Below are 144179 nucleotides of genomic sequence, written 5' to 3'. Positions count from 1 at the left end.
GGAGTAATAATTATAAAAACCTACATAATTTATTTTAATGGTCTTAAGCACCATTTCACTCATCTCAAAAAAAACGGATCTAAGACGCAAATGTGCAAAAGCTGAAAATACCTTGAGCAGCCTCTTAAATTGCTTTTGATGTGAATAAAGCATTTCGTGAAGTAAGTTGTGGATCAGTTGAAATTTTCCATTAAAATGTTTCTCAACTATATCCATAAAACAACCTGTATGCTGGATTTTGAAGTCACCTGTTCAGTATCCCCAATTCCAAGATTTCAAACAAAATTTTTGAAACAGAATGGAAAAGAATAAGCTTCTAACCAAATTATTAGGTGTTCCTCAATGTTTTCCTGTTTTTCTTCTTAGAGACAACATTTTACAACAAATTAGTATCGTAATGCTAACTGGAGTGATGCTCTTTAGGGATCAGCACGTTATCTTTGGAGCTGCAGTTGTCGTGAGGATGAAATCATGTTTCAGTACTAGTAGTCGACACTACTATGGAGTTTAGTCACTCAAGAAGTAGCATTAATGATACATCAGTCAAGCTCTTGCCTCTATAATCCCAATTTTGTTCTTTTAGCGTGTTTGTCAAAGGTGGAGGTAGGAGGCTTACTGAGTGGATTTTAAACAATAGCAGTATTTCTGCATGGATTTTTAAAACATATATCCAAGGCGATTGCCTCAGGTAGGAAATTGTTTAAAATAATTCTTGGTCTGAATGTGCACATAGCAGAAGTGGATGCTGTTTGACTGAGCCTCTGCAGGAAAATGGCCCAGCGGCTCCCTGGCAAAGCGGGTTTTGGGGGTTTTGGGGCCACGGCATCCACACCTGAAATCTGCGCCCCAACCCACAAATTAATAATAAGAGAAAATCAGCCCCATTTCAAGTGAGTGCTGTTACGTCCCATGTCCACGCTGGAGCTGCAGTAGTTGTCACAAGCTGGGGGTCACTGTCAGGGTGATGAAAGTCTTGCAAACACACCAAATGCTGTGTCTTATGAATAATCCTTTCATGGTCAAGCTAACCTGAGAAAGAGAGATTAAGCCACCATAATTTTCCAGCAGCCTCTATTCCTGTAGTAAATGAGCAGCACGACTACGTAAGCCTTGCACAGTCTTACGCACAAGGAGGATCTGCTATTAAGATACTTGCCTAGGAAAAAAAGAAAGATTTTTAAAACACCGCTTTATCCACTGAAACAGCTTATCTTGGTGAACAATCGTGCTGAAGTTAATAGGCCTGCTCACAATAGAGAGCTCTGCAGGCCCTGTGACATCAAGATATGAAATCAAGTAATGTACTTGTAATTTAAATTTATTCGCAGGGTATTTTATTAAACACTTCAGCATATTAATGTCTTTGAACCCATTGTGTCTACTGCTTTCCGCGGTTTGCCATTTACTTTTCAAGTGGTGCAGTTGGTTATTTTATTCACGTGGAGCCATGCGTCCTTCCTGACTGGGTGGCTGGAACATTTATAATCGGGAGGAAGGACCGAGTAAATCATTTATGACTTGAAAACTTGCACAAACGCACATTTGCACAATTATTTGCAAGTCTTCTGGCTCGGATGAATGAGCACAAACATGGGAACTGCAGCACGCGCGTGCGCTGCTTCCATGGATACTCTTGAAAACAAAATAAAAATGCTTATACAAATGTTTGAGGCAAGCAAATAAAGGAAGGCTGCCATCCATCAATACTGCAAATCCATGGCTCATCCAAAAAGAATGAATATTCTTTAGTACTCTCAAAACAAAGCTGTGAAGCCCTAGAACCACCGCTAGTTGTAATAAGCTAAATACAATGCAGACGTTATATTCAAATGCTATTGCCAAAGTTTTATTTGTCGAAGAGCAAATGTTTTATCGCTTTAATATCAGACATGACCTGCCTTGAAGGTTATATCCACAGGCAGAAGGAGGTGGGTTAAGGGACGATTGGTCTTCTCAGTCTTTACAGGCGTGTGAGCCTATATTCACACCATGGAAGAAGGTAGCTGCGTATGGAGAATACACAAACGGGTGTCTCTGCTATGAAAAACTCAGGCGGTGTATGCCATAGCCTCTTTCTTGGACAATATACGTGTATTTTGCATACGCATCACAGGTTGTGAAGGGTGACTTTCGTCTACAAATCTTTCAAAACAAATGTAAACACGTTAGAGAAGGACTTTTCTGAGATTCAGGCCATGATTTCATTCTTTCTTTCCATATGTCTTGCTCATACTGTCTCCGTTTCCTTGGTAAAATATGTGCTGCTGAGAAAGTGCCTGTGCTGCACTCATTGTTTTTAAAAGCAATTCTTAGAGCTCCAGCATCGTCTTTGCAACAGTGTTTGAACAGGAATTGATGTGAGTGATTTTTGACAGCCTTTTTAGGTTAATTTTTTTCGAGAGCATTCCATTTGCTGGAGAGAGTTTCTGAATTTGGAGCAATCTTTAGGGAAGCAGAGTTCAATCTCTTCGGAATATTGTCCATAGTATAACGTATTTTAAAATACTGAGAAACTTCGTGCTGGAGGAACTGTCAGCAGAAGATGGGTTAAGGCATTATCTATTCTCTTCTCAAATAAAAAAGGCACAGATCTCCCAAATGCACCTCTTTGAACGTTTGTAACAGAGGGTCTCAGATGACCGTACTGGTGTGACAAAACAGCCGTTCTTCCTGAGACACTCTAGGAAACAGGGATCTGAAGCTAATTGACTGAATATATATGTCACTTTAATGAATTAATTTGCTTTCTTGAACTCCATTTACTATATAGCCAGTAGGGAGCTACGAGGCGACGCGAGGGTTTGGGTTTTTTCTCCGTGGCTCTCCGCGTGTCAGATAGCCCAACGCAAAACTTAGAAGCCAAATTCTTTCTGTGCGTTCGCCATGCTCCCCCAAGGCTGCAAACCAGTGAAGGCACATTTGTAATCCAGCTGTAAAGCTTCTTCGTCTGTGCAAGATGAAATGTGGATAATACTCATCTTACCTCGGTTTCAGAAATGTTTTGTGAAGAGTCAAGGAGGCATTGGGCTACACAAACAGGATACCTGTGGCTATGTTGTCCCATAGTTCCTTTTTTATTCTGTATGGAATTATACTGCATATTGTAGGTGACTGACAGATGGCTTTTGTGGTAGTAGCTGTCAGAGCCATAGTAAGTCATTTTGGGGTTCGCAGGGACCTTTGCAATGCAATGTAATGTGATTTTTCGGCTGCTTCGTCTGCCATTGCCTTTAACTGACCCTCTGCCATGGGCTTTTATTGCTGTTTTTAGGTACTGGCAGGAGCTCGTAGCCGTGCTCCTCCTCGGGGCTTGCCCTGCCTTCTGGCAGCTCTGCTAACCCTTGCCGGTGTAAACTGGTAAAACGGGCAAATACGATAATTTATTTTTTTTGCTCCTGTAAAATTTCAGCACAGCAGTTGTCTCCCTGGTGGATCCTGCCCCATTCGCTGGGTCACTCTGCGTTACGTCTGCCCAGACCGTGCCGTCGGACCTGTCGCTTTGGTCAGAGCCTTGCAGGTGCAAAACGCGTGAACCTCCTTAAAAAGCTGGGGGAGAAGGGGAGTAGATCTGCCATCTCCATGCCGTAGCCACGCGTATCTTTACAGGAACAGAGAAAAAAGAAAAAAACACAAGGAGGAGATGCTAGTGCTTTCATCTCCTTTTTAAATCCTTTTGAGGCAGTAGTACTTAGGTACTGAGTGTAATCCGAAGTCTGTTATTAGTAGCTCTCAGCACCCAGATATGTAGTTGGTGTCTGTGCTTTGTGTGTCAAAGAGCTGAGCAGTGATTTCTGCATCCCCAAACTGGAAATGGAGAGGGAGGAGGAGGATGGATGGCCTTGTCGGTGTGGGCTTCGCTGGCTTTCCGGACTGATTTGGGGCCAGTTAATTTACCTTTCTGCCCCTGACTGGGAGGGGTAACGGTGCTCCCTTCCCACCCACTCTCCTCTCATGCTAATAAGAGGAGGGAAAAGAAGGTGTGGAGAAACCGGGATACGGCGGAAGGGCCGCCCAGCTCGGAGGAGGTGTATGAACACTACTTGAACTGGTTTCGAAGCAGTTTGCTTGCCATTTTTGTTTTATACGTACAACATTTTGTGTTTCAGCATGTCTTCCTTGGGGGACAGGATTAAGTCTGATTCTCCACCTACGTAAATTTAAACAGCTTTCTAGGAAAGCGGTGGAATTATGCCAATATGAAGCCAATATAAGAGAAGGGATCGTAGATCTGTCCCTTCAATTGGACCTTTTCCTGATGGTCCCTCTTTTCTGAGCCAAGACTCCTCTCGGGAAATAAATCATACCATCGAACTGAAAAACTGGTCCTGCTTCCAAACATTTCTTTGTGCTTATCTTAATTTTCAATTCTGTTTACTGGTATTTATTATGTCGCAGACTTATGGTTCGGCATCCAAATTCTTACCAACAGATGGCAAGGCAGGATGTACAGGAGTAGTAAAATAAACAGGATAAATGCACAACTGCCCATATGTCTGAGAGGCTGATACACATTTATGACTTCAGAACAAAAGGATGTTTTCAGTAGACAGCTCCAGTGCCGTGCAGAGCTTCTCTCTGTTTTCTGCCTTGCCCTAAAGTCTCTCAGTTCTTCAGCATATTTTGGTCAGTTAAATTACAATATATTTTGTCCTCTCTCTTCTGTTCCCAGATAGTTGTTTCCTGTAGTTATTTGTCTCCACTCCCAAAGTGCATCAGTTCATTTTACCTTCAAAATTTTAGAGTGGAAGGCGGCTCTTCCCTGGGTGTCGGCTCGTATTTTTTCTTTCGGAGTGGCTGTTTTGGCAGTGTGGAGGGGCACTCGGGTGCTGGGGACCACAGCAACATCCGAGACTGTGACTTCCTCGGTATTGGGATTCCTTATAATATTAATGATACGTGGCCTCTCTAATCTCTTAAAGTAGCAAGCCTCGGGGCGAGTTGCCCGCAGGATGGGTAGCCCAGCCTAGACAGACTTAGGTAGATTTCCCTTCCAATCTGGGGGCATTTTTGCCAGTTGATGCATGCTGTGGGTGAAATGCAGCGAAAGCGCTGAAGCAGTTCTTGATTTAGCCTGGCAGATAAGCCAGCCCCGCTTTCTCCTCCTTGTGGCATCTTTGTTCTCATACTCTTTTTGCCTCTCCTTGCTGAAATGTTACAACTTTCCTTCTGCTAAAAACGTACCTGCTTAGGTACCTTTTAGCTTTTCAATGACGGAGCAAGAGCCTTTCTTTAGAAAACTGGTAGATACTGCCCCAGGTAGAAATTGGGGATTTTTAATTTCTCATCTTAACTCTCGAGCATCTCTGTGTCCTCCAGCCAACAAAAAATGTATGATCATATTCTTGTCCAAAGGCATGAGATTTGGATGCTCTTTTCTCTACCTGTTTTACTTTGTTTCCCACGTGTCTATGCAGGCTCCTGCTTACTTTGCAAATAGCACTGTAAGTTCTTCTGCAGTAGAATTGAGTCATTTTTTTGTCAAATGCTATATCTGGAGGAATGCTAGATTATAAACATGCGGTCATGATACAGAGAGATGGATGAAGGAAGAGTGCGTTATGGAATTACAGTATTTCCTGTGCAGATTGCCAGGCCCTGGTAAGAATTAACCTCTTTTATTGTTCTTTTTCAAGCATTCCGCCTTTTAATTGCTGTTTTGGAATTGTGCCACTTAGTTATGCCCTTTGAATGCTTCTCACTTAGCCAGTCCTGTTAGCTTGATAATGCCGAATATTTCAAAGATACTCAGAAGCGACAAGCATCCCCTGTTCGAGTGGGAGAGGTACCCAGTTCAGGAGGAATTACCACCCTCGTTTAGCTGCCAGGTTTTTTTACAGGCTTAGTTAACAACCATTTTTAAGTCACTGCCAATTCTCTACCAGAGGTTTCAGATCAGTTTTTCTCCCGTTTATACATTTTAAATAGCGTAACTTTGTGTAGAATATGGATGACTGAATATTTTCTCCTGTCCAGATATATAGCACTCAATAATGTTAGGATGGTTATTGTGTCTTACTTGCATCCCAGAGGCATAGTTTATCTGTTGTTGCTGTAAGGCATTAAAAAAGAACCATGACATGTTGCAATTATGACTTGAAATAGGATCTTGCCAGAGGTACATTGCCTAAATATAATCAAATCTAAAATACAACTTACTGCATATACCTATCTGTGCATACCTATCTCCTGGCTCACTGAATATCAGTGATGGCTATTAGCAAGACACTGGATAATTTTCTTGTAAGAATTGCCATGCTGTTGGGTTTTTCTAAAGCTCAGCCCCCAGCATTCAGCTGCCCACAGGCGAATGAAATAGCAAACTCTCAACACTGGAAGACCTTGTGACTGTTTAGACTGAGTTTTCACAGGTAGCCAGATATGAAAGTTAGTAATATTCCTTTGCATATGACTCACTAATGGCAATGGTGGGCTTTAATCATCTTTGTCCAGTGGACCTTCTAAACTCAGGTAAACCATGGCAATGCTCCTTTACATACTTGCGTACATTTTAATGCAAAAATGGCTAAAGTTGGTTTCTTTGTGTGTTTGTTTGTTTTTAGCAAGCTGATGGAACAGCAAGTCCCATTATGTCACATCACATTTTTATCCACTGGATATCCCTGGATCATGAACAGGGTCGAAGCCCTCAGATTCACTGAACAGAGCTGTTACTTGAGCCGGTGGAGTAAATACCCCAAAATAGATTGTTGTTCTCCAGATATGCCTCTGTGATGGTGGGTAGGTTGTTTGTTGGCAATTGTGAACTTGCCAAAACTTCAGGAACTCGGCTTCCGTGTAGCTTGCAGAGGGAGAGCCCCAGACTCTTCATCTATTTCCTCCCAAATTTAACCTCCCTGACACCTGACGTAGATCTGGCTGACAGTGGTTTATTCTGTGCAGTTAGAGCTCGGCAACATTATTAACGATTCCAGCTGGGTTTTATTAGGGGAACTGCTGGAAAACGTCAGTATCAAGCAGGCCTATCCTAGGCATGATAAAATATCAATTAAAAAATCACGTAACTAAGTAACAGTTTGGAGATGGCTTCTTAAAACTAGAGTTTCTAACCCTAACCAGTTGGGTGCTTATCCTCACCCTCCTGCCAGCAGGCAGCAGGGCATCAGTTTTTTGCCATTACAGCAATTTTGGGCTCACCAGCGTGCTTCTGCAGACAGCCCAACCTCTTCCAGACAGACCGGTAGGACGCAGACAGCCCCAATCCAAAAGCCCCTCTACGCAGGTGCTGAACCCAAGCCAGGAAACCTGGCAAGAGGCTGAGTTTCTTGGCTCAGGCTTCGCACTGCTTGGATCACCCCCACCTGCATTCGGATCAGAGCTGGTCCATGTCCCTCCAAGCTCTGCCTGCTGCGAAAACACATTTTTGTCTGTCGACAAAAGATCCTCCGAGCCGATGAGTAATCTTTTCAAAGAGCGTGACTTAGGAACTCTGACCGTATTTCCAGTAAAGGTTTATTCCTTTGAAGCTTACATTGCACTGGGAGTCAACAGGATTTTGATTTTTTAAGTTACTCCGGTGTTTCCAAAAATATTTATCCCAGACTATGCCACTATATTCTAATCATGAGATTAAACATCCTGTGGTCCTTCTCAGTAGACAGAGGGTTTGCTTCAGAGATTGGTAAGCTTTTCTCCTTCGCTCTGCACATTTTGCTGTACTCTTGTCCTTGCCTTTAGCGCTGGCAAATGCAGATGGTTTCGGAGATGCTTTGGGATCCTTAAAGATGCAAGACCTGAAATAAAACATGTAGTATTTAGGAATGATGCTAGGGCTGTATTCACAGTATCACTCCCAATTATAGCCATTTGAACAATTCATTTGCCATGTCCTGCTACAGCAGCGCTTATTAAAGTAGAATCCTCTTTATAGTTTTGTAGGAAATTAAGAGGGGGGAAAAACAGCTATCCCATTCCATCTAATGTCTTTGAAAGAGGTTTACCCTTGTAACTTGCTTTCTAGGGGTATTCCCCCTTGTTTTCACTTGTAATCCTGGTCTGCTTTTTAATGACTGACTTTGTGTCTCTCGGTAGCCAATTCCCAGTCACCTTTTCCTCATTTCATTTTAATTTCTGTATATAAATGGCAGCATTCTAGCTGGAGACAAGTCTTTGGAGACAGCAGCAAAACCCCATAGAGAAGGAAAAACAGGCCAGAAATTTTCCACCTGAATTCTAAGGCTTACCCAGGGCTTTGGCCGCTCGAAGAGCCACCACACTCGACTTTGCAGGATCAGAGGCGCGCTCGGGCACAGAAGCTGGACGAAGGGCAAGCGGTTCAGGATCGGGGCCAGACCCGGGCGGCCAGGACCTCGCCGTCAGCGTCTCCAGGCGTCGGCGCTGGATGCAGCAGCTCCCACAGGTTATCCCTTTTTCTGGCGTGACTGCTCTGCCCCGGGAGGGCTGAGCCAGTGGTTGCAGCTGGCCAGAATATGGGTAGGCAGTTCCTAATGCTGATTTTCTAGCATTGGTGTGCACCTCTTTTGGTGGCCAACTGGCACCATGTTCAGCCTAAAATGTGTGTGTAAGCCCTGTATTAAAAGAGGCATAAGAATTAGTATGTATCAAACATGTCATTAGACACGTGCCTGGTAGTCATAATGTAGGATAATGAATATGATCACAAGAATAAATTAATAACTGAAAATATTTTTTATACGTATGCACGCTTAAAACAGGCTAAGAACTAAGTGACACTTGTGTCACCAGTTTATAATTAAAATGCAGTGCTTGAATGAGAATGGAAGCTTCAATTAGCCAGCACGACCCTGCTTCCGGCTTTACTTCCCACTGAAAAGCAACGATAACAAGCTCACATTTATTATCAGAGTTTTTCCTGGAGCTGTGCACTGAAACATGCTCACATCTGAGCCCTTTCACTGAAGACATTTTTTCGCTTCAGCAGTTTGGCATGCCGTACAAAGGCTCTCTGATTTTTAGTGATGTTCACCTCCTCTTACATAAAAATGTTTTCTGTGCATATTATTTGGTTTTAGTTAAAGTCCAGGTGCACGGGTTACTGAAGAACCAAAAGGGTGGCTCATCACATAGCACAATGGGTAATTATTGCTGAGCTTCACTGTATTGCACAGACAAATCCTTTCTTGGAGCTCAGCATTGTAGCTGTGAGAAAGAGAAAATACCTACGATCTAGCCCAAAATGCTATGAGGGTAAGAATAGATCCTCTGGTATCTGCTTTGCCCATTTCATTTTTAACTATCTATCTCAAGGGATAGAGCTTCACAATTCTGTTTAGTGAGACTATTTTGCGTTTTAATTTCACCGGGGGGAAGTCAATACATACATAAATTATGAGGTCTCATGTGTTCCCGTTTTCATCCCAAGAGTCTTTCTAGTTAGGCTTTTTGTAAAACGGTTAAATGATTTTCTGGGTTTGGCCACCATTTAAGCCAAGATTTATCTTGATTTATGCATGATCCGGGTAAAGTTCGGTTCTGCATAGCCTAGGAATTGAGCTTCTGATTTCTGCAAGACCGGGCAGGGTCCGTGACTGGACAGCTGAGCTCCCTGTGTGGGCAGGAAGAAAACCCAGGTGCCTTGAAAAAGCAATTCTGGAAATGTGTGTGCTGGGTGGGGACCTGCCTATGGCAACTTGTAGGAAGGTTAAAGCTGTGCTGCGTCTTGGCCCCTGCCCGTCTATGCAGTCCGGGTGCCTGGCGCAGCGCTCCGCGAGGGGCAAGGCCATCCACTTGAGACCCAGATCCTTGAGGTGCCTTTTGAGAGTTGCTGATAGCAACGATGCCTTCCCAGACTCTAACCTTGCCAATGCCAAAAAAATAAGAACCTTTCAGTCTAGGGCTTATTCAGCCTGAAGACGTCTGTTATGTCTTGAGGACATGCCGTAGGTGCTTGGTTGGCCATTTTTGTACCCTTCATATTGGTCCATATGCAGACAAGGCTACAGGAATCGGAGTCCAAAACAAGAAGGATAGGGAACACCCTTCTCAGCCAGTGCTTACAACAGCTAGTGAAAGGAATACAAACCCTAACCAGCCCCAAAATGTCAACAAAGAGCAGTCGAGCCGCTGAAAGTGCACTGAGGGGGTCCAAATGTCCACATGGATATGTTTTGCAATGCGCCCTCCAATATTTTAAGCAATTTCTACAGGCAGAATTCTTGTAATGTGGGAGTGGATGTCAAGCCAGGATATCTCAACTCAGAATAGATATGTGCTCTTAGCTTTGGGTCAGGCAGTGATGTGTGGTGTGGGCAGAGCCCCCAGGGACTCTTCAAGTTGTAAAAACTACAAACCTTCTGGTTTTTCACTGGTGCTATTCACATGGGACAGAGTGACCTCTCCAGAAAGCCTTTCCAACAGCAGCAGCAGTCTCTCTCAATAGCGTTTAATAACTACCCATGGAGAAAATTGCACTCTATTTAAAAGGCCAGAAAAATCATCCTCAGTTTAACTCTGCTGACTTTGGTAGAATTACACCAAAAATTAGTTTTTCTGTGATACCGTTTCCCACAGTAATGTTCGGTAGCTGGGCTGAAAAAGCCTTTCAAAGGCAGGTTAAACAAGTCCGAATGGTGAAATATTCTTTTAATTTTCCTTCGCACGTGTTATTTTAGGTGTAGCTTGGAACGCTGCCCTTACGAGAGGCTTCCCTTTAAATATTTATATAGCATCAATATGTAGCCACCTTCATACGTTTTTAATGATATGTTCCTTTCCAAATTAACCATTAGGTAACCCTGTTCTATAGCGTTCCATATCTTGCACTGCCTTTACGCTACCCTTGGATTTTTACTTCTTTACTTCACCGTGGAACAATGAAGATGTCAAGGCAAGGCCCGGGGGCACCGTGGAAATGGAATTCTTGGAGCACCACCACTGTTGCCATGGTGGACACGCACTCAATAGCACACTGTGCTGCTCTGCAAGCCAAGGGGATTAAAACCCCAGCGCCGCTGCGGGGCCATGTCAGTTCACCGCTGGCACAATGGAGGCTCTGCGTTTCCGTAATTGTGGTTCCCAGGATCGGGGCGGGGGGAATGCTGAAGCAACCCCGAGGTGAAGACACCGCAGGGGCAGGAAGCGCTATCTCCTTTCTGAGGTTCTCCCTGGGAACCGCAGTTGTGTCTGACGGGTTGCTGGATTTTCCAGAGGCTTTTCTCTTTCGTCTTCTCATTTTGTGTTAGTTAGTAAGATGCCACGGTACGCCGAGGTGAATAGGACAAAGCCCAGTGCTGTCAGCTGAGTCAAAGAAAGATCTTTACTATTTCTTCAGCCCTGATCCAGGCTGAAAACCCACAGATGAGTAAAAGCGTTGGCACAAGCCATGGGTTTTGGTAAAGGTGGGGGTTTTGAGTCTTGTTTAATTATGCCACGTTGTCATAGCAAAACGATTTCTGCAGAAGCTGCTCAGGGTTTGTTTCCATTCTGCCTTCCCTCTCTCCTAAGAGGACCACAGGAGGTGGCAGCACCCAGAGATCACAGCTGCATAACCAAAAACTTCGCAGAGCCTCAGTGGATTGACAGAGCGCACGTGCATCCCAGGTTTGGTAGGGAGATTATTCCCTTGACAAAAAAAAAGAGACATAAGAGCTTGTCCTAAGCCCTGTTATACTGAAAGCAAGAGCAAAATATTCCTGCACGCTGCTTCCTAAAGACAAGTTGCACCCGTTAGAGCTGAAATCCACCCTGTCCTTCTCTTGCCTGCTGAAGGGGCCTTATCCTGTACTTGTTTTGTAAGCAAGAGCTTCAGTTAAGTCGGTAGAGATTTTGTCTGAGGATAATGGGCTCAACGAAATACTGAAATGTAATTTTCCTGAGTTGCAGTGTGTTGAAGAAAGAGATTGAGTCACGAGCAATCGCCTTCCAGCGACGGAGCTCGGTTCCTGCTGTACACATTGCTGAATCGATCCGAGTAAGGATGTCGCCGTCTCCTCTGCTGGCGTATAAGATACTTTATTAACAGCACAGGGGTATTTTCGTATCTCCCCTCCTATGAACCAAATCTGGTATGATTTGGCTCCAGCAGTGACTTGGTTTGCTGGGTTTTTAACTGTACTGGTAAAGGGACATTGTTTGCTCCAAACAAAAGCCATCTGGGCTTGGCGTTCCCGTGTGCCTCAGTAAAAGAAGCCAGGCAGCAGCTGAAATACAATGAACTGCTCTCTTCCACCAAGGGGAAGGCAAGGTATGGCCAAGCTTAAATCGTGCCATTATTTGAGGCTCTTCTTTGGGTTGCAGAGGCAATTTTTTCTCAGTGTTTGCTGCAAATATGTTTAAATTCTCTGTTTTAGAGGCAAGTAGTCAATGCATCTGAAGTGCATACTTGACATATGTTTCTTTTCACATGCTGTCCTCCATTCATTTCATGTCGCAGATGCTCAGTTTACCACTTTAAATGTATTCTTATTTACTAGAAATTATTTTAGAAAATAGCTGTTTGGAACTAAACATTTCCAGCCCTTCTCCTGGGAGCTCCGTTTTGCAGCTGTCCTGTGTGGCTGCATGCAGATGTTGACAGGTTAATTTGCATTTGAAGAGCTGGATGCAGTGAGCTAAGCGAGGGTTTTTCTTCCCTGTCTCTGAAGGCAGTCACTTAAACACTCCTTGCCAAATTTAGCCCTGATGCTACTCTTCTCAATTAACTAGAGCAAGATCCAAGCTGAGTTGGGTCCATTGTTAGCTGCCCATTTATTCCAGGGTTGAATCGAGCCCCCTGACCATGTTAAAGAAAGGATCTTATTCTGAAAATCGATTGTACAACAGTGAAATGCAAGGACAGTCCTGTTTCACAGCAGGGTGGTATGTATGAGCTGGTTTATCTGATTTTCACTATATTGTCCCGTTTCCAGAAACTGCGGGTCCAAACCTTCCAGCTGAGGTCTTTGGTTTACCTGGCTGCTGCATACTCCTGGAGTCAGAAATGTTTTAGTAAAAAGGAAATCCTGCTAGCAAGAAAAAAGTGCCGCTTGCACTGCTTGATCCCCGTTCCTGGAGAGTACTTTTTGTTGTGGTGGGTTTTTTTCCCCTTAAAATAAGATTGCAGAAAGACTTTCAGGACAAAGACCCAAATTTAGACTTCAGTCCCTCCCACTGATAAAGAAAAAGGCAGAAATCTTGATCCACAACCATGCTGTCAGCCTCTAGAAACCGTTGCTCCAGGTCTTTCATCTACGTGATCCATCCACGTTGATTCAAGGCATGATTTAGCCAAGACCAAAAACTTCCATGCTGTAGCAGGGAGAAAAGCAAACGCTCAAAGAGCCGTAGCCCGGTCACGATCAAGGCCCCACGATCTTTGCTTCCTCTTCATTTTCTTTTTTTCTCTTTAGATGTTACAAAACTGTCAAGGAAAGCTCCATCCAGCAGGTATTGGAGCACTGAGCTGAACTCGCAGAAACGTGGGAAGGTGTAATTAAGGTTGTCTCTTTTTTTTTGACCTTCATTTCACCGTGCTTCTGTACTTCCCTGCCATGTCCCTGCCATAATCGGCTGTGGGCAAAGGCTTGTCTCATCCCCCAAAATCTGGATTTCAGCAGTTTTCCAGTTTCCTCGTACTGGTCTAACACAAGTTCCAGCTGCAGCCGAGTTTGCTGCGCACCCCCCGGTCAAGGCTGCCATGGGGACAGTGTCAGCCCTGTGAACTTCGGCAGTTTTGATGTCTGTGCATAGACATTATCACGCACAGTCATTCCCCTGGACTCGGTCTGCGTTGTGGAGCATCCATGGCAAAACTCTTACTGGTCGCAGTCAAGTACAAACTACTGTATCACCCCATGCACGGTGCGTGGGTGCGGTAAGAGAGACCACCGGCTCAGTGCGCTGTCTTTAAGAAAAGTGTTTCCTCCAGTCCATCGTTGGCATCGCACATGAAGCTTTGCTGGTAGGTATCTCTCTTTTTTCTGTGTAATGACTTGGGGCGAGGGGATAGGAATGGAGAACGTTGCCGCCAGACAGGCATGATTCATACCCGTGGCGACGTGAGGTCGCTCCACATTGTCACCAACACAAGATTACCTTATACAACAATAACTAAGAACAGAATTTTTGACCTTCAAGATTTTCTTATCTGTAAACATTATAACTGGATAGCCATACAACCCAGCTTGTCCACAACAAGAAATAAAAGAAAAATAAAACTAATTTAAAACCCCACAGTGGCAGTGGAATAAATTCATACATTTATCATTTCAGAGGCTGCCATTGCTCCTGCCTCTTTTCCTGCAAGGTTTAAATTATTGGATTTTTCTTTTTACATTATGTTTACTCTCCTAAGAATAGAATACAATTTTCAGAAGCTCATATGGATGAAAAAGCATTTTCCTTTTGCGCTGTTGCTCACAGTTTACACACACAAACCTGCACCTTCCAGCTTTCCAAAACGTCAGTTCATACCGTCAGATAAATTAGTTCAATATTCAAACATTTATTTTTAAATCCTTAAAAGAAGAAGGTTTATTACTTGGACTTTCCCTTAAAAAATATCATGCATCTCAGTGTTTGGCGCAAGACTTTATCTGGTCCAGTTAAAGGGGCAGATTCTTCACAACACCTGCGTGCGTGGCTGGTCCTGCCAGCTCTAGCATTGGAGATATTTGCATGAGAAAAGATTCTTAAAGTGAAGAAATGCAGGGTGAGGAACCAGGCTTACCGTAACAGCTGGAAAGAACCAAGTAAAGTGAAATTCAATATCTGCTACTGTAGAGCTCCCAGGTTTTAAGCTTCCGAGGCAGAGACTGATTTTTAAGCAGAATTTTAACTCACACATACATGAATTATTTCTAGTGACTTGCTCAAAAATAGCAATTTGAGCCTGACTCGCAATGTACTTACGCAGGGCTGGAGTGGGAGCGGGCAGCCAGCCCACGCCTGGGGACACGCAACTTTCTGCGCACACCTGAACCAAATGCCCGCCTTGGCTCTGGCACTGCGGGCTGGGGACGCGCCCTCGGTGTCCCTTGTCCCTCTCCGGACACGGGTCAGCGGGGAATGGCCGGAGCTCGGGGTCCGGACGTCTCGCTGAGGTCTGAGCCGGCGCGGGAGAGCCGTGGTTCGCGGCCATAGAGGCTAACGGCGAAGCGCTGTCCCCCGGGAGCAGGGGAGCGGCGTGCGGCGTGACTCAGAGGCGCAGCTGAGTCACCGCCTCCCGTGGCGTCTCCCGTGATGCGAGCGGGTTAGGCACCGTCGTCAAGATTATGCTTGAAGTCACGATCCAAATCATTGTGTTCAGGCTCCTCGTTTGCTTCATGGGAGAAAGTACATTGCGCTTCTCAGAGAAGAAAAAGGAGTCTGTGGTGCAGGAAAGGCAGCTCCCCGATTCCCACTCGCGAGAGCGCCGTTAGAAAACATCCGACAAAGTGCACAAGGGGATGCCGGCGTCTCTGCGGGAGCCCCTCCGCAGGCAGTGGAGGTTCACCCGGCATGTCAAGCGTTCGCCGGTTAGCGGGGAGCGTCAGCTAAGGTCCCCTGAGGCACGTGGAGCTGTCGCAAAAAAGCATTGACATCTCATGAAGGTACGGCTCTCCTACTCAAGAACACTTAGGAGCAGATCCATGGAGGGGTTTAGGTGTTGTCACGCCTAAAAAGTAGAAATTCAGCTTACAAACCCCAGCACCTTGGACAATAAATGACACCGAAGAGCAGAGCACGGGAGCTGGACCTTAATGGTGAGCATCGGGCCTCGGCCTTGCAAACCCACAGGGCTGGTGTTTTGGGCTGTGCTCATCCTGAGGGACGGACTCACATTTTTGAGTCCCCGGGATGGAGTCGTAACAGGCATCGGTGCATCCCCCGGGACGCTGGCTCTTACCTCGCGGCACCGTTAGGGTGAAGTGGCACGGGCACGTCCTCGCTCTCCGGTACGTGTTCGCTGGCACATAACCCGGTGAACCCAGCCTAGTGGGTTCTATAGTCTATAGTCACTATAGACTGATCTATAGTCACTAGGAAAACTTCCTCAAGAGCTTATTTAGGAGAGAAAGCCCTGGTGCGTCGGTAGCACTGTGTGCAGGAGAGCTGCTGGAGCCGGTTGGTATTTCAACACGACTGAGTATTTTTAGAGCCGTCCTATGGTGCGGGATTTTTAACTTCCATTTCGCAGCCCTTGAAGCCTGGCAAACTTTCATTAACATTTGATGCCTTGAAGTCATGCAAGGTCTGGGGGAAAAGGGAGGGGAAGGAGGAAAAAGAAATACGCCTTTTTGGATCGTGTAGTTTGCAAAGTTCCTGTGAAGCTTAGAAAAAGCCTCAAATTCCTCCTCTTTGTACCAAGTGCTTTTAAAGTACCCAAACCATTCACAAAGCATAGCTAGAATCCCAAACCGTGGCTGTCTGGGAGACTGTTGCTTAATTAAAAGTTAACTTAAGCTAACGTGTTAAATACCTGGAGTCTCTCCGGCCCTTGGGGAGATTGAAGCACTTTTTAAACAGAGAGCTCGCCCACCTTAGAAGGATTATGTCTCTCTTCTTCGTCCATTATTAGGCAACTTTGCTAATATAGGGCTCTTTGATCCATAAATCTCCAAATTATTTATAAGCCATCCTGCCTCCATCCTAGAGAGGAGAACCTGGGAGATGGAGCAGTTAAAGGATTTGCTCCCAATTCCCACTGCACACGCTGCCATCTCTGCTCAGCACAAAGTAAGGCTTTTCTGCCCAAATTTATAGACGGTGAAAACAGTGCTTCCCTGGCTACAAGGCAGACTTTCAACTGGAAAATAAATTAACAGAAACTCTATTTTTCCCCCCAAATACACACACGTATACACACACACAGAGTCTCTTTGCACACAACTGAGATTCTTCATAGGCTGAGGGTGTAGGAAGAAGAGACGTATTTTTGTCTCCTTGGCAAAAATATATTGGCAGCATATCACTGAGTTGTAAAGGTTGAGTAAGTACCAGAGCGTGGCCCCGTTAAGAGAAGCGGGTTTTGGAAAGCCGCCCTTCGGCTGCCGGCGCCCGTCTGCCAGGACCATTGCCGGGGTGCGGCTCTGCGGGGGCTCAGCGCGTGGGACCCCAGGCTGCTGTGGAGGAAGAGGAGTTTGTAATACCTGGAAATGAGGAGCTGTCAGCTCTGCGTCGCGCCAGATGAAGTGTCTGAAGAGGAGAGGAGCTGTAAATCTCCCCTGGTGCATGGCACCGTTCCCGGGCGGTCGGCGCTGCTGCCTGCCGCCCGAGCGGCGCACCCCTCCGCAGCGCTCGCCGGGGTGGTGACAGATTGGTCCTCGCCTGCTTGCAAAACCGGGGAGGAAATACGGTCCCTGCGATGCTGTGACCCAAGGGCGGGGGAGAGATGAAGGACTGTGGGGGTGTCAAGGGCACAACAGCCTGCGTGGCCGGGCACGGGCGCACCGGCCTTTTGCCCAGTCTTCCCAGCAAAAGGAGAATTTCTTGGTTTTCTCCAAGCCGCTCCCACGCCCAGCTAGGAAGGCAAAAAGAAACAGGCATTTCTGGTTCCGGTGGGAGGCATGCGTGATGCTGAGAAGGGCTGGGACTCTAAGACACGTTATTTAAATTCAACTCTGAGATCCCAGATTGGGTTGCCCAAAACTGCTACCACCACCATTATCCTTCCCCAGTGCAAGCAGAGACATTTCATAGCAAAATGCAATTCTGAAATACCAAAGTAAGCTCAGAAATCTCGACAATAAAATACTTATGCATCTGTGCTTTAGTGCACTGTAATTTTGCATGATATGCTTTGCTTTTCAAGACCGACTAGATTAAGGCACTTCTGATTCATTAAACACATTTTCCCAAATGCTGTTTCTACAAATACTGTTGAGCCGTTGCGCTTAGTTGTATTTATTAGCTGGTGTAACAAGGAAGTTACATCCTCTAGAAACCTGAGAGGAACCCGCTTAAATGTGTTGCTCTGAATCGCAGCAGTGAAGAAAACAGTTCTAATGAATAATTAAAGCTTAAAGAGGTCATGCTGCTTTTGCAGTCTCATTTTTATTTGTCACTGCTTAGTTTGCATTAGGAGATAGAAAGTTTCAGGTGCAGGAGTCAAATGAAATCTCTTCTGCATGTGTTGATTTAAACAGATCTATTTGTTAGTCATCTCCATTTTTATGTATTAGGTCATTTGTTAGCTGTAACTATTTAAATCAATTCTGGGAATGATGATTTTCAGGCTCTCGATTTTCATCAGACAGTGGCTTCGTGCACCCGCTCGCCTTCTGTCGGCAGTACGAGCACCGACTCTTCGGCGCAGCGGCGCACGCACCGAGCCGGGCAGGGCTGTGGCTGCCGGCAGAGCTGCTCAGGGAGGACCCAGGTCGCCATCTGGTCCCTGTCTCCACAGGCACCACCACTCTGCCAAGCTCCTCCTAGCCCTTTCCTCGCCTTCGGCCGCCCACCCTTCCCGTCTCCTCCTCCTCCTCAGCTCTTTCTCCCTCCCACTTTCTTCCATGCTTCCTTTCCTCCTTCCCTGCAAACCACCTCCCATTCCTCCCCGCTCTTCCCCGAAGCGCTCCTTTTCCTCCTCCGTTTTTATGTTGCTCTCTGCCTTCCTCCCCTAGGCTGCTGCTCCCCCCGAGCATCCCCCTCTCAGCATGCCCCAGAGAGACCAGCCTGTCCGGTCTCCTGCTGCCGAGCACCCTCCGCCACCCAATGCCCGAGAGACCCGAGCCCGCTACCACCCACCCTCCGTGAGGGCATGGCACCTTATGGGTTGCACATACGGCTGGGAATCAGGAATAACCAAATCAGTAAAAACCCTGAATTCAATCTAAAGTCCTTCATGTTTCCTTTATCTTTTCTTCCAGGATATATTACAGTTGCAAAATAGTTTTGCTCCTTTCACACTGGTCTTTCTAACCAGCAGCCCTGTTATTTGCTCCCAAGGTTAGACAGTAGCCCTGGCTATTCAACTAGACAACGCGGTCTCTTGGATGCATGGTACTAATCTCTCCTAGTGGAGTGTCTTTTCTGCTAATACATCATGCGGATGGTTTTTGAAACCTTTGCCTTGCATTTCCCAAATCCAGCCATCAGCAAGGTTTGGCAGTTAGACCCCTTTCTCCTAACCTTTAGATTCCCCGTTGTCATCTGCCTTGTGTCAGTCCCGCATCACTGATTGTGCATGATCAGCCTCTAGAGGTTTAGCTTCTATGTATAACTCAACAAGCTGGCATAGAAGTGAGGAAGACATGCTCCAAAATGAATGCAGATCCAGCTCAAGGTCACTGCATTATGAAGACAGACATATTGCAAGCATTCCCTTCAATTACGATGATTTATGAAGTGAGATTTCCCTATTGCTTCTTCAGTATCCAACTGTTTTTCTAAGTGCCATCATCTTATGATGAATCACCATGGATTGAATAGCCATGGAAAAATTACAAGATTCCAGGAGTGTCCAAATATCCTGCATATTCCTAATCAGTTAACTAGTGAGCTCCTATATCACTACTTTCCAATGTAATCCTCGCTTCTTTTTCATGAAAAAAACTTTGTGGTGCATGAATGAGCCAAAAGAATGTTTGTAAAGAAAGAGTTCAGTTCTAGATGCCAGGTTAGAGACGTTCCCTGCTATTAGAACAGACAATAATTCACTTTATGCAGAGAGGTAATTACATGTAAGCTTCTGTTACACCAAGAGATCTCACCAGGAGTATCAATAGTATGAACCAATTTTCTACTGACTAGATCGGGAGGTTTTTTCCATTACAGAAGACAACACCGGCTGCATCGTGTGCATGCTACCCCAAACATCCCCAGGGATCACCGGGATCCTCATTCTGGAGAGTTGTTTCTTAAATTTTAGACTGCTGTATGACGACCGCAAACCTTGCCTGTTGTGAAATGAGGATGTTTCAGGAACCTGAAAAAATGACGGTTTCAGAGGGTCTAAAAGTAGCAGTTAAGAATGAGAAGGCAATAGCTGAAGGCTGCACATGTACGAAGGTTGAAGTGGCTTAAGATACAGGGGACAAAGCATGAGGCATTGTACTGGGCATGTTTCATCTAGTTCAGGAGCGGTATTCATTCCCCAGACGTGACCATGACTACGTCTCAAATCACAAACTCAGTAGGGACCTTGAAGAGACACGATTGTCCGTTTCCTCAAATTTCCTCCCCCAGGTAGTGGCAGGCATTATAGACGTGCTGTGATCGTAAGAGGTGGAACCATCAAGCTCTGGTTGATCACCATGTTAATGAGGGAGAACTGATGACTTACTGAAGTAAGGGAAACCAGATGGATAAAACCCAAACTATCCCTTAAGGGAAACTTGATTCCAATTGTGCCAGCACAAGAAAAAAGCACAGTTTGACAATGTGAAAATAAACACGATTTGTCATTTTGTAGCATATGAGCGCTTCATCAGACAAAATGACTGTGTTCTCAAAATTGCATCCGGTAAAATTTGGCATTTCAGCCCTCTCATGATGACTGATGGACTGGCAGCAATCTGCCTGAATGAGCAGTCTTTGGACCGGTGAATGTATGTCAAGGTCAAGAATACTGGGGGGAAAAAAGTGGATTTTTGTCCAAATCAAGATATATCTGAAGCCTAGCTGGCATACAGGCCACCACAGCTTATTCCCCACTGCTGTCTGAGGTGGTGGAGCTGTGACAGCCACTGTGTAGTTACAGTTGTAGATAACAAGTTAGTCCCTGACACATTGTGCCAACAGTGCCAACAGCACTGTTGGTTCCTAAAGTACCTCTTTAAATCAAGGCATTTTGGACCAGAGTGTTAAGTAAGAGCTAGAAATTCGTTGGAGAATGACTTTCAGTTCGAAGCTGTGATGGGTGAAGATGCTCATCCAAGAAACCAACACCAGTTTCTCAAGTGTTAGACCAGTTTTAGCTAAGGTAGAAAAGCCAACTACAAAACTCTAATGGGAGGCTTCTATCCGAGCTCCAAATTAATTTTAAAAGGAAGAGAATTATTATATCAGCCACCCAGGAACAGCTTTGGCAAAGCAGCAGCAGAGCACAGTATGGAAATGAGTGGTGAGACAAACTTCTGGGCTGCCAGGATAAAGGACTGCGGCATGAGATGCAGAACGAGACGAGGTGCGAAGGCAGAACACAGCAAGTGTGGGCCGTGGTGGTAGATAGAAAGGCAGACAGAAAAGTGAGTTAACAACCCCATGGCAACTAGAAATGTTGACAGTCTCTTGGGACTGAGCCAGGCATGGGAATGCTCGCTGTGGCAGGGCTAACTTGGCTCTGACTTTCAAAAGTTCCTCAAGCAGCATAACCAGCATTGCCCAAAAAAATCATGTCGTACCCAGGTTGAAGAATTGCTCCTATTTCCCTGTGCAGATGATTTACAAAATGCAAAAGGAACATCAGGGCTGGAAGTATGTCAGTGTTTCTTCCTAGAAAACACATAGTCGTTCCCTCAATAAGCTCCATAAAAAGCAGCAACAAAAAAGACTAGGATAAGCCACAGGACCCCCTGAATTTTCCCCCGCTTTGCCATCCAAGAAGCAGCAGAAGACGACATGGTTAATAAGGAGCAAATTGCAGTAGGAAGACCATCAGCAACGCAGAGAGTGGCGACGGGGGCTGCCCGGGCAGTGGTGGTGGTCACGCAGCACGCTATTTTATCCGCTGTTTGGCTAAGGAAAGGCTGCTGGGACAGGGATAGGAGCGCGGCTGAATAACCTCAGTCATTACTTCTGTGGCCAAAATGCTGGTTTATGAGAGGAACACTGGATGAAAATGGAAATTAAGTAGCTCAAAACAACATGTAACATACAATCAACTCTTATCTACTTTGCTGCTGTCCTACATTTCCCCGATACTGTTGGTATTCACTGTGGTAGCACAAGGACGCTTAGTACTTTTGGCAGCAGTTTTGTAGTGACTGAAGAGAATTCAAAGGACAGCAGCCAGACACTGTGATGTGTTTTATTAGCTCCCAGATGTGCAGGTGAGGTGGATCGTCGAGAAATGAGTTGCGCTGCCATGGATTTTCTAACATCACTCAAGGTCTCAAATAAAATCTTACAATGGAACAAAAGGCTGTCATAGAATTTTAAAGTCGTCTTTGGCAAAGCATCTTTTCTGCATCTGTTCATTTCTTGCACAAATGCACAACATCTTTGATGATATTTGCCCAGCTGAAAAGAGAAGGTTGGCTGCCGAGGGTGTATATACCCACGTGAATTAAAACCGGCTGAGCCTCTGTAGGCACCTCCCTGGATGCCTTCTGGTGCAGGTAATCCAGAATCTGGAGATGCTTTGCCAGGCTGTAGAAAATAGCATTCAGGTGTTATGTTTCAGCTCACCAAAATAGTATTGCTCGAAGAGTAAAATTGTTCAAGCTAGAACTAGAAGTCACCTCTCAACAGCAGACTTCTTCACCACCTAAGCAAGATACGTGTTCTCCTATGTGGCTAACTTCTTGGGACAATGGTGAGCATCCATCAGCTAAGAGCTCTGGGCCTCGGGAAACTCAGCGTGTTAGAGGAGAAGAGGGTGGGTTGTGACATGAAGGTCAAAGTGCCCAAGCGGGAGCCTTGCCAGTCACTATTTATGGCTGTGAAATTGGCACTCAGGTCAGTGGAGATGGCTCTTCAGAAATGCGGAGCATGAGTTCCACTGCCGTTTGAGACCGCTGTAGAAAAAAGCGATGCAAGGAATAGAGCAACACCACCTTCGTTCTGTGGGGACATGGTGAAAGGAGAAGCTGTGAGCTGCCTCTGCTTCCAACAGAGAGGGCTTGGGATGGGCTTTGTAGAGGGGCACCAAGGAGAGGCTGCAGGCGGCAAAGGGCAGCCAGAGCAGGCCGGTAAGAGCAGATTGTAACATCCTGTAACATCCTATAACAAATACTTGAGAGTGGTGATACAAGCCAAGTCTCTTCTCTCATAGAAAGCGTGTGATAAATACAGGGAGGAGCATTAACTGCCGTATGAAGTTAATGTAAGGGAAGAAATGGAGTGAGGTTAGTGGTGGGACTGAGCGTGTCAAATGACAAAGTAAACTCGGACCCGTTCCTGGAGAAAATGTGCTTTTGCCGGACTTCAGGGGAACGGCGAGCACTGAGGACAAAGGCCGGGGTGAGCGGAGCGCGCTCGCCTGCCAACGTCGGCTCACTCGCAAGCGCGTGGGCAGAAGCAGCTGCGAGATGCTCGGTGCGCGTCTCCTCAAGCACCGCCACCGCCGGGGCGGTCCGAGCCCTCGCAAGGTGTTAAACACACGGAGAAGGAGTTTTGCGTTTAAAAATGTTGAAGAGGAGCAAGATGGAGCAGGCGGCAAGAGCGACCGGTAGTTATTCGCGTGGCGCTGAGGGGACGGATGAAAAGCTCTGAGCGGCGGAGGGTCTGTTGGCAGTGGAGGGGGAGGACGGGAAAAGGGGGAAATTCATGTCACAGCAGAAGATAAAATAAGAGACTTGAGGAGGAGTTTTGCTTTGCCCACCAGACAATTGAAAATAGATCAAAAGAAGAACCCAAAGGGTTTGTTTGAGCTGACAGCTTCTAAGGAAGAAAGTGGGGCAAATTTCATACATTTCAACATTTTACTTCCTGGGCAAAAAGAAAATGATTTTTAGTGCAGGAGCGAACAAAGGGAGAAGACCAGATTCTGATATTGCTGTTACTGAGTGGGACAGATTTGCGTCCACTGCACTGAAATCAGAACCTGGCCCTTGATCTCTGCTCCCCGAAAGTAGGCAGTTCAGCTCCCCCCGTGAGCGATCAGTGAATTCTGAGTAACGGGTCGAAAGATGCAGAAAGAAGGAAAGGACTTTTAGGAGGAAAAATAGATGATTATTTTTTCACTGCCTCAACACCTGTAGAGAGAGATGGTTAAGATTGAGGCTAATTTCCTTTTAAAGACTCGGCTGAGCTGAATTTCTTTTAGTCTGACCATAACATGCCCGGACGGCTAGTGCTAGTCAGCTGGTTTACGGCACCGTGCTAGCCCACAGTTACAGGAATGGACTTCTAATCTTTTTAGGTCCTAAGCTTTTTCTGAAAACAAGACCTACCCTGGCAAAAGTATGACAAGAACCCCGGTGATGAAGCAGTGCTCTTCATCAAATTCACCTTCAGGATGAAACAAAAATACAAACTGTCGTACGGACAAGTATTTCCCGGACTGGCAGGACCCGGGGGGTGTCAGACAGCATCTGTCTCAAAAACAACCTGTGCTTTGAAGTTCCCAGCTTTGCGAGGCTCTCGCAGCAGCCAAACTTTTCACAAAGGCAGACACCCAGTAAATGTGTATTTAACCTCCCGAGGCTTCCTTCTCTGCTTGCTCCATCCTCGGTGGCGACGGAGGCGGCGTTGCAGCAGCAACGAGGGGTAGCAAATTCACATGGGGTGTATTTTGCACACGAGCTGCATCAATACTTCATGATTTCTTTTATAATGACAGAATTAAACATCCCCTGGCAGAGGCTCACAGGATCCGTGCTTGTTCAAGGAACTTAAGGACAGGCCTGTGAAATTTTCAGCAAACAGCAGGAGAGAAATAATCGAACTCGGGACAATTTCACATAGAAAGTGCCGAGTTACAGAAAAATACCTAATTCCCTGGGGCCTGAGTGCAGAGCTCAGGACCATAATAGTCCCTGTTGGACCATCAGCACCACAAAGCAGGTTTTGAAAGTAAAAGGAGGCCTACCACCCATTCCTCTATTCGAGGGTGATTTTATGGTGAGAGGAATGAAGAGGGAAGTAAGTTAACTCCTCGGCTGCATTCGCCGTTGTGTGTCAAACCAGTGAGACAGGGGAGTTGCACCGGTGGAAAATCAACGAAATGAACTCGGTGCAGAGAGAGACGCCGCGCTATAAATCTTGTGCAGAGGAACATTTTTTGGCATGTCTGATCTCCTTTGCTCGCTATTGCTCAAATCACACGGCAAAGGATTTCAGAACTTGTCAGCAGAGAAATCTTCCTAAGGAAAAAAATATATAACTGTTTCTTTTCTGCCCCGGCAGAGTCCAGTGCTGACACAGTCTCGCTCACTATAAATAGAGGATCCCCGCTCCTGTCAAGGGGAAGTGCAAAGCCCTGCCCTTAAGGAAAGCCGGTCCCACGCAGCATGCTCAGACGGACACCGCGTTCAGGCGACCGCTGCTGCCACAGCCCCGCTCCGCATGTCACGCTTTTCTCGTCGTCTGCGGTGTTACCTGTCAGTCAGCCCCCTCTGTGCTGATATAGTCAGAAAACTTGTCACTTAAACATTCAGATATTCAAGTGTCGCAGTAAATCAGGCTAACGGTTGGCTCTGGAACTGAAGCACAGCTTTAGTCACAGAATAGATGCAAGAAGCAGAACCGCCAGGTCAAATTTCTCGTGGTTCCTTACTAATTGCCTCAGGTTTAATATACAGCCAGCTCCTTGCAACTTGTATTCCCTGTATTTGCAAGCACTTGCTGTCAAACGGTCTTGAAAATCGTTTCCTTCCACATCTTCAGACCATCCTGGAAGACCCACATTTGCCAGAAAGAAATCAGCTGGTGAGTGGGATTTTAGGCTGGACAGTTATGGGGTGTATTTACCTGCCCGCAGGTAACTGCTGTAGCCGTGCGACCACTTCTGCAGCTGACACTCGTAGCACTCGTTCCATCAGTAAAACCCCCTTAAGGAGAAAACCCGGCTTAACTCTATTAATAGTGTGCACGTGTGTGCAGTAAGTATCTGTAGCTGCTCAAGAGCTACAAGAATGTGGCGTGTTGGCAGGGGAGTTTCATCTAAGGAGGTCGCGAATGTCTGGTGTCCCACGAGAAAACAAGAAAGGTTTCTCAACCAGGTCCCAAAACTGATGTTTTACTGCATAGTCTCACCGACAAGGGCAGTGGAACGGGCTGGTAAATGAAATGGTTAATTGAGCAATAGCTCTGCAGAAGCTGTTGATGGAGAAGGAGGCAGCAGCTTGACCCATCTATCCTCGTGTGTCTCCCACTGCTATCAGATATCGCCTCCCGTAAGCTCGAGCTCAGAGCAAGGAGACGAAAATTGCTATTGACAGAAGTACCCCGCAGACAAGGTCCTCTGCTGCAAAGCTGCTAGCGTCTTGCGTGGTGGAAACCTATTTTAAATGACAACAGAACGCTAATGCTATGGATAGATCTTGTTGTATATAGTTTTCAGGATTAGTGGAAGGAGAAAACAAAAGCACAGCCTGCCCTGACAAACGTTATCAGACGTTTAAGTGCTCTATCTTCCAGTGCTGAGTTGTGCAAACACTTCCAGGGCATCAGGGAATGTTGTCACTGATAAACACTAACCACGGGAAATGGCTGTTTCACAGACATGGCTGATGGTACGGCCAACAACAACAACAATCCATGTAATGCGTGGCCACAAAGAAAGTTAATAAGCATTTGCATCCTACAGCATCGCTCTCAGTCATCAAAAAATATAACCCCAGTGAAAATTCTGCAATGGTACAGGCAGGATTATTAAAGGATTGTTTGAAAAAGAGCAAGGAGAAGGTTGTGTGTCATCAGAATTTGGGATTACTACTTTGACTTACTGTTGAAAACTCTATGTACTTTGAGATCGCAAACCCCAAACCAAAGCTTAATCTTCACTTAGGCACTACAATTCCCTCCTTTATCACATTATCAGAGTACATCACACTCTAATTATAGTCATGTGAACAACACTTAGTGAGATTGGGAAGTACTAACCTTGTAGGAGAAGTCCTTGAACACAGAGTAAAGCCGAGTCAGAAACAATTGTTAGTTTTTTAATACCAGCTACATACGCTGCAACCAATGGAAAAAAAAAGTTCTTACACCATCAGCAACACTGCAGAAAATTTGCCCCTTCATTATCATTAACCCAGATCCTGAAGTCCTGGCTCAAAATTCAAAACAAAGTGATTATTGAGGAAAAAAATGCATTATAATATTTGTATTTCTAAAAGCATCATTTAAAAAGTATCAGTAATCATTCAAAGAAAGGAGTAATGCTTAAGAGTGTCTCAGTGGGATATCATATCTTACTCTCAAGAGGTATCCAGAAGTGCTTCTCAGTATTTCAGTCTCTGTTAGGCAATGATTGCAGTTTATTTATCTCTCTCTAGTGGATACAGAAGTACAAGTTAAATATTCCATCTTCCTCTCCAAAGGGTATAAGGGACCGTATCCCCATATTCGAGCAAAGGAAAAAATCTCTTCCACGTCGCATCCTGGCGCGAGAAACAGCCCCCGTGTGCATTTACGGGGCCTGGACCAGGGGCCACGGCTGCGCACACGTTTCTTCAAGGCTGTGAAGCCTTTGAGAAGGGCTTCGAGGAGTTCAGCCTTGTGCAGACGCTGCCGGCGGGTTGTTACTGAACTTAACTGAGGTGTTTCCTTTTCTGCCTCCTCTTCTGTTTCGTGGCTTTTATTCTTTTGCATTGCTTTGCGTGCTAGGGCGTGGAGCCAAGTATTTCACCAAATCTCAGTTTCGTTTTGTTTTTATTGTTTGTATTTAAGTCAAACTCTGCTGTTGTGCTTTTAAAGCTGACCGCTGCTTCAATAGCTGCCACCCAGCTAGTTCCAGTTTTTCCCGAATCTGAGTTTGAAAGTCCATCATTATGAAAAAGCTGTATTGCTACATTTCCTGGTAAAACTTTGTTTCTGATACTTTGTGGATTAAAAGAGCCCTCAATACCCTGTAGATCACCAGAGTTCTTGATAGCGGCTTCAAGCCTCACTGGAAGTTTAATAAGCTGCTGCTGAGTTATGTGACACCTATTAAGTTTATGGAAAAAATTTATCCAGTCTGTTGCTGTTATTAGCTATCAAATACTACAGGCACTAGAGAGGAGCCTGAACTAATATCTATGATCTGAACTACAGCAAAAGTATTGGGAAGAATGTTTTGGATTCCCAGGCTTTGATACAGGTCCAAATTTCACAGCCTTTTGCTATTTCTATAAAAAGTTGGCCAGAATGACCGACCTCAGTATCCCTAAGAACTGGAAATAGAAAGGAACTCCCAAGCTCATCTAGAATTTTCTGTTTGGGGCTAAGTATCCTCTGTTTTCACCTCTGCTAGGCTTGGTGATACTTTTTCATGCGACAAGCTCCAGATATAAGCACAGGGGAATGAAGATCTCCAACCATAAAAGAGGAAAAGCACAGACACTTCTGATACCAACCCATCCTGTCCTGCTGACGCGTTTCAGTCCTGCGGCGGAAGGGATGGCTTCGTGGCCTCCGCGTAAGAGAAAGTTCTGCTAAGGGGCCCATTTCGTTCAGAAGTTTAATAACATGAGGCCATTTTACAGAGGCCAAATCTCTCCATCAATCCATCAATGCTGCAAACACAATGCTCGGGGAATATTTCAGTCTTGCAGACTTCTTGTCTCTTAATTGAGTTTCTGGAAGCGAGACATTTATTTGGGCTGTTGCCCATGTCCATACCCTGTGAACGCACAAGTTCACAAAGCAGTCTTCGTTGGCCAGAGCTCTCTCCTTCCTTCATTTACCTGTGCACGGAAATTGTGGGAGCTCAGTTACCTGTGATACTTCTCCTTGTCTATCAGCTCTGGATAAATTCAAGCAACTACCTTAAAAGTTATTGGAGAAGTACATACAGACTGAGAGACAGACCCACCTATACACACGCAAGCACAAAGTCATTGAAAAGCCTATTTCCATAGGAAATTAGAGTGAGAAGATTATTTCGATTTTTTCCTTAATGAATAGGAGAGAAAAATTCATACCCTGAACGTATTCCCTCTAAATTAGCACACCGTCATGAAGAGGCTCAAAGAAATGACCATCCAGTCTCAGAGGCCCTGTTATGACGGGAGAGGTTTAGTTCCATTGTGTGAACTGCCATAAAAATAAGCATTGGGACCTTTAAAATCTGAATTTTGGCTTGCCTTGCTGGAGAGCCATCAGGAGCGACAAACCAGCTGATGGCAAGCAGAGGGGCACACGGGCAAGCAGGCGCGGTCCCAGCTGAAGTGCTCTGGTCCACCTGGCAGACAGGAGAGGTGTGTCACTTCCAGGTGTGACGTGAGCCACTTGCTGCTTCTTCACAGCCTTTGAAGTGCTGCGCAGAGAAAGCCTGAGCCGTTACCGCAATTAGAGTCGGCACATCATTTACTGGAAGAATTAAATGCACTGTAGTAGCCAACCCGCAGTTGACAGTCACAGGGTGCAATTGAAATCCTCCGGATTACTAATTCTTTTGAGATCTTTGTAATCATTGCTAATAGGTAGTGAAATAAATCCACATTTATATCCTACAGACTGCAGCTGTGCTTCTGTTAAAGTAGTATTAACTGATGGTTTTTAAATCCTTCTGCCAGCTCAGGCTGTAAGCACTGAAACTCCTGTGCGGAGGAGAACTCAGCCTGGGTGATGCGTGTTCCTGAGCGTGAAAGCGCTGGGTAATGAATAATGAAAGCACCCAGCAGAATCGCACCTCGGGGCGTCGCTCCTGCAGTGAGCTCCCTGGGGAGAGGTCCCCGAGCAGCTCGCTGCGCAGCAGCGGTCTCCGCTACCCAACTGCAAGGCTGGATGTGGCTATGGATAACCGTGGTAGAAAAACACCACAAAATACTAATGTAAACCTTTACTCAGATGGACAAAGTGCTGAACCTCATCTGGTTCAGCCGAGCAAGGCATTCACCCGGCCAGCGCTGGCATTGCCCCTTCAGGTATCAGGAGCGCACGCTCACACCCTGACCGTGGATCGATGGGCCGAGGTCAACTGTATGAGGTTTAACAAGGCCCAGTGCAGGGTCCTGCACTTGAGTCACAACAACCCCACGCAACGCTACAGGCTTGGGGAGGAGTGGCTGGAGAGCTGCCCGGCGCAAAGGGACCTGGGGGTGCTGGTTGACAGCTGGCTGAACATGAGCCGGCAGTGTGCCCAGGTGGCCAAGAAGGCCAACAGTGTCCTGGCCTGTATCAGCAATGGTGTGTCCAGCAGGAGCAGGGCAGGGATCGTGCCCCTGTACTCGGCACTGGTGAGGCCGCACCTTGAATCCTGTGTTCAGTGTTGGGCCCCTCACTACAAGAAGCATGTTGAGATGCTGGAGCGTGTCCAGAGAAGGGCAACGAAGCTGGGGAGGGGGCTGGAGCACAAGTCTTATGAGGAGTGGCTGAGGGAACTGGGGTTGTTCAGTCTGGAAGAGGCTGAGGGGAGACCTTATCGCTCTCTACAACTACCTGAAAGGGGGTTGTGGCGACGAGGGTGTTGGTCTCTTCTCCCAACTAACTAGTGATAGGACAAGAGGAAATGGCCTCAAGTTGCGCCAGGGGAGGTTTAGATTGGATATTAGGAAAAATTTCTTCACCGAGAGGGTGGTCAGGCATTGGAACAGGCTGCCCAGGGAGGTGGAGAGTCACCATTTCTAGACGTGTTTAAAAAACGTGTGGATGTGGCACTTCAGAGCATGGTTTAGGGGGCATGGTGGAATTGGTTTAACAGTTGGACTTGATGATCTTGAAGTTTTTTTCCAACCTTAGTGATTCTGTGATTCTGTGACTTACTGCACAGGCTCCCAGGTAACCAAACAAATATGCCATTTTAAGGCTGAACCAACCTTGAGCGGGACGTATGGGTATAAATTGCAGCAAGAAGAGATTTATGGACTTGTTTTCCAAGCCTAGAGAGTAATTGAAGAGGCCTCAGACAGTTGAACATTTACCAGCTCTGATAAGGGAAGCCAGCACTTCACCGGGGATGAGGCAGGAGGGGTGACGGGCGCTCGGCTGGCACTCGGCCATGGCGCAGGGACCCAGAGTGGCAGTCACTCTAGGAACAAAAAGCAGCTGTGCAAACTCGGTATGCTTGTAAGATAAGCACGGCGCTGATAAAGTAAAGCACAGAAAGATTAAAAAAGTCAAGAGAATTGTATTAGCGGCAGACTGAAGAGCCCAGGCATCCTGGCTCTCCCTTCCTTCAGCTAGGCTTCAGCCCAATCTGCCCAAAATTCGTGACCTTAGAGATGGTTTCTTGATGGCATCCTAGAAGAGAATAATTTACTTATACAACCTGGAGGAAAAGGAAATAAAGCAGAGCTGGCAGAAGCACATTTACCTGGTTCTGTTGCTTATGTGTAATGTTTGCTTTGTTTTCATTTAGGAATCTACAAAGGACATTGCTTCCGAATCAACCACTTCCCTGAAGACAATGACTATGACCATGACAGCTCAGAATACCTTCTCCGTAAGTTGAAAAGTGATACCTAATACACAGGATTAACAGACATAGCCAGAGAGACTTTCCTGGGTTTCTCTTCTGTAGAGTCCAACCCAACTCTTACTCATTGCAAGAGTCTGGCCCAAACTGGGTGGCACAGAGCAGTGATGATGTGTGTGAAGCTCACGCTACAGCCCACACAACCGTGACCCTCAGGGACCCCCATTTCAAGGGTTTCCTTCAGCCAGGGGAGCACACACGATTGTGGTGCTCGTTCTCTAAAATCTATATGGAAATTTTTCAAATCGAACCCACAGCTATCATTCCCAGATTGGCAAGGATGTTTTACAGAGGGAGTTTTTATCTGATTAGTGTACAGAAAGAGGTTTGAGGGGTGGGTTCCAGCCCATTAGGAAGCTTTTCCTAATGCTTAAACCCAACCCTTATGCAAGCCTCATCCTTCGGAGCTGCTGAGCCACCTCCCCCTGCAGTGAAATTACCGCATTGTAGGAAGGAAGCTGAAATTTCTGCAGCTAGCAGCAAAATCTCAGCATGAACATGGGCTGTGGCTTCCCTGCACAGCCAGCCAGCCCTCGCTGCTCCGTGCTGGTGTGTAATCCGCCACAGAAGTAATTTCATCCACCAACCTGGTGCTTGAAATAAGGGCAATCATTTCGCCTCCTCCAGGCGACCGTTCTCTCAGCTGATAGGGAATCTTGGAACCCGAGCGTCAAACTTCATGAATCCTGCAAAGTTTGAGTTAGATTTTCCCTTCCCCAGAGGACGCTTTGGCTGGTTGTGCCTTTCAACAAAAGAGCAGACCAGCCAAGCTGAAAGCAATGCCCTTTACCAGAGAAAGAAACTGCAGGTCACAAGGTGTTGGGAAGGCGTCAGGGAACAATGAGCGACGCTGCTGGCTGATACACCCCGCAAGGCAAAACACCCCTCAATTACGCTGCTATTAATTACCTGAAACACCACTTAGAGAACCACTCTGCCCTTCTGCTCACCTGTGGGAAACAACTTCTGGTTCCTAAGATGAGGAGAAAAAATAAAAATCTTCGAAAAGTACCCTTTACCAGAAAACCCAGATGTTTTTTCATCTTTACTCTTGTCAATTTAGATCAGACATAGTGCTTGGGTGACATGATTTCAGGGCTCGGGCTAAGGCAGACTAGCAGAGTGTGGGCACGGCTGCATTTATCTTTCATAAAAAAGCTTTGGAACTAATGTTAAATTGATGCCAAGTCAGCTTTAGGAAAGAAACATCGTTAGTAAAAGGACTGTAAAGGAAAGAAGGAATAAGTACCATCTTGATAAAAGTGTATTATGCTTTTGTTATTTGGAGAAAAGATCGAACTGGGAAAAACATTCCACAGCTCCTCAGTAAGACATGAGATTGGTAAATTGTTTGTAAGTGTACTTGGGATGGGTGTTCCTAAAAGCTACTTTCCAAAGTGACAGACCTTAAAAACAAGTTGGTCCAACCCTTCATGTCTTCTGCAAAATCAGGCTTCAGCCACCCCCCCCGCGGAGGAGAGCTCATGCTGGCGTGGTCTGCACAGGTAGCAGGACCTCTCTGCTTTTGCTTTTACAAAAAAATGGGTGGCTTAGAGATTACTGAAAGGTTACGTATCTAAATCCAGAAGAGATGAGCTCGTATGCGTATGTAACAGGGACCAAATCACCACCTAACTGGCCGCAGACAAGAGGATGTTTGCGTCCTGATTCAAAGGAGATGTGAGACCTTCCTTCCCATTCCTGCCCGCTGCGCAGCACCTTTGCAATCTGCTGTCTCCGTACCGTTCACCGTGCTTTTTAGCCATTTCTTGGCACAAGTCTCCTGGGGGTGCCATGTTGAGGGTGACCCTTACTCTTCCCGTGCGGCTTGGATGAGGGCACCGGTGCTGCGTGCGTCTTGTGCTCCTGGCAGAGCAGCATGAGGGGACTCCTCCTGCTCCACAGTTCCCAGTTTAATAGGGGCTTCGGATAAACGTAAACACGACGGTGCTGGCGGGATCGAGCCCTGGCTCAAAACCTTATTGAAATCAGTGGGGAAAAAATGACTGACTTCGGGGGACTTTGGCCCAGGGTGTGGGTAGGAGCAGGAGTTTGGATGTTGCCCGTCGGCATTCAGGCTGCAAAACCAGGCGAACGGCAGCCGCAGCGGCACCGAACACGTGCGAAGAAGCTCAGGCGAGACCTTTCCTGTTCAGTCCTCCCGACGACAGCTGCAGAGGAGGGATTTCAGCCACGCTCATCCCCGCTGCGCGCGCGAGGACGTTGGACACGGTGCAGAAGTGTCAGGGGCAGGGCTGTATATGCTATAGCATCTCCTTTTTAAAGCTGGCTGTGTGGTTCCTGCCTTTCGGAGGAGAACGAAAGCGCGAGCGGAGCGCAGGGGCTCACAGCCCTGTGGGGAGGAGCAGCGCGGCACGCCGCGGCGCTGCACCGAAGGAGGTGTCACACTGCGTAGCGGTGCCGAACAGCCGATGCAAACAGACAGGACGGTAAACAAGAAAAAAAAAAAGCAGGGGAGAAAGCAAAAACCAGATTGCCGTAATGTTTTTTGATGTGCTGTCATTTTATTACCAGTATTGGGAGACACACGTAAATTCTACGTGGTACCTTTGAGCTTCCTTTCAAATTGCAGAGTTAAGAGTATACATTGTCGGAAAAAAATGGACTGTAGGGTTTTACAGGAAGAGAACACCGTATTTAGTTTCTCTTCGCTTTAATTACCTACTATAGAAAAATTATCTCTGGAGATGATTACTACAAGTAGAAGAACCCACCCTCTACGTTTGGCATGTCTGGCAAGTTCCTTCTGATGATATCACCGAAGCATTTTAGGAAAGCTCTTTGATTTAATGGAAATCATCATAGCATGACCACAAAGCGTAGGACACAACAACCAGAAAGGGTGGGCCACAGTAGGTTTTAAGCCCGTGCTGCCTTTTGCCAGGACGATAACACGCAGACAGCGGTTCGGGATGCCTTCGTGTCCAGCAGCACCGAGACTGACGTTGAATCTTTTCCTAATAATTGACTCTAAAAATTGACCCAAAAGTCGAAGCACTTCGTACCGCACAGGTGGGGATACACCCAGGAGAAGAGAACAGGCTCTCGGCACTGCATGGGCTTTAATTAGAGACTGACACCCTTGTTACTTGGATTTGCCAATTATTGCAAGACACCGTCTGAATAGTAACGCATCCAACTGAATTGGGTTTGGGTCCGGTTAGAAAATGCCCCGTCTGTGAAGGACGCGCGCAGCAGCGTTGCCAGTTTTGGTCGGAGATGGACTTTTCCTGCTGTTGCAGATCGATGCAGGCACGAGCTTCCCCGGCAGGGACTGTCTGCTTTGGTTTGCGTTTGCCCCATCCCAATGAGGGCTGGGCCCCTGACGGGGGCTCGCGGGGCTTTTGCGGCACACGCAAAAGCGACGCCGTTATTAAGTGCCCAGCCCCGTCCCTCGTGCAGTCAGCGGGAGTTTTGCCACCGGTCACCAGGGGAATCGTTAGGAAGCGACTTTGCCGAGCTGGGAACGGCACGGCCGTCCAAAGTAAAACAAGAAAGCATCAGCTGTAACATCCGGCCCTTTCTCCGCGGGATGATGGCACCCGCGAGGCGCCGCGTCGCCGGCGGCACTGCGTCGGCAGGCTGGCCCAGATGGCGGTTCTCTCCTCTCCCTGCGCTCGGCGCGGGGGGCCCGTGTCCTCCCGGGGTGCTGGGGGGTGCGAGAGCAGCTGCTGACCCCCGCCCACCTTGGGCGTCCCGGTGCCCCGGCACCGGCTGGTCCCGCCGGGACTCCCCCTGCGCCTGCCCTCGCCAGAGGCGGTCCTGTTTTCCGCAGCAGCGCTCAGCACCTCATCTCCCCTTCGTCAAAAAAGTCCTCTCTCTCTCGCAACGTGACTTGGTTCCTCGCGCTGCCTTTCAGGAACGCGTACCAGCTTTTACCCCGCTGTTTTTTACGATACAGACTTTCGCTTCTTGTGCCCGTTTATTTCTTCTCAGCCCTTTTGTTCCCTCCCCACCGTTTCCCCTTCGATTGCTGCTTAGTCTTGTAGTGACCCGACTTCGAAAGCTGGCTTGAAGTGGTGTTTTAAATGTTTTTTTTCAGGGATTTTATAGCCCGTGCTGGAGAACGGACTGAAGCATACGGAATTTTAAATGGCTCTACTTAGCTGTCAGGGAACTAAACACAAACATCTGAGACACACTTGTTAAAATTTCTTCCTTAGACATCTGAAAGGCTTCAACGTCCTTAATATTCAAGGAAAGAAAAAGGGGTTATTAGCTGCGCTCGCTGGCGACGCGAATGCTGCAGACGTCAAGAGCTGTAACTCGCTCGCCTTGCGCCTGTGTCGAGGAGGGGACCTGTCTGCTCAAGCCACCCCCAAACGTTGTAGGGTTCACGGCCAGCTCATGAATTTCCCACTGCCGCTTCCAGCGCGATGCTGGGTCTAACTGTCACTTACCTCATGCTTTGCCAGAAACGTTCTGTACGCGGTGGCATCGGGTAATGGCGATAACACTGGACTTTCTAGGACAAAGCTCAAAAGATTTGAGCTACTCAGCTGAGAGTGTCTGTGCCACATTGGCCACCTACCCATTGGCCTCGGCTCCCAAAAACATGCCCAGAAATGCAAAATCAGTGATAATTCCAGCAAAAGCCAGGGGTTTTGAGACTTTGTAATCTCCACACTAGCACCCGAGGAGGCATCTGAAATGATTCCTGTGTCTTGGTTTTCTACCTGTCTCCCCTCCAGGCATTGTCCGTGCCTCCAGCGTGTTCCCCATCCTAAGCACAATATTGCTGCTGCTGGGAGGGCTCTGTGTCGGAGCAGGAAGGATTTACAACAGCAAAAACAACATTATTCTCAGCGCTGGGATTCTCTTTGTTGCAGCAGGTATGTTCTCCTTAAATTGAGTCCTTAAGAAGTGCTGCCTTTTTAAACTGAAAAGGCCTGTGGAAAAGCTTGTTGGCAGTTCTCTCCCTGTATCCCTGCGTTGAGAGCATTAGCAAATTTCTTAAGACAAAAATACATTTTTGAAGCTCTACAATAAGTATATTCTCAAAAAGCTTTTGGTTTTCCTGAAAAAGGAAGCTAAAGTCAGTAACAGGCTTCACACTATTTAAAATGTATAAAACATTAGATGTATCAGGTGCCTCTTACATCCAGGGCCTTTTTTTTTTTTTCCTTTTATATGACGGCAGAAAAATTTCACCTATGATAGGTGAGCCCATTTTTAACACTAGAAACATCCGAGAGAGTCAGCCACATCGTTAATAGCTTTCCCTGAAGCTCAGATTAAGCATGCTGCATTTAGATGAAAATTCAGCAAGGTGGAAGAGAATTTATCTTGATCAAGGTGAACAACCATAGCCCTGAGCTCAAAATATATTTTTATTATTATTCTGAATGTTAGAATCCCGCTAACAATATTAGTGAACTCCCATAAGCTACTTCTTTTCCATCATGACAAAGAAGAGATGGTGAGAAATCCTGCTGAATATTTCGGGATCCTTGTGAGCAAATGTGACCCAGATTTGTTCTTTCTTTTTCAAGAATAAATGAAATCTTGAGATAAACGAAAGAGTAAATAAATATAGTAAAATTTCTGGTCATAATCTTCGAACCATTCAGGTCCAGAAAGTAACGTGGCTTGAATTTTATCTTCCCAGCCACATAACCACTGATTTATGTTTTTCTCTCTCTAGGACTAAGTAATATCATAGGGATCATTGTCTACATATCAAGCAATGCAGGTGACCCAAGTGACAAGCGAGATGAGGACAAAAAGAACCATTACAACTATGGCTGGTCTTTTTATTTTGGAGCCTTGTCTTTTATTGTGGCTGAAACCATAGGTGTTCTGGCTGTGAACATTTATATTGAGAAGAACAAAGAGCTGAGGTTTAAGACCAAGAGGGAATTCCTTAAGACTTCTTCCAGTTCTCCTTATGCCAGGATGCCAAGTTATAGGTACAGGAGGCGGAGGTCCAGATCCAGTTCTCGATCTACAGAGCCTTCTCCATCTAGAGACATTTCTCCGGTTGGCATGAAGATAGCAAGCACCATTCCCATGAACGAAATTTCCATGTACACTCTTTCCAGAGAGCCTTTGAAGGTTACAACGGCTGCCAGCTACAACGCGGACCAAGAAGCCAGTTTTCTGCAGGTTCACAACTTCCTTCAGAAGGAATTTAAGGAAGGACTCCATGTCAATATGGTCAACAGGAGAACGACACCTGTTTGAAGTACCTTCCTTCCTCACGCTCTTTGAAGAAATATCGAAACAGAATGGATCTGTCAGGAAAGAGAAGGAGCGACGTTAAAATACCCTCTCACCTCTTTAATTGTGGCATGTGTTGAGGTAGCAAGTGGAGATCCTCTGGACCAACATAAAGATATTACACACTCGTAGCTTTTTCTGAAGCTATTAGGAGTTTGTTTCTTTCAGTTCTTGGTGTCATGAGATGAAGGCAGTTCCTGTTCCTGCACTTCCGTAGTGTGTACAAAGTCTCGGAGAAACTGCGAAGGACTTGCCACCAGTGTGTTTTAAAGGATTACAGAAAAATTGTTGTACGACTTTTTTTTTCTAAAACTGAGATTCCCTTAATACAAACTTGCAAATATAATTTATAGCCGAGCCCAAGGATGAATACGAACTACTCATCAAGTGAGCCACTTTCCTTTGACACAGCATAAACTTTGCCTCTTTCAGGAAAAAAAAAAAAAAAGAAAAAAGAAAAAAAGAAAATATTTTTGAAGGCAACACTTTCTAAAACTGACCTGTGCTACTGAAACCATAGAGCACCCGCATACTGAGCGTTACAGACTCCCTGATGGGGTGATAAGGGAGTCTCCCATTTCTGAGTGTAATTCGTCCCTCAGGGCAACGCAGGTGGGGGAGAACAGGGTGGGTGCATCTTGAAACACCTAGAAAGGGCAGGATTAAAGTAGGTGGGACTTGAGGATATTTGCAAATATCATTTCTTGCCTAACATTTAGAAAACTTGAATTCTCATTTTGACTAGCCCTAGTGCCTGATCCGGCAAGGTGCTGAGTGCTGTCTGTCAGGAGTCCCTATAGACTACTTATAGCAAGAGCGAGAAGCAGAGCTGAGCCGGGGTGGCCCACGCAGGCGAAGCCGCCGGTTCCCTGCGACTGCATTCCTGTTTTCCTCACTGCTTCACAAGTGCAACACTAACGCTACTGGAAACTAAGATATCTAAGCAACGTGTGTAAGAAAACGAGAAGCTAATACGTTCGGACGAGCAAAACTTCCTGCAGCGATGGGAACTGAGTGTTAACAGAACGGATGACAACTTTGTATTTTTTAAAATAGAACAAAAATGATCGCCGTTTATGAGATATTTATTAAACTCTTTTTATTATGAATAAGTGCCGCATGGTGCAACGTATGGTTGCTTTTAGGTGGAAATGATGGTTTGACCTAATTTAATTTATTTTGTGATGATGAATCTACTTATGTGCAGCGAGCCCACAGAAAACTCTATGCATCACCTAAGGGGGGAACTAATTTGTACCCTTTGCTTCTGTATGTTTCTAAAAAAGTCTGATTTTTTTTTTTTTTCTTCTAAATTCCTGCTTTCGTTTTTTACACTTAGGCTTGGAATCCCAAAGCTTGAGGGCCTGACTCAAAGGTAATTTAGTTTAACGGTACTCACGTTGATTTTAGTGTCCGCTTGACAAAGCCATATGAGAGTGAGGTGCCCAATTCCCCTTGGATGAATTAGGTGCAGTGAGAGAGGAGCATCTAATTCCTGTAGATTCCTTTGAACATACCCATCGTCTTTGTCCAGAAAATCTTTGCTAACCAGAAGACTAGAGAAGTGGTGACGAGGAAAAAACCTCGATTAGGAAAGCTTGGCTCATTGATGGTGGGAGATCTCAGCCAAACTGTTAAAACCTCTTTAGTCTTAATTTGTCCTGCGATGGCCGCAGCGTCAGTGACTCGGTGTTTTTGGATACAAGGCTTTCAGATAGTGGAACCAAGTCCTCCAGGAAAACCCTGGAGGAGCTGCCTTAACATCCCAAAAAGCAAGTTGAACCCCCTGCTTAAGCCTCTCTCCTTGCAAGAACCAAGACACAATTCTCAATTTTAAGCTCAAGTCTTCCCCTAGTCGCTGTTAAGCTCTGCCTAGCCCTCCGCCTGGCGGCGTGACACCCGTATTTTGGCAGAGAGGGGTTGGAGCCTTCATCCCTGCTTATTAAGAGTTTCCATTCAGGTTAAAACTCTGCTGAGATCCTTTTTCAAACCTCTGAACTCTGAGAGCTAAAGCGAATGGAGCAATGGGAACGATCTAAAAGTAAAAATGTTGTGCTACTTTGTGTATCGGCTCACTATGGAGAAAGGTATTACACAAGCTTTTTAAAAAATTCGAAGAGAGGCAGACAAGAAAACTTTTTTACCTACTTTTCGGCTAGGACAACATAAAAGAGTTCTAAAATTATTAAAGTTCTTGATGAAAGGTTTTTTTTACAAGAATCTTTATGCTTTCAAACAATAAATTATTTCCTACTTTTTGAGACTTCGTAATATTAAAATACTTTGATTAGCTATGATAGAAGTAGAAGTTTGCAATGAAAAAACCCCACACCTTCTGTCTCATTAGTGTGTCATACTAAGTGCTAATTAATTTACATCTAATTATAGTCAATGTATTTTTCAAGTGCAATTTCCCAGAACTATTTGTTTCCCACTGTGTTAATAAACTAATAGTTAGAGATAAGTCCTCATCCGTGTTTACTGTAATTAAGAATAAAACCATTCCCTTTAAAACCGGGATTTAGATACAAGCTGTTTTTCTAAACTCATGTACGTTGAACTAGAAGTTGACAGCGTGAGGTTTGCTTCGCACGTTGGTTTTGTTCTTTTAAGCATCCATCTTCAGTGAACATGTTTAAAACCAACCATCTGGTCCAGGGCTTTTCTGGACCCCAGGCCATACCCGCAGAGGCACGTGCAGTACTTTTACACCACATCAGCGAAAATAGTCTTGCCGAGCATTTTGGGATGTTCCTCTTTGCCGGAGCCTCCTCGCCACGGGCAGGGCTGGTTTCGGCAGCTCCCCAGGCGCGATGCCCTGCGTCGGTCCAAGCCAGAGCGTCCGCTCCTTCTCCAGCGGGCGCCTTGGCAAAATGGAGCTGGAGTGGGGGAGTGTCGGTGGGATGCTCGTGGGATATGGGCTCTGAGACCAGAGCTTTCATCCTGCAGGAGAATGGCAGCTGCGGTTTAAAACTCATGGTCTACGTTAAATTGCAGCACAGTAATTTGTTCAATCAAAGCAAAAAAAAAAAAAAAACCCTGTGATTTCATTTGAAAATTTCGGTTTAAAAAATCCTCCAAAAACCAGTCTTTTCCCGTGGAGAACTTTGATTCTGACAAAACTAAAAAATTTGCAGCATTCCTGCCCTTGAATAGTGTCTTGCTCCGTGGCTGATCTATCTGAACAGAATTAGATCGTGCTTGGACTTTGAAACCACTCCGTGCTGGTTTAAAAAAAAAAAAATTTAAATCATCTGTTCTTCCACATCTCTCTGGTTTCCCTGGACAGCATCGAACACAAATTAGCCCCCATTTCTCAACGGGGCCTGCAGATATCATCATCATATCATTAATATTAATCGGTCTTTTGGTATTATGCTGTAACATACTGTAACAGCAGACCAAATAAAAATGCTATTGGAGCAGATTCGATTTTCCAAGAAACAAAGTTTCAGGCGTATCGTCAGCTCGCTCTTCCTAATTTCTCATACACAATAGGAGTAAAAGGAGAAATCATTTCATATGCCCATACATCTAACAATAAACTATTTTTATATTTCCTTTTCTTTCTGTATGGATCACGTATCCACAAGGGCTAATATATCACGTCCCTTGAGGTTACATTTCTGTCTGCAGTTCTAAAGTGTTATTTCCACTGTGCTTCAGTTCTACTGGTATAATCACAACCATGTATAATGTATTTAATCCTTACTTTTTAAATAAACCATTTTAAATGTATTCATTTTTGTTGTGGAGAAAGGTATATAGATTTTCAACTTCCAAATATGCTGAGCTGAGATTTCTGTGTTTATTTTTTGACATTTCTACCTATTTTGCTTGCAGCTGGCAATGTTACTGGAAGCCAATATATCAGAGGGAAAAAACCTCTTCTTGTCGTCCCACAGACCACAAAATCTCTAAGATGTTATCTTCACAATATTTCCAGTCATTCCGGTTGGAAACTAAGAAAAACCTTCTAATTTCCAGCTTCAACTTGGCCCATGTGAGACACGCTCTGGTTTCAGTGCCCGGTTTGAGGCTGGTATGGTGGCCAGAGGCACTGCAAACCACCAGCACGACAAATAAGCCGGTGTCTTCTGAAGTGCTACCCCCCAGCCCGTGCTTTGCCTTCACCTTTTGAGGCTTCATGTGAATTCACTTCTGAGCACCCTCCTCTCCCAGCTCTTGTCTGTTTTGCCTGCAGCAAGCTCGACCCCACGTGCCGGAGCTCCACGAAGGCCTCGCTCTGATCCCCGCCATGACATCCCGGCAGCATGAGGAGCGCCGAACACGGGGCGGCAGCTCAGCAGCCTCTCGCGGCTCTCGGACGTCCCGAACCATCCCTGTATCAAAGACAATATTTCTTCTTCAAGTACCTCTTTCAACTTTACCTTCCCGGTTCCTAAGCCTCCGGATGGCCTCTCAGGACGAGGGCTGCCTGCACGCCTCTCCCCGCTGCCTCTCCCCGGCCCAGTGGTCACTTGGCAGGTCTGGAGGCAGCCGCAGGGGATTCGTCCTCTCAAGTGCCTCCGACGCCCGGTAGCGAATCCATCTAAAGCTCCAGCCCAAAGCTGGTTTCCTTTGAACTAAAATAAATAAAGGCTCTTCCCACTTTGCTGAGCAAGGCTTTGGTAAGGGGTGACCCCGGGAGCTGTGGCCGCCCTGCCGCGGACGGGGATGTGTCAAAAAGCGATGTTGTTGGAGGGGGAAGCACAGCCAGAGTCCTTAAGGCTTCGGGAAGCAGGAGGAGCGTCCAGCGATGAGGATGTGGCGTTTCCTTGGGATGGGGAAGCTAACAAACATGGGAGGTGCCGAAAAGAAAAGGGAATGAGGAGTGCCTTGCACCTGTCTGCGAAATGGCTCATCTTAGAGCCGCTGCTGCAGCCTGGCTTCGCCGGCGCGGAGGGGGTCGCTTACCGAAATGGCGCGCCCGGCACCGTGGCCGGTATTTTAAGAGAATGAAGCCGCGGATCAGACGCGCGGGCAGCGGCGGGGGCGGCCATCCCTGCCCGCACTCCGTGGGGCTGCAGGGCTGGTGCCGCGAAGCCCGGCGTCGTATCTCCTGCTTCACGCCCTTGGGCGTCTATTAGAGAAATTAAAAAGCAACCAAAACACACCCGTGCGCTTTGCTCTCGCCCTCGGTGACGGCAGGATTTCAGCCCCAGCATGAGCGCGCTTTCGGAGGGTGCCGTCGGCGGTAATCCCGGGCACCAGCTCTGCAGAGCCCACCGCGATCACGACGCTCTCGCCGCGCCGGGGCGATGCAGGCTCAGGAGCTCAGATACTGCTAAGGAGCTCCCGTTTGAAGAAAGCTGTTCGCTAAAAACAGGTCTGAGCTGAGAGCAGACCAGGCGCCATCTCCTCCGCTCTGGGTTATTCTCACCTGGGAAGGATCTTCTGCAGAACATTGTCCTGCGAGAAGGGAACCACAGGATTTGGTTAATCTGGTTGTGGTAAATATGGAGGCTGGTCTGGAAGAAATATAGAAAAATGCATGTCATGGGGAGCAGAGCCAAGCCAGCGCCTCTGCTAGGGACAAAATAATGCCATAGCTGGTCTCGGGACCCCTCCTTTAGCATTTTCTCCAGTAGAGACACACAACTGTGTCTCTCTCGCTCACTGCTGCTAGAGCACATGTAATTACAACCCTCCCTACTTCCCAACAGGTCCTCATGAACAGTCCGTTTATATTTCATGTCATATTGATCTGTAAATGTGAATACTTGCCAGCTGACGTTGGAAGACTGCAGGAACCGTTCCTAGAGGATTATGTACCACGGTCTTCTGGATGCGCGGGCAACCTTTGGGGTTTCCTTTAGTCCTTTGCTCCTCCAGAAATCAGTTTTTCTTCTGCATTTGTCAGATGCCCACCCAGCCCACCAGCCTCCCAGGGAGGGCAACTTCACCTCCATGCCGGGACGGAAATTCCCAGGTTGGGGACAGAGGCTCAGCCCATGGGCAGAGGAGCCTTTCGGCTCCCGCCACGGCGGGTGCAGGGGCCACAAGCCGTGACCACCGCATGCCTGCTGGCGGCCACCAAACGCAGACCGAGCCCGCGCCAGGAGGAGCAGGCAAGTAGCGCCCGTGCGATGCGGCTGCATCAGCTCATGTAGCAAACCCACAGAGCCTGTAGGGAGCAATAACCCCACAAAACAGTTTCTTTCCCGGGGACTGGTGGCTCTGGGTCACTTTTGGGGGCTGGGGACAATGTTTCACCTGCAGTAATGTGAGTTTTCAGTCTCTGGGGAAGCCGCTGCCGCTCACGTTGAAGCTCCCTGTGTCTCGTTCACACTCCCAGCTCCGCTCTGCAGGGGAGGGGAGGATGAATTTTTCCCTTCTAATTTCACTTTAGTTGTTTCCTGGGTATTTTTAGGAAACTCAAAACAAAACCAAACTGTGAGGAACTTACACAGGTTGGACTACCTACATGAGAACACGAAGTGTGATCCTTGACAACACTGGAAGAGACACAAAGACCAACACCAACCAAAAAATGAATGAGTTTCCACCCCTGCAGTCCTTGTAGGCTGTAATTAGTCTAAAGCACGATCATTAGCACTTGCTTCCTCAGCAATCAGAACCTTGCTTTGTGCCTACATTTGCAAACACGTGTTCACTTCCTTACACCCAACTTGTGGAGGACCTCTGGAGCTTGTAGCATCAAGGAAGAGAAGTCAGGATGCAGCTCCAAAGATCGACAGATGTTTAGTGAAATTTAACAAGAGACCACTTCAAAAGAAAAGGCGTTACGTTTGCTATGCATTGCTTTTCTGGTTTAAAATCTGTTCCCTTTAGGCTTTTCCACTTTCATGACAACTCTTGGTTCTGGTTTAAATGTAAGCCTAAAATATTTCTCCCAGCCCCAACGGGGCATATCACAGTCCTGTGCAGGGATGTGAGTGTCTTCCTTTGGACACGTCCATGGCCTGTGGTGCCTGCCTTGCCCCCTGTCCCCAGTGCCCTCCCCAGTCCCCTTCCCCTCCGATTTTGCACCACGTACCTTCGCTCCTTCCCTGGCACCCACCTCCCGGGCAGGACCGGGGCACTAGATGCCGTGCGGGGTTCAGACATGTCACCCTGCTCCCCAGGGGTGCCTGAGCCAGCCCGGTCACACAGAGTAGTCTTAACCCCTTTAAGTCATATTTCAACTACAGTTACTTTAGACCAATATTTTTTAACTTACTCTTTATTTTCTCTCTCTTTCCCACACTCCCCTTTCATCTTAATTCCCAGCTTCAGGTTGTCCTCATTAATTTGAGCTGACACCTCTGCACCTTTATTTTGGTATCAAATTGGGATGTTCATAAAACAGGACTGGAGTAGCTTTGACATTATCTTGACATGATAAGATGGTATTTGCAGCTTTCCACTGGCATTTTTTTAACCATTCTTTTGACATTCAGGTACTGTCACCTTCCTCAGTTTGACATCGCAATTGTAATGTCATCTCCATAGCGGCCTCTGCCTTGACATTATCATCGAATTAGCTTTATGATCAGCTGAAATATCAAAGGGGAGGAGAGAGGTTGGCCCCAGCCCAGGCACTCTGGGTTCAGGGTGACCGAAGTCACTTCGGAAAGAAGGAAAGGAGGTGCTGGGCGGCCGCTGGAGTTACTATACACATCAAGGAAAACCTGGATGATGGGAAAGCAAGCAAAGACTTGAGAGGTTTTGCATTAGGAAAAAAAAAAAAAGACTACTCTGAGTACTTCGGGTTAGTTAAAAATTAATTCTAATAAAAATAAACAATAAAAGAAATAAGTTTGCTTGTTTTGCCAGTTTCTTCACGCCGCAGCACTGAGCTCTGGGGGGACGTCCGGCTCTGAACGCCTTGCAGAGGCTGCTGCAAGCTGGAAGCGTGGGCGTGCACTTTGTGGGCTCCCGGGCTATTAAACTATTTAGGATCAGAGTGAACTCAGGCCCGACGCTTTTATAAACACAGATGTTTTTATAACCGAGCTGAAAAGTTAATCATCCTGATAATGCCTATTTCGGGCATGCCGTGAGCCAGGAGATTGCAGCCTTTGAACGGGGGCTGTCGCGACTCGGCGCGAGCGCCCGCCGGTCGGCTCGTGGGAATTCAAGGCAAAGCCAGCGGGTCGGGGCGGAAAGCCGAGCTCTGCCGGGCGCTCTCCTCGCCATGCGCATTAACAGCCTCCTCGCCGCGCCGGCTGACACGGCCCAGCAGCTGCCTGCGGCCGCCCCGCTCGCCCCGGGCGGCGCGGGGCTGGCGTTCGCAAGCGCTCAGATGCGCCAGGATTTCGGGAGACCTCGCGAATCGCCCGCCGCACTCCACTGGGAACACCGGCCCGCAGCGGGATGGACGAGAGCAAACCCCTGAAGGTCCGGCTGACGTTCTCCGTGATCCTGGTCGGCGTCTCGCTCCTCTTTGCAGCCGTAGTGACTGACCACTGGGCCGTGCTGAGCCCCAGGGTGGAGGAATATAATGCCACCTGCGAAGCGGCTCATTTCGGGCTATGGCGGCTCTGCATAAAGCGGATTTTTATGCAGGAGCAAGGTCCCAAAGAGAAGGGCTGTGGGCCGATAAGTCTGCCAGGAGGTACGTGACCACCCGCCGATGCACGGGAGAAAGCACCAGGCGGTCCCGCCGGGCTTTGCTTAGGAGGTTGCAGGACGTGGCAGAAGGCAAACAGGGTCCGTGTTCCCGTGGGACTCGGTCTGCCATGGGGCTGGACTCGGTCTGCCATGGGGCTGCGTGGGGCTGGTTTCATGTTGGTCTGCAAACACGCCTTGCGCTCATCCCTCTTGCTGTACGTGTGTGCTGTGTTGCCTTGCACGTCTATTTGTGACCATATTTGAGTCTCCTGTGGAACAACGACAGCGGTGGGGAGAAGGGGAGGAGGACTGGACACGGAGGAAACCGCAGAGGGAAACTGGGATGGAGGAAATTTTGCTGACATCAGCCCAGGGTCCTGCAGCACCCAGGCACGCTGATGGCAGCAGGCGAGAAAGAGGATTTGTGGGTCCACCATCCATAGCTGGATCTTTGGGATTTCCAGATCCATACAGCTATGAAGGAACAGACTGTTCATGGCTGGCATTAGGTTATCGCTGAGCTATTTCAATAACAACCGTTCCTCAGGGCAGGGAGGAACAGGGACCTGCAGTATGTTTTGCCAACTTCCAAAAAAAAAAAAAAAGCCATGGACTGAGTTTGAAGCAATTTCTCAATGGCTTACTGAGCCTCCTCGCCTCTCGGCAGAGGCAGCCTGGTCCCACACACGTCTCCATCACGGATTCCTCCAGTGCAATCGGTGGGGAGGGCGGCGGGGGAGCGGGCACGGCTGCTTTCCGGGAAGACCATTACATTCCCATGGTAAAGGGAGCTCATTATGTTTTTGCTGAGCGCGAAGTCAGTGACATTCACACCGCGTGCACTAATACACTCCCTCCGTGACCGAGCTACGCCGCTTTTTTAGCAGGCTCGTAGGGTACTGGATGCCTTCCAGACCAGAAATAACAGGATTACCTTCATGTTAGACTCTCTGCTTGAAATGAACTATATATGTTCACAGAGACTTGAAAATTTCCTGTGAAAAATCTTACTGCCTGGGCTTAGTGCGTATTCCTTGTACTACTGCAATTCTTTATCTCTTTGGCCAAATTACACGTTCTGAAGAGAGGAGCTCAGCCACAGCGTTCAGATCTGCCTCTAACCAAATTTGGGAGCGTGTCATCCGTATGCTTAATGTCCCTCACGAAGGTACTTACGTGCCTGGAAACACATCCCTCGCTGTACGCCTTTCCTCGCACGGGGAGGAAAACTCCCCCAAAAGGAAAAACGATAGAAATCGGTGGATAAACACCAAAATAAAACTCATAAATACCTGTCTGTCTGCAAAAAGCAGATTCGCGGGCAAGGCAGGAGAGCAGCTCCTATCTTTGACAGACACCAGCATGTGCTCGCAGAGGCGCCGCATCGCATCCCAGCGCTGCCGTTCCGCCGGGCTCCGCGGCCAGCGGAGGGGCTGAGCCACCCGCCCCGCTCCGGAGGCGGTTTTCCAGGTTTGAAAGATATTGGGGAGTTTGGATGACGTCCCGTGTTGCGATCGGCATCTGAGGTTTCAAAGAGCGAAATTCGCACCTCAGTTGTAATATAGATATTTTAATCCCTGTTTTACTCAGGCGGGGAAGGCGGCACAGGGCGGAGGGGGAGAGCACAGCCCCTGCGGATTCGGGCTGCTAAACGATGCTGCGTCCGCACGGCTCGCGTTAGATTGATTTCACACTTCTGGGAAGAGATGTCAGCAGGAAAACACCGGGGCTGTGAAACCTGCAGCAGTCCAGAAAATGTGAATGAACAAACGTGCAGTAAAAGAGCAGATGTGGGCACTGGTTTTCCTGAAAATCATGAGACATAACCAGACATTACTGCCAGGACTGGAAAAGAAACGTAAGAATTTATCACTGCATTAATAACCATTTACCAGTCACTCCCTGAGGAGGAAATGGATGGCATGATTAACATTATTTATTAGGTTTTGAGCACAGTGCAAAATGGGAAGGATGACTTGGCTCACGGTCCACAAAGCAGGGCTGTGATTTAGGCGGAGCTTTAAAATTTTACAGCGCTTTTCTGAGGATGTTGACAAATTGGAAAGGGTTCAGCATCCTGCTGTAAGAAATAAAAAGGTCAGGGAGATGGCTGTTAAAACCAGGCAAATTCAGATTAATACTGAGACCTTTTTAACTGTGGTCAGTAGGCACCAGGGCAGTTTACTACCAGCTGAGTTTGCCTTGACTGCCAGTAACTCCAGTGGATGTGTTGTCCTGCAAAGTGTGCTCTCATGTGCCTGCACACTGGGCAGCAGCAGGGATGCTCTATAGCCTTAAATAGGTCCTTGTAAATGTATAGGTCCTCTCCAGTTCAGGCAACGGGAGAGGAAAAGTGCTCGAGCAAGTGGGTTATATCAGCAGGGCTCTCTTGTTCCCCTTGTCAATATGAAAGACTCACTCTGCAAGACGGGGATGAAACTGAACTATTTGGGGTTACCATCTCCAAAAGTCAGTGTGTGTCAAAGGTCTTCCCCTGGCTTGCTGGCCAGGTCAGAGCCCACGGTCTGGCCCTCTCCACTGCTCAGCCCTCACCTTCTAGACCTCCTTTAGTCACAGCAGCAGGTCCTGTCTCCCAAAACTTAACACAAGCGCAAGCCTCACCTTAAAATCCAGGTTTTTCTAACCATCCAGCCTGCCACAAAACCCCACGCGCTAGCGTCCATCCGAGGTTCAAGAGCAACGCGGGCTCCAGCCCCTCTCCAGCCTGTCGCTCCAATGCTCATGGGTTGAAAACTCACCCGGAACTCTGCAAGCTCCCTGCACCTTGTGGCCTCTCTGCCCTTCCTTCCCCCGTGGGGTCTCCGTACCGCAGACCCCCAAGTTTCAGCCATAGCTCCGCGCAAGCGCACCTTGACTACGTGCCATGGCGGCGGCGGCTGCCGCCCAGCCCCGTGGCAGCGAGCGGCACAGGGGTTGGCTCTGCACGAGTAGAGGAAAGATGAACTGGCCCGTTTGCCCACAGCCAGCCGCCATCCAGGAATGGTGGGTCTGAAAGGAAGGGGCCAGGAGGCCTGTGAGGCTGGTTGACCTGGAAGGAGGAGGACACGGTGTGATAAACTGCAACCCGGAATGAAGCTCAGGCGAGCCTTAAGGACCACAGAGCCCCTGGGCTCTTCCCATCGACACGCGGAGGCGAGCTGACGGCAGAGGTAATGCGGTTGGGGGTGGTGAGAAACAGATTGCCACACAGTTTTCATACCCTGTAAGCCCCATTTTACATCCCATCTATCTGTTATGTAGGTGTGGCGTGACACAAATGGGCTCTTCTCTTATTCATGGTGGCACCTGAGAGGCATTGAGGTGCCTCCGTTCTCTTGAATAACAGGGAGCCCCGTTGAAACGCATTCTCAGCTCAGCAGAGCAGCGAAGGACCTTTAAACTGAAAACAATATATCGCTTTACCAAAACCAATCTGGTTATGTTTTCCCAGAATAAGTGCGTTTTCCAAAAACGCCTCCCCTAGAGCTAATCGCCTTCTGGGATAAGCGTTTGTCGCGGCTTGGCAGAGCTTTGCTGTAAGCCACACACACAGAGGCAGCTCCTTGTCCTGCAGACAGGTCCATCTCCGAAAGAAGGTGACGTGTGCTCCCCCTCCGCTGAGCCTGCGCGGGCTGGAGGGTGGGCTGGGCTGGTTCGGTTCACCGGCAGCGGACACGAGGCCGTGCCGTGTCCCCCGGCACGCCGTGACGGGCCGGTGTCACCTTGGGCTCTGTATAGTCAGCATGCCTGGGGACTCCTTTGAGTTCAGCCTTTTCGGAGGATTAATTCAAAGCCGAATCAAACAATCCGAGAGGAAGCGTCCCGGTTTCATCCCATCTCCCATTTAGCACAGGAGCCAAAGGATCCGCAAACTGGGATCACCAGCCTGGACGCTCAGCCTCAGCCGCGTCGCAGTCGCTGGCAGAGGCACACAACCTCCGCTCTGGGGCTCCAAATTTGCAGTTTCAGTCATAGAGGTCTGAGTTCAAATATGTTTCCTCCAGTCGTTTGCAGGGATAACAAAGAACAGGTCAGGAGACGCCAGAGCTGAACATTAACCTAGTCTCCAGGAAGGAGAAGCTGCAGATGAAATAAAAGTCAACTTATAAAATTAACCAGATAAGATTGTCTCGAAGGAATCTGCTACTAACGGGCCTAAAAAAAGCTGCTTTACAACTGCCTATATCCTGGGAGAGAGAATATAAATTCTCGTTAAATCAGTAACTCCAAAATCTGCTGTTTACGTGAAAGGAAAAAACCCACAAGAACCAACAGGTATCATACAGTACTCTGCTCTCTTCTTGCCACTCAGAATTAATGCTGTAAATAACCGCGGAAAGGCAGTGTGTGTACAGGACCCTGCACGGTCCTGCACCCGGGACATGCCCTGGAGGAGCACGTCCTGGCCTGGACACTGGAGAGGACCACAAAGTCCTTCCAGACTTTCTCCCAGCATCTCCTGGAAACGGGTGCTAACTCTGTTATTGAATAGGGGAGGTTTAGACTAGATATTAGGAAAAACTTCTTTACTGAGAGAGTGGTCAGGCATTGGCACAGGCTGCCCAGGGAGGTGGTGGAGTCACCTTCACTGCAAGTGTTCAAAAAACGCGTGGAAGTGGCACTTTGGGACATGGTTTAGTGGGCACGGTGGTGTGGGGTTGATGGTTGGACTTGATGATCATAAAGGTCTTTTCCAACCTTAACAATTCCTGATTCTGTAATGGACAAGAGCTGTTAACCAAGTGGCCGTTGCCACGGGCAGTGCCTGTATTTCGTGCAACCTTGGCGTGATTTCGCGGTCTGACGGCAGTCCAGCCCGGGGTGCTGCCGGAGGGGTGCTGGGACGGGCGCTGAGCGCGTCCTCTCCAGCCCGGCTCAGCAGAATAGCACAATCAGAGCTGGCACCGCTCAACGCGTCTCCGCGCTTGCACCCTTCCAGCCAAATTCCTGGCGAGCAACTGTTCCCCCAGCTCCGCGCCCCTTCAAACCTTCCATTAAATCAGTTATAAATAGCGAGAACACCCTCCGCCCTAACGCTGCTGCTGCCAACGCTTCGACCCTTCCCCGTCCGCCGCGACTGAAAGCCTCCGGCGTAGCTACTGACCGCAATGCCGCCGCTTCGCTCGCCGACTCGCGCCGGGCCGAGTATGAAACAGTGTCGTGGCCATTGAGAGACTCGGCTACCAACTTCCCTCCTCCCGGTATCCTCCCACCCACGATCTTGATCCCTGCTCACTTTATAACCCCTCTATAAATACCCGCTGCGGAGCGGGCTGGCAGCGGCCGGGGGCGCGGCTGAGGCACCAGCTCAGCTGCCGGCACGGCGGGTCCCGCCACCGGGAAACAGAGCGGCAGGAACGTCTGATGGCCAAAGACAGGCTGAGAAAAATTACCTGTAATTCACGCTTTGAAGAGGTGAGCGGTCAGTGGGAGAAGCTCAGGGAGGAGCGGCCCGCAGACGGCATCGGGGGGCTCAGCCTTGCCCGTGCCGGAGCCGGCGGCCTGGCATGTGCTGGCCACTCATCTGCTCCCGAATAAAACAGAGCCAACTCCAATTTCTCCGTGCTACCGAGGGTAGGGAACCTTAAGACGTTGCGAGTTTCAATAAAAGGCAAATTTATTTTTGCTACGTTTTACTAGCGATTTCCAAGCACGCGGAATTTCTTTTTCTCTTTCAGAACACAACTGCTCCTACTTCAAGCACTTCACACCAGGACAGAGCTCAGAGATATTTGAAGTAACCACCCAGAAAGGTAAGAATAATCCTGAAAAATATTTTCCTAACTGAAGTGCACACAAGACCTAAGGTAAAGGGATCCCCAAAATGAGGGTTCAATCCTGGTTCCACCAAAAGCAGTAGAGGAATTTCCATCAGCTACCACCAGCTGGCAAAAATGTGAACAAAAATGCTCTGAACGAGGTCAAATGCCAGCTTCCCGGGAAGAATAATTTCTATATACGATCACACTCGTTAAGTGTGATTTTACTCAAAGTTGTCCCACAAATATATAACGATGTCAATACCCGTGAAAACTGAAAAGAGTCTTTTCAGCATAAAAATGGCTTTACAACATTGGCACTGTCTGCGGCACTCCGAGCCTTTGCCGTCGAAGGAAGAAGACATTAATAAAATCTCCATGAATAAGTCATGCCCCAAGCAGAGTCTTGACCCTGAAAAGACGTACAGAGACTCCGTGAAGACCATTAGGAATTTTGTGCTTCATATTGATTTTATGTGAAAGTCATGTAAAAACCAGAGCGATCAATGGAAGGAAGGAAGGGAGATCGTACAAAGACGTGCACAGGCAGTCTTTACAGAGCATGGGTTTTTAAAACAGTCTTTCACAGACAAATTTCACTTTTCTAAGAAGTCCCTGATAAAGCCAAATATTTTTATAAATCACCTAACGTGCTCCTCTCGGTAAGGACAAATTCCCTCCTAGTTTGCCACACCACATATTTTGCTGTGGAGTAAATGAGCTGATGATTCTATTACACATATTAAACAATCATCTGCTTTGCTTCCAGTGGAAATGGTAACGGTGGAGAACTCCGCACACAGGTTTTCTACGAAAGCAGTTTCCTCAGACAGGAAAAACGGGGAATTTTAAGTGGATCGAAGAGCATGTATCTGAGCTACCTGCTTTTGCTCATTTATATGCTACCAGTTCCTGCCATCTGATGTTTGAAGTGTGCCCAATGCCACCACTTTTCAGAAAAAAATCAGGAAGAACTTCTTTTCTTTGAAGTAAAAGAAAAAGCTTAAGCCCCAGCAAAAGACTTTATATCTAAATGAACTCTTCGAGGCAGTTCTAGCACATAGTAAAGAGAAACATCAAGAAAATTATAATAAAACAGTGGTATGAAAAGCAATGAGAACAAAGAGCGATCTGCTGTTCCCTTTCGCAGAAATAGCTACGTTTTGATGGCAGCTAATTAGTAACAGGCAAAAAAATTGTTCACGATTTTGCCTGGGAGATATTTTTTTTAATGGCTTGAAAGGCAAATATCACCAGGCACTGTGATGTTCACGCATGCCCACGTGTTAAATATTAAACTAATCGGAAAGGGAATACAATATGTATTATTATTATTATAAATATATTAAATATATTATTCAATTAGCAATTCTCCCCCCGTGCAGGCACCGCAGTGTGCTTCGGCTGGGGGAAGCGTCCAGCGCACATGTCGTCTGGCTTAGCGAAAACCAGGACATCTTTTGGAGGGTTTAATCCTACGCCCCACAGAAGCTGGGTTTTCACGGAGCTGGAAATCGTTCTTTTAAAGGGGGGAAAAAAACCCCCACCAAACCAACCCACAAACAAAACCAAAACCAGATGCTACGCACACACTTCACCAGACCAGTACAGGTGCCCTGTGCTCTTGCGTAAGTGTTCAGAAAGCGTTTCCCCTCCTGCTCCGTTTTTAGACCCTTTGCATTGAAAAGATCGATGGCCAATACTTGCCCCTGCTTTTATTTGAGGAAAATACTCAAGTCACCAGAGCCACCTCTCCACAGCAGCAGGAGGATACATATTTCTCGGAGTGACCTACTGCAAAGTCACAATAGCTGATGGGGGCATGCTCAAAATTTGCATACATTTGCATTTTCGGTGTTTGTTTTGCTTTGGCAGAATACAGCATTTCAGCTGCAGCCATTGCCATCTTCAGCGTTGGCTTTGCAATCATCGGAACGATCTGCGTCCTCTTATCCTTCAGGAAGAAGAGGGATTACCTGCTGAAGCCAGCATCCATGTTCTACACCTTCGCAGGTACGAGGCTCGGCACTCACTTACTTGCACTCGGTTTGTAGGACAGCGTAGAGAAACCTAAACAGCTCCTGGGAGGATGGGGGCACTTCTAAAAACGCCCGGGAAGCGGCATTCTCTTCCTAGCCACAGTCGGACTGCGCGTCCCTGCGCGGTGCTCCAGCTGAAGAGCTCTGAAGGTGCCCAGCTCAGCCAGCGCTACCCAGCAGCTTGGCTGTAATTTCTCCAGTTTAAGAGGAGCGTTTCTAGCACGTTCAGTGCCGGCCCCAGTCTAAACCAGGGATATATACTCTTCTATCTCGTTTATTAAGACCCAAAGCAAAGAAACAGCTGATCCAGGCCCAAAATACAGAACCGTCTCCCAAAACCACAAAGACTGCATTTTTAGAGGAGCCGGTACTACCTTGACATGCCACAATGACTGAAGGACAGAGGTGCAACTTGTCACCTCAGTAACAACCTTATACAATATACACCAATATAACACGCAATATACACCAGCAGCAACCTTTGGAAAAGCTCCCTGGGGAATGCAGTTGCTCCTCCACCACCTGGAGTTTCCCATCCAAGATGGGAAAAAAAAGATCACACTCAACGAGCCACCGGCAGACTCGGATGGCCTGGGTTATCACGGAGCTCGGAGCAGCTGTCAGCGGCGGCTCCGTCAAACACTGGAGTCAGTGACTCACCCGTGACTCTCACTGCAGTTCCCGTATGCAAAAAGACAGATGAGGTGGTTAATTAAGGATGAAAAATAGACAGCCAGTTATTCAACCCACTGCTCCTATCTTCCTTCAGGTCTCTGCATCATCATCTCTGTTGAAGTCATGAGACAATCCGTGAAGAGGATGATCGACAGCGAGGAGACAGTCTGGATCGAGTACAGTTACTCCTGGTCCTTCGCCTGTGCCTGCGCCTCCTTCGCCCTGCTCTTCGTCTGCGGCATCGCCCTCCTCCTGATCGCGCTGCCTCGCTTCCCCCAGAACCCCTGGGAGACCTGCATGGATGCAGAACCGGAGCACTGATGCTCCCAGCACCCAGGGAAAAATCCAGAGCGCGTTCTGAAAGGATTGGTATTTTTTAAGATGTCTGGGCCGCACTATACGATGTGCACTCTGTTAACGAAGTCGTTACTGAGCCAAGGCATGTCCAGTTGCAATTAGTGCTTTGTTTCTTTCCTTTTTTTCCCCTTTTTTTTTTCCCCAGCAAGCAGAAAGAGCATTCGGTGCCAGCGTGGGTGTGGGTGAAGGGCACTGCTCGGAGCCCATTTGGGGGTGCCCTGTGCTGATGCAGTTGGGGGAAAATGTGTGAGACAGCTCGTGCCAGAGAAAACGGCTGCCTGAGGGAGCTGTTTGGTGTGGCTGGGTCTAGATCCGTGAGGAATATCGGGTTTTTATGCCTCATTTGGTCAGAGAGAGACAGAGAGAAATTCTAGCTCCATGGGGAGTCCAGTTCCCTTTTCATGCTGCACTCCTCTACCTCCCCAGGAAGGGTTAACTCACCACTCCGGAAAATGTTAGAGACCCTTATGCTATTCTGTTAAACTGTTAAAATTTGGGGAAAAAAGAACAAACAACAAAAAAACCCCTTTGCTTAGCGTTGGGACGAAAGTTTCTCCTACAAATTTACACCCTGCAGTTCCATTCTTTTGAATTACACACCAAAAACCCGTAAGATATAGTTTTTGTCCTGCTTAAACTTTGATGGCAAAGCGAAGAAATACCGAACGTTGAGAGTGATCTTTTCCTTTAATAAAAAGCATAATCTTCCAGTGGCATGATTTTCTGGAAAATTATTTTGATGGATGACTCACTTGGCCCATCAAATTCTGCTAGGTCCAGAGTGACGGTGTAACTCTGGATGGCGTTTACCGTACGGAGCTCTCATTTGGTCCTCGCGAACGGGCTTTTTAAGAACACCGCGCTCGGCTCGCTGCAGGCGTTTATGTAAAACTGTATTTTAGGAAAAATCCTTCAAGGTAGCTACCAAGAAGGAACGGACTTAGCCTGAATCAGCCAGGAGAGTCAGCCCTGAACATACTACAGAAGCGCGTCGCTGCTCACGCACGCTTGAAGAGACGCGCGCCCGAGGCAGCGCCGACGGGGGCTGGCTGCGTCGCAGAGCCCCCGCAGCGGGGCGGCCTGGGGGTCCCCGGGCCCCGCACGCTCACCTAGCCCCGCCGAGCCCTTCGCGCCGTCACGGTCCCAGCGCTGAGAGGTGGGTGTCTTTTTTTTAACGGTTCGATTTTCAGACTCTGCTCAGCGTTTTCCTGGTTTTCCCCACAAGTAGGAGAAAGTATTTGGTTTAAGCTGCAGTTTTTTCACACAGTCACTTAAAAAGCAGGAGAAAAGGAAACCAAAGCGTCCTCCCCTTTGCGCTTACCTGTCCGCAATTCTAAAAAAAGCAGAATTCAGAACAGAAGTTTTCTGATCCTTATGAAGAGATCTGAAATCACGACGCGTTCAGACATTTCAAGAAAATAGCCAGCAATTTCGTGCTGGTGCAAGGGGCTGCCCGTGGCCCGGCCGTCGGCCAGACCCCGTCCCGGCGTGCTGAGCCCCAGCAGCCCCCAGCCAGAGCCAGGCATGTCTCCATTTTCCATCAGTAGAGTGGCAGCGAGAACAGAAGCCTTTTGTGAAGTCGCATTAATATTTTTCAAGCGCTTTGAAGTTGAAAAGCACTACAAATAACACGTATGGTATAAAGTTTGGGGATAAAGCATTCATCGGTGCTCAGATCTGAGTATGAGCTGGGGAACTCTGCCTGTCTCTCGTCACGAGAGACAACTGCAACTCTTCAAGCTGTCACTGAACCACTGTGAAACGCTAAGTGGTTTTGAAATCTTATTTTTGGGTGCAGAGCTGACATTCTTAATTTGCCTTTCCATTGTTCAGGAAAACAGAGGCTAGTTTCTAGGGAGAGCCTTTACCGATGACGACAACAGACGAGAAAGCAGTTGGTGTGACCTCTGCGGTGGCTGACCCCAGGTTGGGAAACCCAAGTGCAGATTAATCTAAGCAAAGCAGCTGGCAGGCACAAAGGCATTCCCGGCTCAGCCATCGTCATCAAGATGACCTCACCTCGGACATGCAATGGGTTGAGATACGCGAGGTTTGGGGACGTGGGTCTAAGCTCATCACTCCATGCGGATCGGGGGCACGTCCTGTGGCCCTGGGTCAACTTGTTGCCCAGCCAAGGAGCTGCTTACTCCCCTTCGTGACAGTCGTGAGCAAGAACATACGTATTTCAGATAAACAGACCCTGGAAGGTCTCACCCAGCCCATGCACGCTCCCATGTGTGTCAGGGCTGAACCACTTCGTCCAAGCTACAGCGAGGGCCATGGGAAGATTCCCAGCGAGTGCTGGGGCTTGGCCTGAATCCAGAGGTTTTATGGCCTCTTTGTGCTCACGTTACTCATGGGGCAGAGAAAACACACAGCTCACGGCAGCGAGACCTTCCACCCACAGACAGCAACTCAGCTGAGCTAGATGCCTCCTAAAACTTGCTGAGCTTTTTTTGTTTTCTGTCTGCTGTTGAGGCTTTCTCATCATTCACTACTTCGTACGGTGCCTGCGCAACCAAGCAGCATGTGAATGACTTCATTTTCTTTTTCCAGATATTAAGAAATGCTGATGAGGGACTGCGCATTAAATTGGTCATTGGTATTCACAGTGGGAAAGGCACTGCTCTTACAGCAGGTTTTTCCGCCATATCCAAATCTCTCTGCCAGGGAGCCAATAATGTGTTCTAAGAGAGTTAATAAAAGTAATTGGCCTTCATAAAGGAAAAAGAAGAATATAATGTTGTAACCAGTTCAAGCCACCAAAACTTCAGGAATGTAGCATGAAAACGTGAAAGAAGCCTCCTCGCTGGCAGGGAGCCATCAGGGCAAAGTGGGGATGGGAACCCAGCTGCTCCCCAAGCAACAGGCGCACACACGCGTTTGGGAGATGGCCCAAGAACTGAGTAGGAAACATGCACCAGGGAGAGGAAGAGACAAATTAATTCACAGAACAAGTAGCTACCACCAGCCACCGTGAAGCCCCAAACTCTGGTCTTGCCACCACCAAGCCCATGGACACCTTTGGTCATGGGTCCCCTGGGCACGCGCCATTTGCCACTCCATAAACCAACATCGCTGCCCCCCGTCCCCTCCTCAGGGCACCCACACCAAGGTGCCCCGGGGCAGCGCGGGCGACATGGCCTTGTGAGATTTCGGTTGCTCAAGCCTGCCCACCGCACCGCAAAGCCCAAGCGTTGAACCACAGAGTCAATGCAACGGAAGACGTGAAGTTTTTTGTTTATGTAAGAGTAAGGTTTGCTGTTAGGCACCAAGCGTGGAGAGAATCTGCTTCCCTTATTTTAAAATGCTGCGGTGTGTGAATTTAACGTGAATTTAATTAAACAACCCTGAAGAACAAAATGGCCTGTTCAGCAGGCAGCTAGCTGAGCCCTCGGCACAGCGTTTATCGGCGGGGGTCCCGCCGCGGAAACAACCCGGCCCCAGCCCGGCCGGCGAGGGAGAGCTCGCCCGGCGCTCGCGGGTCAGCGGGCTTCATGGCACACACGGGTGCAGAGGTGGGTGCCTGCAGCAGAAGAAGGGACGTTCAGAAATCTCGGTACAAAACCCTACTTCTCCCTTAGCCCGCGCCCCAAACCACCAGCATGCGCACGACGCTGGGGTGTTGGATGAGCCCAACGTGGAGTTTATAAAGACACAGGCATACTTACTTCTTTTTTCGCTCATCCCTTTCCACTCCATTATTTCCTTGTGGCCACCATCCCTTTTTTCTCTCCTTACTTCGATAGCCCTGGAAATTATTTCCAGAAGGTTTGAAAGGGCTGAGAATTTCTGCCCCCTCACAATGAGATCCTTGGCCCCACTGCAGAGGGGCACTTCCTCTCCTGAGCTCGGTCGCTCTAGAGGAACATACCCAATACAAGAGGTCACCAACACCAAGAGACGGCTGTTTGCCGCGCTTCGTCCTGCCAGCCCCAGGGAGGGCCCTGGGGATTAACACCGAGCCCCTGGGCTCGATCCAACGCGCTCCTCGGACGCCTGCGTACCAGGAACCTGACCAACATGCAGGAACTGTTCATAGCATAAACTTCATTTTGAACTTCACTTTAAATAAGCTTCTGCTTTCCACGGTGGGACACTGCCCCTTCGAATGCTGTATTATTTTTGTAACTTCAATACTGGAGTATTAGGCTGCTCTGTCCCACGAATTACACCATAGAAACAGGATCTGTTTTAAAGGCATCCACTCTAATTATTTCCCCTTTCCATTATCACCAAGGGGCAAGAAAAGAGCGTCATGTCTTTGTTTTGACTGAAGCAGAGCATGAGATGGTTCTTGCTCTGTCATACTTGGTCGACGTTCTGGCTCCAGTGAAGCTGTCGAATATAAATCCAAGCCATACACATCACATATGCACACTCTGCATCTAGACACACAGTGAGCAGCTCTTCTGCTTTCTACAAAGAAATGCGGAGAAGGGAACAAACTCCGATTTCTGGCCTACTTTCTTCTTAACAAACCAGCGGCACCAGTCAGTTTTGGCAGGGCTGCCCCAGGGCTCTGGCTCGGTGCTGTGCCCACCGCCACTGGTCTCCGAGAACGCGGCGGTGGCTTTACAGCAGGGCTTGTGAAGGCATTTGCCCTTCAGGAGGGAGCAAGTCTTACGGAAAATGGACTGACATCTTCTAACTAGTCCTGATAATTCAGATCACAGAGCATTCTCTGTACTTCATTCAACGCATATATTAATCCCGAGGTAAAAACTTTTCAACATTTCTTAACTAAAGTCAACAAAAAAACTCCACTCTGAACTGGCATTTCCACCGCGTTTGCTGTAAATCCTTTTACTTTACTCAAACGAAAAAAAAGGAACTTAGAATGATGCAGTCCTTGTTCCCTGACACAACCAACAATACGATACTGGTGCAAGTATTGCTGTATTTCATGTCAAGGAATATGATGTGCAAATGTTTTATAGGCAGCATAGATCATCACCATCCGTCTTGACAAATTAATCGTCCGCAGTTTTTCTGGGAAAACTATAATCTTAAAAAACTAACAAAACAAATGAGTTGAACAATGACACAGGCAGAGCATGAGCATCAGGCACTTACTGCTCTGGAAATGTGCGGACTCCAATATGTTTGAGTTCACTCCAGAAAGAAAATTTAGAGTGGTCAAACACACTGCTCTCAGTGCTACTTACAGTGGAGATACTATATACATAGCAAAAGAATTGCTCATAGAGCATGACCTCTGCAAAAGAAACAGCTGAACTTGACTGATCTGTGAAGAAAACATTAATTCCTCAAAGTAGAGAACAGCACTCCCAGGGCTTGTCAAGTCAATGGCAGGATTCACGTATTGCTACGGGTCAGTACCACCACAGCCCGTACAATTAAGCAGAACCGTACCAAATGTACTCCGCATCAACTTCCAGGAGAAAATACGGATGCAAGGGCTTTGGTTCTAACTTGCCAGCTTTTACGCATAGTAGCTATTTATTAGCGGTGTCGTGGAAGCACCTGAAGGCTGCCATTGAACAGCAGCTAAGGGTGAAGATTTGTTCTAGACAGAGAGGCGGGGAAGCGTTCCTGTGACGTGCTCTTGGTTACGAGGAGCTCGACACTGCGGACAGACCCGAGAACGCATCCCCAGGAGGCTCCACCACATCCGGTCACCATCACTGGAAGTGTTCAAAAAACGTGTAGACGTGGCACTTCGGGACATGGTTTAGTGGGCTTGGTGGTGTGGGGTCGATGGTTGGACTTGATGATCTTAAAGGTCTTTTCCAACCTTAATGATTCTGTGATTTAAGCGTCCTACAGAGAAGGGAGACCGGCGCAGAACAGGAGAGCCTGTGGCGGCTGAAGAGGACAGGGACGTACCCTGAAAGCTCTGCCCGACCCCGGCAGCAGCAGAGCTCCTCTCAGAAACAGCCCGATGACCGCAGGCAGGAAAGGCACCGGCAAACCGGGCAAAGCTGTGGACATTCATAGCCCACACCGTAACAAAGTTTACCCAGGACACCAAAGGACAGTACTATACCTTCAAAAGATGGAAATGTTATTTCATAATCCACCTCCAAGCTACCTCTGTGCTCACGGAAGCCAGCAGCACCTCCTCCGCTTTCTTTTTCTGACTTAGTAAGGCCAAGTTTAAAGCCCGCAGTTTCATAAAAATTCAGTCTTCAAATGTACACAGGGAAGCCTACCAGCTGCATTCAGTAAGTAGCTTTTTAAAAGGTAGAAGCTGTATTTGAAATGGAAAAAATAGTTTAATTTTTTAGAGTTCAAGTAATTTTTTGAAAAATCTCTCAATTTTTTATTACTCCTTAACACCACACGGACAATGAGACATCCAGATTTTCATCATGAAAAACTGGAATTAAAGCGAATAAAACCAGAACTTATTCTTAATATTAAATACAAGCTTTTGAAATTTAGATCGGGATGACCTTGTCATTTACATTTTCCACAGACAACAATGGGAGTTTATTCCCGGACAAGGAGCATGGGATTCGGGACTAACCATACTTTTAAGTGTGACATTTTAGCTATAAAAAAGTCAAGGAGCCAAATATTCAGTTGGTGTATGTGCCCAAGCCTCCACTCATTTCCCCTGAGTTGAGACATTTTACACAAGCCAGAAATCTAAACTCATAATTTTGAATTTTCACTGTAATTGCAAGAGTTCCATACTTACAGTGCAGCCTGAGCCACTGCCCACTGGAGCCATCTGTAAGGCTTAATTTGATTTTAATAAGAGTTCGATTAAAGCCCCAGAAGAGTTTATAATACAGTTTTGGGGTTTTTTTAAACAGTTATGGCTTCAATCAAAATTGGGTAATTTGCTCTAAAAACAAGAGATCCCACTCAGGGCTATAAACATGATATATAATGGCTAAAAAAGACATTTCAAAATAAATACTACTTTGGAACAAAATTAACTCTAAGAAATGCAACTGATTCATGCTAAACATTTCCAAAGCTGATAGTCAGAAGATCTCCACCATACGATTCTCAAACTCCTGGGTGAGAGCACTTATGAAAATTTAGACCCAAAACCAGCAAGGATTTTCATAAAGTTATAGAATTGAAACCGTAGATCAGGGAGAAAATGCTCCTTTATCCATAATATTTTCAGTGTAGATAAAACGCCCATGTAAAACAGAATAAAATGTGGCGAGATGCGACCATCTCCCCCTTAACTAATTGACAGATAGCAGTAAATTAACAAGTGATGTTTATTAGTTTCATAGTCAAATATGGTGAACAGAATCAAAAGACTGCTCCATAGAAATGAGTGATCGTGAAACCCCTGAAAGTACAATGCCGACTCGGCGAAGTGCATTTGAGCCCTACCTCTCCTGTCACAGTCTCGCACGCCTCACCAAGAACTCTTCACAGATTATAACGTTCAGGCACGCAGTTTTCTCGTCCCAGAGCAGCGCCGGGCGCTCCGCTGAGGAGAACTGGCACAGCTCCGCCGAAATAAAGACTGAGGCTAACTTACGCTGAGCGCACGCCCGGCCCTTGCCAATGACCTCCCCAGGGACCTATTTCTGCAGCCGTCAGCTCGGCAAAAAACCGTTCAACAGTAGTTTTGCTTGATTCAAGGTTGCAGAATTTGGCCTCTACTCATTTTTGGGTCCTCTTGATTTGATACCATATGCCGAAGTGCTAAGCAGAACTTGGCGGGGGCTTCCCCCCCCAGCATCTTTTGTTTGGTATAGACGTTAGGAAATAAATTAACGAATGAGTAAGCGTGCTTTCCTTTACAGCAAAAAGAAGGAAAAAGTTTTTCAGATTAAGTTTCTGAATCATGAACCAGCAAAGATTTATAATAAAAAAGTTATATGCAAACCTCTGCGGTGTACTGAGTTTAAATCAACCCCATTACATAAAGACCTTGGCCTGAAAACATGAAGTCAAACGCAAAAAACCTGATTGTAACCAGAGCAAAAATCTGATTGAATACAGCAGCAGCCACTGCTCATTAGTAAGGCGTCCCACGGACAGCTGTAAAAATCTGACATCACCCCCACACAGCTCTAAAATTTGAGTTCTTGTATGTAGTAAGTGGAGGAATACTGCAGCTACACCCAGCTCAGTCCCTGCAAAATTTTCCCAGATTTAAAGTTATTTCAAGTGTAAAAGGAGGACTAGTTGTCTGCAGAAACTATACACCCCCCCTCTCCCCAGCCGCAGAAGTACGAACAGTGTGCAAGACCAGAAATCTTTATGGACAAAGTTTATCTTCTAAGATTTCATTCACACTTGTTTAATTTTTAAATATCCGATAATTATATTTTTTTTTCAGTTTGTATTCCTGAAGGGCCAGGTTAGCAGAGAACTTAGCAGAACTCATCTAGATAAATAACCTGGTAACCATTCTTATCCCCCCAAAATTTTAGATTAATTTGGATACAGCTTTGACAAACATTAAATCTCTTCTTTAATGATGTTCCTCAAACAAAACAGTTAGCAAAATATCTGAATTTCCTTGTATAATGTCACATTTTAATGTAAACATCAAATAATGTACCAAAAGTTTTACCGGAAAAAAAAAATTAAAGCGGCACAATTTTTTATACCACTGGAGAAGGGGGGAGGAAAAAGCCAGATTACAAACATTTACACATGCATAGTGGAAAAAAAATTAAACAAACAAACAAAAAAGTATTTTACTAAATTCACGCATTTTTTTAAAATAGTTATTAAATCTACTAAGCACCAACATACCTAAAAATTTATTTTCAGCTTCATGATTCATTTAAAAAACCTATCAAATTAACTTTTCAAACAAGCTTATATTACTAGCTTGTCCAAAAATAAAATGTAGAGGTTTTTGGGGTTTTTTTTTGTGTTGTGGTTTTTTTTTTTTGTCGGGTTTTTTTGTGGGTTTTTTTGTTTTTTGTTTTTTTTATTGTTTATTTTAAAGTATAACAATACTTTTTAATCTGAATATTTCCAAACAATGGCATAGGTGTCTGCAAAGAATGCCTTTAAACTTTACCCTACAGTGGATGGAAAATACAATACCACATCATACAGAATCTAAAACTATAAAAGTCTGAGAATGCAGCATCCCTTCACAAAAAAGCTGATAAAACTGAAAGTATTTAGAAGATGCTGCACCTTTATTAAAAAAAAAAAATTTAAATGAATTTAAGCAGAAATAACATACATTTTTACATTAACTGGCCATTTCTGGTACAGAAACCCAGCATAGTATGCTAATGTTATTGAATAAATGTAAATGCTACTTACAATCTTCTTAAATACAATTTAGACAAACTTTTTTTAAAATTTTTTTCTTTTTCCTTTTTTTTTTTTCTTTCCTTTTTCTGAAGTTGTACAGGTGACCTCTCAGCTGCTAGTTTAATGCAACATATCATTAACATTACACAAATTAAAAAATAACGTGTGTGTTTTCCTACAGAAAAGCTTCCAAAAAACCGACCCACATCAAAAAATGCAAAATAATGGAATATAATTAAAAAAAATTAGTTGCAAGTCTAGCAGCAAAGCAATTAAGTGAGGATATATTTACTAATATAAACAAAGGGAATATTTGCAACTACAAGGTGAAGCCCCAACTATCTTAGATCTACTGACACAAATAAAAATTAAATTCTCTCTAAAAAAAATAATCTGATTATTTAAAATAGGAGTAAAAGCCATTGCTACCTGATGAACTACCTAGGCTAAGTTCCTGAAACAAAGACAAAGGGTCGCTATTCTTTTTTGTCTGCTCAGGAGGAGGTTTGGGCTTTGGCGGAGCCCGCAGAGCACTTGCGTAGGACATGACAGGCTTGCTCCCACCAGCGTTCTGCTGGCTGTTGCTGTTCGACTCAACAATCTGCTTGTTGGGCATGAGAGGTGGGAACTGGCCAAGGTGTTGTAGCACGCTGTAGTTGAAGGAATTGGAGAGTTGTATGTTTTCAGCCTTCAGGTGTTCCTCTGGGGGCTTGACTGTCTTCGGTGGAGCTGCAAAAGGAGTAACCAGAGTTCATCTAAGTGAACAGCTCTGACTTAGGAAATCTACCTAGAGTAACCCCAAAGCAAATACTAAGGGGTACTAAACTACCTCTTCTGGTAACCTTCCCCACTACCACCACCACCACTTTTCCGTGCTAAGTCACTCTTGGTCCTAGGAAATTTCGTCATCAAGTTACCTAGCTTCATTTCCAACTACTAGATCTTGTATTATCCTTGTCAGCAATGCCAAGATGACTGACATTACTAAACATATTCTCCATGTGCATCTACCTGCTGAGTTTGTAACACTGGACCTGCAAATCTGCACCGGCGGATTTCGCAGATGCACTGAAGGTAAGCTGCCTCAGAATGGGATCTACTCTAATTTAAACACTTTATCCACTGAGACAGCACAAAGACTATTTCATTCTTCTTGCTTTATAGCTTAATAGGCTAAAATTAAAATTTACAGCGCCATATATAATTCATTCTCAAACAGCAATTCAGAGTCTTGAATGCCAACCAGCTAATTATTGATATTTAAGTCTGAATGCATTCCTGCTAATTGATATGTTCTTGCTCCACATTTAACAACTCCTGTAACTATCAGAAAAAATGGTGCTTTAGACCATAGGTATAAAACTGCTTTCAACCTAATTTCCTGAATCCTAATGAGGTATCTTTCTTTTGTCTGGAGAATTCTGCTGTCTTACACAGCTAGAGAAACTCTACACTGAAATGCAGGTACACAGTCTATCTAAAACAGCCTAGGAGTTGGGCAACAGATATATTCAGTAATTATTTCGATCTTTAAATGTATATGTTATTTTTAAAGCACACATACAAGTATGTACCACCAAATGAGTACAAAGGTAGAAAAACTTAAGTGTATAGTTAAGTTGCTCACTGGAAGGGTGACACACAGGCTTTTTATAAAGTAACTAGAACCAAATAAACATCCAACCCGTAGAAGAATGAATATGGAAAGAACATAAGCAAAACAGTTTTGCTAGGGTTGCTACAATTAAAAAAAACCCAAAACCAACCAACCAAACAAAAAAAACCCAACCAAAACAGAACACAACCAAAAAAACCCTCCCAAAAATAACCATAGCACTCAAGAGAAGACAAGTAATGACTAGCAGGGCCAGAGGTGAAAGCTATGTGGGGTACAAGTGTCTAACTGAAGGAAAAATATTAAATAAACATATTAAGAACTTAATTTTTTTTTTCTATCAACAGAAAAAGCAATGCAAATCAAGCTCTCAAATTGCAGTTTTCAAAAGTGCCTGCGTGTAACAACACCGAGCAGTTCACAGCGGCTCTCCCTGCACTCCATAAATCCACCTTGATACAACTGGGTACTTGTGCCGCGGCCGTTTCTGATGTACAGGAAATATAAGCCCTTGGACAGTCTGGTGTTACGACTGCTCGCTCTACGGCAACGGATGCAGGCACAGGACTAGTCCATAGCATCTCATTCTCAAGAATAAAAATCAACAGTAACCAAAACCACTGAAGTAATTGGTCATTAACCCTTAGCACTATAAAACACATTTGGGCTTTAAATATGATCATCATAGTCAGTGAGCTGTAACTGCAGAAAAGCACAGGAGCCATAAAAATAGAGATTTGTTTGCATGAACTATTAGATACAGGGCAATGTTGCACATATATTTATTTACAAAATAGAAACCATGCTTACCTACAATAAAAAAATATTTTCTTAGCAGATGCAGATACTAGTCAAAACTCGCCCCTTTGTTTAGGATTTATTATTTGACAGCAAACATACAGATATGGTACTTTTTATATCGGCATCTGTCCTCTGAGGACTTTACTCACAAAGATGTTCTCAACCTTTACATTAAAGCAAGGAAATGTGGTATCAGCTCATCCCATCCTTGCTAGGGTTCCTGAGCCCCTATTAGATAACCACAGATTGTAGAGAGCAAGTTCAGAGGTGGATGCCACTCTTGGTGACACATAATATCATCCATTCAGCTCCTTGATTTTCAGGAAAAATATAAATAGATTGAAGGAGGTGCCCTGAGCTTGAAGCTCTGAACATAGCACAAGACAGTGCCATAAATACGTCTTTATGAAATAACATTTTCACACTTTGGAAATGAAAATGCACATAAGGAATTTAACTCTTGAGCACTGTCACCAATATAAACAGCTTTTTTTCCATTCAGTCTACACTGCATGTTTCTACTTCACAACTACATACTATGAAATTAAAAGATATTTTAGGTTTATAAAATTTGACCAAAAGCAATTAGATCTTTTCAGGGCAATAAAACTAGCTTATAAATATTTTTTTCACATTATTAAGTGTTTTTAATATTCACACTGGAAGACTGTTCATTTTTTTATTATATATTTTTTAAATTATAGTTGGAAATCATTAAAGCAAAATCATGGAGAAGAAACTGTATTATCCTGGTAATTTTGTTTTTTTCACAAATACTAAAAATATGGAGAACAGAAGAATAGCTGCACTGCTCCAACTGCAGCTTTTTTTTAATCACTGAAAAGTTAATTTAGTTTCTCCCTGCTAAATCAATCAGCACTGCTACTACCACCAGGGAAGCCAGGTTCCAGTGTGATTCTTCCACAGTGAGAGTTTAAACTTCATCATTACTTTGATGAAGTACCAGAATTTACTGCGAAATACACAGAGATTACTAATTTAGTTTATGTTGTTTCTCCCCCAGACTGTAATATCAACAAGAAATATCATTGATTCTGGCAACAAATAACCTATCTTGCAAATAAATCCCACCAGTTACCTTAGCTCCTTTTAGTAAAAACTCAGGTGCACTTGGAACCACCGTAAGGCAATATGTGGGTTTACTAGAACTTTTGTGAGAAGACTAAGGAGCAGTATTGCTTTTTGTAGATGACGAATACTCAACAGTATTCTTAAGACACCAGCAACGTACCGGAATGTTAACAAGACAGCAAATTAAAATAGGATTACTCTAAGCAAACCTTTAACTACTAAAACACTGAATACCTTAAAAACATCTTTGCTTAAATTAGTTTTGGGATTTCAAGAGATGGAAGAAAACATTTTGTGAAAAGGAAAAAAAAAAACTAAAACCACTCCAACCCTTTCATTTAGACTTGCTCACTCCAGCCTACATAGTCTATTTAATGGAGCAGAGAGAAAAGCAGGGAAGCCAAGATCAAGTCTGTACCTACCTAACAACTCCCGGGGTGGAACTGCTCTGGTGGCTCCGTTGCATGGAATGTTTGGGTATGGGGCAGATGGGGAGGAGTTTACCCACAACTCAGGTGATGAATAGTTGAAAGATGACTGGTTACTGTGGTCCTGAAGCTCTTTACACTGACCAAGACTGTCTTGAGGAGTGCTTAATTCTTCAGAACAAGCCTGGACTGAACTAGAGGAAATTCTTCTTTGGTACAATGGCCTGCCTGGTCCTCTTGGTTCATACTGCAAACGAAAAAAAACCAAAAAAAGGCCTTTTGCTCCCTTTATTTAACTGCAAGTATCAAATACCATTTTCTATCCAATTTTTTTCCCTGCAATGCCTTATTAAAAAAAAAAAAGAAAAAAGCCCGTTGCATTTAGAAAGAAATCTAATGCATTTCAAGGTGTATTTTGTGTATTGCAGTCATTGATAGTGTATTTTAATCACACAAAACAGACACAGAATTTTAAATAAAGTGCAAAAAGCTTCAACTGAGATTCCTTAATTCTTATCAACCTTTACATCTTACACGCCTACATGGGAGATGTATCACACAGTGAGGAGGAAGATACCCAGCATTTACAAAGGAAGCACAGAAAGATACAAGAGCAAGAGAAAACGTTCAATTACAATCTAGAGAGGAAAAAAAATGGCTTTTAGTTTCCAAAGGACAAATGAGTGACTTGTATACCAGGATTTGGGGAAGCGTGATACATTTGTATACTGGATTTTCTGTATGTACAGTGCATACTGTGAGAAGTATGCACCCTCAGGAGAAATAATGCAAAGAATTTTATCTGAAGCCACAGAAAATACTTGCTTCCATAAACCCTGTAGATCATATAGATCAAAATGGCAAGAGCTCCATTAATCTATCTGGTGGCTTCAAGTGTTCAAATTTAAGGACTCTCTGAACTCTCTCGAGATTCAAACCAAGCCTGCTGCATTGCAGCTTGCTTTAAAAAACTAAACACAGTATTTGCTTCCTTCTGCACTGTGCTGACTCACAAGAGCACAAATAACAGAAGTCATAAAAGTAAACCTATATTCAGTAAAGGCAAAAATTAAGTGTCCTAAGGAAATGTCATAAAAAATTAGCTAAACAAACATCAAATAACTTGTTTCCAAGGCCACAATATACAGACAGGGAAAAAAGAGTGCATGAAAGAAAACTGTAATATCTCATTATAGCTGCCACACTATTATGATATATAAAGGGAACAGCACTTAAGATATCCTGTCACTCTACTCACTTGAGGATATTCTTCAACAACAAAAAAACAAAATTCAGACGTTACTGCCTGAATCACACCCAAAAAGTATACTACTTATTGCGTTTAACGGGCAATTTTGCTAAGCAATCAGGAAGTTAAAAGTTCTGGACACTTGCAAGTACAGGACCAGACAGAATAACTTAGGTATTCCCTTTGATAAGCAGTTCAAATCTGTTTTGACTAAACATATGCAAAAGCTTTCAAGTATCAAGTCAATGAACAGTTTTATAAATAACGATTGAGAAAACAGTTTAGTAAGGACATCAAAAGTCATGATACCTCCCCTGACACCTGCCTTATATGAGGGATCTCTGTTAAAAATACACCTAAACCTGCATTTTGATTTCTTTGTATACTCAGTCCTACCCACCCACTGAGCTAGCAGTCTTGGAAACTTTACAGGCAAGTGTCTGTCTTGTAACACTTTCACTGCATTTGGCATTTCTGTCACATATTTTGAAAGGAAGAAGAAATAAGAACTAAATCGAATTTGCACTAATTACACAAAGGCTCGCTCATTTGTCTTCAAATAGCGGGAGCTGTCACAAACTCTGTAGGAATATTTATTAGTTTATTACTGCTGAAAAGCCATTGTTCCTATGTCCCGCTGTACTGATGGCATTAACTGTTGTCACAAAGTATTAGATTTTATACAAGGTGCTATGGCTTAATGGACTGAGACGTAGAATTTCTAAACATCTATGAAACCAAATCTTACTACAGCTCTAGCTGGGCCTGAGGACTCCATTAACCTCTCTGGATCTGTATATGACAAATATGTAAAATGCACTGGAATCCAATTTTAGTTATTTTGCCTAGGCATATAAACTAAATATTTTCTATTTTCAGAAGTCGAAAGACAATTAAATATGTATTATGTGGGATAGTGATGAGCGGGGATACCCCCACAATTTCTGTAAAAACCTCGACAAAAACGCATCACAGAACAAGCCACTTAACTTCATGTACAAATTTTGGATTACACGCAGTCAGCGCAAGATTATCTGAGAATACTGATTTTGACATTCCTGGAACACAGCCTGACTCCAGCTTACTCTGTGTCTACATATCATACACTCCTTAGCACTCCAGATGCCAACAGGGATTAAAAACTCCTGTTCAAAACGTGACCTGCCCTAGTTGTATGTGCCTGCATAGACTGCATCCCATAACACATACCCTTAGGAGTCCAGAACAAAAAAAAGATCAAGAGGGATAGAGCCAGTTCTGGTGTGGCAGGGTTTGCGCTGGACCCAGATTCATGCAGCACAGCTGGATATCTCTGCACTGATTCCCAACACTCTGAGCCCCTAAAATACACAGGGTGGCTTTACACAGAACTCACTCAGGCCAGGTAGGATTTATTAAAACAGGTTTTGTACCATGCTAAAACTGCTCTGGTCTCAAGTTCAGATGAAAAGAAGGACAACTACGCACAGGGTGAACAGAGAAGACAGAGAAAATTTTTACTTCACAGAAATTCCTAGTGTGAGCTTTTAAGAGTATGACCACTTCAGAATATAATTCGATATTAAAATGACACAACAGTTGCATACACAGACAAAAATGCCTACCTCTTCTAAGCTGTGGAGCGAAGAAGCAGATACTGCTCGAGATGCGAGTGGATGAAATGGCTCCTGACCAACTGCATGCTGATGATTCTGTATTTGTATAAAAGGGTTTTGTTGCGACCTATGGGGCAATGGAGGTATACCATAATGAAAGCCCTGCCCCATAAGGTGATTCTGCTGTAGGTTAGCGTAAGTCCATGATCCATCAGGTTGCAGGTATTTCAAGGGAGATGGGGCTATATGTTCAGATGGCATTGAGAAAGGGGGATTGTATATTTGGGGTAAATGCTGCTGAAATGCTGGGTTACTGGGTATTTCAATGTCTCTGTTGTTTTCAGTGAAGTTAGGAAAGTGACCGCTGTGGTTAGCGTTGCAGGAAGGAGAAGGGAGTGCTGGTGGGCTTCTGGGCTGAACTTGTCTGTATTGCAACAGTCTTGACTGAGGGGGTGGCATTTCAGCTAAGTCCCGACTTTCACTTTGATCACGGTGTGACAGTTCTCTGAGCAAATCCTGGAATCTGTATTGACAGAATAAATGTATCAAGAAAAAGAAAAAATGTTTTGCTGAAATCCCACTCTCTTTGCGGTTGAGAAAACCCAAAAGCACAAAACACTGAATTTAAACATACTCATCTTTGAGCTTACTGACCCTAACTTCAAAGGATAGGACTGTCAGCAATCAGAAATTAGGCACAAGAGGATTAATTGGATGAAATACCTACCTGAATCATCTCAAAGTTTTAATAACTCTTGAGATTTCCTTTTCAGTCAGAAGAATCAATTTTTTGTTATCTCTTAAGAGACAACTAAGGTAAGGATTTCCTACTTTATCATACAAAGTGAAAAACTTCACATAGTTAAAGAAAATTTTAACCCCTTAAAAGGCAAAACCCAGAACGATCGGGGATTCCCCTCGCAGAATATACTTCCAAACTTTTTCAAAAGGTCAAGAATATTCAATTCAGCACTTCACAGAGTCAGATAAGAGAGCATTTAGAGGCTTTACCATGGCTATAACAAACCAGATGGAAAACAAAGCATAGTGGGAAATGACAGTAAACAGAGGCAATTTAAAAAATCCAGCCTTTACAATACACATGATTAAAGCTGATGACCACTGGAATCATTTTTCTGTTTATGTTCAACAGCTTCCTTTCTTGCCCTCTAATGCTCCATCTCAAACATAAGCTTTTCTTTTTTTAATCTGCTTTTAAAAGCAAAGGCTTTTTGAAAAGGAAGAAAAGTTTGGGTTTTACTGGGGAGCAGTGTTTGGGAAGGGGCTGGTTTGTTTGTTTTCAAGCACATAAATATGAGGCTGCTAATCGAGTTTGAAGAATTTACAACTTAAATAGGCCTTATCTACACTCAGACAACTCTTTTATAAACAGAAGGTTGTTACTCTCTATCCATTCCTTATTCCATAAATACAGCACTGAAAAGCTCCATAAAAGTATTTTTCCCACTACAGCTTTACTAGCCAATATACTAACAGAATAAAGCATAACACATAATAAAAGCATAGTTGTAAGTCAGCCTGCCAACTATTTTAACCTCCACAATAACAGCAGCAAAAAGCAGTACCTTGAAGTGTCTTGCACTTGATCACAGTGTTACAGATAGGTGCCCACTGCTCAATTTTATACAAGCTCTGATGACTCAGTAAACAAATACCTTGAATATGTTGCCTCTGTTTCATCTTCTGTATTACTGGCAAGTTTCCAGTTTGCCCTAACTTGCTGCTGTTGATGCAATCCAATTGGTTGCTGAGGAAGATGTGGTAGATGAGGATGGTGATGGTGTTGATATGGAATAGTGCCTTGACTGAGATAGGCATTATGTTCATTCCATTGCTGTAACCTGGCTTGTTGTTGCTGCCTTATTGTTTCCAAAGCTACATTTCCATGCATACGATCTATAAAAATAGTTTTAGAAAAAAAATTTATCTAATGCCCCTTTTTAAAGATCTTCATGTCAGAAAAAAAAGAATACTTTTTATACAGTATATTCCAGGGCCTATTATATACTAACTGCATTGCAGTGTATAACCTGGTTATTTAAATCATATGGAAAAATCATATAAACATGAATCTTCTAATAAAGTGCTGAATATTCAAACATGCCTCAAGCAGCAAATTATTCTCTGTGACATTACTTATGGAAACTAACCCAACAATGACCCAATTCAGAGCAATATGCCTTAAAAGGTAAATACCTCCTTCATTTCCACTTCAATGTAGTTATAATTGCACACTCTGAATTTAAATAAAGAAAAGTCACCTACCTAAAGTGTCCCCTAAGGGCATTCCTGATGGATTCTCTTCAATGAAGTTGTTCAAGTGGGTTGGCAGAACAGGGTTGTGCTGTGCAATAGGCCTCAAAGGATTATTGACTTCTTGTAACATAGGTGGGGGGTGTTGTTCTGAAATCACAGCATCTACAGCAGGAGAATGTGGTCGGTGGGGAATTGGATTATTAAAAAAAGATTGGCTGGGGCCTGCCTGGCAAGCAGGGGAAAGCTGCGAAGGTTGCGGAGGCTGCTGATTCAAATGATTATGCTGCTGAACTACCTGGCTTTGTTGGGGTGGCATTTGGTTTTGTTGTTCAGGCAAGTGATTTTGTTGTTGACTTAAAAGGTTTTGCTGCTGTTGCAGAGGATATGGCTGCCTTGGTATCTGTGACAGGTGCTGGAAGTGGCGATTGGGAACTGCATACTGTGAGTGGGGTGGGGTGAGATGTAGATTCAGCTGCCTGGGGTTAAGATTATCTTTGCGATGAAATTTAGCATTAGGATAACCAACACTGGAACGTGACTCTGGGCTTCTATTCTGAGAATTTGCTTCTAAGTCAACCTAGAAAAAGAGAATGGAAAAACTTGGAAAATTCACATTAAAAAAAAAACCCACAAAACCCATGTCATTAATGAATAAATTCATTAAGAGATAACCGTAAAAAAAAAACCAAAGCAAACCAACAACAAGCTCAAAGTTGTCAAACCCACCTGCTTGGATTCCACAGGTTTCTTCTCAGGTGTTCGAATTTTATTGATTTCAGGCCCAGCAGTGTTTTCACTTTTACCTAAAAACATTTAAGAAACTAATCAGTTTCAGTGGAAAAATTATTATTTTGGGTTTTTTCTTCCAGACACAGGAAAATTTAGACTTACTAGTATAGCATTTACAGCATCATAGACATTTAATGTAATTTACCCAAATAACACTTTTCCTTTAAACTCTGCACTTTGTTCATTAATCATCACTAAGTCATTCTTCCAACTTAATTGCAAATAACATCAGCAGTACTTATCACTGGATTGCAGAACAGAGACAGACCAATTATATCCTCAACAAACACAAACCCCAACTTTCCTTACTTCCTCCTTTGAATCCCACAATATCTTACTCTGTTTGTTAATGGCAAATCACAGGTTATTTCCCCAACTCTACAGATCCCTGTTTCACTTACAAAGAATGTGAAAAGGATTTTTTTTCAATGCCCTATTTAAAGTACAAAATCCCTCAAAACAAAAGTGATGCACAATGTAATTTCAACAACTAACCATTTCGACTTTGTTCATGTTGCTCCTTGTCCTGATGCTGAAGCTGCTGCTGTTGTCCAATGCTAACGGGTGAATGGTGTCCCAGGCCATAAGGTATAGGAGACCCACGCCCATGTGCCTGTAACAGGTTCATGTTATATGCCATAGCTGCTTGATGAGTAATGATTCGAGGGTCAACTGCAAACCTACCCTGATACCCCGTCCATGGTACCTACGTAATTTAAAAACAAAAACAAGAAAAGATTCCATCGGTTAAGGTACATTAAAGGAAGTACAGTAACAAAAGCACACTGATGTTATGTTCATAACAAGCAGTTTTCCATGCATCAGATGACCTGACACACTAACACACAACTACTGGTGGTGCTGGAAAGGGACAGCAATAAGAGCAGGCCTAACAGTGAGGGGCAAAGAGCAAAGATTTTGGAGGACTACCCTGGGGAATAATTTTTGTACAGAAACCAATTCTTGTTTCAGTGGTTTCAAAATTCAGAGAGAAAAGACTGATGGACAAATTATATTTTAATAAACTTTCTATTCATCTCTTCTCTAAGTAAATAGAGGTGGATGAAGTTCAAGAAAGTAAAAAGTCCTTTTTCCTGGTAGTTAAAGAGAGATTAGGCTATGTCTCGGGGTGGGGGGAACAGACAGAGAAGCCTCTAACCTGAGGAATTCCTTAAGGTCCTTTTCCCACCCAGCGCTGTAACCTTCTAACACAGAACGAGCGGGCATACCATACCTCTGCACCCACAAGACACTTGGTGAAGTTAACAGGACTACTGGCAGAATCAAGAGACTATCCACATGTTATGAACGACAGGGCCACTCCAAAGTGTCTATGCTACATGACACATGTATTGCAGAGTGTCTTCCTAAATATTTGAAATAAAATCCACCTCCTGAAAGCATGTAAAAAAGTCATGAATTTTTACAACTTTTTGAATTTTATTCCTAAAAGGTCTGCAAAGACGACAGCTCTAGATCAAATTAGTTCAATCTCGCCCTATAGGGAATTTATTAAAAGGAGGAAAATGTATGAATAAGAGGAGAGTGCAGGGAAAGTAATCATTAACACTCAGGCTGACAAAGCATCCTTTACTGATGACAGCAGACAACCTCCTCATGTTTTTACCTTGGATATGGAAACTGCCTTAAACAAACCAAAGAGATCATTTTATCTTAAATGAACATAAACACATTTTACTGCCGTCCCTACTTGTTTTCACTGTAACAACTTTAATGCCATTCTTCTTTTAAATTAGTATTTACCCTTGAAATGTGCACTTGAGCTTTAGGCTACTATTGCATCTGTACAATCTCAAATCATCTCCAACAAGCTTCTTTTCAAAAGAAAAGCTTCATTAGTACCTCACTCTTCCCACTTAATTATTTAAAAAATCCATCCTCGGGGAAGGTGAGCTCAAAATACTTATTTTTAATATATTTCTTTTGCTTGGAAATACGTAAAAATATATTAACCTTAGAATAGTAAGACAGAACTTTTAAAGTTATCGTGGTTTGATATTAATATATGTAAGCAAGTATGACAAAGATACAGCTGCTGGCCTTCTCATTGCATTTAAATTTATCCATCAAATGCAGATTTCTAGCATGCTAGGAAAAAGGAAAATTCCTTGACCCAGCAAAGAAAACCAGTCTGTAGCTGTGAGATGATCTAAGACACAGAACTGAAACTAGAGTTTCTACAGCCAGTCCCCTATAGAGCATCCATAACCTAAATTACAATAGAGGACTTATATAATTATTAAAAACCAAATTAACTGTATGCCAATGTTTAGCATCATGAATGGAATTAAACACATCTGCATGTGTGGGCTCCATGTCCTTCATGTCTTCAGGAGTTGTGTACAGCACATACATGTTACTCCTCAAAATCCCTTCTGCAGCCTTTGTTCTTTCCTCCCCATTCTCCTCCTGGAATATGTGACTGTGGAGGTTAAAAATAAAGCAGAGACTGCTCCTTTAATTTGTTAAGTTTTGGTAGGATAGTTTTATTATTCCTGCAAAATTCCATACATAAATGTAGCCTAAAAGGCCTGATTAGGGATCTTCACTGTGTTCCCAAATGCCATTAAGGAAAGGGATCAGAGAGGAAACTGGTTTACTATGAGGCTCTGGAAGGGGAAAATATCCCATTATGCTTATTTTTCTTATCACTTCACTTCAGACACCCTGCACTGCAGACAACCAAAGCTGGTAATTTAAACTGCATGAAGCCAATAAAGAGAAACAAGCTCTGTCTGAATCACCTGTGTCTCTCCAATGATTAAGAACTGGGCTAGGCAATTAATTCAGATGCAGGTATCTCAAGTCAGATGAGACAGATCACATTGGTGTGCCTAAACCTTGAGCTGAGAAAATACACCAAATTACATGAACATGAAATTGCTTTTAGGCTGCCTCGAGTTATTTGTGGGAGCAATGTTTTAAAGTCCTCATTTTCTGGTGGTCCTCTGCACAGCCACTGCTAGAGCCAGCTAAGCCCACACATCTGAAGTGCTGAAAAAGTTTGCAAAATATTCACTAACTGATTTTGCCACTCGACATACAATAATTGAGGGGGAGGGGAAAAACAGAAAGTTAATTCTTACAGGCAAAGGCACAGACATGACCATATTTCCTCCATAGACAGCAGGTACATATAGAATACTTGTCCCAGTGTGTGGATCTATCCTTTGAACAGGACTTGGAGATTTCCCCAGATTGGGGTGAGGTCCCAGAGGAGGAGGGGGAGGAGTATATGCTCGGATAGGATTTCCGATTAAAACAGAAGGATTGGGCTGAACTGAAAAGAAAGAAGGGAAAAAAAAACCCAAAAAGATATACACACAAAAAAGATATATACACAAAAAGAATATAACAACTATTTATTTCCTTCTTTTTTCATCCTAATAGCATCTATCTTTTATAAAACATGTCTGCAATTTTCTAACAGGATAGGCCTGACACACCGAGAAAAAGCATTAATCCAATCGTGTATCCCATTTCAAAAATTTGAAGAGGTAGAAAATACAAATTGCGATACAGAAGCAGGTAGCTGGTAACTGCATTAATGAAAGAATGTCCCAAACTAATTAAATATGCTGACAGTCAGAGTAGCTGCTAAACACTGCATCAAAAACTAGAACCATCCTTCTTTCTTTAGCAGGGAAGACAAGCTTTAAATTAATGCTTTCTCAAATTAATAACAAAATTAAGCTGTTCCATGCGACCTTGCAAAAGTATGATCAGTAATATCTGGATATATGACAGCACAATTTAAATTCAAGTACATCATAAAACAGCACATGCAAAGTAATGCCCTAACTCTTTTAGTGCAAATACACTGGCACGGTATTTCACGTTATGAATTTCAAACACAGCCATTTTTAAGAGGCCAACAACTATGGTGCGTTAAGGCTCTGAAGTCAGTATGCACAACACCTATAAAGGGATAGCCTCAGAAATACCTAATGTCCACTTAACAATCTATAATGTTTCCCAAATGCACACAAGAAGTAAATGGCTTTCAAGCAGAGAGCAGACCAGATACTCTATTTATGTCAAATTACTATCAACTTCACCAAAGCCAAATCAGCATAAGCTCAGGGGAATTCCTTTGGTAAGAACAGAGATACTTACCAATTCCATCGGGTGGGAAATGGTCATTCTGACTATGATGATGGACCTTGCCCTTTAAAGGGAAAAACAGTAACAGTAATGCTTTGCATTCTTACATAAAACAAAGCTTTTAATTTCAAGTAAGCACTATAGTTAAATACAAAACAGAGTCTGAAATAAGTTAGCCAAACATTTTATTCTTACACATTCAACGGTCCAGTTCCATGAATTGGAACTGACTATGAATTCACAAAGCTGGACATTAAATACCACTAACTCAATTAAACAGTGGGTCATTACCAGTCCCCCTGGAGACACTCCCTTCCAGGGCCTGTTTTCAGATGCAAGGAGAATTACAGCAAGCTACCTTGAGTTTCCTTTTCACCACCTTATTTCCTGCTCTCTCACTACTTTTAGGAGCAGCACCCAGTGCTAACGTAACCCTCAGCACTCCTCTTCAGTGGCAGCTCTTGGTGGAACCGTGATCCATTTTCTTCTCCAGGTTTCAGCTCAAGAACGTTGGAGACAAAGTAGCTGCCACCAGTTTTACTCAGTTGCTCACCCAGCCTCCTCAGACATTGCCTCCCTATACCATCTCACATACTTGCTTCTGGATCTTGGCCCCTTACTGACTGCTCCCCCAAAAGTACTATTAGTGGAGTCAAGAACCAGAGTACCCTGGGGAAATTGTTTTTCCCTTGGTGAACTGTACATTAGAAAAGGAACTGAGTTATCCTTCATACACACCCATGAATTTATAGCATCAACTAATTGGTTAATATTCATAAACTGTGAGCACATATTCAAATGCTGGTTATATGCTCTTAAGTCTTTTGCAGGATAGGAATACCTTACTTAATCCAGACCTAAATACATTCACAAATGTAGAATAAATCTAAAAACACTTCAACGCAAAACTTTTCTTGCCCAGGAGATAAGTCTAGGCAGTTTTCCAGCAGTCTGAGCAAATTAGTCAGGGTACAAAGACAGGTTGTTTGACGCTGTCGACTCAGGCATGAACTAGATTAAAGAACTAGTCTCTGAATTTTCCTCCCATTTTAAAAATTAATTATTGAAAAATAAAATAGTAATTCCTTTTCATTGCAGTACTTAAGCAAAAGAAACCTGCTTATTCACTAAAGAGAGCAAGATTCAATCTAAAACAAAATTCAGAGGAGCTACATGCCTTAATCACTCATGGTTACGACAAGGCATATCTGTATCTGTTATGCTGTCAGTCAGCATCAAGCCGTATGTGCAGAAGTGTAACAAATCTCTGTTCTACCTACCATACTTGTATTTTATAGGGGCCATATTTTTAAAACTGAAATAGCAAATAATTACATAAATCCCTAAGAACAGCTGTCCTGTTGAACAGGAGCTTCAGCATATAATGATATCAAACTGTGAGTGTAAGTCAACTGGCGCCATTTGTAAGATGGGGACAGGACGTTTCTTTTGTCTTCTCATCTTTTCCCTTTTTTTCTTTTTCATGGTTTTGATGGCTTAACGATTTTACAATAGTCTATTAATAACTGAACTGTTATCATTTCTCAAAGATTTCCAGCTCAAGGTTCTTTTCCCTACCCATCTAAAAAACATCTAAACCCACACTTCAGCTGACGACAACTGAGAGCACTGGAGGACAGATACACTCATCTTCCTCTAAAACCTTGCTCCACCTTCAGGGTATAAAAACTGCATTATATAAAACCACCTAGAGGAAACGCAGATTTAGGTCCCTGACTTCAGGCAGTTAACAGCCTCGTCACTCCAGCATCCCCCTTTAGTCATCAGACAGGAGAAGAGAGTGCTCTCCAGAGACTTAATCAGAGCTGTGGCCCTCGCTGACTGTATAAAATGTCTAGGATGATGACGTATCCCGATTAAGCACCTGAATCCAGGCCTAAAAGCTGAACACAGGCAGTGACTGGGAGATAGGCATAGCTGTGAAAGTCAGAGCCTAGTTTACTGTACGCGAACTACCCTGCGGGGAGCTCCAAGTTCCAGAAACTTTCCACTTCCACATCATCACCTTTAATAAAGGCTGTGCCTCTCCAACTCTGCTCTCCTCTGCGCTTCCACCATCCCCAGCCAAGCCAAACGCCGGGGAAGGCAGACGCTCTCACAGACGGGGCTGCCATGAAGCACAGGCCCACAGCTAGCCAGGTCCGTATTAGCTGTTTGCTTCTCAGAGAGACAGGACTGAAACTTCTTTCCTTCTTTCAAAAAATAAGCAGCAAAGAGGTTTTTATGTACTTAAATAAATCCAAAAGCAATTCTGCTGTATAAGAAGGTGCCCTTTTTACAACATCACTTTTCACCCCGTGTGAAAGGCAAGCCCTGAATTGCACGGATGTCCACAAACTCACCACAACACACCCTACCCGAGGCTGTTCGCATTTTTTCGCTACAAAATACAGCAGCACTGGGTTTTTAATCTTTCATCTTTTAATGTTAAATATTGTATTCAGGAGGTCTAAAATGAGCGAAGCTAACCATCTGCTTTTAAAACTTTAGCAAAGGGAAATGTATCACTTATCACAGCCATTTTCTGTGTATGTCTGAATATTACCTGCTCGCTTTACTTCCGTTACTGCACGTGCTAGCTGTCAATTGTATTCAGAGGAAAAAAATTTTGTTATACGATATAGATGGCTAAAACACTTCAGATCTTAAACTGAAAATACAGTATTGGCAGTTTGAAAGTGTCTCTTCTGATTTCTACAGCACAAGTGCTTAGTTTACTAACAAACTGGAAGAAAAAATAAACAGAACAGTCTATTCACAAGACTCTCGCTTCCTCCACCCCCCCATTTTTAAATGTCCTATACCTGCACTTTCAAATACTTACAGGAAACAAAAAATATTAATAGTGATGTTCTTTTAATAAAGAAAACACATTCAAGGATGAAGCACTCATGAAAAATGAGAGCATAGCAATGACTTTTTAAAGAAAATAATTTTTTAATTTACATTTTTCTGTAAGCCTAGTGTTTTGACACATAACTAAATGACTTAGAAATCTGGTGTTTGTTTCAGAAAATAATGCATCTTGATGAAGAAACCAAATGTTCTCACTTACAAGCTCTCTTTTGGGAAGGACTGCCAAAGGGAAGGCTTTCCTTTTTGTACTGTTAAAGTTAAAAAAACCTATCGTAAAAATTTGATTTAAATGATAGAGCCTGCAACAAAAATGCAAAGCTATGGAAAATACATACGCTTCTTCCTTCTTGTACAACAGAATTCACCACAAAGCTGACAACCTGCATTTTAGTTGCATCTCAAAACACAATTTAATTAAATTATAACTTGCATTATTTTGAAATAAACTACAAAGAACTATTAAAACAGAGTTAGTTGCTAATACACCACCCAAAAAAAAAGCTCCAAAACTTAGTGTTATTCTTTATCATCGTAAGGAAGCTACGTATTTTCATCACTTCTTTACCTGCTTTTATAAAAACAGCTGACAAAATTACCACTAAGTGGTAATTTCATCTCCCTGCCCTCTTGGTGCTAATGAAGTCTGGTCTTCTGAAGGACATTATCAGTAAGCTAATCTAGGTGATATACTGTTTTAGAACGTATTTGTAATTAAATCAAACAATTATCTTATATAAGTCCCTAAATTTTATTTGTGATTTTTAGATCAAATCACTTTTGGCTATTATTTTTTTGTTTCTTTATACTCCTTGCCACTGTCTGTATCAACCTGTTGGTTCTTGGGGTACAGTCAGAGCACAAGCTACTTGGGATAGGTACTGCTTCTTCTTCAGAGGGTTTAATTCAGTTTATCTAAATATTAAGGCCAAGATCCATGGTTTAAGTTCATCAGGGTTGTTGTACCACAGTCAATGAACATGCCAAAGTGACCCAAGTCATACATTTTAGCATGGAAACAAGGCTTGGACAACCCCAAGCTATATTGCTAAATACTGTATTTTAATACAAGTCTCAAGCTTTCACGTGAAAATGCTGAGGATCCCTCTGGAGTTTGCATTCATATCTGATTGCATTGATGCCATTTTAAAACAAACAGCTTGTTCCATAAACCTTTTATATAATTTCTCAAAAGGCATTTCTACAGTCGCTTCCACTTTCCGACAAAATTCATCATGAGTAAAACTTTACCTTTGGTGGTGACTGCTGTTGTTTGGTGGTATTCGCTGAATGTTGATGTCGAAGAGCTCGGGGAATAAACTCAGGAGCCAGTGGGTTCAACACATAAGTTTTCTTTAACTCCAAAGCTTCCAACTGAGCTTTGATCTGTTCAAAGGTGATACCATGGAGACTTTCATTCTCATGACATAGGGCAATAAATCTTTCCCAAAATTTCCTATGGAAACAATTTTTAGAAACAATTAAAAAAATAGTAAGACTCAATGTCTCTTGTTAAAATCGAAACAGATTTAATATAACTGCATGGCATTTTTGTTTTTCATGTACACTCATTTTACACACAAAGCCATCCATCCTTCAACCTGATCCATGCATCTGAATCCCACAGGGTAACACAAAGCTCCCCAGTCATTTAAAATGAACATACGGGTCTGTCCATGCCTCTCAGATCACAGCACTGGGTTTATATCACATTTAATATTAATGTCGTGGACAGGACTAACTTGGATTTTTTTTCCCTAGAAAACCAAACACAGCTAACACAATGCTTAAAATTCTGGAATGTATGCAATCTATGGAATTTATTAAAGCAATTTAATAAAGCATCACAGCGTTTATACAGATTCTCGGTCCCAGAAGATGCCAAAAAGGTTCTACGAGTTTAGGCAGATCATTCTATTCCAGTGTCACAAATACCAAAGTTGAGATATACCCTCAAAACTACTCCTGTGAAACACTTCAGAGTCACATAAAGATTAGCAGCTCAGGAGTATCTAGAGGGCCTTTGAGATCCTCTGGTGGAAAACAAATAAAATCATAAATTTTACTGTGTGTCAGATATTTCTGTAACATACAGAACAAATTTCAAGCCAGAAGGAAAACCATCAGATGACACATGACTTTCTCTATGAATATTCTGTATCCAACTTTGTGGAGGGGTTAATTAAACCATGTAATAAAAGAACATTCCTACCTGTATTCTGCTTTCTCATGACATGTCTTTCTATTGCTTATAAAAATATGCCTTTACATTTTTAACATCCACAGCAGGATCTATACAAAACTCAAAGGAACTTTTTGGGTGACATTACTTAAGGTTAAAAGATATTTAAATAAGGTTTGAATATATCACTTTAAAAAAAAAAATACTCAGCTGTTCTCTTTCAAAACGATCAAGAGCAAAGAAAGTTACTGAAAAAGAGGATTAAAAAGAGAATGATCTTAAAGGTGTGCTTGACTATAACTCATTCTAGTTCACCCTTCGGTGATAAGCTCTGGCCTATAAGCAAGTACAGTTCTTTCAGTGTTGCCTCCCCAAAACCTGTAAAATAAGAGAAGGCTGCACACTAATTTTAACAACAGCAGCGTCACATTTTGCCGAGTAACTACCCTTTGTGGAAAAGAATAAATGTCTTTACTGCATGAATACTGTAATGTTACTGATATATTTAAGAATTCAAAATAGTTTTCCTTCAAAGCTCATTTTCTGTTGCGATTTTATATGGGCAAGAAATGCTCTTTTAAAATTCAGGATGCAAGATGGCTGTCTTTCTGCATTTTGCTGTAAGGCAAATATATCTTGCAAGGTTTTAAGTGAGGATTAAAAACCAAAATGAAATACTTCACTGGGATGCTTTAATGATGGAACTCCCTCTGATTAATCAATTCAGTCACCAAACTTACTGTCAAGTACCACAAATCCACCGAGACCCATCCACTTTTGCTTAAAATGCCCCAAGCAGCCTCTCTACACATGGAACGCTTGTACTGGGGTGTAAGAAGAGAGAATAAAATACCGCTGTCTCTGCCTTGCAGTGCGCTCTGCAGTTTAAAGGGAGTGTCTGCCAAAACAGCCCTGTCTAGTCCGATTGTAACACACAGAAGTGTAACGACTACCCTGGGCATACTTCACAAAGCTCTCCACAACTATCATTACAGAGCCTTGACTCATTTTGACAGGTATTAGAATATTTATAGAACTCAAGTATTCTCTAAACTTTTTTGAGGTCTGTTTTTGCTAACGAAATGTCACTTCTTTCAGACTTCTATACTCCTGTTGTACTAAAAAAGAACCATCTTTGTAACAGTATGCCTGAGCCCCTCCAGCACTATTTTCAAAGAGTGAATGTTCAATTATTCAGTGAAACAAGACAATGGTATATTAAAGGGAAAGCTTGAGACACATCTTAATAAAGTTCCAGTGTTCCTTGTTTCTTAATTATCTTTTTGTTTTATAATTTTCAACAGCTATACGTCTATAAACAGCTGCTGGTCTTTGAAAGGCAAACTCAATCCGTAACTGCCAAGACTACTTTATGTACCATAAGGTAGTATTTTTATTTTAGTAAGTTTTTGTATTTTTACTGTATTTTTATTTTAGTAAACCTGTATTTTTATTTTAGTAAGTTTTTGCATGCCCTATTTCAGATATTTTGAAGGAGCCATACTTGGAGAAACTGCTGAGCCCCCACATTTGAAGACTGGGTCCCCTTTGGGTAATTTAAAACCTTAACACTCAGGGTTACATGAAAATTTAAGAGATTATCTTCCCCACTGGGATTTAGAGAGAATAAGGGACATGGTCATTCTCCAACAAAAGCTGTCTTTAGGCAGATGGTTGGAGAACCAATAATGGTCCTAGCTGCTAGCCAGACTAACTAGGGATTAACTAACCCCCTGACTTGGGTACCACTGCACATTCTGAACCCCAGTGCGGGGAAGAGAAGCAAAATTTATCAACCAGGAGTAATTTCTGAACAAGCAGTAAGAAGAAACCTCAGTCAGCGCAGCATGGCAACCTCCACAGCTAAGTCATGCATCTCTGCAGCGTAAGCTGATGAACTAGACGCTGCACCAGCGGACTAACAGACACTCATGCTTTGTGGATCAAGTGCATGGGAGGCAGAGAGCTCTCTCTCACCAGTTAGTTACATAAACCAGATCATGTCTAAAAAAACTAGCAGGTAATGGGAAAAGTGAAATAAAGCCACAACCATTATTTCTCTTCTAATAAGATGCTATTAGCTGTTTAGAGCAGACCGCTGTATTAATGTACTCTTGACATGTCCCCAGCAGATAAGTGGTTAAATTCAGGCTGTATTTCATAAATGCAGCAAACAAAGGTTTGGCTTCTATTCCAGTTTTTCAATTCTAATCTTTGAAAACCACATCCATTTTCAATATAGTAGAAGAATGCTGCTCAGGAAAGCAGAATAGAACGTAGATATAACAACTGACTAATACGTATTTTTAGCTGTATTGTAATAATTTAGTCAGCACAGTACTTCCTCTCTTTGAGAAATAAGCCTCAGGGTTCATCTCTGATCATCTCAACATTTTAGCTCTTCCATCTAAAAAGAAACCTCTGAAGAACAAGAACTTGGTATCCTTAACATCAGTGTTTACATCTCAGCATTCTTCACATTTCTTCATTTAGGTCTATAAAAAGTAAATTCACTCAAATCTTAACAAGTTTTTTCCTAGTTTCATGATAAAAACATAAACAATGCCTTTCAAGTCTTCTACCTTCCTACGACTGCTGTAATATTTGACTTTAAAATACATCACAGTCTGTAACTCCAAATTATATATTACTTTTATTTGTATGTAAAATTGTAAGAGGTATACCAAAAAAGCCACACTAGAAAATAAAATGAAGCATCTTCGATTGTTACTGTCAAGTAAAAATCAGCAACTATAAATACATTAAAAGTTTATCAATGACCAGGTGGTAGATATCCCACATTTTTTCTCCATAGGTTGTTACACATGGTGACACTGTGACTCTGGGTAAGAAGGTAAAACCAGAACAAAACAAAACAGAAAAACAAACAACAAAAAAAGCCAGACTTGTCCACCCACAGAGGATATTAAAATACTCTGCCTCTCACCTGTAGTGGTTTTCTTCACTATCATTGAAAAAAATGTCCCCTCTCTTCCCTGTCAGCAAGACCTACTAATGAGGGGACAGAGTGGCCCTTGCACAACTGCATGCTTCCAGCTCCAGAGCAGACTTGGTAGATGGCATCGCAGGAATTACTGCGGCATAGACCGACGCTGCTCAGTCTACGCAGGGCTACAGCCGCCTGCTCTGCCTGAGGGGTGAGCTTCAGCAGCACACTTTGGACAAGCTGAAATCATGCCTGGAGATTCAAGCCTCTGCAAGAGTTGGGAACACAACTAATGCTTTACCATCTTTATGGTATTCCTATGGATATAAACATGAAGAATTTCAATTTCATTATTTTTAGGATTTAAATAAACTGTGTCTTCTTTGGCACCTAAAACATCATCCATCATTTTACTAAATCCATCAGTAATAAACACGTTTTCTAGTATCCTTAGTCCAGATTAACTAAGGAACATATATAAAGTACCTGCATCTTCCAATGGAGCATAAAGCAATAGGATCTCCCACCACAGCTACCAAGGATTGTGCTCTTGTAATGGCAGTGTTGAGAAGTTTGTAATTAGACAGAAAACCGTAATCCAAGTCTTCTGTTGAATCCTCCAGTAACTGCTCTTTCCTTTTAATTGGTGTTTGCTTATGTTTGCATGTATGCCGTGTTCGTACTGTGCTGAGAAATAAAACTCTAAACTGTTTTCCTAAAATGAAACAAAAAACAAATGTCTGAGATAATTGCAGCTATTTCTGCCAGTAACACAATCAGATCACTTTACTTGCCAGCCAGATTTCACACCTAGATATTCTGAAGGACTGATAGCTACCCTTCATACGAAGAGCTTTATGCAAGAATAATAACATTTAAAAATTTTAAAAGATGCACTATAAATAGCATATTCTATTACAAGAATATTTCCTCTTTAAAAAACTTATTTTTCATCCTGATATTAATCACTCCTGAACTTTCTGAAATGCTAATTATCCTTACAGTATTGCCAGTCAGCCAATAACAAAACTTATTTATTTGACCCTAAAAAACCAGAAAGTTCTGGACACTCTTATTTCGTATTTAATAATTTTCAAATATATTAATATCTACCATGAAAAAACAGAACACACCAGTCACTGTCACTCAGTTACTTTACTACCTTCTTTGTTTATTACTGACTACAACAGGCTATGCCTGTACAAAATTATTGTTGTCAGTGTGATTCCCAGAACAAATACCTAAATTTGTGGACCCCTTTTTACAGTCTATTCTACAAATGCAAACATCAGTAAAACATTTTGAGCCTAAAGCCTTGTTACATTTTTATTTGTAACTCTGTTTTTCCCCTTACAGTAAAAATCCATCAGTTTTCACATTTTTCACTCAACCAATTTATTTTTTAAATCAGCTTGAACTTACTTTTGAAAAGACAGATAAGTCTCACATCCATGAGTTTATTGCTTTGGTATTCAATGTTGGAATAACATCTAATCAGCATACTAGCCAGTTTCATTTTGACACATCAGTTTTTATGGGTTACATCACAGCCCTTTTGTTCTGATCACTTTTAGATTATTTTAGGAAGTCTTGCTTAACTTCACCAGCCACATTTTTTTACTTCCTTAGCATACCTTTGAGAGATGTAACTATTACTTACCCTGAACATTTAGCACTCTCTCCACACTGACATCAGACAGTCTTTTTTTCCGAAGTTCAGCCCGAATTCTGAACACTTGATCAGCGTAAGGTGTTACGACACCTATACTGCCGTCATCCAATTTGCCCCAGGCAACAGGCCATTTTCTTCTTAATTCTTCAACACGCTCTACTACTTCAAACACCTTAAAAGAAAGTCAGAACTCTTAAAAGTATGCTCCAGTGAAGATCATTCTTTGATATGGAGAGAGAACTTGAATTTTAAAGCTCTAAAACATTTACGTGTCACAGTATTACGTAGCCTTACTGAACAAGCAACAACATCATTGTATTCTATAGTGATACTCTAAATATCATGTATTAAAACAATGTATTTACCATACAGTACCTTTTTTTATTCTTGAAATAAAAGTTTGCCCACAAAAATGTCACCTTTAAAGTACAAGCTGCGAAATCATATTAACAACCTTCATTTTCACACTTATGTTCTTACAAAAATGTCAAGCGCAGTAGGACCCTTCTTATCGTACTTTATCTAATTTCCATAAGTAAATATACTGCCCAAATAGGGATTATTTTCTTTTTATTCTGGATTTTATGTATGTCGTATTAGAATTTGATAACTCCAGAAAGAGAATACATATACCAGAGCACAATCATTTCCCATTCCAAAGGATACCATCAGGAGTTTCAGATTATTCATCAGCTGCTAGTTCGTCTCTATGAAATACTATTAAGTGCGCTGCCTGAGAAGACTAATGAGTAATAAAAACTCATGTTTTTATTAAGCCTGTGATGAGACAGGCTTAAAGTAACCTCCTGCCAAAAAGTACCAGGCATAGCAGCTTCTGTTTCAACACACTGAATAGAGATACTGCTCTACAGAAGGTATTTCTGAGTAACTCTCTGGAAGGTTTGTGGGTTTGTTTGGGGTTTTTTATACTGACATTCAATATGTCATTTGATAAGTGTCAATATGTCATTTAATAAATATTTATCCAGCTATTTAAAGAATGAAAATTGATGAATGCAGTTTTCCTATAGCATCACAAATGCAAGCTCAGGCTCTTAATGGAAGCTAGGCAGATAGTCTTTCCTACAAGAACCTCAAGTATTTTTAACTTTCGTCTCTTCCCTATTCATACAGTTATCTTTGGTTGTGGGAAGGGCGCGTTAAAAATAAACTTAATGCTCCCAGCTGTTATATTATCTCATCTTCAAATTGGTAAGTGGGAATTCTGGGAACTTCTTTGGACATTTCAGGAACAAGAAAAGTCATAAATCACAATGGGTATGTACAATAGTATAAAGCATAGTAGTTCCTAACTGCTAAAACTCTGTTGTTTCATGCTGATTTCTTACCATCTATGGTCTGATCATACAACACATATTCTCACTTAAGGTTTGTTTGGTTTAGGTTAATCTAAACTGGGACAGATCATTGAAAAACTAAAAAAAAATTGAAAAAAAAATCAGGAGGAAACTAATAAAGCAAAAGATCTTTAAAAAGATTCCTTAAAAAGTCACAACTAGTTTCTTTTTGGTATTTCAGTTTTTCAGAGGGCACTGAAAATATGTGGCTGTTTTTGAGCAAGCCCTGAATATAACTTTTCACAACATAAATTCTTGTATTTAAAAGCTAGTTCTACTGACAAAGGATATTAGAAGAAACTCTGATATCGATAAAAACTATAGCACAAATAATGTAATCTTTTGCAGGTATTTTGGCAATCTTTTCTGAAAGCATGTAGCTTCTGGATATGTAGTTAGAATTAACACCATATGGGGAAATTTTTGAATTCAGACCAAAAAGGGAAAGTGTATTTTCCTGATTAATACTTAATATAGGCACCAATGAACCATAAGATGCCCCAATGCAAACATCCATTAAGGTCAAACAGAAAAAAAAAAATCTCCCTCATCATCTAACTTTCAGTTTTTCATGTTGGCGTTTAAGCAGCTGTTGTCCTTCATTTCTGCCTTTAGCTATTAATGACTCACAATTTTCAGACAGTTACTTGGCCACTGAAGATATTTTTAGGTTTTTTACAACTATTTTTAAGTGGCAAAGCAACCCAAGTAGATTAATGAAAGTAGTCAGGTGCCTTCAGTTTTTTTTAGTGATGTGTCCAGAAGTCATTGAAGCTTCTTATTTAAGTAGATATTTTAATACATCAAAGAATGCACAACAAACACTGCTGCTAAACTGCAATCTAACCCTAGTTAAAGTAAATTTAAGAAAATTAGGGATATTTCTTTGTTTTTCCTTAAATGTGAAGGACATTTCTTAAGACATCTTTTTGCTGAGAGAAAAAGTAGTTGGGTCAACCCTCCCCTAACTTGAGGTGACTGGAAAAAGGCATCTTCCACTATGAAAAGTATCACGGGGGGGCCCACACGTGTGTTTGGTTTTGTGGGGTTTAGATTTTTAACTCAAGAGAAGGAACGAAAGGAATGAGAATGAAAGTAATTTTAGAGGAATACAAATAAATCTATGTGAAACAAACATATTGAGAATAAGTTCTCACCGAAAAAAAAATCTCATCTGCACATGACCAGTTAGACACTGATCCTAAATATATCAAAGCAAATATGAAAAGCTACTCCAGAGGACTCATCTGAGTGGGAACATTTCTACAACAGTCAAAGAAATCTAGGTTTTACTTCAAATTGCAGTTACTCTCAGTTGCTAAGATACATCCGTTGGACTGTCACAAAAAATTATCAGGAAAGACATCCTGAAGAATGAGCCTGAGAGAACTACATGCAGCTTGCAATTTGCAAAGCAAAAAGAAGATAAATTAATGGAAATGTTTACTACAATTGCAATGTTCACTACTTCATCTTTAGCAAACTCCATGTTCCTCTCTCCTAGTAGAGGACAATTTATGTCTGCCACCTACACTGAGCATAAACCAATAAATTTGGAGGGGAAGGGAGCTTTAAGAAAACAGTGAAAGATAAAGCCAAGAGTTACCTCTGCATTATTGTAGAAAGCTGTACTATTTTTTTCCTGCACATCTTCTCCACGCGCTGTGAAGAAAGTCAAAGGGTAGAAATCTTTGTGTGCTGGCTGCTTTCCACTTGCCATCAATTTGCCTTCATAGAAAAGTTCCGATGTGTAACTGTAACAAGGCAAAACAGAATAAAATATGGAGTCCACATATGAGCTCACTGATAAAATATGCAAATATCACTGATAAAATATGTAATCACGAAGTACTTCATAAGGAAAACAGAACCACTGATTACTATTCGGCATCTTCAAGTGATTTCCATGAACTGAAGGCACCAATACTTTTTCTACAAAGACCATATTTTCTTCTAATCTAGAGCTCAACAATGTTACTAACATCCTCATGTTTCACCGAGAACAGGCTCTGGTGGCTTGAAATTGGGCAAAAATGAGCATTCGCTATCTGGGACTGGTTATTCCCTAGGCTTGCTGGACAGCTAAGAGTTGTTGAACTTGGAAGATAAATTTACTGAAGATTTCATGCGTACTTAGCACAATGCAGGCCAAGTATTCAGCTTTCAAGCAAGCTTTTCCTCTGCGACTTCTATTCCAGACCAATCTATGTTGCTAGTCATCAGAAACGCAACCAGAACACACTTTCTCTGCTGGCAGCAAGCATTACAGAAGCTGGCCGACTGAAAAAAGAAATGAGGCAAGAACTGCTTTCATGGTGAAAAGCAGGAGGGAAGAAGCCAAACTGAATGCAACAGGGCAGAAAGCCAGCAAGAAGAGAATACAGATTACTATCAGTAGTACTGGAAGTACTGTATACTATTTCATGCACAACAGAGCTAAACTAATGTACTGGGTTTCATTAATTACTGAATTCTGGTATAATCTAATTTTTGAATGCTCAGCCTCCAGCCTTAATGCTCTTCGGATATAGCTGTGGATGCAGTAACATGAACACAGCCTGACATGAACACAACAAAAGCAGGGGACCATGCAGTCAGTGGGCCCACCGAGTTCTTCCAGGCTTTCCGATTATTGTAGCGTAAGATGTAAATAAGCGGGCACAGAAAAGCTGAAGAAACTAGTCTGCTACCAAATCATCATGAAACAACTGCAGCCCACTACTGACCAGAACTGGCTGACACTGGACAATCCTGAACAATATGCAAGTGTTCTGTGGATTGAGTTGCAGCAGTCCACTGCTGCCAATAAGCAAAACTAACAAGTTCTTCCGCAAATTTAGTCTTACTAATGAGTTCTCATTAAACAATAAAACACCCTTTCTACAAAGACTGTTTTTTCCAATTACAGCTCCAAAGGCATGCTGAACTAATGGCTTGTCCTTTCCTTAATTTCTTTTGGTCTCTCTACTTCAGTTAGGTAGGTATGATTAATGAGCCCACCCCGAACCATCTTCCTACACTTACTTCTGTCTTAAGTGCCATGGTCACATTTGTCAGGGGAAATTCCACATTATAGAGAAAAGCAGGCTTGAAACAATCTCCTAAATGGACCACCATCAGAGTATTTAGCAGGTCTCGCTTCACACAGCAACACTTTCTAGTGGAATTAGGCAGACTGGACTTTCACTAGACAGCCGACTAGCCCCAGTGGTACTTCTGCCATCCTTACCTCGGTGCTCAACACAGTGGAGCTTGCTAGGAACACACTGTCTGAACTCCAACTGCTGAAGTGCATTTTCATGATCTTTCTGAGGCAAATTTCATCGAAGTGATCTCTAACCAAAAGCTGAAACGACCCCTTGCTTTTCAGATTCTCTCTCACTTCAAACTTACAATTTCAAGAAATGTGTAAGAAACTTAGCATCACTCAGCCTATAATTACAAAGTCCATAAAATGAAGACAGATCATGCTGTGTAACGAGAAATGTTACATTCTCACTTTTGATTCCCCAGAGCATCCAAATACTTCTGCTTTTGCTTTGAACACAGTGATAACCTAATTAGTATGACTGGATACCAACGTAATATTCCTCAGTACGTATTTCAGTCAGGATTTAAACTTTAGCTTTTTTCCCCATGGTTGCACTTATTTTTCTAGCACAGCTCACAGATGAGCTCATTACACTAGCAGCCATTAGTTTATCATAGCATAAAAATGCAAACCCACTGATTAATGTGTCTTGAAAGAATAAAAGAAGACAACAGGAAAGAAGCATGCCCAGAAAAAAATAGGTCAGATTTTGTTCACAGTTCTATATCCATACATTTCTTACATTGCACATAGCTTACCATTCCAAGACAATCCACTCCAGTAATTCTAAAATTCTGAAACAGTTCAAAGAAACACAGACTCTACACAATATACTGCAAAATGCTTAAAAAGAGAAAGTTAGCTCCTCTTTGGCTTAGTGCGCAGGTCTTGCAGCCAAAGCATCCCCACCTGAACGAGGGGTCTGTAATGCAACCGCCTAACTGAACCCCGGCATCTGTTCTAGGGGATGAAATTCCAACTTAGTAACAAAGAATTACTCTACTGATTAACTCTGAAACAGCTAAGATTTCATTACAGAAACACGTAATGCTTCTCTCTTCATTCAGTCACGCTTGGATCAGAATTGTTTTGTTCACTCACACCAGTCAAAGAAAAGCATGATACAGTGAAAAAGTTCACACCTACTTGATGATAGCTTCATGGGAGCGATAGTTCTCACACAGCAAGATCCTGCATGGAAATTCTGCAGGGTAGTGCTCATAGAGCCGATCAAGCAATGAAACATGAAGGTTTCTTTCCCTGGCAAATTCACTGTAGACAAAAGGACTGAGCTGTAATAGACACACACATACAAAGAAAATGTAACTAAATATGTGGACTTGGAATGTCATGCTCCCAACATATGTATTTTGCATCAAACCAAAAATGAAACTTTACTTTTACTGTACATTCATAGTTAGAAGACACATACCATGGCTAAGTTTTTCTAACTATTCCATAGAAATGCCCATTCCTACTGTAAAAATGACAAAAGACCAGCATGTTCTTAAAGGAAATTCAATAACTATGTAAAGAGGAGAGAAGAACCCTTATATCTAACTTTTTTCTTTGTGGCTTGCACAGATGAATAACTGAAAGCAGAGACCTGTTTTGGGCGGGGGGGAACACCAAACAAAAAAACCCCAAAAACTGTGTTTTGAATGACATTACACAATTACTCTGACAAGCACTTTACAGTTAACAGTTAAGTTACTACCACAAATTGTACCGATCAGAAAATACAGAACTTTGCAACACAACTTTAAAAAGTTAAATAGGAAGTCATTGGAAAAACTAATACCCAAGTGGTCTAGTTACTATGACACTAAACTTACACTGGGCTTGTTTAACAATAAAAATGTCTATTGCAGCAGGAAAAATAGAACAAAAGATGATGAAAAAAGATCTTTACAATAAATTTTTTAAATGCAGAAATTAAACTAATCTTGTATTGTATTTTGTCATTCTGAATACGTATGATTTGAGATTCTGAGTTTGAGTTTAATTTCAGATAAAAATTAGTTTTAGAAATTTAAATACAGGATACCTCAGAGTAGCTTCTGAGCTACAAAACAGCTCTTTACGCACATAGCCTGAGACACACGGGACAAGTCAAGACTCTAGACATCTCGTTGGCTGATGTGATCTAGCCTGAAGTGGTAAGAATTCCAATCTCTTAAAAAGCACCTTTGAGAGTTGTATTTTAAAAACACTATCCCAGTCCTTGGGATTACTATGATAATGATTTGAAATGATCTAGTGGTAGTAAATCATAGGTGGCAACACCACTCCTAAGTTTATTACTATAGCAAAGCAAACATCCACTTCATTGCTATTATGAAATGTCAAGAGAATTAAAGGCGAACCTTTAAAAACAAATAAATCTGGCCTAAATCAACAAAGTAAGGTTAGCTTTTCCAAGCATGCTTTCTCATGCCTACAGGCTGCAAATGGCACGCATAATCAGCATTTTAAACTCTTCTGAACTCTTTAAACTGTGCGCTTCCTCGGCACATTGCAGTAACACAAAGGCACTGGTTAGTTTCAAGTTTCCTATTTCTTACTTGTTCAAATCCTTAGCAGATTCTGATGCTTCTAACAAAAAAAGTTGTCTAAATCATAATACATGTTCTCCATATTCTTTAATTCTTTCAGAAATCAACAGGAAATACCAGCCATAAAAAGTAGGAGAAACTCCTACTCTGCCTGTAATAACTATCACCATACCTTACGTAAATAACATCCCTTGAATTTTCCTTGGCTTCCCCATCTATTATACGACCAATAAAATTTATGCATCTCCCTCTTTAAAATGAAATTTTACTTGCATGTATTTTAGTGGTTGACAGGGCCCAAATCTGTTCTATCACAGATCTCCTATGTAACTTTGGACAACTCACATGCTTTTTGCCTCAATTTCCTTACTATAAAATGGAGACAACAGCATATTCTCACTTAACAGAAATAGCGTGAGTCTACATTAGAGATTATGAGGTATTCACATACCATGGAAATTTGGAGTAGATAAATACCTTAAATATATAAATATAAATATCATATACATGCAGTTTACATTCAGAAATTCTATAGCTCTTACCTGCATATGGTCTCCAGCCAAGACAATTCTTGTGTTTTTATTAGCTAATGCTAGAGGCATAATAGTTTCGCACTCCATAGCCTGCGCAGCTTCATCTAACAGAATGTGTGTAAAAAACCCTGTAAAACAGAGATATCAGCAAATAAACAAAACCTGAAATATGATACAATAAACAAACAGTGATAACAATACAAGGAATTATACTAAAAGTTATGTATTCTGATAGTAACCAAAAGTAGAAAGAATTCAGTATGGCTTACACAAATTAATTTTTAGCAACTACTAGAAACCACACAAACAGTTTTCAAACCCATCAAATGACCAACAGTGGCCAACTGATTGCCAGGGGCATTAGCAGTAGCCCACAGGTGTGCCTTTTTTCTGATCTATGTGAAGTTAAACAAGTGTTTTATCTAAGCTCTCCTTATACCAAGAGGAAATGTCTCTTGGCAGACCTCCCTCAGTAGGTTTCTCAAATGCGAAAATCTTTTCATCACCATGAGGCTTGAAGAGCTTTGGACAATGACAATGGAAAGGACCTCCTCATGTACCCGAGTCCTATTAACTATTTTATACACTAAATTTCCCATTAAAATTGTACACATACCTGAGCACTTTGCTGGTTATGGGCTTTAAGGAATGTAGGGGGGGAAAAAGGAACAGAAGTTGAAGGAAAATTTAAATTCAATCTTATGATAATACTGGACCAAAAGGTTTCTTGCGTGGGGGGGAAATCTATGCACTGGTTATCATGCACTTGGAAAAAAACTGGGCTACAGTAGACATATTTTATAAAATCTAAATTCAGGATAGGTAGACAAGTGTTTTTATACACTGATATGTATTAAGGTTTCAAACAAAGTATTTGCAGACTTAGTGTAACATCCAATCAAAATTATATACATAGAAGCATAGCAATTTTCTTTGGAAAACATGAATTTCATACAGCTGCACACACATTACTATGGCATGACTGTACACAGCTCACTGCCAAACAAAGCAGTTCCTTCCATCTAAAGACCTGAAAATATTTACCATAAATTCCATATTAGTTTCCTCTATTGCAACGAACGCGTGAATGTCGCCATAAAAAATTAACTGTAACAACTTCTGTAAAGAAATTCCACATCCTCCAAAAAGCAGATGGATTTCATTTGGAGGTCAAGAAAACACTACATCCTAAGCAGCCTCTGCCCCAAAAAAATCATTCTAATATATTTCAGTTTAGAAAACAACCCTAGAAGTATCACATTAATATAGCATGGGTTTGTATGTGTGGGAGTTGTTTGCAAAGCTAAACACTTCACAAAACAAGAAAAAAGCTCTCTGTGCGTATTTATGCTTACATGCTCCACTGAGTAATGACCTTAATGAGCATAATATTCAAAGTCAGAATCTCAAACAGAATTTTCCCTCTTGGATCTCAGAAACACCAGATCATAGGTAGCACTGCTTCTTTATTTCTTTTTGGTTTTAAATAAGGAAAAAACAGAATAAGCAAGAGGTTAATTTGAATGCCAGCAGTTTATTGCTTTGTAATAAACATTTATTCATTTTAAAAAAAAAAAAAGATAAGACCATTTTGAGATTATCTTTGTTTACTTTGTTTTTTAACAGTTCAGAGAATCAGGTAAGGAACGGACACTGGTAAGAGGAAAATAATTCTCAAAGCATGGACACCTCCTGTTTAAAAATTATCTTACCTGGTTCAAGATCCAGTTGACATAGATACTGTGATGTATTTAAAGTAACAACTACTACTCGTTGCTTAAGAATGTCTTCTTTCTGTGGCATCTGAAAGGTGGAATGTGTGCTTGAAATCAAACAGTACTGATGCACAACTGGGTGGACAGTCTTTACCCAGCGATTTCTGAAATATACCCTAGAAAAGAAAAAGGTGGCTTATTTTCTATACACTTTGAACACAGTGACAGCCTAATATTTCAAATGCTAATATTCTGTTTTCTGATAAATAAAAGTAATCTTCAGGAAGCAAAGTATCACAACTGTGCAGAATTACATGCCAAAATATGCTAAAATGTCTTGGATTTACCTTTCATTGTATGCTGCAGTGCAACACTACACAGCTGAACAGTTACCAAGGATTAATTCACACATGAAAACCTGTAAATTCTTCATACATTTAAGTTCTGTGACCCTCATATCAATATTTATTTCCTTTTAAGCTATCAGTAAACTCTTTAAAAAGAGTTTCATCATTTCATCAACTGCAGCCATAGAATCTTTAAAAAAATTTTTTCAAAAGACACTAACAAAATCCTGTACTTCCTTTCACACATACTCTATGTCTTCTGAGTTCTAAGAACCAAACAGGTAGTACATTCATCTTTTTACCATGCAGGGACATGATTATGATATACTGTATAAAAGAATGAGAAAATAGTGCCAAAAAGGATGGCTACAGTCTAAATATCAGGACATTGTCAGCAAAGCACTGGACTTCAAATATCCTTCCATGACACGTAAGAAAATTTTAGTCTCTATCTAATGAGATCAATGATGCATTTTTCTTAAAAAGTGATGAAATGTTACAGCCAGTCTAGCTAAGTGGAAGAGGAATGGGGAAGACGCCAAGACTATGCCCCAGAAAAGAGTATAAATAACTCCACGGAGGTATATGGAAATACACCGAACACACCAGCTGAGGAGCTGGGTGAAGACCTGTCGTGGTTTAGGGCTTCTCTGTGGGGTGTTCCTCAAAGACATAATGAGTATCAAGTAAGAATGGTGAATCTAAAGTGGAACCTTTAAACTACAGGAAACTATTGCACAGATATTAATATTCAGAAATAAAGTTATTTTAATTTTCCAAAGGAAGTGAAGGTGAAATGATTTAAACTAATTTCAGCTCCAAATATGGGATTTAATGCTGTTTGGTTTATCTACTCATTATTTATTTCCTTCTGATTAATTTCTCCTGCACCTACATTACAAATCCCAAATCATTAATACAGTATTTGGAAAAGCATAATTACGCACCTAAGTGCAAAACATGATTGCACTGGCTGGACTTTGGATGTCACATGTCCACCCACTTCCATACAACACGAGAGAAACAATTACTAGCGTTCTAATAAATTTGGTTTGTGAAAATACAATGTCCATTTTGGACAGTAAGCACAAAATGAAATGTAAAGAGGTGCAAATCCACTCCAGCATTCAGTATGGCTTTTTAATTTGACAACACAACGAACCAAAAGTGACACTTCACGACCAAAGGTAAGTCCAGTTAAGACCTGGGTTCAGTGAGGAGCAAACACCACAGTCCTGAGTCATCATCAGAACAAGAGCCTTCTTACGGTACCCCAATATATTTACTTATCGGCCATCAAACTGGTAAGCTTTATTTGATAAACTGTTATTACATCAATGTAACAACACAAAGTCACAGCCAAATAGCTAGAACAAGGTAGCAGGAGCAAGATAACCCCTGCACTATCCCAGCCACGCAGTCAGCTTTCATATGATTCCGTTTCTCCATCTGAACTGCAGGTAATACTTACCTACCGTCTCACAGGAGTACTGTGAGGATTAGAGTTTATTGTGAGTTTATGTTTGTAAAGCACTTTGAGATTCTTGTATGAAAGGTGCTATTGAAATGCAAAATATTATGGTTATTAGACATTATTATACCATGCACTGTCTTTTATTACAAAAATTCAAGTCTGTGTGACTCACAGATTGGCTGACAGCATTTCAAACTGCATCGTTGCTTACCCATTAATTTCTTTTTTTGATGTGACATCAGAAAGGTATCCCAGAGCTATTATATACCACTGGCATAAAAACATCTGACAGATGTGACTACTTTGAATATGTCGTGATATAAGTCAGTCACACTGAACAAGGGATTTCTTTCTCAGGTGCAATTTGGGGTTATGAAATCTCCTCTAATTTCATTATTAGGTTGTTTTTTCCTAAGGCTAGAGGAACCCATTACAAAAATGGGTTTTACCATCTTAACACAAATCATAACATTTCACCCTGCAACACACTCTTAACTCCTAATTAATCAACCTTCTGATCTTAATACCTCCATAGGCAAAGTACCTGAATGCCAGCAGAGTCGGGCAGTTACTAAACAAAACATTCATTAGTACCTGCAACACATTCCATTAGTGTGGAGGTATAGGTACAAGGATAAGCAAGAACTGCAGCTACAAAACAAAAAACCAGCCATGGCTCATGTGAGAGTATATTTTCTCACATCATGTGCCTCACACCAAGACTTCAATTCTGGAGAAATTAAAACCTTGAACGCTAAGGTTTACCCAAACCACAGCAGTGAGGTTATCAGCAAATACATAGAGAATCACATTGAAATGGAAATCCCAGAAAATTATAGATTAGGGACTCGATCTTCTGCAAACAAAAGCACTGAATATATCCACTGTACTTACTAATGCTGGGTTAACATGCACAGAACCTGCATTTCACATGGAAATTCATACCACCTTTATTTCTAAATGTGGCATCTGGATATCGACAACAAGCGCTTTCATTTCTGTGGGCCACTACTCAATGAACCAAAGAATGGAACAAACTCTCAGCTAATCTATGTATGTTTACATCAACTCTCCCCCCATTAAGTCACAAAATAAATTTGCGCAAATATTTCTAGGAAATACTCAATTTGACCAACATTTAATAGTTTTCCATGTTACGCCTCCATTGATAAATTTCCATCAATGTATCACTTGTACAATAGACTCTTCGCAAAAGTAGTGAATTTATAACAGTAATTAAGATTCACAGTCATCTCCTTGTTCACGTTTCAGGCTGGGACTGCTCCTAAATCACTTAAAATACACTTCTGAAAGTTAGATAGTCTAGAGTCAGAACCTCTGAGGGAAGCTAAAGAGAGTTTCATTCGGACTCCTGTCCCACAAAAGCGACTTCTACTTCTCATGACTCCTTAAAACAGAGTGTGAATGGGGACTAAATTTAAGTTCTTCAAAACTTCTTTTCCCCATTCTGAACTGGAAAACACTAACTCCTCCCAGTTCTTGATAAAAAGGCCAGGATTCTCCCTTCAGGCTGTGCTCCAAAGAGCTCTTCTTGGATAAACTCCAATCCCAGCTCCTCAGATTTTATGCAGTTATTTCTCACTTGAAATCCCTCAAGCAAAAAGAACACAGAAGCTTAGAGGAAAAAGAATCTAGCAGTTTCATGCCTCAGTTATAAGACCGTAAAAAATTTAAAAAAAAAAAAAGTAGTCCCAAGAAGCCTAAAGAAAACTTTAAAAGCACATGATTTCCCTCTTCATTTCTTTTGATTCACCTCCAAAGACAGGCTCATTCTCATGACCAAGTATGTTCCTTGGGTGCAGAAAACGTGAAGAACCTGTCTTACAACCTGAAAGTTAACTTTTTAAATCAATCTTCCTTCAAAATATTTTTTAAAAGTGAACTGGAGAGGTTTCAGCTGAGATCTTTTAAACAGAATCAACTTATTTTCTGACACTGCTGAACTGATGGCCAGCAGTAAGATTTTTAGGAATAAATAAAAATATTACAAGTATAGATAAAAGCAGTATCAGCCTCTTCCCTTTTCCCCTACTATTACATACAAAACCAGAGTATGGATACAACTAAATTCGAAAAATATAAGTAAAATAATAGTAATAAACAGTAGATACCTCAACCACTGTACGCCCAGTAACATACAGAGAAACTGCTGCTCTCTGCTTCCTAGGTCTTGACTGGAGTTTTTAGGAGACGGTGACAATCTGCAGTATCTAGCTACAGTGCCTGCCTCGGCAGCCTACCTCCCGAAGACTCTGCCAGTTCGTGGAGAGAGACAAGCACAGCCACAGAGTAAAACGGTACACAAGTTAGGAGCCAGTTACTACCTCTTACGGCTCTGACTCGCAGTCTAAAGGTGCCTGCTTCTCCACACTTCAAGCCAGGTGTTTCAGCGCCTAACAGAGGCACGTCATCGAAGGCTCCTTCCTCCTAACTGTAGGTTAGGGTTGGGTTTTTTTCCTTTCAGAAACACCTCTGCATTAATAAGTATAACAAAATTATTTCAACATTCTTCAGTAAGAGTCAGGTTTTGGAGTGTGCCCCTAATACAGCTGAATCATCTAATCAAACCCAGGGGCATTTGGTTTTTTTCTGGGTATGAATTTGTTTACGGGCATCAGGCTCCACTGGTAATTTATTTACGTGCAGAACTTAGACTCAACATAAATTCTCAGTGTTGATTCTGGCTTTGCGTTTTCCAAAGGGCGAAGGAAGTTATTTTGTTAGGAAAAAATATGAATTTATAACATGATATTTAAACAAAAAAACCCAAACTCTAGGCTTCAAACTTTTATGTCGCATCATTGACAGGATAATTTAGTGTACAACTTACCCACAGAAATTTACAGAAATATTTACACAGTTCTCAGTACTCAGTCAGTGTTAAATAATTAAGCTTTCCTTTAAAAACAACATAAATATTATGGTACTCTCCATTAAGCTATGGAAACATTTTTAGCAAGGATACTATTTAGCCAACTCATCACTTGCAGAGTAAATAAGGAAAAAAAATCTAAAGCAAATTGTTCAGCCGTTTAGAAACACAGCAAACTCTGCAAGTAGCACACCCAGCTTTGATAGTTAACTGCTTCTACTCCACCTGATGTTTCCTTTAAAATATTGCAAGAGGCTCAGAGCACCGTTTAAACTAACAGTAATGATTTTAATTTGAAAATATATCTTGACAACAGTCTATAAGAAAGGTAACAGATCTATAATTAATTTTATGCTAGGAGTTCTAGCTTTCAATTCAGATAAATTGACCCTTTAACTCCTGCCAGATCTGGTCAACATGCAGTTAGCTTTCAAAGAACATACACTTCTCAATTATATGTAATAATTTTTATTTGAAAACATATCTACTTGTGGAACCATAAATATATATATATATCTCCATAATTCCAGAGATGCCTCTATTTTCTAAAACTTTATAGGGGTATCATGACTATTTGAACAATATCATACAATCTACAGCAGCCGTTTCTGAAGGCTTCATAGTAAATACTATTACAGTTATACTTAAATTCAAACGTACAGTGACTTTTAAATTATGTGCTGTATTTTTCTTGGCAAATATGTATATATATTTTAACCATAAGAAAAATACCACTTTTCTTTATGTATGTTTTTCATAAGTATTTCTGAGACTGGACTATATGCACATAAAAGAAGGTAGCAAAAGCGTGGCAACCACAGTACAACCATGTTTAACTTTAACTCTTTGCTCTGTTAAATCATATTTCAAAATTCCCAAAAGTGTCAGTTAGACACATTTTCTGCCACCACAAAATTAAGACACCATGATGTTTTTTCATCACAAAGTGCTTTACAAATCACCTTAAGACAATCTGTGTTAAAATACAACCAGATTAAAGGTAACTGTTCAAAAATAAGCAGCCTTCTTTTCCTTGGCCAGATCCTCAGTGTCTGTAAAACGTCACATTGCAACTAAAGCCAGCAAACCTAAGAGAACTTACACCTGTTGTAAATCTAGCCCTTTCACAGAACTTCATTGGCTTTACTGACATTCCATAAAATAAAAGTCCAGGATGGCTTTTAATAGCTAGCAAGTAAACATAGAGAGTCATTTTCTTAGTAATATAATAAGCACACACTGGCATTCAGAAAACAATGCCCATAATTTAAAACATATATACCAAGCTAGCTGTATACGTAATGTATTGCGATTACTGCACAAAATATTCCCAGGAGCAGGTTTCTGCCCATAAATAAATACTCCTTAACTATTTCTATGCAAGTTTACCCTCCTTGTTCTTAAAGCTTCCACCTCTTCATTTTTTTTTCCTACCTAATTTCTCCCAAAATACCCATCATAAGTACACTTAGTCACATACACAATGACTTCAAACTGACTTATCAGAAGAGGCCAAACTACTTTCACATGATTTTCTAAATATGTAGCTCCTACGATATAAAAATTTTTCTTCAAAAAGCCAGGTGAGTAGCCCCAGTTTCCAAATTATCATTGTAAGTGTGCATCAAAATTTTCTGGAATTAAAATACAATTAACGTTCATTTTATTTTATCATAATAGCTTTTAAGAGGAGCATATCAAAAGTTTGCTCATTATGAAAGACACATTTATCAATAGAATCATAAAAGCTTAAAAAAGGATGTCTTTATTTTTATTTAATAAATGACACAAAGGTATGCTGACAATGTTTCATGTTCCTTTTAGTCTGTATTTTTAAAAGCACTGCTGGTAACGCCAATATGCTTTTATGTTTTAAAAGTTCTTTAACCTTTTTTATAGACACCTTTTCTTAAGAATAGTATTTTATAGATACATAATAAGCCTTAAAAAAATACCTGAGAGGTCTTGCCTGGGGATTGCCTGCTTCTACATATGGATGTAAATAATCCTTTATGTAGAGATCAGCAGCACTATTAGAATGGGTGCAAATGAGAATCCTGCTGGAATAAATGGTGCAAATAAAAAAGCAATGAAGAAACAGAAAACAATTCAAAGCAGTAGAATACAAAAAAAAGGAAACAGTGGCCATCTTCCTGCACATTTGTCTTAATGAAACTAGTCACTAATCTACCATAGTTTGCATGATTCAGCCCTTTAACTCAAATCCTTCAGTTATGAAAAGATTTAAAGTTCAAACAGTTTTTCAATACTTATTTTGTGATTATTAATCTAGACTTGATCTTAAGTAAGGAACAGCTTTTATTATCTAGCATATTACACAACTTTCCATGTCGAGCAAATCACAAGTCATTCTACATACTGTCAATTTTAATTAGCTTTGTTCTAAATTGAAAATACAGGCTAAGACAATAAAATTACTGTGTCATTCAAAACAATGACAGATGGCTTGGGGTTTGTTTGGTTTTAAGCTGGATGGAAGTTTTGTATTTTTACCTTTCACTGGAACTTAAGTAAAAAAATTACATCTTCTCTGCTAATCAAGTATCACTCTATATTTAGTGCCCCATCTCACCTAGTATCCTGTTGTTGGAGTATGTGCTTGACTGCCTGAGCCAGAGTGAACGTTTTTCCTGTCCCATAGGGACCGATGATAAGAACAGGAGGCAGTTGTATTGAAAGTGGAGTAGTGATAGCCAGAACAGCCTCTTTCTGCTTAGCATTTAGTCGAGGGTCCAACTGCTCATCCCATTGTCTGTACAAAAGGAGGCAACAGAGGTTAAAAACAGAAGCCATGAAAACCTGCCGTCAGTCAGAAATGAAGCGAGGTAAGATTTCAAAAGCTTTGAAGAAATTAAAGAGCCTATAATGCTACTGTATTGATTGTGTCATTGAGGCACACTAAAAAAAATTAACAAATCTAGCAGAACAATCACATACTTTAATCACAAAACTTTGATTTGCAATAAATCAGTTGGTTTTTTTCAAAAGCAATCTAGCTACTTCTCAATTTGTATTATCTCACCTAGCAATAATTAGCCTGCATAGTACACATTTTAGAGAAAGTATATGCTGCACCATCACCTGATAAGAAAACCAAGTACACATACAATGATTTTCTACTATTACTATGCAAAATGTAACATTAATTATGTTTCTCCCCTGCACTATTTACATCGTCAACTTCAGAGTCAATAGTTACACAGCCCCAAAGCTTGGTAAAAATTATCTATGAAATTCCAAAACAATTAAAAAACCTAATGTCTACCAATTTACTACAAACTTCTCTTTAATTTTTTTCTTCTTTTTGAGATCATTAAGGCACATACCTCTAATGAGAAAGCTGTCTAAAGAAAGATTTTTACTGTAACCAGCTAGTGATACCAGCATTAAGAGAAAGATTCTTTCAGAAAATTCCAATGAGCTTAAGAGGTTAAGGATTTGTAGACACAGTTTTTAATATTCCCACTGACAGATATAAAAGTAGACATGCATAGTAAAAACACACCTGTCACTGCTGCACATATGGCCACACTTCAGTAATGTGATCTGCTTTGGTACAAGCACTATGTTTCTTACGGACTGGGAAAGTTTCTGTTCAGTAGCAATTAGCAACAGGGAGTAAAATCAAGACAGAATTGACTGAATTCCTAACTTTTAAGACAGCTATGAACAACAAGCTGGCAGGAGACTCTAGGAAATACTGGAAAGTAATAGGGATTTAAAACAAAAATAGAAAAACAGGGGGACAAACAGCTCTGAACCATTTCAGAAGTACTAAATCTCAAGGCAGGGCAAACCAAGACACCAAATGGAAAAAAACATGCTCGTTACACTGACTTAAACTGAACTAAAACCATTATATCTATTGATATCGATCTTTTACGTATGTAAAAAAATATAAAACAATTATACAAATAAATCGTATCAACTACACCTGATATGTAATTTCTGCAACTATAAATTTCCTGACATAAAGCAGAGAAGACAGAGTTCTATCTTACTTGACTTACCTTCCTTTTCTTGAAATCACTGCTTACTTCCAAATTATTCCTAAACACTGTTTCCTTCTAAGAATCACTCAAAACTTAAATAAGCCAGTGAACAGACTGGTATTGACCTCCATTAGCTTTGTAGTATAACTACACAAAACCATTCCCTTCTTTTTGCCTTTACGATCAAAGCTTTGATGCATGCAGCATCCTCACCCAGAACACTGCATCCATCCTTTTATCGTCTCTGTTCTTCCTACACCAAAGACAAACTAAAATTTTTCCAGTAATTTTTTGTCTTGCATTATTTCGCCATCTCAGATTTCTGGCTCGATCGCTTTCCTTTTAATCCTTGAGCTATCTCCTGATTGGCACTGCATCACAATGACACTCTTCATTCTCACCTTCAAGACACCACACGACTCCTCGCGTGCTGTACAGGCTATCAATTCCACATACCTCTCATTTCCCTGGTTTCTAAGTACGGAAACCTCAGGCCTCTCTTACCCTTCCCTATGCACTAAAAATACCGACCACATTCCCTGAGCAACATAGCCTCACAGTCCTCTTCTCCCAAAGTTTCCCCTTCAAGACAAACTATTTTCACTTAACCACTGCATCAGCCTTAAGTTTCCTTAAAAGTATTTATGTAACATAGGGGTTTATAGCTCAGAAAGGGAACTGTAAGACATGTATACAACCAATCTCAGGACTGCTTGCAAGTGCAATGCTGGTCCTTCCAAAACTCATTCCCACATTTTTCCTTGTCATCCCCCCCGGTGATACATCCAAATTTGGCTCATTACATCAAACTCAAAAAGTACTAACAGACCGAACCTTGCAAAGAGAAGCCTGCACTCTTGAGATCCTGTAGAACAAACTCCTTGTAACTGTTATTTACATTCCTAAAAAGTATCATGCGTATTTTCAGTGAACAGCAGAACAGTAAATAACAATACCAAATTTGCCTTTTACAGCTACAATACAACTGCAAAGCCTGTAAAACCACAGCTCAACCGCAGGGAAAACCAATCAACAGATTCTAGTCCTCAGAGGATCAGTTTTCTTGTTTTATTTAGAACTGTTCCGCTCCCTTCTCTGAACCATGCTCACCATTACTGAAGAGCAAGGCATGCTTCTTGTTCTAGGGCAGCTTTCAGCCATCTGTTATGAGAAATTCAGTACTGCATTACCATACAATCTTTGATATTACAGTGTTTGTATTCTTGTACCTGTTGGGACTCCAGGGTATGGTGGGAGTCATGCTGACATCTGGAAACAAAATACTGTTGTCCTTAATCCTGTCCAAGGCATAATGCATTTCACAGAGGGGTAAGCGATTTAACTGAAACTGAAGTTCAACCTGCAGTACAAAATGAATGAGTAAATGAATAGGTGAAGCAAAAATGATTAATTTAGAAAACACTCATTAGACTTTGCTGTATATGATACATTATCTTCCTCAGAAGAAAACAGCAAACGTCATTCAATGAAAAGATTTGCAATAGAATTAACTTGTTCCTTTTTTTTTTTGAAGCAAAGATAAATATAGCATTTGCTCTGATGTAATTTTGTTATTTGACTTTTAAGATTAGATTCCACTGTACTTTCAGAAAAAAAATTAAAAGCAAAAAATTCTTGGGAATTATTTTTGGAATACAAAAAATTCTCCCAGAAAATATTACTGTCCTGAAACATTGTTTTTAAAAATATAAGCTTCCATCCCTTATTCTAAGAACAACCTTGAAACTGACAGGCGAGAAATTTTTACAGATCAACAGGTGATATAAACCAGATGTGTGACCAGCATAGATAAACCCCAAGCTTTATTTGAGAATGTTTGACTAGAAATAAATAATGTAACTGGTCATTTATGTTCAATTATTAGAACTCTCCAAAAGTTAATTTCTAACAATGAGTTGCTTATCAATGCAATTTTTGTTTCTTAGTTATTTGTGTTTTAATGCTAGTAAATAAAAGATAATGCCAACAAAATTGTGGTACAAAGCCAGAAACAACACACGGAGCACGTTAACATCCCTGATTAAATTCAGAACTGAACAATGGATAGTGAAATTAGTTTATAAATACATAAACTAAAAGGAGCAAAGAGGAAAATACGTTCTAAATTTGAACACTGGATAAAAGCAGCTCCTGGGGAAACACTTCATAAAAACCGTTCACTCAGATTATAATTTACACATATTTAAATTTGCAATTATTAATTTCTCCAAAAACTAATTAATCTGATCAGAGCGTTGTGCCAAAGAACTAAATGTTAACAACTAACACAGAAGCCTTTATACAAAATTTGACACAGATTTGCACTAATATAAAACAGCATAAAAAACACCCAAAGCTGCTGAAGAACTTCAAGTGACTGACACACATTTTTAGGGTTTTTTTTTTCCAAAGCATTGCTATCTATCACTAAATATTTATGTAATTATTGTGCTACAACTCTAATGAGCATTTGTGTTTAAGAGTAAGTACTTTCCTGAGATGTACAGTGAACTGTGAGCATGCTGACAAACTGCCAGCCTAATTACTGCAACCTGGAAAAGCACTCCTCATTGACCTGGAAAGCATACCAATAATATTTAAAATTTCTATGGTCATCTTTACTGATAGCTTCCACAAGCACTTTACAGAAGCTGGTTCTGTGTTACTAATCAACAGATGAGAAAAATAGAAACAAAAGACAAGCTGAAGCTGGTACATCAACACCATCACACTGCTGCAGGGATGGGGCAAAGCTGCGGTCGAGCACCCCATGGCACCCCAGAGTAACGCCACAGAGGTGACGGCACCATTCTGAACGCACCCTTACGACCAAGGCAAAAATCTGGTCTCAGATCAATTCCTTTTTCTCCTCTACCACTCACTGATTCTCTATTAAATCAGTCGATTACAACTTAATCACACTTTAATCTCATGATAATTATTGCTACCAACTAGAAAGTTCAACCAAGACAAAGCATTACTAGAATATATTTCTTAATTATCTTTTCTGACAACTTATATAAAGACTTTAAAAAGTCCTTGTCAATTAAAATAAGTTTTCCTTATATACTACAAACAAAACCCAATCTGTTGTATTAAAGATCCCTGTGGTTATCAAAATAAGGCAGCAACCTTGAGAAAAAAAAAGAATTAGAAAAGCCGACAATGACTTCTCTACACACGACAGGCCTCATTCAAAGCCATATAAAACTTCTCTCATCTATCTCCTCCTATGGAGTAATAATTGAGCCTTCTAGATTTAACTACTTGTTGGACCTGACACTCCTGGATCTGCCCACAAAGTCACTTCCTACCATAGGGATCACATCTGTAATAACCCTCTTATGCACCAGTAATGTTTACTACTTGAAGATCATCTGCTTCAAAAGGGTTTGCAAAACACAGCTCTTAGCATTTTCTTTTTTCTAATATGTTTAAATATTACGCTGTTCATACTGTTATATAGCATGTAAAATCAACGCTAGCTCTGCTGTAAACAATGTTTACTCATATCAGCGCAGAACGTAGCCATTAACTTTCAGTCTCTAGCAGATACGGAGACATTAAATATTCATCTTGACTATCGCACTTTACAGCAAGATGTATAACCATAACTCTGAAGAAAAGGGCAGTAACAAATCTGTACAACATTAAGCATGGAGTTCTCACTAAAGTGACTGTAACTGCTAGGAAAACTTTTTTAAAATAGAACACATGAACGTTTAAGAACTTTTTTTCCCCACTGCTCCACCATGTAGTTTATGCCTATCCACCACCTTAGTAAATACCCTGGTCTTCAAAAGCTAAACCTAGTGCCGTTTAGCACTTGTCAAGAATGACAGCACCAACTCAGCCTGCCCAAGGGGGACCTTGCGCTGCCCTCCAAAGCTCTGGCCTACCCATCTCTGCCTCTGCCCAGCACTGATTTGTCCACCCAACAGCATCCCGAAGATGTTTGGAAAAGACTTCCACCCAAATGGCAATGGTCCCAACCTCACAGTTTGATACATACAGGAAAAATATCTTTCCTCAGACAAGGCTAACAAAAGACCACCCAATATAACAATGATAACTTAAATGCAGAAAAATTGTGATGCTCATCTGAGCGATGCTTGCACTCCCAGGATGGGCTATTAAAATCAGGCGCATCGCATCAAATACCTCTTATTATCTACCTGCATTCACCCCTTTAACAGCTTTTGATTTGTTTTGGGTTTAATCCATTTTGCATTGAATCAAACAGTTACATTTGCTGTTGCAGAATACTGAATGAGGCCATCTGTGAGAGAGGCATGTTACCTGCTTTAATATATATTCCACAATAAGAAAACAGTGGGAAAGGAAGTTAATCCATTGCCAGTTTCACAGAAGAGGACAGAGAACACAGTAACTACTCCAAAAATAAAACAGTCGCATGTTACTTTGGTCACCAAAAAGAGCAGCAGCCAAGGGGGTTTAAAGCACCAGCTCACTCCATCCCACCTTCACGAATGGTGCATCTGATAAAAGCAGAAACGTGTGCTCATTATAGTTAAGCCAGGACGACAGGCAAACAAGTGATCAGGAAGATTCTGAGATTAATTATTAAAAGAGGAAAGAAAGCAAACCACCTAACTCACTCAAAACCTACAGAAATTAAAGGGAATTTGCCAATGTTTAAGAATCACGTAGGGAATATTAACTCCACCGAAGATAACAGCAAAATTTATCTTTAATAAAAACGCTATACATCCAAATTATAATATCCTCAGTTCTAACCCAAGGATCTCCTTCCAAATTTTCAGTCAATACTTAATCAGAAAAGATTTTCTCAAAATTAGGATTCATTAAAATATAGGTAACACCTTAAGGATTTGACCACCAGTTCACTGATACATGTATGAAGTACTAGATGATTTTACAAGTAACTTTAGGACCCAATTTTTAATGCAGAATAGATTTGCTGCCTCAAGCAAAGTTTTATAAGACACTCAAAATAAGCCAGTTATTGAAGCCCCAGCTCATTTTGCATTCCAGTAGAGTTTCTGATAGAATCAATTAATAAGTTTAATTATTGTTTTAAGAAAACAAACACAAAACCAAAAGCCCACAACAACGCAAGTCTTCCCAGTCCAATTATCCCTGTTAAATTAAGACATTAGGATTCTTGCATGCTTCCTCCAAAACAAAATGAATAGGAGGAGATAATCCTTTAGTGAAAATGCATTCATTTCAAGCACTTCCAATAACCTTAACTTGAGGTTACTTCTGTTTGGTAACAAAATCAATCATAAAATCTACAGCAGACACACACTGGGCATGGTTGAGGATTTTAACTTCACTAGAGCTTTGTCTTCTTTTACAAGCGTTTACATCTAATGCACCTAATGCACTATCTCGTTTGCAAACTACACAATTTTTTCTAAAAAAAAAAAAAAAAGGTATCCTCACCCATTTAATCTTAACTGCAAAGTAAAGAAAAGCCTGATCTTAGTGCCAACACAATTTTCTCTAGCAGAAGTGTGACAACTCCTCATTTTGTGACTGAACGCCTCCAAGACGGATAAGTATCTGTCTTGAATATAAGTGTCAGGGAAGCGAGAGCCATGGAGCCAAGTATTATCATTATGAAACACAGCTTACATGTAAAAGTACTTATTCACCTTCCTCATGCCTCCATCTACCCACCCTCACCATATTCATCAAGGAAATTCTGTAAGTTGAAGAATTTTCCACTGAGGGACAACATTCCTTTTGTTCTGATACGGGTGCAGAAAGCAGCACAAGGCCCATTCATAACTTCAACAGACCTTATTAAAAATTAATCTCACCTCAGGCCTAGAACAAATAGTGGAATCCACAATGACACAAACAAAAAGACGGAAGTTACCAAAGACTGAGTTCTAGCTGGCTATGCCGAAAGCAGCAGAGATTTTTTATTTTTTGGAGAAAAAAAAAAGAAACAACAAGAATAGAAAACTCCTTCCTTTGACTTCATTAAGGAAAGGTTCCTGGAAGTTTCTGGTGACAATAGCTATGATGGACAGAACAATGGAAGCCACATCACAGAGACTAAGCTGGAGAAAAGACCGGGCAGCAGGAGTAAGCAATAAGTGGGTTTAGAATGAGAGGGGAGAGAGTGGGTAGGTCTGGTGGAAGAAAGCCCATAAACTACCCACAAACACCTACCTGCAGGAAACTAAAAATAAGACAAAGCTTTCCTTTACAAGTCCATAGAGGGCTCTGTATTTGAACGAGAGATGTAAAAACCCTGTCCAAGACAGTTTACAAATCACACTCTCAAAACCATGAGATACACAAAAAAAAAATCTGCAAGCAATGCCTAACCATCCCAGAAGAATTTTGCCACAAATTAAATTCATTCAAGTGTATTTGTACTCTGTAACAGTTCTAAAATATTAATTTCTTTTCCAAGTAAGACTCATATATGCATATACCACACACATGCACGTATCTATGTGTATATTTATGTATAAAGATTTCACCTATCTGAAATTCTCATCCATAATCTGCTTTCTATGTATGATGATGAATAACAAAATTACTTTCCACTTTTTCAAGCAATTATTTTGGGCAGACCCAAAACAGACACAACACAAACAGTTCCCATACCAAAACCACTCCCACTCAGACTTACCTGCATTTCACAATCTGCCCGAAGGTTAAGTTCTTCGCAGCATTCCCTGGATACCCTCAAGAAGATATAATCCTTTGTTTTCTCCTCAATAGCTGCTTCATAAACCTTCTCTTTGGTTCCTTGGGTCTGTGCTGACTTCTCTTTAGTGACAGGCAATAAATAAACAGCATTGACTTTGGTCATCACCAGCCGTCCAGCCAAAGTGTCTTCCGAAAGCGTTTCAGTGAGCTTAAAGCGGCCAAAAAGTTGTCCATTTTGGGCATACTTTGCACCTCCAGAAACACCAGTGAGCATGAAGCTTGCTACAATCTGCAATTGCACTTTTATGTTGAACCTAAGTAAGAAAGCACCAAGTCAGTGCAGAAAAATGCTCTCAGATTCAGAAATTTCATGCATTCAGGCTGAAGCCTTACATTCTGAATGTATAACTTTTAAACATAAATAACTGTAGCCAAACTGGCCCTTCCTAAGCATGTAGCTGTTGAATGTTTACACATTTTCCTTTTGATTATAGCCTATAAAACATATTTAAAAGAATCAACATCTATGAAGCTTTTAAAAAATGAACCCTCACGAGAGATAATCAAATACTAGATTTTCTGAGACCAAAAGAAGTTTAGAGTGAATTCACTGCATGTCTCAAAGCAGTAAAAACTTCTATTTAAAGAGTTTGTAAGCTTATATGAGGTATTCAAGGAGAGATGTGCAGGCAAAGAACAGAGTAAGATTCCTCTTTATTTCATGTATCTCTTCCAGGCTGCACACCAAAGACGGTAATCTACATCTTAAAAGGTAAATGTTATTATACCTATAATCCAGAGGGATTGATTAAAATGCCTCCAAAAAAATCAGAATGTAGGCATTAAAATGAGATAATTTTATTTGAAATGAAGGAATGAAGGAATGGCGTAACAGGCTCAGCCACATAAGCCATCTACCCACAGAATTTCGATTAGCAGCAAGTTCCTCCAGTAATCAGAGACGTAACAAATTCACTCTTCGTAGTTGCCATTTTCTAGAAGTCACATGCATAACACATTAAGGTGACTTATTAGCACACTTTATTGACCTCTCACCAATACATACTAATCCCCTCGTAGAGTGTTTGGTTTTTTTTTTTTAAACAGATTGCTTCCCCCTAATTTTAAAAAGAAAAGGGGAAAAAGGTCTGTCATACTAACAATACTCAGTTCTCTTCTCATCAGCAGCTTTTTCCTGAATTTGAAACAAATTTGAAACAAATTACAGGAAAAAAATTAAAAACCAAAAGGTGTTGACAAATGAAATAAAATCTCTTGGAAGAAAACTTATTTTCTTATAATACTTGTCATACTGTTTTTATTTGATCTGTTCTTCTTATAATTTAAGAATTATATTACTAATATCATTTATTATTACTAATAAACTGGTAATTTTAATCATTTAAGCCCTGTAGTATCAATAATCATAAGCCCATAACAATAAAATCCAATATTTTAGCTCATTTGGTAATTAAACATCTACCAAACCAATCAAATATATATTTTTCATATCTGGCAAATCATGAGTCTTGCACAAAAATTGCAAGTTTGCCCCCTTGTGTTAATAGTTGCTTCTTTACATAACATGGGCATTGAGTCAGATCCAGATTTCAGACTCCCCCACTCTCAAAAAGGAGATGTCTTCTTACTGAGCACTGATTTGTTCGGTTCATCAGTAACCACAAAGGTTACTGCACAAGCTACAGTTAAAGCAATGACTCAAAAGCATGTACTTCAGGGAACACACTAGAATTAAGTGTAATCCTTCCACTTTCCACATGTGCTTAAAAAAAAGTCCAAAACAAAACAAAAAACAAGCTTTCTTCCATACAGGTGCTGCACTATTCCAAAGCAGTTGTCACCAATTTAGCAGCATCTAAATAGCTTATATCACATTCAGATGATTGTTAAAACACTACATAAAATATTTAACAGAGTAACCAAGAGCTTGTCATTATTACTAAAATACAATCACATGCTATCGTGAATTTATTTTGTTAAAACTCTCCTAAAGTTCAGACTCTATGCTACTGAATACGCATCAGCTCATTCTCAAATTCAGATTTGTAAAAATGTGCTAGAAGACAGTATCACTGCCATTCTGAGACAAGGCACAATTTAGTGTCTTTATAAATTACTGAAGTGAACCTGCTGTGCTAAAGCAAATATGAAGTTTAAGAGAGTATCAAGCAATTTCTACTGAGTAAACTGACACCTTCTGGCAAACCATTAAACTACAAAATCCTCTAAGAATTAGATTTTAAAAAAATCAAAAGTTGCTGCTTTCGTCCATTGCTCACCCTTGCTTTGCAGGTTTATACAATAAAAAGGTTTCAGTCAGGCTTATACAAATCGAACAAACAAAAACTCACATTTCCTCCTAAGCACTGCAAAATCCCAGCCTAACTGCAGTGTTAATGAAACTAGCTACAGTGAAGCCTGTTGTTCACATTTAAAATCACAGAAATGACAGAAAAACTTCATAAATCATTAATTCATCCAGTACCGATGCTAACAATAAATTTCCAAAAGGCAAATAAATCCATTCTGAACAAAGCCCCATATAACAATTTCTTAAAAATACGTTGAGCATATTCCCTCTCACATTTATACATGCAGAGTTCAGACAAGGGTGTGCAGTATGACACATACCTATCTACTGATAAATGCAAGACATAGTAATGACAAAAGCAAATTTATTTTCCATCAAAGCCAGTACTTTAAGTTTTCACAGCCTCAAAGATAAATCTGCTCTGTAATTCTGGTAATAGTGTACTGCATGGAAGGAGCTGTATGTCACCTCACGCATTCTAGGAGAAACACAGTAAGTTCTAGCCGCTCTAACGGTTATATGCAGTTTTTCTTTTGAATGTGCAAGAGAGAAAGGAAGAGTTTTAAAACCATCAACAGATTGTACGTAGGGCAAAACCTTCCAAAACCAAACTAGTATCTAGATCAGAACATTGTCTTGCTTTTACTGTCAGCGTATGTTAGCATTTAGAAACTAGACAGCAGTGGCTCCTTTATTCTAACCTTTATTACTGTATTTTGTAATGTACTCATGCAGGGTAATTTTTATAAATGCCTCTTGAAATACTAGAATAAACATGATTTAAAAGTAAAGCTCCCTGTGACTATTCAGAATGAACTCCCTTACAATTCAGTTCAAGACTTTTTAAAGCCACTGCAACCTTCATCCAGTACTTTTCAGTAGTTCCACTCAGGTGATCCCACGTGAAGTCTGAAAGTATTTTCCTAGAAAGTGAGAAATCATCAACATTCTTAAAACCCAGCAATTCGCTCCAATCTGAACTGTAGAGACTTCTGTTATTCCAGTCTTGTCGTAAGAGACCACGTTGACAATCCTACTATTACCATACACAAACCCAGAAGGGAGTAGCAGCTCATCAACATTTTCACTCATGGCACCACTTCAGAGGTATTACAACCCACTTGCATTTGCATTTCTGGGCCCATTTCTAGGTCTGCAACCCTGACACCTCACTAGAGAATACCAAATGTGTGTGATCTTCGCTGCAGAGGATCAGGGAAGTGTGCTAGTTTGAGCCTTGTTACAATAAAACAGGTCAGCTTCAAAATCAAAAGAATATTTCTCTCATCAACACTATCAAAACAGAAGATTTCAAGAACATTATTAAAACTTACTTTTATTAATCTACTAAATAGAAAAAGAGAGCAATAACTTATCACTGCACCAACTTGTCCAAAAAGGAACACAGAGGATACACATACTAGTCTTTCATTTCTACATTTCTGCTGCTCTCTGGTTTCCTATGAGGCATGACAGTGTAATTCTCAACATGAAAATTCACACAGTAAAAATACTGTTTACATTTCTATCATATTTCATAATGTTTACTCTAAACCCACTTTTGTTTTAAAAAGCCTTAGAAAAGGCAACCTGATTATAAGTAAGTAGGATGGAAAATATTTCTGTATGCTGAAAACAGTGGTCAAACATAATTCCTCTGTATATTTGATTCCAGCTCAAGAGCAGAAGCTATGAAAAATATGAAGAACAAACATTCAAATGCACTGCCCTTCATATGAGATACAAAAAAGAAATTGAATTCTTTTTTCTGAATGGAATTCTTATTTTTCTGCTTTAAAAGCATTAGAAATATAACTACTCATAATATTTTCTTCCTAAATTCTAGAGGGGCGATTCAGCTGAACCTCTGCAGATCCAGGAGGCATCCACCTTACGACATTTCTGATTTGGAACTTGAGTAATTGCTGGAACTAAATTTGCTGCCAAATTAGGCTAAAGGGAAGTTATACCTTTTTGACTTTCCATTTTAAGTAGTGCAACACTTTAAAACTCTTTCATACCACATCAGTGCAGGCAAAATTTTTAACCGCAAATTTCAAACAACAGAAGAAAAGGCCCCATGCAAGTCTATACATGGGAAGCTCACATTTTTTTCCTAACTCTGTATTTGTTCACGCAGCTAATCCAGTTGGGTAATATGTACAGAATACCTCAAGGTATCACAGAACAAAACAAACAAAAAATATATGCAATATGCCTTTGATTCACAAGCTGGTTTTCAGCCTATTTAGAGAAGAAAGATAATAGTCAGCTGCCACATCAACATAAGATCACAGTTCGATCTTGAAATTTATACTCCCGCAATACCTTTTTTACAAAGATTTCATATATTACTTTGCTATAACCTACTTTCACCAAGGAACAAAAATGTGATTCCTATTAGCAATAATTTTTGTATAGAGCGCCAAAAAACTGTAAACAAAAATAATTATTATCTAGACATTAACAAAACATTGTCAATAGCTGTTTAGCGCCTCCAACCATAAGCACAGACTGACACATACAGTCTGTTTTAAATGGGTTATCAGTAAATTACATTTCAGTGCTAGTGACCTTTATCAAAAGTTACTATTTCCAGACTCACAGCCAACTTCATTTCCAAGAAACAGGATGACTTCGTATCTTAAATAATCATGTAGGTTTAATGAAAAAAGTTGCCATCCTCATTTTAATAGGACAGCAAGAAATACCCAAGAAGTATTTTTATGAAGGTATCACTTACTTGCTAACTTCCTTGTACTGTGCTATTTCCTCTATGTAAAGGAGGTCATGAAGCCGTGACTGATAGTTGGTCTTGGTCAATGATTTGTCCAGGACAGATTGTGTAAATAGCTGGTCAGCAGATAGAGGGATTTGGTATCTGGTAAGAAGGCTCTTCTCCAATTCAGTAGTTTCATTAGGCTCAAATTCTACAATAGTCTTAGAAGTAGAATCCCAACGCTTAGCTGTGGTTAGTAGCTGTTGCCGTGCATGCATCAGGTATTCAAGATCTGGATATAGACACATAATAAGGAAAGGAAGTAAGTTCAAACTCCATATGTGTTTGGTTTTTATTTAAAAAAAAGAAAAGCACACACTACAAAACTAATCCCATTAGAGATAATAAACTAAATGTAGGTAAGAGTCTCCTCTGCCTACAACTGCTTTAGTAAGTTCACTGCTACTATTACTTTTCAAGTGTACACAGACCACAAGTAGGCTCTCAAACAATATCAGAAAATAAAATATTCTGCAGATAGCAAATACAATGAATACAGACAAACAAACAAAGCACTTTCATTTTAATAATTGCAAGCAACTTTGAAGGACTTGTCATCGCAATATGCTTTCAAAGCCTAACTGCTACATCATCTCATTTCAAAAATATAAAGTAGTGAAGAACTTTACAATATAAACTATAGAATTTAGAAGGTAATAAAAACAAGTTGATAAACTAGCTGGTAAGAAATCATTAAACTTGCAACATTGTGAAAGCCTTTAACAAAAAAATTCTACAGTACCATAAGAAGTGTATTCTGCAGACAGTTGCATTACATAGCTACAGTTAGAACTTTGGAAGTTTACCTTAACATTATATAAAGAAAACGTTAGAAAACATTAGAAAATTAAAAAGAAATTAATTTTTCAGTATACCCTAATCTCAGGGACCTCAAAGCACTTTGTCTACAGTCACCCAAAATATATCCATTAACACCACAAAAACACTGCGACAACAGTGCATCAGTTAACAGAATTGCAGTTAAATTGCAGAGCTGAACATATTTGGCATTTATAGTGACGCTATGATATCTTAATGTATTATTAGTAAAATTTAGGCTAGGTATCCAGGATATCACACCACGCTGAAAAATGTGTAAAAAAGGCATTTTCAAATTCAAATTAAATACTTATCATTTTGAATGTCTTTATTCTAAATAGAAGGAAAACCGCTTTTTAGCAAAAGGAATCTCAGTTCAGCTTGACTATGACTACAGGAACATAGCTCACCTTACTCACTAATCACATAAGCGTGTGTTCACTAAGAAAAAAAAATTAAATATCTACCTCAAGCCTGAACCATATTAGTAGCTACAATTGTATAGCAAGAAAAAGTCCATGTTTGTGCCGTTTCTGTGTTTGAAATCATCTCACCATAAAAGAAGCTTTCTCTGGTACTAACCATACTTCAGATCACAAAAGCTCAGTAATTACGTTGGGATTGAGTCCTCCTTTACTAGCAAGATGGCCACTTAACTCCCAGCACTAGAGAGGCTTCCACTGGAAGCCTGACATAAACAGTTCCTGGCACAGATCGTGATACGATGACCCTTTCTTAAAGAGCATTTTCTCCATTCTCAGTGCACAGGAAACGTCCCTTTAGTTCTCTTTTTCCACAGCAAATAAAGGCTTCAAAATGCATAATGGAAGCTCCTCCACTAAAATATTTTAATCTTGACCTTTCTTTCCTGACTAGATATCTAGACAGGGTCCTGAATTACATGCAAATGTAGAGACCTCAGGCAGCTTTCTGTTTGAAAAGCACTTCCGTGAGATCCCAATCCATACATAGCAAAAGAAAAAGAAACAATGGAATCGGACACGCGTCCAAGATAGTTATCACTTTCACTTGCCTGCTTACACACTTCTTAGACTACCTTAGCAAAAAGCCCAGGATTTTGTACTTCCATTTATCTGTAAAGCACCCAGCACGCTTTTCATTTGAAATAAATATTAGTAACAACCTGCTTGAAGACTTCAGTATCCCTCTGCACACAGACAAGCAACGTGTGAAAAGGAAATATCAGGAATTAATACTAGAGAGTGCTACGTCAACCTCATCCATCACTTCCACGGGGACTTCCATCTGCTGTTCCTTGCATCACTCTTAGTAATTAGTTTAAGCCAACAAGGACCAAAACCATAGACTGGTTTGACAGTACCTCTGACTTTGCAAATAAGTTACAGCTTGGTTTTCTTGATCCTAAACAGGTTTACAATAAAAGGACAATAAATTCAATGTCTTAGGAAGCCTGTCAGCTGCAGTTACCCACATTGTTACATGAAGATCATGTAATAGTTCCTGAAAAGTCCACAGCCTTGCTTCTAAGCAAAGTTTCTCATTCGCAGTGCAACATTCTCTGCTTCAAGACATTACTGCTTGTACCATCTTCCGGCTCTTGGCTACAAGAAACTGGGTCATCAGGAAAGATCAGTTCATGATCTTTGGTATTTGCTATTTACAGTTGGTTTTTGTTAATGTTGCAAATGTTAACCTGTTATATGAAAATAAAGGCTAAGAATAGAAAACTGCTGTTTTCTTAATTTCACCTTTTTTCCTTCTTTTTTCTTTTTCTTCTTCTTCCTGCTTACATCCCAGTGCTACAATTCCATTTCTTCGCTGTTTGTATCTCTCAAATTTTCATAAAAAATGACCATACACTATCCCACTCCCTTGCTTGCTACCAGGTGACACAGTGACCTATATTTAGCTCTCTCAATCTTTTACCATAAATCAAAGTGCTTCTTTCTTTTTTGCACCTCTCTGAACACCTCTCAATTTGTTTACATATTTCTGCTAATGGATTTATTTCAGGTTTGAACTGAGAGGCACAGATCAATTTCATAAACAGAATACAACCCTTACAGTAACATGTAGTTGTGGGGTTTTTTACTGGAAGACATACAAAAATAGTTACACTTTCTCTACATTTCCAAAATTCATGTCAGCAGCAATTCATTGAGTTACAAGCCTATACTTTGCCTCTTGCCTTTGACAACCCTAGTCAGATATTACGAGGGGGGAGATGACACAAAAAAACAAACCTTCTCAGATAGTCTACTTTAATTAATGAATGAAATACCAGGTGTATTCTTGTACAGAAACACTTCACCTCTCTACTGACCTTCTTCATCAATACATGAACAATTATAAAAACATAAACATACTTCAACTTTCTGTGCTGCCTTCAGACACATACCAAACTAGAAATTCCCAGCATTTTGACAAGATTTAGGAGCTATATCCTGACACACAGTAATAATCATACTCCAATTACCTGCCTTTTTTAGACCCTCTGAAGTTTTTGTCCACTATTTATATTCATATATATGATGAACATGTCACAGAGTAGAAGACATTCACTGGCTGTTAACATAGTTGCTGTTCTGCCCAGAAATGTGAAAAGGAAAAAGATGGCATGGAAGACTTCCACTATTCAAAAAAATAATTTTTAATACATTACCTTCAGTTGAAGCAGCATCAATCATTACTCGTTGCATGAGGACTGGTTCTAATCCAAAATCAAACACAACAGTTTGGCGAAAAGTTCCAAAGATTTCTGTGTTAAAGGCTATACTGACTTTGTATATATAATGATCTATTCCGTTCTGGACCATCTTTCCTCCTATCCATTCCTGACAGTTTTCTGGAACTTCTTGTGATACCTGGGTAGTGCTGTCTCCAGCAGATATTGCAACGATACTAAAATGTGGACGATGGGCATCATAAAGCAATGCCACTCGATACAGCATTCTTGCAGGCTATAAAAAAATGCAAAGGTTGAAATGACAGTATGTTGGACAACAGAAATTATTTCAGTAATATCTTCATTTGCAATCAGATAATGAGAGCTTATAAGAACTCTGAACTTCCAAGAGCAGGTACAAGCCTTGTCTGCTTTCCAGAAATCTGGGCAGTCAATACGTAATTACCAGAGGAAGGTGAAGTTTCTGTATTTTAAAAGGAATTATGCAATTGAAATCTTAATCGCAAAAGACTACGGGCTGCATTCTAGTTATGATTGACTCACTTTCGAAAGATAAGTAGTCCTACCTTACAAGTGAGAGCAAATGTCCATGTCTGATGAGACTTTTTGGTGGTGACAGTTACCGATAGCTCAGGATTATGTTCTACTCTCACTCCTTCTACACTTTCACTAAGCTAGATTAAAAGAGAAAAAAGACAACATTAAACCTCCACATACAGTATCAAAATAAAAACCTTCAGGAAAAGGTAGTATTTTTTAACAGAAAGTAGAAAGTTTCCTAGACTATGCAGGATTGATGTAAGTCCTGCATAGGAATTAATGAAAATATCTGCTAATTCAGAGAGACAAGCAAGCCAAATTTACCAGATCATACTGTGTAAGTAAAGAATTGTCCTTTTAAGGACAATTAACCACAGGACTTGATTTTCAAAAAACAACTTAATTGTAAATGTTTAAAGTAGAACATGATTTCACTTGGAAAGAAGGATCTGATACAATGAGGCCCAAACACTGCATTTCCAGAAGACCCCAGATCTCACTGACATCAATGAGACTACTAGAGCCACAAGGAAACTAGAATCAGGCTTTCTACTCATGAATGCATGTTGCATAAAGTCCACTCTTCCCAGATTTTAATCAACAATAGATGGACCGAAAACTCCTTAGGGTCAGTGGTAAGTAGAGCTGGTCGAATGCCGCAAAAACGTTCTTTGGAATTCCAAACAGCTGCTAAGTTTGATCGTATCCACACCCCGCACTCTTCAGTATTCAAACTTTTTTGAACATTTGGGGGATTGGCTGTTCTTCATACAAGTGCCTGCAGCTGCAGACAAAGAGAAGGAGCCATGCACAAACAAGAGTATTCTCCCCTAAGTTGTGAAAGCTTCACCATTTATTGTTCTCCAGTTCAAAAAGTTTTGCCATCTAGTCAAGGAATAGGAACAATACCATGAGACTTGGCTGATCCATCCTGCAATGGGAATAGTAAATATGCAAAATTAACAAGCTGTGATTAACCCACAAGCTGTAATTCACAAACTCTACTGAATTCCTGAAAAAAAAAGAGTACATTTGCAGAAATCAGCCTAAGTCTCTGGTACCTTTGCAAGAAGACAGAGGTCAGGATGGAAAGGGGAGCAAATTGGTTGGACAATTTCTTGGTAAGGAATAATTCAACCAGCTCTGATAGTAAGGGCCAAAAACAGGCTCATCTGTTAGTTTTAAATATGAGCACATAGGGAAGTAGTATATTTTCCTTACCACTTTCTCAGGAGATAACGAATTCATCCATTTCTCAATCAAGGTTTCCATATAACTGCCCGAACATTGTTTGTTTTCCTTCTGCTGTTTTAATCTGATCAAGCGGGAAGCATATCGTTTTTGCCATTCTGTTAGCTCTTCCTGGGAATGTGCTGAAGTACACTGTGCACCGTACCTGCAGATCCCTTGCTCTAAAAATCTACATAAAATAGGAAAAACGATTATGCCTTGAACTTTTCGGTCTCCAATTAAAAGAAGAAATTTACCAAAATTTTACTTTTGAAGCCAGAAGGACATTCTTTACATCTCTCTCACAGAACTAAAGGCAGTTTAGTCCATGTGAACTAATTTGGAAATATATACTTGCATGTAGCCTTTTGTAAGAGGCAGCAGCCTTTCTTACTGCAAAGTCCAGAAAAGTATATCAAATTTCCTTGAAACATAGGGGGACAGGAATCTTCTTTAAAAATTTCCATCTTCAAAGAAGAAAGAATCAAGTGTTTGTACAGCAGTTAACACAATGAGATCATGGACCATACCTGAAATGACTAGGCACTGTGTTAATATGAATAAAACACTGTTAATCGGGGTCAAAGGGAAGAGATAGCATAATTTCTTCCAATAGTTAGGTTATTAGCTGATAAATACTCCTTCAGCAGTTTTTCCTGGAGCAACAGTGACATCACATGGTCCTTTCTACTAAATACACCTACAGAGAAATCATCTCTCAAGGAAAAGGTTTAATCCTCTTCTTTGGAAAGGATGTATCAGTCTAAAAGGCTCTGTTTTTGCAGAGGTTAAGGATTTGTTAAAGTAGTACATTTTTCATTTAATGGCACATGCTGATGCATCACAATTAATGCGGTTCCAAACACCTGTATGCAGTTTAAGCATTCTAGTTCTCAGAATTTATTGCAAGTCTGGGCAAATGCCTGGATAACTTGGGAACTGTTTTTATAACTAAACTTTGTATTACAATTATAAAACACAAGGAAGTAGCTGCACCTTCATCATTCTTCAAAACTGAAGCACTTGGAAAATAGATGACAAATGAAGAATAAAATGGGGGGGGTGTAAGTTCTGAAGGTACTAAGAAAGCATTCGATGTACAGAATAACATCAGGCCAAGAGGCTAGTTGGTTTATTTGTTTTGCATAAGGAGACCATAAAGAGTTAATGTAAGCATCATATTTATTATAAATAAAGCCAGGCAGGCTGTTCTCTATCAGGATATTAAGTTTATAGAAACTCTGTAAACATAATTATATTTGAATTTCATGTGGCTATGTATATGTATATACTTATATTAAGAATCTCTTCCTACAGTGATGAGTTACTGTAAAGAAGAAAGGATGCACCAAGACTAAATACAACAAGTCAGGACCCCACATCACTGATGAAGACAGCAGAAGGGGATCAGTGACTGAATGACCTTTTCGTAGTAAATGTATTATGTAGCATAATATGAATTAGAATGTGAAATTTGAGCTATGTGATAAACACGAGTAATACCTCACTATAACACAAAAGTCTTGCAGGAAAAGTACCTTGCCCCACTTGTATCAGTGGTTATAATTTGATTTAGCATACACTTTTCCTTTAAGAAAAGTTTAAGTATTTAAAGGTTTGAGTGCCCAATTTGTAAATAAAATAAGCATATATATCACAACATTACTTAAAGGCGTTCTCAGCCTATGTTCCTCATTATATTTTAAATTAAAATATTTCTCAAGTTCTCATAGTTCATATTTTTAAGACACTTTCTCATTTTAGTTTCATATTTAATACCTCCTGCAATTCCATAGCTTCATTATCCAGAACAAATATGCTGTACTCCTACTGCTTTATGGCACACATGGGAAAAACAAACCACAGCTTCAAGAATTCATATTCAATACCTGTAACTGCCTCCTCATAACGAACTAAAATTTTTAGTCTGTGGTCAGAATGATATTGTTCATATGGATTTACTGAGTAAAGCACATCCTCCTCACTGTAAGGGTTAACAGTATGCATAAAGCTAATTACAGCTTTAGTGGAAAAATGTTTCAGAGCAATGGTTGGAAACATGGTACAGATGTTAGTCAACAGAAAATCATCACGAGCTAAAAATTCTAAATATCTGCATCTTAAAAATTGCTGAATATGCACCAGATATGATAAAAGTCAACAAGAGTTGCCAAGATTTAGCATCTCTAGAAAAATCACACCAAAAGTAGCATAAACTCAGCGATTCAGTCACGTCATTTAAAAAGCAGGTCAGACTCCTGCTGATGTTTTTAAAATAAATTCTTTGCATCAGTTCAATATATGGCAGAATCAAGTGCATAATGATGGTTCCTCCACAGATATATTAATACAGTTTTACGTAAGTAATGACAATTACCAACAAAAACTACAGGCAATATTGAAAAGTAGACTGAAAAAGACAAGGAGAAACTCTGATACAAGCCATTGGATCTTTAGCAAGGCAATTCACCTCTGTGTATTTCAGTTTATGCAAAATGGAAATAATGAGATCCGGAGGGAAATTCTACAACCTGTTTTTTAATCCGAAGACAAAGCCCATCTATCAACAAAGCCCATTTATCTGAAGGCATGCATCCTATCTTCTGTCAAAGCATACTTCACTGTGCTTCAGTTTGGTAACACTGTTGTCTGTAGGAACTTTTCATATCTCTGAAATTATACAAATTAGAAAAGGGAGGGCGAAAAAGACAGATGCTGACCTGTCACTACAAAAACGGTCCTCAAACCATTCTCATGAAAATGAGCTAGTGATTCCATTTTATAAACTGAGGTGCTCCTGGATAAACTGACCCTTCCAAAAATCTGTGAACAAATCAACTCCTGTTCTAACAAGTACCTTCATTTTCCTGATCTCTTAATCATTCTGTCAGCAGGTAAATAAAAGAGGAAACATTATGATCCCTTGGAGAATGTTGATAAAAAGCAATGACTTTACCTTTTACATAGCGTATATTCTTCACTGCTTGTGACTCCCCTGGGCGGAGGGCGGAACTGCCAGCCATCCCGGCACCCTGCAGAGTAGTCAAAACTTAGGTTACTTTTCTAATTGCCAAGTATTTCTGAGTTGGATAGTAACTGTCCAGGGAATCGCATCTCTGAACATCAACCCAAAATGTATTAGTACACAAGCAAAATTACCCACCAAAAATTAATTTTCAATCCTTACAAATGCATTTAGAACAAAGGTCCATAGGCTGTGCAGGCAAGTGGCAAACAATTTGCAGAATAGAGCAGGCTCTGATACAGCACTTAGACCAATACGTAGAAACTTCTGCCTCCAAATTCAGTCAGCGATGAGATAATTCTACCTCAATCCCCAGGGCTCACTATGACAGTCAAGCCCCTTTTTTGCTTTTTGACTACTAAGCAGTGCTGAGCATTCAGCAGAATCCAAGTCTTCTTACTACAAAATGAAGTAGCTTTAGAATTGAGTTACATACCTCCTTCTAAATCTTCTACATGATATCCTGATGGTACTTTACCAGCTGCCTACAATAATATAAAAACCCCACAGTTATAAAGGAACACAAAACAGTTTCATCAACAAGAACTGCTTTCGCTTCTTTGCTGTCAAAATGTACTTGAGAACAACCAATACAAAAATATTAATCAGAAGTCTGACATCACTTCCAGTCACAAACATGAATTTCCTATTAACCTAACCACCAGACTGCAGCCATTTATAAAAGGAATTCTGACAGGAACAGAGTCCACTCCTTGTTAGAAGAAAATTTTAGAGACTTTTACAAGACCAGATTCCACCCTGTGATCGTTTTAATGTAGACTGAAGTAAAGTTTTTAGAAGGCCAAAAGACTAAACTGTATTAAGATGTCTTTCAGCTTTGAATCTGTATTAAAAATAAAGCCCAAATCAATGACAAAGCATAAGAAAAAAAAAAAAGTGGCAATTCAATCAACAGACATGACAGATTAACCTCAAATACAAAAAAAGTGACTGAGAGGGCATTTATATTTGTTAACCAGTTTCTTAAGTTATGTTTATTACTTCAGACTAACTTCCAACAGAGAAAATACAATAAATAGTACAGATTTAAATGCTTTGAGTTCTTTCTACTTGCTATGTCAAGAAAGTCAACAACCTATTAGCATCTTTCTCTATTTTCTCATGTGTCATGCAAGATTGCGATGAAAGGCTCCTGAATAGGTAGGCAGTAAAGACCAACAGACCAGTGGAAACAATAATGTTGGAACCAGTATGTTCATAGTGAGCCCAGATCTCCCGGGACACATGAAAACAAGCCTTTCAGCTATTTCAGGTACTGCTCATTGTTTTCCCAATAATATGCTCATTATTACCTCTGTTTCAGCAAGAAGTGTTTTCAGTCTTGTCAGATCTTTAGTTACCATCCCGTTCTGGGGGGGACAAAGAATATTAATACATCAAACACATAAACCTTCACATGCATTAAACCACAGGAACAAGGTTCATTTACCCCACCGCCACCAAAGAGAAGAGCAAGAAGGAAAAATCAGTTTGACTTACAACGCACAATTTTAAGTTACATACTATATAACATGGAGCAAACATTACAGAGAAAAAAGGCGTTTTACATTGGCCAAAACCAGTACTAGACTTACAGCAAGTATCAACATAGGACAATACAGGAGAGCAGCATATGTAGAACAACTTGGGGGGAAAAAATTTCTTACAATGTTTAGCTGCCACTCAAAACCTGTATTAATAGTGACAATACTTTTTGATCTCTATTGTACAGAACAGTACCCTACATGCACAACAGCCCTGGAGGCAGCACAGCCCAATGGACAAGGTCTCTGGAGATCTATGCTCTATCATCAGCTTGGCTACCAGCCTGCTGGGTGACCTTAGGCAAGTCACTTCACCTCTCCATGCCTCAGCTTCCCATCTGCAACATGGGGACAGTGATATCGACTGTCTTCAGAGCACTTTATAAGCTACTGATGAAAAGCAGTATACATGAGCCATATGCCACAGTTACTGAAACACTTCGGCTCTTGAGGAATTAATATAATACACTTTCACTACTGTTGCAGTGATGGATTCGTTTCTTCATAAGGATCTACAGATTACTGATTTCTACAGTTTCATAACTCGTTCTGCTCTGATATAGACTGTAGCAGATTAGCCACATAACTAAAAATAACTGCATATTCAAGTACATCTGAAGTAAAAATCTTTCAAATTTTAATTTATCCGAAATATATAGCTAAGTGTAACGATTTCACACTCATGTAAGCCAAAGCGTTGATTAAAGGAACTCAGACCTGTGGTTTTTATTTTGATAGTCTCTTGCAGAAATTTAATTAAGTGCTACTACATTTGTTAGACTTCTCCACATTTTGACTGTGCTACTGAGCAGCAGAAATTACTCTCTTTGCTGAAAACTTACACACGCAACAAATTCTCACACTTAGGCTTTTTTCAAAATGATTTTTCACTTCAGTAGAAGGCTGCAAATTGAACCTTTTGAGCTTAAATGTATTAGAGCATTAAAACGTTACCAAGAATCATTCTCTTAAGTCACTGGGGCGGAAACTGGATGGATTCCAACTCTTCAAGAAATTAATTCCAAAACTTCTTTTCATTTCTTCTCTCAGAAAATGGCACAAGTCAGTAAATCAGTTGCTGATCTTAAATGTTCTTACTGAAAACAACTGCATCTAACAATCTAAAGCTTGTAAAAATCTTTCAAACTCTGCTTTGGGACAACACTCTGGAATTATATACGAAGCTACCTTTATTTGCACAATAGCTCAAAACAAGGGCACTGTACATTTCCTACGATAAGGAGCTTTTGGCTATTTTACTAACTTTTCCCGAAGGCAAGTTTCCTTCTACCTCACCAGGAATTTTTCAATGAAACATTTTTTCATTGGAAAACACTAGCTAAACAAAGAAAAAAATCTTTTCTTTATGTAAAAATAGCCAATGGAAGGGGGGAAGGGAATGCAGGATATATACCAGACAGAGAAACAGAACTCCCTTTCAAAAACAACCTACTGATTAAGTTAAGCACCAAGATACAGGAGACATGATGCAATTTCAAGGTAATAGGCTCTCCTACAACAGTTTCTGATGTCACTTATACATTCCTCATGGTCTGACCAGAGCTGTTCTCATCTGTGCTATGTCCATGTTTCTGGATTTAGCATAACCAGAAGTTCATGGTGAACTGCAGGCTATTTAATCTAGATTACAGAAATAAAAAGGACACTATCCTTTGAAGACTGATATCATGTCCCTAATTTTCCCCATAAGTAGTCACATCAGAGTCAGAACAGTTACTTACATGTATGGGGTTAAAAGCATCTTTACAAGTTTTGACAGTTCAAGGGTAAAACAGAAGCTTTGAACTCAAACCTTTATCTTCGTCTTGAAATGTGAAGCTTTTTTTTTTTCCTGAGCAGCTTTTCATGCTGTCTTACAACTTTTCATGGGCCAGTTATTTAAAAGTTCTACCAATAATTCAATAATCAATAATTGTTCTGCTTTAATGGCTAAGCCTCCTGAAGTACATGTAAAATGGTATCAGGTGCAACAAACTAAGTAAGCAAAAGTTTGAGATTTACACTATTCTAATCAATCGCACAAATATGCAAATTATTTTGTATTCCCTGAGGATTCAGAGCCAACAACAAAAACACTTTTCAAAAATCTTAACTCTGAAACACTGGTAATGCAACCTAGGTATCCTCATGACACATGCGTGCCCATACACTTATCTTTGTCTTTTTCATACAAATCATTTTGTTGCAACCTGCCATATGTTCTGAAGTTTGTTATTAAACACATTTTAAAAAAGGAAATACAAAACTACTTTTGCAATTACGTAGATTGCAGCAAACCCACTTACCAGTGATTCACCCATCAGTGATTTGGAAAGAACATTAGACACAATTTGCAGCTTCCCTTTAAGATGCATGCAGCAGAGCACTGCACGGAAAGATCCATCTCCCTTGGCCAGCCCCTCTCCCAACACTGCAACACAAATCAGCAACTATTAGCTTCATCACACTATATATACATTTAAATAAGTTATATATGGTTTTCCTTCACGTTTAACATGAAAATCAAGTCTGAAACTTGGGTTGAATCCACGGCTTCTTGGAAAGACAAGCCTTAGATATAAGGGAAGTATTACTTGCTCTTGTCTAATAGTCACTTCAAACTTGTCTCCCACCAGCTAAGAAATGCTGTACATGAGCTCAAAAAATGCTATACTGTTTACATGCTAAAAGAGACAAAAATTAAATATGGGAAGGGTAAATTCAAATATCTGACACAGACACAAAGGACCTCCTCTTCACAGAAAGAGTAAAAAAAATAGCAACCAACAACCTCTCAGTAACACAAACATGCTCAGGAAGATCCATTCATGCTCACAAAAAGCATGCCCTGTCGTTTCCAAATATAGCTAACCTCCTCGTGGTCAACTCCTGCTACTTTAAAAGGGCTTTTATTCACTTATGCTGTGAAGTGCAGGATATAGGAACGATTGTTTTGAGTCCAGAAATTTACAGGCTCCCTGTAACAGAAAACTTTCCTAATGCTTTCTAGCACTGGATCAGATGGCTAGCCAAACAGACACTTCCATTGACACCTCCAATAGTGAAAGGATTTATTTCACCATATAGGCGTGCTTCAGACAAGCAGAAATAACACTTAATCATATATATTACCTGTCCAGAAACTGAAATGCCAGAGTGACTAAAAAGCTAGTAAGCTAAGCATGTGAGTTGAAAAGAAGGCTGGACAGTTGTTTAAAATTATGGAGTTATAATATGTATTACGGTTACTGCAGGCAACATGAACATCTGTGCTTATACTGCTACTCATGCAGATGCAAACATCTCCTGTTAGTGCTAACGAGAATTTTACATTCACCACAACTTCAGGATTACATTTTAGAATAATAAAGCAAAACTCCTCACTCAACAGACGTTCACATCGTTCACAGAAATGGCATGAAAGACTAAAGAAAAAAAATAGTCCCACAAAACATTTACATAGAAACAACTAGACAGGTATTCAAAATGAAATGGCAGCTAAAATCTGTTTATAAAGTGCTTCAAAGATTAGTATGAAATCACCACTCTGCTGATACTAACCACATTTCCAAAAATAGAGCTTACTTCCCAAATCAGCAGAAGCAGCGCCAGAAATAGCTTTAATATGTCTGACAGCTTGCTATTTTAACCTCAAAGATTGGATGTCCAATTATGATATTTCATATCATCAACTGCATAGTATCACCAAGCTATAACACACAGTTGCACATAAAAATTTACAACACATTAACCAGTATCTTTTGGTAAAGATTTGTGAAGTAATTTAACAGAATTATTTAACATCATTCCTTGTAACAGTGCAAGCAGCATACTACAAAGAACATATATTTCTCCAGCTATTTCAAAGTGTACTCATCATTCAGGTTAAAATAAAGCGCTGTCATAGGTATGCAGTATGTCAAGTCTTAGAAGAAGACAGAACAGCATCTTACGTACAATTTTTTTTATTAGACAAAGTTAGGAGTATCAAGGAAGTGTGAGTATCAGATAGTCCATACTAAGGTTGCGTCTTCCCAAGGATATTTCAAACTTAAAACTGAAGCTAAGACCTTTCAGGATGATAAATGCAGATACTCCAAACTGTGAGATGCTGGGACACAATTGATAACAGCACATCACAGGGAACCACAACCAAATTCATTCATATATTCATAACAATACGGTGGGGGGTTGTGTATACAAATATACACACATATAACATTTTTATATACATACATAAATATGGTATTAGTAAATAACTTGAAAAAAGTCCTCAGTTTTAGATCTGGAAAAAATATCTGCAGAACATGCCTACATGAATTAAGGGAATTAACATTAAACTGGATGCTGTTTCTTTTTTACTAATATACATTTGAAAGCTGTTTTCTCTACTTAATTTTTTTTTAAAAAGTAGGTATCAGTGCTCCTATTGCACCCACTTCTATGCCCATCCAGTGGGAGAAGATAGGTAGTTAACATGACAGTGCCTTTGAGATACTGATAACTGACACATATGCCAAGAAAAGGTTTCACAGATGAATGCCACCCATCTACCCCTATGACAAACCCATCAGATCTCATCAATGACAACACTATTCATTAAACAGCATTCTCCCTCCTACCTCCTTTAATCATCATTCATCTTTCCATATGTGTGTGTCTCACTTTTATTTGCCATCACGAAAGACAACTGTGAGGTTAGTCAGAATATTACACCCTTGGTATATATCAACGGTTAAAAGCAGCAGCTTTAAAAAATCCAGACTATTTTAAGAATAGTACTGATTAAGCGATGTTCAGTCTGTTTAAATTTGTTAAACTTTAATTTTACACCTACAGAAAGCAAGTTTACTTTTCTTAGTTATGTTTTGTGGACCATCATAAGCAGGCTGCAGAGCCCCAAAAATTCTGCAGACTATGACTTGAGTATCAGTGAAGACAAATACATTTTAAAACAAAACAAAACAAAAGACCACACATAAAACGAGAAAGGAACAATGTAAAAGATTATCATTGCTAGCACGGGAATGTCAGAATAGGGTATCACACTGACCACGTAACAAAACTGTGGTTTGAGGAAATTCCCTTTAAAATTCAAGAGTAGTTAAGGAACTAAAAACTGAAAGGTGGGATCTACCCACCTTTTCTTTCCAAATCTAATAAACTCTTTTCCAATGCTTACCAAACTCAAAGGGTTCTCAGTGAGTTTTGAATCACTTGCATTATAAATGAACAACAGAATATTAAGAAGGATCCTTTAAAACTATCCCAATTGAACAAGGCAGTGGAATATGAAAGGCTCCACTTCAGCGTGACACATGCACATTTGGAAGCTCTAACAAACAGGAATAAATATAAGTACGACATCTTGACTTTCCCTGAATCAAGTCCCAACATGCAAACCAAAATATCCACCATGTCCCTAGGAAGAAAGATGAACAATCAGCTGTCTTTATCCAAGAATCCTAACACTATCAATTCATCCTACATTTGTATACTAAAAATATCTATCAGCCAAATAGCACCGCTGTGCCAAAACATGCATTTGAGTTCTGGTACTTGAATAGGAGTTACAAAATAGTGAGATCTCTCTTAAAAAAAAAAAGAAAAAAGTAGAAAAAGTATTATAAAGCAGATACATAATTTTCACTAGAAAAAAAAACATTGTTAACAAACTAACAAATCTGGGCATCAGTTTTAAAAATTCAGACAACTGACTGCAATTTATAACACTATGTAATTAAAAAAAAAAAAAAGAAACAAGCATACCATGCCTACAGTCTTCATCTGCTTGCCCATATTTTTTCTGAAAGGTAAAACATGAAAAGTTTAAAAATAGCATTTTTCCAGTTAGCATAAACAACTACATGCTCGAATTACAAGTTTCTTAAAACTTTTTAGAATCCATTACATCTTCTTTTCCTGGGTGGAACATGTAAAGAACACCAGTCATATGTCAAATATAATATAATCAATTCTTAGAATGCTGACTTTTTCTTAAATTATCAACAAATTGACATTTTAAAGGAGGAACACAAATGGGCAAAGGTTTATATGTGTTTGTAGGCAGCTCACAACACCTAGGAAAAAATACAAAAACTTAACTTTCTTTTCTAGCCATGGTAATTTCTTTTTTAAACTTGCACTACTATGGTATCTAATATAAAAATTTGTTGAAATTTGTATGGTATGTATGTTATTTTACTCTGTCATATTGGTCGTGATTTTTAAGCTTACTTAATTTAGTAAAACAAGAGGGAAAAACTGGATTTTTTTTCTTTATTTCTCCTTTTTTTTTTTACTTATAGGCCTTCAAGTCTCTACATAATTCAAGTCTTTAATAGGAAGGTTTTCATTACAAGTATTTTTCCAAAGCCCCTGAAGACTTACTGCAATAATTTCACTATGATGAACATCCAGATAGGTGGCTTACAGGATTTTCAAAGGCATCCAGGTCAGAAATGTATTAACTACACTGCTAAGCACCTATCTGCATATTGGCCTATGTAAATAATTTTGAGAAGTCAAGTCTGTAGTAACACAATTTCTATTAAAACAACCAGCCTTAGTTATTACTGCATCTCTTCCTCTGAAGAGCCATATGACAGGTCACATCTTATATTAAGAAGTTTCCCAATTCTTGTTTTGTACACTGAATAGTCCAGTTCAGCTATTTAAAGAAGGCTTAAAAATGTTCCCTAGTAAGATGGGCAAGATTTACCTTCAAGCTGACCAGCAAGGTCTTACAAGTTGGCCAAATTTTTTCCACTTGGGATGAAACTGTTCATGCCCAATATATGAAAATTTGGGGTGGACAAGGCCCCTGTAAATCTGGAATAACATTTCCAAAACAGAAAGGTAAGGAAAAATATAGGTTCATTAAGCACATTTTAGGTTTACTCTTAAGCACTGTAATGTCCTTTCCTTTAAGAAAATGTAGCTCTCTGATGCTTTAAAAGGACATAAATTTGGGATCGCCTATAATTCAGGGTTATGCCTCCTGCCTTGCATTTACAAACTTTTACAAAGACCCCAGTTTTCACATTGCCATTAAAAAAAAATCTTCCAGAGCCTAAACATTGTATCTTTCACTGGACATGCTCTAGCCTAGAAATGGAAAACTAGTATGTGATCAAGTATTAAAAGACTAATGTTAGGCCTATGCAAATGGAGCTAAATTAGGTATGAAACATGAACCTGAATCCTGGCACTTCTTAACTTTGTTTTTTGAGTGTTTAGATTTGCAACCTCAATTTCATGCTCTTTAAAGATAAGGTAATTTGGTATGTAATTCAGCATAACTGTACAAACACAATACCCTAAAACCAGCTATTTTGCCTCCCTGGAATTATTTTTACTTCTTTTTTTTTTGAAATATTTTTATTCATTCTCTTAAAGAACTGGGATTCAGACCCAAACTACTGAGAGGTCCCAATCCTGAAAAATAAACAGATCAAGGAAAACTACGAGACAGAAGCCTCATATATCCTTTACCAAGTGGGAGTCCGTGGCAAACCAACATGCCAATCACAGGAAAACTCTGAATTTTATTTACATCTTGACAGTACAAGATATTTGATTGCTCTTTCCAGTTCACTAGATACTATTAAAGAGTCACACTCACAAGTTGTAAAAAGGAAGCAATTCTATACAGAAGAGTCTCGATTTTGATGCGGTCGATTTCTGCCTGGCATGCCTCCGGGAGGTGAGCTGGGGGGTACTGGCTGAGGGAAAGGAGAGCCTCTGTGCAATGCTTCACTGCCACTTCATAATCCTGCTGCTTAAGAGATTCACATGCTTGTTCACATGACTTCTCTGGTCTTCTGTCTGCCATGACTCAGGGACAGAAATCCTAGAGTGGGGGCAGAGGGGATGATAAAATGTTGGTTAGCTGTGTAATGGCAGTGACAACTTGCCAACCAACTTCCATTCCCATCTCAAGGTGCTGTATCACATCCCCTTCATTTTATGCCATTCGCATTTCCTATCCCAAACTCTCTCACTGACTAACCTCTTCCCAGGCTTTCCTCCAGTGCTCCCAGCTCTCGGTTTTGATTCAAATTCACTAAGATACTTAAGCCCATGACTGATTTTAAGAATAAGCACGGTGGTTTCAAATTTTAAAGTCAGCACTTTGTTACATCGAGGCTTTTGGGTCTTCACTGGCAATGTGATCTTCGCTTTGGAAGTGATACAACTCATCCACCAGCTACTCCTTCTCTGAGCCTGCAGCCGTTTCCTCCAAGATACCTTCCTCTTCAAAGCACTTCTCACCTATGCCCAGGGGAAGAAGCCCCTCTCTCCGGCTGGGTGAAGCAGGGCGTGGATGGACAAGGACGAATGAGAAAGAACAGGAGGGCAACAGGAAACCGCTGGTCTCTTCCTTCAGTTGCTTTATTTCCATTTATGTCTGAGAAAGTCTAGGTACCCCTGCCACACCAACACCTTTGTGCAGAACTTCTTAAATAATTGTAAAGTAAATATTTTCAGAGGGGAGGGAACTGAACCAGTTGCGACAAAAATCTGTATACAAGACAGACAACATTATCTGCCAGTAAACTGAGACAAATGGTTATCCACAATCTAAAGCACCAGCAGAAAAGCAAAGCACTTCTATCATCCCTGTCTACATTCTCCCTTCATTGACATGATATTTAAATATATGACACACATCCCTAGAGGTACTGTACTTTAAAGCTGACTTCACAAAAATGTGTTCTGGTAACTGAAGGAGGAAAAAAAATGTAACAGTTCCCATTTTTAGCAAGCAGCATACTATCAATATTTGTGATATCAACTATTATGATTGTCTCAAATAACTATCTTTAGCCCACTTTAAAAATTCACTGCTAAAACCTTACTTTAAAAGCCTAAAAATATCAAGTATAATCAAACTACAGTAAAGTAACTTTAAGATGTTAATCTGAAGGTCAAATAAATGTGTTTTCCTTATACGAGAAATAAATCACTATCCCACTTTTCTCATTAACACACACCTAATCCAATATACAGTAGAAATGTAAACAAGTCTTTTCATATATTACACAACATAGTGTTCTGTGTTCCCTTCTATTCTTAAAATTTTATTTTCAGTATCAATATAGAAATAAAGGAATATTTTTTTTTCCAAGACAATTTTGATTTAAACCATCTTCCCTTTTACAGCATTTATATAAAAATTTCTTAGGTACAACAATATATCTTCCCCAAAATGAAGGAACACAAGAATGAATATTTTGCAGTTATCCTGATACAAATCTGTGACATACGGCTCTTTCTTAATAATGACCTTGCAAAATATTACCTCATTCATTCAGATATTTCTTTTTCTGCTAAAAACAAGCCTCCATTTTCAAACATCATAGGAACAGGCAAGTACGTTTTGCATTTCCATAGATACGAGTAAATTCATTCATGGAGTAATTCTATTAACATTAAAGACACTCAGCTGGATCACTTAAGCACATATTTTCAAGTATATAAATGTTAGCCATTCTTAAGTTGTTTATGCAAGGATCCTTTCTAGATACAACTAAAAATCACACTGATTTCCATTTCACTAACATTTTAGGCCACAGTGAATTTTACAAATCTAGGATTTGCTTCAGTAGTAATGCAATAGTTAACTGATGTTTTTTTCTCATGTACATTCTGTTTTCCTCCTAAGGGACTGAAAGAGAGAGAATTTCATGAACTCTGCTGTACTTCTGATTTCCTCACTTCCTGGCTGACATATAACCAAAATTCCTTTGACCAAAAGTCTCAGCAGAGCTTCTGTGTGTTTATTCCCAAAGAACTGTTTATACGCAGATCCCATCCTAACTGACCTGGCCAGCGTAACTGGCAGGCATTGCAAAGCTGTGCTAACCGGCCCTTCTTCTCCACCATGGCACCACGTAAAAGAAAAACACGTTACTTATCAGTTGTCTTATGCTGGCTGTTTTGGTAAAATTGAATTAGCCTGTTTGAGGAGAAGCAGGTTTTTACATGCCCAGCAGTGGCCTACTGTACTGCAAAGGCCACACAATTTCTTTGGCCAACTTCAAGATTGAAGAGAACACTTCAGAGGACATAACTGACCCTAAGCAAAAACCTGTTGGATTAAGTGGATAACTGGCTAAACTGAGTCACACACTCAGTATTTCAGAGTGTAATTAAAAAACCTGCTGAAGCCACAGTGCATGGGACACAGTGATAAGGACCCGCTGCAGTGCAATTTGTTGGGGGTTTTTTCTTTTTTTTTTTAAATCTAATCATAACAAAGAAAACCAGTATGTGCACAACATATGGAAAATTACACACTCAGGCTCTCAGATTTCATTTCAGTTCCACGCAGACACAAACATGCACATTTATTGGGTATTTGCACCATCTACTTCAGACTCCAATCCAGGTGCTCTAACCTGTTCCTTGGAGGCACTCGACTCTTCCTGCTAACTCTTTAAAAACCCGTGCTCCTAGTTTTGGTCCCCTGAGCTGTGCCTAAATTAGCAACTGAGACATGAATGAGAATTACAACCGTGTTTTCTTAAAATCTACTCTATTGTAGTACCTAACCTACCCATGTTTAAAGTTATTTCAGAACAGTTAATATTTTCACAGCCAAGGAATGGAGAGACTTGTTAAAGGAAATTTATTTTGAGTTCTAGAATGTTCATTTTCAAAAATTTCAAATGTAAAACTGGAATTTCTACATTAATTCCAAAAGTAGAAATTATTACAGATTAGAATTGAAAGCTAAAGTGTCACAAGGTCTGTGCTACATTCCCAACTCTCTTTGCAAAACTGAGCAAATTACTTATGCACTTACTTTTTCTGTCTGTAAAAATGAGATTAAAATACTAAGCATGTAACAGAACAAACCTCCGGATTGTTCACTTTCTCAAAATGGCCTGGAGAACTGCATTCCATAAGAGTTCTAAATTCAAATTTCAGTAACAATTTATTCTAATAGCAAAGTTTAATACATCTTCAGAATTTTGAAGAAACAGTAAACAGGCATATTGCCACTATCTGAAGTCACACATCTAAACTAGGTGGACCTACCTTAGAAATACAGACACAATGTCTTATCAACAGAGCCTTTGTTATCAGTGGTCATTTCAAAGCATTTCATAGCTTTGAATCATCTCACAGCAGCATCACTGCCTACAGAAAGGCTCACGATTTATGCACTTCAATACAATATTTAAACATAGCGCCTGTGAATTCCACTTGATAGGACAGTAAGCATCACGTCGGCTACAGCACAGACAGAAGTTTACACAACTCTTCCCCACTGGCTAATCCAGAGGTCTAAACCCTGGCTTTTCACTTTGTACTTCCAAAAAGGTATAGTAGAAGAAAACTCACTGATCTTAATTTCTTTGAAGGCCAAGTTGTGCTCAGCTTAACCCACACAAAGTATCACTTAAACGATCTGGTTAACTCCAACAGGTGTGATGTAAACCTTGGTGGTTTTTTCCAATGAACTGCGAGGGATTTTTTTCTTTTTTCCTCTACAATGATTTTCAGGCTCAGTAATCCTAATGAGTATTTCTCCTTCTTTCCAAAGGGATTGTGTAAACAAACATGAAGAGAGTAACTAAAATCTAATCCCCAAATAAAACTGCACACTCCCCTCCAGAACTGCAGAGGGGGCTGGGAAAGGCAGAAGGGACAGCTTGAGAAGGAAGAGCGATAAACAGTGTGATCTACACAGTCATTTATTTTCAAGCAAACGCTACACTTGCTTGGTGCACAGGAGGCTTTTGAAGAATTACTCCACAGTCTGATGAGTCCAACTTCAAACTAAAAATCAATGTAGGAGAAGAGAATATGTTGAACTAAAATTTTAGTGTTTCACAGCAGTTTAATTCATGACCATGCACTTTCACGCTTCACACGTTACTGATGTATTTTATGGAACCAAAGGGTCCATACATTAAGATAATGATAAATTAAAGCATGTGACAGTTCCTAAAAAAATTTCAAACAGATGCTTTTTCAATTCACTGTAAAGCATCTAGCCAGATAACTCTCACTGTACTTCATAAACAGATTACAGGGCACAATGCTGTTCCTATTAATGTTATTGGCAAAATTCCCAATGTCTGCCAAGACAGAAGGATCAGATCCAAGGTCTTGCATGCCAAGCTCACAAACAGTAGACAAGTCAGTAAATATTTGCATATTTTAACCAGACATTAACATCTCTTGTAAAGATTTATGCTAAAGCAATGATGTTCAACTTGCAGTCCTACAGTGAGACTAGCAGGAATTTACTGTCAATTGAATATACTTCAAGAGCCACATTCTGGGATTGACAAACTGAAGCAAATGAGTAAGACCCATTGCCATGGGGAAGATGCAGGGGGAAGAGTCTCTCCAGCTGCCTTCCATTACAATCCATAACCTTTCAAACAGTTCTGCTGTGAGAAATAAGCACCCAAATATTCCTTGCCAAAGCTATTCAGCTGTGTCGTCCTGTTAACAGTCCACTATATTGCAGGAAAGGAGAGAAGAAGGGTTTGCCGTTCCATTGCCTACTGCAGTCAAGCTAGCACAGGCTCAGAGAAAGCAGGGCAGGAATTCAATTCATCCTGTCCCTCTCCAAGGAAATGCATGCAGTGACCAGGCTGTGTTTCCTAACCCTTCACAATCTTTCTGTCCTTCTCACAACTTGGAAAGGTGGGCCACCAAACTGGACAGAAGTTTTAAACATGTAACAAATTCAGGTAATAAGACAAGACAGTTGTTTTATCATAACTTCCCAGCAATTTTTTTTCAGAGGCAAGATGACATATGCTAGATTTATTTTTGAGGCTGTTTTCTCTGTCCTTCTGCAGTAACTTTTGAACTTCAAGTCAATTTGAACTGAATTTCACAGAAGTCTAAAGGGTCTCAAGGACGCAGCAAGTTTCATGAAAAATGTGTAATGAGATAGATAACAGAGACCCAGATTTTTAAGTCCACCCAGGGAAAGGAGAAGTTATAGTCCAGCCTCTTATCGATGCCAAGAGGTCAGCTACCCCATCAATTACTTCCATGGGCTGCCATTTACCCAGCCAGAGATATAGCACTGTACCAGAACATCACTCACCAGTAAGAGAAAAAGAGTCTTACTTATTTTTCTTGCCCATGATGATAAAATCCATAAACATTGGCTTAACTGCTCAAGGATCCATCCAGTAGTTTCCAGGTTTTGCTAAAGCTGAGTTTCCAAACTTTTTAGACTACAGACTCTAGCAGTACACATGGCATAGATTTTTGAAATTTGTTACTGGTAAAATTGAGATGTAAGCAATTCACATAGGAAAGCCTCAAAAATTTGTTGTTTTCATAATGCAGAAAAGTAATAGTTCAGAAGTCAAAGTTGGTACAGACATAATTCCTGTGACTGAAGAGTCTTCTAAGTTCCCTCTCCTTCAAAATTATCATGGAAAAAACTGACAAGGTACTTTAATTTACACAGTTATGGAAACATATGGATTTGTTTAATAATCTGGATTAATTACAATACATTGAGTATACTATACAATAAAAGTGTTAGCTACTGTGAACATGCCAACGTTATAGTTAAAAACGATGGGTCACTGAAATTCATCTATCAAGACTTGGCAAACAAACTGCGTTTGTCAGTCCACATACTAAAACAGGGAATAATACATCTATCTACTGTTAAATCATATTATACAGTTGCTCTGGCATGCCATCTTAAGGCACACTTGCACCTCTAGATAATGTTACATAATTGTTTTTGTAGTACACAAAATACCACTCAAGTACCTTTAGATTAGTAAAATAAAATTAAACATCTATTTAGTTTCCTTACCTATGGTGATAAAATAAACTTATCGCTGCCTTAGGACAAAAAAGCATTTTATTCAAGCCTCCAGGAAGGAATAAAATGCAGCTGCACAAAACACAGAAGCCACTTACAGACACACACAGAAAATCACACTTCCCTAGTGTCATGATATATACATCCTAAATAATCCCACATTCAGAAATCATTTAATAAAATGACAGTAGATAATGATAGTGTGCTACACCAACGTGAAAGACTTAAGAGAACAGAGAGAAAAAAGGACGGCAAATCTTTCATGCACAGGGTACAGAAAAGCGTGACATGAAAGGTGCTTTTGCTCTTTTTTTATTTTAAGAAAAACGTAATAGCAGAGATATTATGCACTCATTCATTGCAATTATGGCTGAAGTCATTAGTTATACACAGGGCTCAGAAACATACTGCACACCTTACAGAACAAATACAAAAGTCTCCACCCCTGAGAGAGGACAATCTAATCAGTTTTCTGAAATAACTGAATTGCTCTGGTTAATGTTGTACAACTCTAGGCAAAATGACCCTACTTTTAAATTCCAAAAACAATGTTAAATCTGAAATGGAGCATACAGAATGATGAAACCTTTTTTCAAGCTTTTACTATGTAGCATAACAGCAGCAAGAACTTCTGCTACCTGGCCTCTAAGGAACATGATATGCTTTACTTTGAGAAGAGGGGGGGAAAAAAAAAGGGGAATTAAGAGGTTCATGATGCCCCCTACCATTAAATACTTAGATTATCCTTCGATGTTGAAAAACCAAAGAGAGCACCATAAATTAGGAGGACAGGTAATATCTGGCCACATAAATGGAGCCTTGAGTCTGATCCTGTAAACTAACGTATAGAATAAACATATCGACATTTACTGAAAAAGGAACAAGTGCCTGTGGGTGGTTTACCATTCACATAACAATAGTAACAAAAATATATCAGCAATTGAGATTAAGAGCAAATGTGTTCTGCATCTGGATCCTCTGTGTTCTTAAAAAATCACTTTACATACATCACAGATAGTAACAAGTTAGATTTTATTGTATGCCACTTATTACTTCAGTGCAGACACTTTATTAAGTGATTAACACTTTATTACCTTTACTAATCTCTTCTGTTTTCATTTTGGAAATAGCAGCAGAAAGGACAATCTACACAGACAGTGGCAGCAACGTTTACACATGGACAAACTGGCTATGTTTCGCTCAAAATCTGAAAATAACTCATGGCCACAGCACTCGTAACCACCCCATCCACCACATAAGTATCCCAATATCTTCACCTCATGACTTTAAAATGATCCTTTTTCACACAGCCACATTACCTATCTTGATGAAACTAAGCAAAATACATGGCAAGTCAAAGCACAACATCTACCTGGCACGCACCCGCTTTGTCTGAAAGCCATCCATAACTGACAGATACAAGATCCCTAATTACACAAAGCAAATATATACACACATTGCATTAAAATTACAGTACAAATACTAGGTTGTAAAGTTTGGTACTCAAAGGTCGTGTAATGACAAAAGTAGCTGTACAAGCTCATGTTGGACTTCCCGTGTGTCTGTAGCCTTTAACTGTATGTCACATACTACATTTTCCAAGGGCTACCTGGCAGAATGAGCAGGCAGAACAGAGGCTGCCTGCTTAATGGACATCTAGTTAAATACTTCAGCATAGGGCCTAAGGCCTTATTTACCGCATGCTACTCAAATCTGGTTCTCAAGACTGTATTTTAATGTTTTCATTAACTTTTCAATAATGCTTACAAATACTGTGACCAAGCACTTCAGAACTGTTAAGAAAATATCCTCCTGACATTATTCACATTTTACAAAGAATTAAAACATTAAAACACATGCAAGTCAAAAGTTTCTATAAACTTCTTATATTCAGATTAAGACAATTACAATGATTTTTGCCCCATTATGCTCTGCCCTGTACTATACAGCCCTTTACATGATCAAAGCGGAACACCCAGTGTCTGCAGAGTGACTTATGTGTATTCAGCATTTCTCTACATCGCAACATGGGAGCATTCGTTGGAAATACAGAAAATGAAGTGTAGCAAAGATGGGGCTTAAGTATGATTTGACCTTTGTTTTTTTGCAATTCCCAACTGTTTCTTAGACATTTTCTAGCCTATGCAAATAGCAAAACTGTATTCCAACAAACAACTGTATTAGCATTACAAAAATAAATTGGATGTACCCACACAATAGAGCCTCCCTTCTATTTCTTTCTTTCAAACACTAATATTTTCCAATCTCAATTTCTTTGTTCAGCCATCCCCATCTCCACATTTATCCTACATATTCTGCGAAAACCTGCATTTTGCACCCTCTGTTGAAATCCAGTCTCTGCTTCCTCCGTGCTGCATGAAGGTAGAGCTGGTAGGAAAGAGGAACTGACTACTGGAAGTACGGAAGGGGAATTGCCGGTGTCCTCATTTTTGTCCAAAATCATACCAGGGAGGAATGCAGAAGCCCTAGCTTTCAAACTGTAGGGAAATCCCATTAGCTCAGGCTGAAGTATAGTCACTGCAAGGATGATCTTTCAGATTTGTATTAAATGCTAATCTGACCAACGCTGAGCAGATTATTCACAGGGTTGATAACAAGTATATCCTTGTAAGGAACATCATACTATACCACATCACAACTTTTTACAAAGCAGCACTGTAAGACATCAGGGTTTTTTTATATTTTATTTTATTATGAACATAAGAATTTTTTTTTTTGCCCAATTTTTAGAAAAGACTGAATTGTGGTGGCAGAACCCTTCACTTCCTCCATAGCATCCAAAATGTCAGCCTAGGATAGGTACCTACCATGGGAAATTTCAACCCAAATAATTAAAATTTGGCAAGTAATAACCAACTGAAATGAGGAGTATGTCATAGTAAGCATCAGGTAACATAATAATAGGTGGTGCTTCTGCCCCACCTAAAGTTCTTTTGGCTCCTTCATAGAAAATCCTCACGTAAACAGTCTTTCATAATAACCGGTTAACAGCACTAGTTTGTATTCCATATACCTAGATGTTCTTACTGCTTTTTGAGAATATAGTTTCTCATACTTATCCAAGATGAGGGCATTTTAATTGAAATACTGTCCCATGGTTACCTTTTCATGCCCATAACAACATCACCAACTACTTGAAA

General features: G+C 41.2%; 3 protein-coding genes across 3 annotated transcripts in view; 2 read left to right on the top strand and 1 right to left on the bottom strand.

Annotated features, from left to right (window-relative positions):
- The window catches only part of CACNG4 (calcium voltage-gated channel auxiliary subunit gamma 4), a gene marked incomplete at both ends in the record, with an annotated part of 40091 nt that extends 2761 nt beyond the window's left edge, over nt 1–37330 (top strand). The window contains 3 exons of the mRNA XM_082008101.1: nt 31010–31093; nt 35839–35979; nt 36792–37330. Coding sequence (XP_081864227.1) covers nt 31010–31093; nt 35839–35979; nt 36792–37330 — 764 coding nt within the window. The remainder of the gene's footprint in view (nt 1–31009; nt 31094–35838; nt 35980–36791) is intronic.
- A 7396-nt stretch (nt 37331–44726) lies between these two features.
- On the top strand, nt 44727–55161 carry CACNG1 (calcium voltage-gated channel auxiliary subunit gamma 1). Its single transcript, XM_082008345.1, has 4 exons — nt 44727–45926; nt 51601–51675; nt 53557–53694; nt 54490–55161. Exons 1-4 carry the CDS (start codon nt 45686–45688, stop codon nt 54714–54716), a joined length of 681 nt encoding a protein of 226 aa, XP_081864471.1. The 5' UTR covers nt 44727–45685; the 3' UTR covers nt 54717–55161.
- Nucleotides 55162–62941: 7780 nt separating this feature from the next.
- HELZ (helicase with zinc finger) lies at nt 62942–135030 on the bottom strand (the record flags this gene model as incomplete). Its single annotated transcript, XM_082008363.1, has 30 exons — nt 62942–64706; nt 67908–68160; nt 70767–71280; nt 72434–72674; nt 73044–73611; nt 73761–73837; nt 74319–74529; nt 76931–77124; nt 77961–78012; nt 82074–82278; nt 86438–86666; nt 87612–87795; nt 90588–90735; nt 93219–93364; nt 95170–95288; nt 96873–97051; nt 103545–103649; nt 104183–104362; nt 106832–106962; nt 112240–112573; nt 117335–117602; nt 120834–121131; nt 121424–121531; nt 122619–122817; nt 125584–125659; nt 126089–126137; nt 126966–127022; nt 129503–129627; nt 132966–133002; nt 134821–135030. The coding sequence occupies 30 exons, from the start codon at nt 135028–135030 to the stop codon at nt 64375–64377; spliced, it is 5829 nt and encodes a 1942-aa protein (XP_081864489.1). The 3' UTR covers nt 62942–64374.
- Nucleotides 135031–144179: the final 9149 nt, after the last annotated feature.

Source organism: Phaethon aethereus (genome assembly GCF_964289735.1).
Source record: "Phaethon aethereus genome assembly, chromosome: 18".
NCBI lineage: Eukaryota > Metazoa > Chordata > Aves > Phaethontiformes > Phaethontidae > Phaethon > Phaethon aethereus.
This window is presented reverse-complemented; position numbering and strand designations above follow the sequence as displayed.

Excerpts from the sequence above, each read along its gene's own strand:
- CACNG1 (XM_082008345.1), top strand. The coding sequence starts at position 45,686 with ATGGACGAGAGCAAACCCCTGAAGGTCCGGCTGACGTTCTCCGTGATC. Across the intron at positions 45,927-51,600 it reads GCCGATAAGTCTGCCAGGAG|AACACAACTGCTCCTACTTC; the intron begins GTACGTGACCAC and ends TTTCTCTTTCAG. Across the intron at positions 51,676-53,556 it reads TGAAGTAACCACCCAGAAAG|AATACAGCATTTCAGCTGCA; the intron begins GTAAGAATAATC and ends TTGCTTTGGCAG.